Raw genomic sequence first — 126,698 nt, 5'->3', positions numbered from 1 at the left:
AATATATTTATTTTATATGAAAAGTCCTCAAATGCAAAGTGGTGGAGGTGGTCTAGCAAGGAACTGGCATGTTGGAGACCAGAGCTAGACTGACAAACATACCGGGTCAAAAACAATAGGTAGCATTATGCTAATTATATAATCTCTACTACAAATTTTATTATCACCAAAACATATAATAACCATAGGCACTGAGTGGCATTGACCTTGTTAAAGAGATGGGTGACCTATGCAAATAAGAGCAACATGATACTAGAAAGTGGAAAGGTCAACTCACATTACATAATCAGTTTCCAGGCAGAGAACATGAGATAGGCACATGTCTTTAAAGCATGACTGGGGTCAAATTGATGTAAACAAACCTTGACTGAACTTGGAACAATGCATTTTGAGGAAAGAAACACACATGATTTGCAATACAAGTAAACTTCCAAAATGAAAACAATATTTGTCACTTCCAACACATTTATGAGGAAGTATACCTTAATTAATAAGATAACACAAAATAATAGATAAATTAAGATCAGGTGATGACCTTAATAAAAAGTTTCTAAATTTAGAAATGTTGTCACTTTGTAGAACATTTTTAAGTCCTACCATAATCATGTCCTTCAAAATGACATATCCAAACAACAAAACTAATAAACTTTCAAAATATCAAAACAAAACAATGCATAATCAAATTCTGCTGATTGCTATTAATTAAATAAATTGGTTGTGTACACAATTAGATCAATATTTTAATGATCCTCAACCAAAAACAATCATAAACCTTTCAGCCAAACAAAATAATATTAATTAGTGACCAAAGTTGATGACCTTACAATGTACGAATTTGCACTAAGGGCGCATACTACCAAAAACTTTTCAGGGCACATAACACTATAATAACATAAAAATAATACACATCTAGAAACAGCTGATCGTTAACAATGCAGGGTTTTACATGATTGCAGAAATGATGGATTTGACACCATGCGAAAAGATAAATAAACAAGAAAATTTGTAAAGCTCAAAACATGTCCTTTAGCAGCCCTATTAATTTTGCGGGAAGAGATCATTAAGATTTTTCAGGCAAACCACACAGAAAATGACCAAGTTTAATGATTGGCGGAGCATACTTCTCCCTAAACACAGGCTAGTCCTCTTTAAAAATCATACTGCAGTCACACTCATACAGTTCCTTTAATTCGTTATCTAAATTAACCGTCAAAATTCCGTGCGAAAAAATACCCTACATTTGTCTTAATTACTCGGCCCAAATTTTGTTACAGTATAAATAAATAAACATGTAAAATGTAACAAAACAAATTATATTTTGTATTTTTGTATTAAAACTGTTAACAAGAACCTGGTCACAATAAAACACTTTTTCACATAATTTGTTGAAATTGTTATGAATGTTGTGTGAATATCACAGGTCAGATTTGTGCAATTGGATTTCCCCCTTTGTCCACTGATACAGGCTGTATCAAAATGATTGGTACCCATCTGTTTTGATGGTTATTGAAAAGCCTGTTTCTGTCAAATACAGCACTGGGTTCTCTTGAAACAATCAGAATGTATAGTTTTATAACCTCTCACAGCATTAACCAACAAATTAGGTGGATATTATGTTGCATTTTGGCATGGCAGCCTTGTCCATAATAATAGGAAACTTTGAGTACCCATTATTTTGATACAGCCTGTAGTATGTTGAAGCCAGAAAATGATCTTGTCAGCATTGCTCAGATGTAAGTGTGAGTCTTGTAATATTGAGAAGTTATGAAACCCTGGGGGCACCTCAATTTAGTGGTGGCAATGCTCTTCAATGGTGGGTCTTTGGGAGCTGATGGCATATCGGTAAAAGAGTGTCGTTTGGGGCTCCAAACTGGTGCTCCAAACTGTCACAATCAAGAATCTTTCTTGGCATTTTGGTTGAAAATCACCTGCAATTAGGGAAAAAAAGAATGTTTGCTTGCCCTCAACCGACCGACCCTAATTTTGGAAATCAGAAAAAAGTTGTTTTTTTCTATTTACTGTACAAAAGAATACCGTTTTTTGTAAATTCCTGAACAAGTTTGTTATTCTTTTCAAATTTTTGCATTCTGAAGATGTAAAAAAAGATTTTTAGAGCTTGTGTTCAACATTTTAGTTGTTTTTTAATGTTAGTTGATTCATTTTAACAACAAAATTGTCTGATTTTTCATATTTTGAGCCTTAATTAATACAAACAGTAGCGTTTGCTAGTAATTAAAAAAAAAGAAGGAAAAAAAAAAGAAATCCTGACCCACCCAATTGTTAAAATTAATTTGAAGGCAAGCAAACAATCTTTTTTCTTGGCCTTACCCTAGTTAACAGAGGAATGAGCAATTTGGGCGTCTTTTAGAGCTGAAATGATTTAAATCGAGGGTCTGGCGGTGCTGTTTTGATCAAATTCAGGGGTCTTTTGGAGATGTGTTGCCCAAAAAATGGGTATACCTGTATGGTAATTTGTGTTTATATTCTTATCCTTGATTCTCAAGATGGGAGGGAATGTTGTAATGTGACAGGTGGCCAATTGGTCAAATTGTGAAACCCATATGAAACCCATATTGGGCAATAAAAGTTTGTTTCCTGCAGGTGGCTTCAAAACCGTAATAGCAATTTTTGTTTTTAAATTTTTAAATCACGAAGGAAGTATGGCAAAAAATTATGGGCTCAAATTACAGTGCACAATAATATGAAAATTGTTTTTGAAAAATTATAGCGATTTCATATTAAGGTGGTACTACACCTGATAAATTTTGTGACTAAGTTTGAAATTTTCTCAAAAAATAACTACACACTGGTAACAAAAGAGGGGCAAGGCATCCAATTGAAGACAAGTGGTTCATTATATATGTTAAGAAATGAGGTACATTCTATCGATACCTCTTTTCTTATCATAAATAATGTACCGCTTGTCTTGAGTCTCTGAAATTTGTTCCTTGCCCCTATAATATAAACAATGTTTGTTACCAGTGTGGTTATTTTTTATAAAAGGTTGTAGCACCACCTCAACAACAGCTTTTAGCAGATGTCAGGGTTTTCTTGTAACTCAAAATGCCCATTCATTTTCTTGTCATTATTTTTGCTTTAGTTAAGGGATCTAGAATGAGCGTTTATGGCGTTTCGACAGTATTTTTTGTGGGACATAAGAGCACCTCAGACGTATCGAATTGCATTCTGAATACGAAGCATGTCTTTCTGATATCAAATAATTTTCATTTTTTGAAATTCACGATATAATACAAATTTTATGACAAATTATTAAAATTTTAAATTGTAGCTGGGAGGATGAAGATATGGATTTTTTTCCCAAAAGAAAAAAAAAAATCCATATCTTCAATCTGTAAAGGTCAAAATTTTCAATTGATCGTCGGCTTTTCATCCCACCTACATACACTTTAAGTATAAATCATCAGATTTATAAAGTTTACTTCAAGTACTGTTAAATATCAAAATATCAATTTTAATGATTTGCCATAAAATGTATATTACATTGCAAATTTCAAAAAAATTCAAAATTATTTGATATCAGAAGGACATTCTTCGTATTCAGAATGCAATTTGATATGTCTAATGTGCACTAATGTCCCACAATAAATACTGTCCAAACGTTCATACCTCTTCCCTTAAGCTTTTTTTTCCTCGAATAAAAAATTACTCCCACAAACAAAATGCACTTGGCCTACAGGAAGCAAACTTGTTTTTTTAGCCTTACAGTACATTAAATAATACAATAACACTATTAAGATTTTATATACTACATAACAGGTATGTACACAGCATAACGTTTTATGCTTTTATTTCAACAAAACAGTATTTTTGGACAAAATACCATGTATATATCCTTTGGTATATCTTAAGTTTCTGTTTACTATTAATTTTATACACCTGTTGATCCAATTAAAGAAAACTCTGAATGAATATTTTCTTATTGAATTGTTTTTTAAAAACAAATTACCATTAAAAAGAAAAACATTAACGTAAAAATGTACACCACACTATTAAAATGTTTATACTTTTGCACACTTCCACACCAATGTAAAATTCAAATTGCACGAAAATATATAGTGCGCAAGTCTTATTTAAGAAACTATACATACATGTATGCTTATTTAAAACTTAAGAATATCAGCTTGTATGATTCAGTTGATTTCATACACAAAATTATTTCATGTAATTATTAGCATCAAGATATGATCAAGCAAAATCAGTCAATTATCGTTATAATTGATCCTGTAAGACTTTTCCTTAAGTTGTTTTTAGCAATAAAAACATTTTTATCTTTCCAACTTGGACAGAATGTTCAACATATAGCCTAGGAAATGAATGATTAAAATTGCTTGATCTTAAAACAAGATATAGCCTACTATTACTGGAAATATTCACCAATTATATAACTCACATCAGCATTACAAATTCCTAAATCATTGTGGGATGGTTTTGGTAGTTTAGGGAAACTTTGAACTCTGTCCATCGGGGAAAATGCGTAATTATTATTCATTCATTTATAATTGTAATAATGTTATCATTAAATTAAAACATTTAGAACAATATTTTGTACGCACAAAAACAATTTCCCCAATAGGTCAGATTGCAACATGTCCAAAAACTGTCCCAAAATTGCATTGCAAATTTGGTTTAATACATTTTGCTATTTATAGCGTCAGCTGTAAAAAGAATTCGATAGTCAATTTTCCATTGCACTCACGCGGGGCTACCATGGCAATGCTGACAAACGCAAGAATACAGCGTGTATGTTGACCATCTCGACTCGCCAGTTATAGTTGTTATAGACTGCTTCGAAAATAATCAAGTTAAGATATTTTTGTTTTCCTGGTGATTTATAAAATTAATTGGAAAAGGAATTTATATATGAGTTATATAAAACAAATATTGAATATTTTATTCATCAGTGGAAAGAATATTTTCATTAGGTAATATACCAACTGTTCCATTCAACTTGGCAAAGCCTGAAAGAATGGAATAGTCCATATAATATTTCACCTCATGAAAATATTCTTACAATTATTCTCATAAACGTTCTATATTTGTATATTGATTGTGTCATTATTTCAGAGTATATGGTATATTATACATGTGAACCAATACATGCACTACACTTCATTTCACCTCAAATTTATATATAGTGCTTGTTGAATACACCAGGCACAAAAAGAAACTTGTCAGTTATAGTCATCCTTGCTGTTCAACAACCTGATAATTTTGGATTATTCTGAAATATACGTTTCGTTAAATGGACTTTTCTTTCTCATTTGACACCCTGTTCGTGAAGACCGTACAAGAATTGACCAAGATATGCGCCTCTAAACCCTCAAACCCTAAAATCAAAAGTTGCAATTTCAACAATTTTCAATGGGGAACGCACACATGCCCAGGGACCAATCAATAAAGCACGCAATGTAACACTAGCACAATCGAATTGTTAAAATTGCAATTTTTGATTTTGAGGGTTTGGAGGCGCATTTCTTGGTCAGTTCTTGTTCAATTTTCACGAACAGGGTGTCAAATGAGAAAGCAAAGTCTAAAAAACAAAATGTATATTTCAGAATAATCCAAAATTATCATTTTGTTGAACAGCAAGGATGACTATAACTGACGAGTTTCTTTTTGTGCCTGGTGTATGTGATTACACTGTGAGTGTGCCAAAAAAAACCACCCAAATACGCCGATCTATACACTCTGGTTGACGTTTACAACCCAATACTGTGACCGGCGAAATATGCACCTATGTCAAGGTGAAATCAAGTATAGCTCCTATAATATGAGTCAAATCTCCTCAATTACTCATAAGTTTCAAATTATAATAGCAATTAACACACACAGGCAAAGTTTGGCAAGTTAAAGCATAAAAGACAAAAGTTACATTTTTGCTTGCATCCCATTGATTTCCCTGAAAGGCAGATAGAAAAATATCAACACCTCCACAAAACATCCTGACTGTATAAAAATGATGAAATCACAAACACACACAGTGTCTTGATGACAAGACAGGAGTCTTGATGACAAGACAGGAGTCTTGATGACAAGACAGGTAGGTGTCTTGATGACAAGACAGGTAGGTGTCTTGATGACAAGACAGGAGTCTTGATGACAAGACAGGTGTCTTGATGAAAAGACAGGTAGGGGTCTTGATGACAAGACAGGAGTCTTGATGACAAGACAGGTGTCTTGATGACAAGACAGGTAGGTGTCTTGATGACAAGACAGGAGTCTTGATGACAAGACAGGAGTCTTGATGATAAGACAGGAGTCTTGATGACAAGACAGGTGTCTTGATGACAAGACAGGTGTCTTGATGACAAGACAGGTGTCTTGATGACAAGACAGATGTCTTGATGACAAGACAAGTGGGTCACAATCCCATCTTCACTATTCTTTGATCAGCTTGTAATCGGCCGGCCTTATAACATCGCCGATTAATATCAATATATTTGATATTGATAACCGTCTTGTGACATCTTGCCAGAGGTATCACAAATTATTAATTCAAGACCTATACTTTGTCTACTTTATTTAACATGCACAATATAGACCAGACAGGTCAACCATATCACTCTAAACGTGGGTCTACCTTTCGGCGTAGTGGTAAAAGCCTAACAATTCCTGCCGATTACGAGCTGATCATAGAATACACAGCAATAACAGGGACATGTGACACAATCTTGACATGGGATTGTGTTCAAAAATTGGAAACCCAACTTAATTATTACACCTTACTACTATACTGCTCCATAAATGACACATACGCATCGCCTATCATAGGTGCAAATGGTCCGCTCAATTCACACACATGACACGATATGTGATAAGATATGATCCACTCAGGTCAAGAGCAATTTGGGAAAATTATTATCAAGTTGCTTATCAACCAGACATGAAAACCTAACAGCCCCAGAATACTTGATTGCAAAGTCTCATATAATGTCAATATTTTGTTGTTTTTTGCTCTTTTATTTTGTGGCAATTTCACAAGTCCTGCCTTTGGCCTAAGTGGATCAGATCATGGCACATTATGTCAATAACACATTATAAAGGATGCAAGAACTATTTTTTGGTTCGTCTCAAGTTCGGTAAAAAGTAACACAGGTGCATATTTCATTGGTTGCAGTGTCAAATTACATGAAGTTAATCATGCAGAGCATACACACACACATACAAGGGCTGTTTAATGGCAAATTTAATTACTGCGCAATCGTGAAAAAGCATTGATGTCACTACTGAACTTGGGGTGAATCAGCGAATAATCTTCCTACTTGTATTCCTTGTATTCATGAAGTTGTTGGGTGTATTACATAGTGATGGATGTCAAAACCGTGGTGTTTTACATAGTGACAGATGTAAATTGCAAATTTATCAACAAAAAGACATCTGGAAAACATCGACTAGGTGAATTGTATTGGCATAGATAATAAATTTGCCATTAATATTCAGCAATTCATATATCTATTAAAGTTAGACCTTTGAAAGTTATTTTCAAAATATTTGAATGTTGTAAAATCATGTACATTACATCTCACATATGTAATAGATTGCCACAGTTATCCGTCACTATGTAATAACCACTTTTCATGACATCTCAACATCTGTCACTATGGATTCTACCCTATTGTTCAGATATGTCAGTATGTAATACACCCGACGAAATACATTGTTCCAAAGCTTGTTACTGTTAACTGCAATTATGAGATAATTTAAATGGTGCAAGGCTGATATAAAGCAATGACATTCAATAATAGCTCTTAAATAAAACAATTAACGTATAACATGATATCTGCTACAAATTGCTCTTAAAAATGATTTATTACATGATATCAACATGCAATTTAAGTAATTTAAGTAGTATTATAAAATGGCTGATACAAGAACTGGCTGTCTTTCGAATGTTACACATTCACATTGAATATTATATGACATGATTTGTTAAAATTAGCTGAAACTGAGTAATGTGTGATGGGGTCAAAGGTTAGTCCCAAATTGGTGACTGAATGGTAAATCTTTCTTTACACGAGTCTGGTACTCTTTCATGGATCTTTAGGAATCAATTAGCCAGATTTTCCGATTTTCCATAGACAATGTGTTGTAATTTTGGTACACCAGAATGTAATTCAAATTTCACAATATTTTTGCTAAACAAATTAATCTGCGAGAATTTTTTTTTGTACATAAACATTATGTAGCCAGAGGTTTCTAGTGGTATAAAAATCTCAACTTTTTTGAGAAAAGTGGGGGGAATGATGTTGCGGATCACGAAATACCCCTTAAAAAATACATTGAAGCAGTCAGCTGTTACATGAGCTTAATATTCACCATTGACCCATTCAGTTTCAACTGATTTGAAATAAACATGTCATAATTTACTATGCTTTACAATTCCATAAACTAACATTGTGCACACAACAAAAGAGGGAGGGGGTAGGTACTGTAAGCTTCATTTATTTACAGGCAAAATATGTGAAAAGTTTTGAGTACAAAAGAGTGAAACAATCAAATTGCTTTTATCACTTCATTATTGTAAAGCTTATTATAAAACTTTGTAGTAGTGGTTATATTGTTCACTGTAATATTATCGTGCACATTATTTGTGTATAAATATCTACAAGTAGGCAGGAATAAGATTTTACATTCATATTTAATGATATGAATAAGTATATCATTGTTCAAAAATGTGTAACCATGGTGACTGGCCAAACTATTTTAGAACTTAATAATGAAATTCTCTCTTTCATCCAGGGCGCACAAAAGGATTAAGGAAGCACACACCGTGCATCTGGTGACAAAGAATAAATTGTATATGGCTTATCCGAAGTCTTCCCTTCCTTCAATAATTCGAAAGTTAGTCACCTGAAAAACAATACTTGTTATAGCTTATATATATATACCATGTCATGAACTGGCCAAAACTAATACATATACCATGTCAATCACTACAGTTGCCTCATGCTCCAAAGTTTACTACTTCAAAATTTGTCTACATTGTGCACAATAGAGAATGCTGAACATCAATGGCAATATAGAGGTATGAAAGGATTAATACAGCCAGGGGATAGCAGATGGGACAGAATGCCCACTCAGAAAAATGTTTTCCAAGTTAAAGCCATAGTGAGTGATTTGTTCCACATCGATGCATGCGCTAAATTTTTCTTGAATTTCTACTTTTTGAATGATTGTAATGCCCAGTGATATATTAAAATACCACATGAAAGACTGAAGCCTGAAGTGCTTACAGTACAATTTAGACTTTTATTCATCAATTCCCCCATAGAGCTCCGCAGTTAAGCAGCTTTCTTCCATTTTATCTTATTATTTTTGGCTTAAAATGATCAGACAACCTCATTGACAGTTGTTAGTAATATTATGTAAAAACCTTTGACAAAGAATAACAAAATTAAAATTGGACATAAATCATACATTATAGCTTAAAAATGGATTTCCCTATCACCAGGATAGACTTCAAATGTAATGACTTTTGCCACAGCTGGTTACACATCTAGATATATTTATAACATAGTGCTCAGAGGCTACTAAATTCAAGGGATGCCAACCGAATATAACGGGACAGGGATATGAGATGTGGTCCGATTTTAGATTCAGGAGGAATACCGGAGCACCCAGATAAAAAGCATGGATCACTACAAGGTCCTCCCATAGCTAATTTGATCTACCTTTAAAGCATACCAATCACAATTTTAAATAAAGATTGATAACAATCCTTACACCTTGAACCCATCCAAACCATGTCAAAATGGTCTCAAACCATAGAATCTCTGTGGGCTTTGCTTGACACTTACTATGGTTTGACCTACACCTCTCAATGAGGCTTATATATGTGACCTGTCATGTCAAAATCAGACACTTTTGGGCATGTTATAAATTTTGAGGTTTTACATATCTTAAATATAGAGATATTTTGCTCCATAACGCCATTTTCCCCGATGAAATCGGACATTCCTAAGCGAAGGTAATGAGTTAAGTAAGTTATGGTATTATAAAATTGGAAATTGAGATATCGGCCTTTAAAAATATTATTGACAATGTTGAGAGTAGGAATTACCTTGAAAAATGTCTCAAAAAATACAAGATGCCAGTTATATTCGGTCTGAAACTATCAGACAATATTTTAAACATTAATAACATCACAAATTCGCAACAAACCAAAATTGTGAAAAAATCACCCCGGGCAGATTTTTGGCTATTTCTCCATTTACGATCCTGCCCAAAAGTGTCTGCTTTTGACATGAAACGTCACATATGCTGGGCTACTGCATTCTGTGAATGATCCTGGAATATATTCTCAAAGTTTGTCAACATTTTAGGTTTAAGTACTATTTTTAATTATACATCTAGTAAAACTAGCAAATGCTACATCTATGATGATTCCATTTTTGGTACTCTCAGTGACATGGAAGCACACACACACACCCCCACCCCACAGCATATTTACCATAATACATTACAAACAATAAAAACACATAAAACTGTCATATGGATGGGACATACAAAGTATACACTATTTCAGATACTTGGACATTTATCAATATTGTAAGTTTCCAGTGCGGAATTAGGTAAATTAAAAAATATACAATATAACAAGTTAAAGCAATACTCATTTAGAACTGGTAGGCAGATGAACTAGTATACAAATGAAGAATACAAAGTACAATGTTTTAAATTTTTACTTTTCCATTTCACAAGGCAAAGCCGAGTGAAATTAAAATTGAATAGTCCAAATTTTTATACCATTGCACAACATAGGCAGGCAATATCATGTTTGATATAATGATTAAAAATAAATCTTTTTTCAGCTGTTGATTAGTAAAAACACTAGTCAACGGCTCAAATAAATCATAAAATGCAAATGTTATATAATATTATATAAGTATTATACCGGTAATATTTTATTTCATCACTCCCACCCAAGATTTTATAATTAGCAATTTATAACACATCATTATCATTGCATCGGGGTATTTCAGTTAAAATCCACACACCCCCTATATGGAAGACATGACCTTAATCATCCACACAGGGTGTATGAATTTCAAATGGGTATTTTAAGATTTGTTTGTTATCCTTAACCCAATTAATCCTAAAACAAGAGCACCAAAAGTGCAAAAGCCTCGCCTGAATTGAGCAAACTGGACATTTGTGCAGTCTGTTAAAACATTGTTAGAGCCCTTTTGGCTGGTTAGTCCCGTACTATACATGTCTTACTTGCAACATGTTTGACAATATCCAAAATTATAGAGCTTAAAATCAACCATGATAACTTCCTGTTTGCCTGTGCAACAGCAATGCCTTCCTTTCTAGCATAGCAACATCTTTGACAATATATAAAAAAAAAAGATGATTTTTTTTAAATCATCTTTTAAAAGCATTTTCTCCTTATCTTCATGGTTAGTTCTATCAAGTTTTAGTTAAATCGGAACAATTTACAATTTGACTTCTAGATGACCTTTGAACATGGATGACCTCTGGTTGTTTTTAACATATCACCCACACCTCCAAATCGCCCAATACATGTGTATGCAGTCGGCATGATTTGGTTAGCACACATTCGATACTGCGACCAGCCTAGTAGTGACAACATAGTATTATATGGCCATTTAACTTTGTGTGAAGCTGTGTGCACATATGGCTTACAGTGAAGATTTTCATGCATGGCATTTTTATATACTTATAGAATTTACTCAGTTTAGATGGTGTATATCATCAATGTAAGGTAGCTAGGTAGGACGCAGTTCTTTGTGTAGCATATTTACAACTACTAATACTATCTGCAGTGAGCAAATTAATAAAAATGTTAAAAAGCGCAGGGATTTATAGTGCGCTACGCACAGGCACAATGCCTAGTCATTGATCCACAAGCCTCAGCACACTTTACATACCATATCAGATTTATCACACACCATGGTTTAAATTCAGCTCTGATTTGAACTTGTTTATACACATCAAGGTTTAAATTCAGCTCTGATTTGAACTTGTTTATACACACGCTTTTTCACTTTTTTCAGACTCCCCACATGTGCCATGAAGAACAAAACAGTGTACCTCCACATTATTTTGCCATGCATATGGCATACTTTGATTTAAAATATGGGCTTCTTTGCATTCTGCTTGTAATACTTAAAGATGTTAATTATCGTTCAATTTCATGCCTTTTGACGATAAATGTTGGAGGTACAATATTTTGGACCCATGAGTTACAATCCAATATGGCAGATTAACTACAGTTACACACTGGATTAATGGATTCTTGACTTCCTAGTCTTAACTTTTTGTGATATTTTCTCACAAATCCTGTGTCCGAGTACTGAATATTACTTGCAACCAAGGCCTGACGCCTATCCATTCTATTCATGCATCTCCATCATGAAAAGGACACTTCCCATGACCTGTGACCTGCTTCTCTAATCGATCTCGGATCCATCGTTGACCTTTTCCATTTCATATGCAGCATTGACAGCATCATGGAGGGCCTGGTTGAATCGCCATACATCCTCAAAGTTGTTGTACAATGGTGCAGGTGCTATGCGTAACACATTGGGTTTGCGTTCATCACACTGTGATAGAGATAACAAGCAATAATGAGTTAACATAATGAGTTAGCATTGACAGCGTCATGGAGGGCCTGGTTGAATCGCCATACATCCTCAAAGTTGTTGTACAATGGTGCAGGTGCTATGCGTAACACATTGGGTTTGCGTTCATCACACTGTGATAGAGATCAACAATGAGTTATAAGAGGGTCCATAAAATATTGTTAGGGCTCATATTGAAATTCCCTTACACAGGAAGGTGTGCGCCATCCTGCAGCTTTCCTGTGCTAGCCTTCTTTGTTAAAATCCTGGGCAGGGTGTATCACTGATGCATATAATCCATCCGTTTTATGACCAAGCTTTCCTGAGGCGTGCGCTTAGCGAGGGGAATCCTGCTTTCTTTCTGTGTGAAAACGTGGTAGGGTATATCAATATGAGCCCTTAAGGTTATTAATTATTTTAAACTGTTGTGATTTGGTAGTTCACAGCATCTTACGAATGGTAGTGAGCTTTAGCAAAAACTGCATTGCTCAATTCATAGCGAGTGTGTAGAAGAATTAAAATATCACAGATATACTTTTATAGGTGCGTTGTAAAGAGGGCTGAAACAACAACACTTTTGTAAAACGTACATAACTCATTAACAACAATAAATTAAGCAAATTTGCAAAGTATACGATTTGTAGAATGGACTTTTGCAAAACATCAAGGTGTTAATTTTCAAAAATATATTGATCTAGATAATGGAAAATCGATTTTTAGGTTGCTTCGACCAACAATGCCTCGTCTACCCTTAATACATGCTCTTAAAAGTTATGATTATCCCCAGAATACTACTTGTGTTCACATATTAACCAATTATAATTATAATTATTCATGGTTGCAACTTCAGCTGCATCACAAGTATGTAATTGAATTAGATTATGTCATAATTTTGTTGCTTTCAAATTGTCAAAATTTGAATTTCAATGATTTCTTTGAGAGTGTTCTGATTTTGCAAATCACTGATTAGCCAACTTACGTATCCCAAGTATTACATACTTGAAAGTAGTATTATGGTTACTGTGTACCCTGTTATAACATACAGATTTCTGTAATTCTGTTTGAAAAATTTATTTGAATTATTTATTTCACAGAATGTACATCAAGTATGCAGTAACTTTATAACTAAAATAGTTTTGTGCCTGTTATATTTTTTGTCTCAAGGTCCATTTGCAAAATTCTTAAGAATAAAACCCAATTTATAGACTTACACAGACACCACGTTTCATCAGTTCTTTGTGGATGTTTTCAATGTTGGATGAGAAGAGTAGTGATAGTTGTGCTCCCCTTTCTTCCGGGTCACTTGGTGTGATGATTTCTACGGTTGCACGACCACTTGGGCTGGTTTCAACATCTACACACTGCATGAAATAAGAATTACAACAAACTTCCCATGTTAGCACTATCCAAACTTTCCAAAGGTAAATTTAAATTAAAAAAAAAAAAAAACAAGGGTTTTTGTTTCCATCAGCAGGCCGCTTTTTAAAAACTATTTTACTGCATTTTGGGGTTTTTTCCAGAAAATCCAGAAAAAAATATAATTTCTTTCAAAAGACTCTTTCACACATTACTTTACCAACAATATGAAATTAATCCATAATTTTCCTAAAACTTAGTTATAATTTGCACAAGTAACCTATCTGCACTGATCTGCTGATTTGACATTCTAATGTCAAAGGAACGTTAGAAACATTTGAAAATAATTCCGATTTTTGAGACATATTTTGCCATAATATAAGACTCTAAAAATAGAGATGTACACCTATGAAGGGTAACATCTTCAGTTTCAGGGATATGGCATGAACACTAGACACATTCAGAGCTGGGCTCTACTTTTTTGCTTCATTTTTACATCTTTTTGAACATATCTTCAAACTTTTTCATCAAAGGTAGGAGTATATACCAATCTGTGTTCACCATGGAATCTTTAAATAGGTTCCTTATGATATCATTTGTGCAATTTTGGACTGTTCCTGAAAGCTGGTTGTGAGGTAGCAGAATTTGGAAACCTTGGTGTTGATAGTTTTAAGCTTACCTGTGCAAGACTCTAGCTTACTTGTGCTAGTCTCAAATTTAACTGTGCAATCACTTTGATTAACCACCATGGTGCTCCTCATGGCGCTGATTTTCATAAATTTTTCTCAAAATCTGGCAAAGTACTATTAAATTATTCATTGATTTTTAGCACAATTACCATTTAAATTATTTTACATACAATAGTTTTGCATTACATTGATTAACTTTGTAAACATCAACTTCTTTTTGTTTTGCAAATCTGTAATTCTGTTTTCCAATGTTTCTCCGTACATTTGTGTGAGGGCATGTTGTTCTTGTTGAAGCAATTTCCCTTTTTAGGAATATAATCCTGTATATTAATTACCTTTGAAAAGTTGGTGTTGATGAGATGCTCTAAGTATCCAGTTAATGCTTTGGATTTCATGCGTAACCTTTCCACAGACGTTTGGTTGAAAATCTGTCAAGAATGCATAAACAGTCAGTGTTAAAACTATAAGACTGACCAAACTTGTAAAAAAAATACAACATTTTTGATTGATATTGATTTTTAGTTCTATGTACTTTTCAGAAGTCAGAAGTAGATTATTTCATACCAATTTATAGACAGTGTCTTTATAATAGGAATATCTTTAAATATTGTCTATGCAGAAACATGCAAAAAAAACCTGTTTTTGTATTACATGTATATATTTTTCAAGACAATTCAAACTTTGTTTACATTGAATTATTATTAACTGGTATCAGAAAAAATCGGCGAAAATCAGACTTTCTCAAAATACCATGAAAAAAGTCAGGAATAAAATTTAAATAAAATAAAAAAAATCACATTTCGCATTTGTTTTTAAATTTCTCTTTGAGACAAACCTTTTTTTTTTGCCTTATCTATTTCATAAATAATCATGCTTCTTTCAATCGGTTTGAAGAAAAAAAAAAAGACATTTTGACTTGGAAGTAAATAACTTAACTTTTGCTCTATAAATACACTACTGCTTTCACTAAACATTTAACAAAAATCCCGTAACCACCCGGGTATAAGCCCACCCCCCTAGATGGGCGATTTCACTCAAAAAATGGGGGTGGGCTTATACCCGGGGAGGGGCTAGTATATATGAAAAAAAAAAATCAATATTTTTTTTAAATTAAAATAAAAATTCCTTTAAAAAAGGAATGGGGCGCCCAAATTATGTGAGCTTGGACGTGATATGGTGAATTCCATGGCATGGTGTTTAGATTTGGTCCCGGGAGGTGGTATCATAATGATTTTTCTAGGGAAGAGTAGAAGATGATCAAATGCAAGACAAATGTGTTTGATTGGGGAAGGTGTATCACAGGACCGTTTTGGATGAAATAAATTGAATTGGAATGAAGCTGTCGTGTCAATTTGCGATTATGTGGGGTGGGGAGTTCAATTTTGGGGCATATTGTAGTGATGATATTGCTTTGGATATTGAATATTGTTGAATTTCGTTATGCAGGGGGGGTATATGATGGATAGTATAGAAGAGGATCTACCCCTATGTTGACCAAAAGAAAAGTTTTTATGAATGTATAACGTCTGTGATACATATACATCATAACGTCTGTGATACATATACATCATCTACTTGCTAATACACTGAAAATCTAATAGAGATGAAGGATAAAAGACAATTACAGAACATTCATTCTTCAAAAGTAGCTATATGGGTATACAATGTTTACAAGATAAGAACGTTAATGCATGTTTTGTACATGAACGTAACATCTTTGATACATAGTTGTTAACACACTGAAAATCTGACTAGAGATTTACAATTTGATGATATCCAAAAGAATACTTACTAACTTAGCATTGAAGAATTAAAATAATTACAGAACTTTCATTTGTTAACATACACGTAACAATGATTAACAATGTTGAAAATACAAACGTAACGTTTTGTTCATAAACATAACATCCTCGACACATCTAGGATCCGCATAATTTGTTGATTAATGTCATAAACAGTCACAAAAGATTTATGGTCTGATCATTTTATCATTTTAAGGGGACCCGATATTGCATTTGGAAGAACCAGGCTTTTCAATTACTATCAAAACTGCTGGGTACCAAACTTTTTGATACAGCTTGTATAGTAATTTGTTCTAATTTCCATGCAAAAGGAGCCAGTTGTTTCATCCTTAAAACAAATAGGCTACACCATAATTTCCAATTACCCCATGCAGATAGATAAGACCTTGGTAAGATAAGCGTGTTAATTGTTATGTCACTATCACTATCTTGATCTTGATAAGATGCCTGACTTTGAAACTTTGGGTACAAAAACTCATGCTCTGCAAGTTAGGTCAAATTTTGCACTATGATTGTTTATTTGAGCTTATTGGACTATGCCATTCAGATTAGGCTATTGTAATCCAAAGTGTTGGTCACCGCTCTATCGGGTTCTAAGAGGCGGTAAACTGGTTACAAAGGTCAAAGTGGTTACAAAGGTCAAAGGTCTCGATTTATTTGGTGTTTTTACAAATCCATTAATTTTGTCTTTTAAACAAAGAATATACGCACACCATTTTATCCTGTGCATAACAGAAAACAATAATAAAATAAAATCCAAGCATATTGTGGATTTATTTCTGAGCAAGGGCATAATTTTAGCAAAATAGCACAACAATTGCGGAGTAAATCTAGTAAGACTGAAATTAGAAGCTACTCACAAGTACATGCCAATATTGTGGGGACGCCTCCGTGAGAGGGCGCCCCAAAAGGTGATAATATAGTTATCAAGTCAAGCAAAACATGCACAGTGTCATTGTATCAGCAGTCATACACAGAACACACCCCCCCACCACCACCACGCCAGTATCAAAAGCCAAAACCCTGCTCAAGTTTGTGCTATGCATGTACCAGTACATGTACACTTTTTCCCAGACCTGAGAAGGCCCTGCCTGTAGACAGACCACGAGGCCCGGGTATAAATGCCCAGGGTTTAGCTAATGCCACATGCTTACACCATGCAGCCAAGCCAATCAACACTCAGTTTTAGGGGGTGGAGTATAGTGATTGACAAGAAGCACATGTGTAAACACATATTCACATGCTCAGACCATGCACCCCGGCTATTCAGCCAATCAATACTCTGGAGGGTCACTGGGCGGAGCATAGAAGCATGTTGTACATGTAAATCAGTCCGGGAAATCAGTAGCCAATTAGAGCATAGGTCATTGATATGCAAAACATTTGATTGAACATTGAAGCAATAACAAAACATTGCCAATTGATAATGGATCAATTCCAGGTGCATGACCTTTCATGGTCTTGTTTTGGCATGTTACAATATTTTATTATGAAATGCATGAATGGAGGGTGTTAAAACAAATTCACTTGGGATGCTATTAGAGTAAACAAACACACAGACAGACTTTTTCTTGTTTTCTTGCTAACATTTTTTTCAGGAAAACAGGATAATTCAAAAAAAGACCTGCTACCGTCATAAATATTTTTGTGTACTTTTTGCTTTTTTGGTCAAACAAAAAATGGAAACAAACTAAAATAAAAAAATTAAATCAGACGGTACAGGACAACCTTGCAATGCTATCAATTTATTGTGATGCAATCTCATGCAATGACTTGGTTGTCGTAATTTATCAAACATTTTGAAAAATAGGGGGTGGGCTTATAACCGAGAGTGGGCTTATACCCGCGTGGTTATGGTATATAGTGATTGAAAATATTTGTCAGTTTAATTTGCTTACATAAACATTATCTTTAAAATTGCTAAACATCTTCAAACATTTATCAAAAGCACCTGTGCACTAGATATGTTATTCATACTCACATCAAGACTTGCTCTGATTGGACAGACGGCCATGATGGACGGGTTGCTGATCCGATAGCCGGAGATCCCCGGACTCAACTCCATTTCTGGATTAAATATGGGAACAGGATGATGACCAACACAAATATGAGTGGATGATGAATCACGATAAGTACAATGAGTGATATTTATATTGCAAGGATTGGAGCTAGTGAAAGGGTTATGATGATAAGTGGCAGTAGGAGTGCTAGAAGTAGTGTTGGGAGTTCCTGTTCATCAAAGCATTGTGGTGATTAGGAAAAAGCAGTACGGCAGAAAATGGCGACATCCAGGAACAATAAAATAGAGGTGAACAGGATGTTGTTATTTCAGGATTGGAAAGACAATGCTACAGGAATTTGTGCAAGTCATGAGCAGTTTACAAATACATGTATATTTTGTAACAAACAAATGCAACATAATTAAATTGTAGCTTAACAGAATAATAGCAATGAAAACATACAAATGCAACAATTAATATTTGAAAACAACGTTTCATCAGCATACAAATGCAACATTGCATCCAACATTAGCGAGTGAGACAAATGAGAAATGAAAATTAACATCAAGAATAGCAATAATAATACCACAACCCACCACATATGAGATGAAAGAAGTTAAAATTAAAAGAAAAAGCAAAAACAAACACTAAGTCAGGGGAAAACAAGTGGTGGAGAATACAAAATATAGTATTCAGAACAGGCAGGCAGAGTGTGCAACTAAAATTAGAGGAGGGGAAATAAATTCAAAAGAAAAATGTAAAATCACAGGCCATATGCTAAGTATGCACTACAGAAGGGTTGTAATTCAATATGGCGGTGTTGTTTATTAGTCAAATTGAGCTATAGTCTGCATATTAAATACAGTACCACATTTTGAACTTTGACCCCACAGCCAAAGCAAGGGAAGATTTGAAAATTAAGGTGACCACAATGTGCCCAAGGATGTTCTCTTTGAGATATCAGTGGTGGCAAATGAAGGGTAATCACCAAGTCATGCAACAAAAATTGATGGAAGATACAGATCCAAAAATTGCACTTTTCGTTTCCGTTTATGTTTACTGTATGCATTAACAGGCCCTATTAATAGTCTACACTCAACACCAAGCATACCATATGATGAGTGAGGTTACATTATTGTCATGCAAGCCCACTGTGTGCACATATCATAATGTGCACATGTCAAAGGGGCCTGCTATGGTATATGTTAACGGAAGCGAAAAGTGCAATTTTCACAACTTGGTGATTTCTGCATTTTTGCCGGCACTGTATCTCAAACAAAAACACCTTTGAGCAGCTTGTAGTTAGACTGATTTTCAAATTCTACCTTCACTGTAGGGTCATGTAAAAAATGGGTACCTTAATATTGTTCACACTGCATGATAGTTGCAATTACATACCGTTATTCATGTCGAACCTTGTCTCCATTCTGTGGCCCCACCATCCAAGAAGCCTGCGTAATCGACAGCAAACAAAGAATCTTGGTTATGGCAAATCAGTTGGGAGACTTTGCGTGGACATCCATGGTTTCTTATTTATAAGTCTATGGTTACAAGAAGTGTCTCAGGAACAAATCCATACTTGATACATCTTACCACCTCACACATCTGAATCTGAATCTGAATCTACACAAACACTGGTGTGCACACCCTACACAACTATATGCATTTCACAACAGGCATATAATATGGACAGTGATATACAAATTGGAAGTTTTCACTGCCAACTGTGGAGACACATGTTTAAGTTACTCCCTTATACCATGCACCAATTACGTTTTCACTATCCAAATCCAGACTTTACGCTACACCCCAACTGCAGACATTGTGTATAATGAGTTTTTCTGTTATTTCTCAATGATCTAGTGACACTATACAGCAAGCATGGATGTGTGTGGTTTTTGGACACCCACTGTTACACGCAGATTACTTGTATTATGGCGTTGTTTGTCCTTGTGTCCTCTCCTAAACATACACACCATAAATTGATGAGTGAAGGTTCATTTATTAATAAGTAAATAATTTTTATTATTAGGAACTTACTTTGGGAAGTCATTTCTATCATGCTTTTCATGTAGAAAAGCTCCTGCTAATGCTCCTGCTCCTGAATTGACATACTATCAAGACAAAAAGGCAATGCATGCAATTATCGGCAAAACTTACACGCATCCAAAAGTTAACACTTTAAAATAACATGATTCATAAATAATGTCAAAAAACACAAATTTGGTCCAATTTCATGACACATCACATGCATCTAGCAGCTTGGTTGAATAAATTTGACCCCTGCACTCTTATGTGTCCAGATTCATGCAGGTATTACAATCTCTTTTGATATGATACAAAAAAAGTGTCTTTGAACAAGGAACCTGGTCTGCTTCTAAAGGCCAATACTTCATGAATAATAAATGGGCTAACCCACTTTGGACACATTTTGGCTTTTAAAATCTAAACAGAATATCTTTCAGCTTTAAGTCAATAGAAAAGATATCTGGCTTTTCACTGGTACTAAACGTTTCATTGTGATGGAAAACACTGGGATGATGTGGGAATGAGGCTGTTGATAGGACCATCCTCCTTTAAAATAAATACTAATTACTATGGATAAAGTTGCCCTACAAATCCATATTTATAACACATGACTTAACCCAGCAAACACACAATGATTTACAGAAAAGGTTTAAATATCGGGTTATATAAAGGGTACAAAAATGTTTTAATAACATTCATAAAACATTTTTGAAAACATGATTTTAACCATTGGCAAAATATTTTGCAAAAATGTTTGCCTGAAATATTTTACAATAACATTTCAAAAATGTATTCATGATCTTTATATAACCCGACAGTTAAATGTTATTACAACATTTTGAATAAACGTTGTAACAAAATTTTGTGTATGCTGGCATATGTGTCATCGTAAAAAAGGGAACACATTGATAGATGTGTGTACTTAATCAATTACCTTATATGTACACCACACAGCAAAATCCACATCCCATCTGTTGAGTTTGATAGGCACATTACCTATAGCATGAGCTAAATCCCAACCAACCATACAGCCCTGTAAAGATGAGAGGAAACATTACCTGTTATTACTTGCACATGCAGTGAAAGAAATTGGTCCAGGGTTTACCTGTTAATGTGTAAGTCATGTGTGAGGAGGATATTTTTGGGGAAACCAGGTTCTCGGTCTTCTAGATGAGAATCTACACATATACAATGACAGAAATTGGTCAGCTTTTTATCTGTAAATCGGTAGGTGTGTTTTGTGTAGTATGTGTAGCAGTTTGTTTCTTTTTGTGAGGGGGGGGGGACAATAAGTAACATAAATTCCAGTAAAGCTAAAACTACAAGTTTTCTTTATGGTTTATCAATGTTCTGCAGTCGTTTTCGCCTCACATTGAAAGAAAGAATTCTTATATGGAGAGGGCAAGCTCTGGTTTAGAAACAGGGATAAGCGATGAATGTGGGGGCAGGAAGTTCTCCTCAGCCCCCCCCCTTAATTTTATGAACAGGTGTTTTTAATTTGTACTATTTAATTTAGCTCAAAACTGGCACTGTAAAAATGAGACTTGGGGCAGGATAATTGACTATTTCAATGACAACTTGTACATTCAAACTTGTATCATTATCTGGTAAACAAGAATTATAGAGAGTGCATACTACCACTGACCTTACTATGTCCTGCTTTTGTGATCCTTCTGATGTCAAAAAACTGACCAGTATAGTACTGTACACCACTGAATAGGACTAATGCTATACTACTGCCTTCTTGCTCTAGTAGATTAAGAATATCTTCTGTAACTAAGGTGTGTTCACCCTGTCAACAAAATAGAAAAATAAAAAATAACTAGAATTATGAAGCAGTTTTAAATTAACATAGCTCCCGTAACAAATGTTGTAAATAAGAAGAAATGTTTGATGAAAACAAATCCAACCTGATCATCATCAGTCAGCAAACTAGAATTTCTCAGCTCTTGGCCTTAGTGATTTTTGATATTCACTACATACATGTATTGATGAGTTGTTCTTAAAGGGCAGGTCTATTGCAAAAACAAGTTTATCTCTATTCGAAGAGAATAATTATTACATTACAAGTTGACACTTGTTGCAATATTTTTGTGCGTATTTCTCCTGAAAAAGGAGAAATTGTGTGGGGAAAGTTCAGCCTCGTATGTGTTCTTCCCCGTTTGAAGCGTACGTGTTCTCCCCCCGTTTAGCTGATGACGTAGGTAAATGAAGCGGGCACTATATCACGCTCTCATCATACAATCACAATTACTTTGACAAGTTTGACATTAGCAACAAAGAGTTGTACTATCACTTACCATAACAATGCTGCATAACAATATGCACACTATTGTTCTCATTTCGGGAAGAAAGCAAGCAAGAAATTTTGCTTTGTAATATTTCATCCAACTTTGCATTGCATTGCAATATACAGGGAAATCAGATACATGAGTTTGTGGACTTAACACGGTTTATATGCTAGTCTCAGATGAAATTATAATCTCAAATTATGTATTTATTTTTTAGGCCTAATATTTCTCATGATATTGATATACATATGAATCGTAATATCACAATTGTCCAATATATAAAAAAGAAGTGGCTGATTTTATCCATATGTTTAAAAACCATTAAATTTGTAATACTTAATTTGGAATTTTTTCTGTGAACAACAACAGTATACGTTCTGTCCATTGAGAGCATTTATAGTCCCTTTTGTCAAAGCGGGCACATCTCCTTTCATGACGTCACCGTTTTTTCTAGGCCAAATCTGTCTTGTTCAAAGGAACTCACCGCTTAAGTTGGTTTTTGTGGAATATCAATTTTAAACGTCTTATTTTCTCAAAAAAGGAGTCATTTTCATTGTCCTCATAATATTAGCTTGCCAATGATATGATGTTGTTTTCGCAATAGGCCTGCCCTTTCATGCAGTTTTTGGCTATCCTTAATTGGGGACAACAGATGACAGGGCTCATAATTGGGTATATAAGCTACACACCCGGTCATAAATAGTTAGAACACTTACACTTGTGACAAAGTAGGACTGTTTGAAACCATATTTGGTCGCATGTCATAAGTTGGGTACAATTTCCATTACATGGTCAAAAATGACAAAAAATGTATTTTTTGATATGTTGTACATATTTACAACCTCTAATAATTAACACCATTTTAAACCTTATCACATGCTTAATTTTTGAGATAATGCTTAATTACTAATTAATTAATACACAGGCATCTATGTAAATCTCAATTTTCAAATGCATTTTTCTCAAATCGGATCTCAATTACAAAAATGACTGTAAATTTTTTATTTTATGCAAGAATGTCATCAGATTTAGAGGATATGTTCTCAATACATTAATGCTTCAAATGAACTATTTAAAATAATTGTACGCATGTTAATTACATTGTGAAGGTCAATGACCTTTTTACGAGTAATTAGCGAGACAGTTATTCTATTATTGAGGAAATTAATATCAAGAAGAGAAATGTACATTAGCATATTGCTAAAAATACTGAAATTCAACCAAGATTTCATTAAAAATGAAAACAAATTGGAACATATAACCCTTTAAGGTGGTACTACACCCGTTGATAAATTTGTGACTATTTTTGCATTTTTTCTCAAAAATATAATAACACATTGGTAACAAAAGTTATGTATATTATAGGGTAAGGAATCCAGTTACTACACTGGAATTTCAGTGACTCAAGACAAGCAGTACTTTATTTATGATAAGAAAAGAGGTACCGCTAGAATGTACCTCATTTCTTAACATATATAATGAACCCTTGTCTTGAATCACTGACATTTCGATGAAGTATATTGATTCCTAGCCCTAATAATATACATAACTTTTGTTACCAGTGTGTACACAAAATGTAGTTACTTTTTGAGAAAATGCAAAATTAGTCACAAAATTTATCAGGGGGTGTAGTACCACCTTAAGTAGTCAGTAATTGTTTTAGTTGTACAAATTCAACATTCAAAGCTGTCAATACATCATACCCTCACTAGATTTGAAAAAGTAACCGGTAGTTTTGAAATGCTGACATGTGAATTTTCACATAGGCTCTATTGCACACTCCCGCATCCGCCTGCTCCACATCCGCCTGCTCCTCCACCCCTGGCATTTTTCATTTTAACTGATGTGATTTTTTTACTGAATAATGTATAATTATATGCTTCAGTAGATTGAAAGAGTATAACATTAGGCTTAAAATGAGGTATGAACCACTGCTGTAGGATATGGGGTTACGGAAAGCCAATCAAATTTGTATCACAATTTTCAGAAAAGTGTAATCCCTCCACCCTTTTTGCATACCCAACTTATGACATGTGACCATTTCTGTTATACTTGACACACTAAAATTTTGCTTCCTTTGGTGTGAAGTCTGAACCCTTCCCTACTTCTACAACCCTCCCCCTGCCCCACCAATCAATGTTGGATGTTTCTAGGGGTGCATGACCAAAAAAACACCAACTACCAACATTGATCGGGGAAATGGGGGACATATTTGAAGTACCCATGTTAAAGTGTTCTAACAATTATGACCGCGATTGTAGGTCTGCAAATATTTAATACATGACAGCAAATAATCTTCTGTACATCTAGATATAACTTAAATAAAGGTATGTGAATGTAAAGAATGTTTTGTAATAAATGTGGCTGAAATAAAGGTCAGGAAACCTTGAAACAAGTCAAGATTACCATGTTATATTTCATGCTTTCTTTAGTGGACATAAGAATAAAAGGTTCCCATGGTTATCATCTGTGTGACATCATAATATTTCACAAATGATATATATACTTACAGGTCTTGGTTTGGCTTGTATAATACTTGTCTTTGGATCATAACCCTGTAATCTGATTTGTGATTCTACTGCATACTAAAGAAGAAAAGAAAAAAAAAAGAAATAATAAATACATGAATAAATAAATTATAAGTTAATAAATACGCATTACTTGTTGGGAGTGAAATTGTACAAAATAATGCACATGTACTGAGATGTTGACACGTCTAATGCAAGATCCCCGCACAATGTCTCGAGAAACAAGTGATATGCATTTATTAACCTATTTTATACCCAAGAAACAAATCCCATGATATTTGCTATATTTATAAAAAAATTGTCACTAAAAATGCTGGAAAATGCAAGCAATTATAAATGAATCAACCCGCAAGAAAACTGAATGAATCAATAATTGGTGTAGAAAATTGAGAGCTGGAAGTCATTAAGAGGTTTTGATTATTCACCCTAGACACAATCTTCTGAGAGGGAGTTATCATCTCTTTACGACCTCATTCAATTAGAGATCTCAATTTCCATATCCACAGACCTTGTGCAACTATAGCAGCTATTTATACAAGAAATGTATAATTGTTGGTCCAGGGGCTCAATTTCATTGCACCTTGCCTGAATCTAAATTGATTATCACATTTGGCAAAAATCAACTGATTAAATGCTCTAACCTACTGCATGCAGGCATGTGGCACCAATCTGTCTTGAAAAGTAGGAAGGTGCAGTTGGCTTAAATTGCCAAAAGTGACTTTAATGAACAAAAAGTGACCAAAAAGTGTGTGGAAGGGGGGACATTGTCTCATGATTGATACTCATCACTGACCTCTACACATGGATAACAGGGCAACGGGTGGCCAAAAAATTGAAACCACTTGGCTGCCATATTGGGAGGGCAAAAATAATTTCACCTCACTGATGAAAAAAAAAAAAATCCCCCACCCAACTCTGTATAAAGGTATACATTAAAATTGAAATTAAAATTAAAATTGAACAAAAATTTGTTGCCAAAAGCGCTGTAAAAAAAGAAATTGGTTCAAATCGTCCTCCAGAAGATATGCAAATGCATGGAGTACAAAAGAATCAATACCGCTTAACAGGTGATTGTAACAGGTATTGTACTCACTGACCTCTGCCATATTGGGGAGGGCAAAAATCTATAGTCAGTAGTTTCAATCGGCGACTATCCTATTACGTGCGAGCCTGCTATCCATGTGTAGAGGTCACTGATACCCATGCATGCAAGATAGTTTAGCAGAATAATTACAAATTAATTCTCTGATTCTTGCGAAATTTGAAACTAAGAATAAAGTCCACTTACATGGTCTGCTGGAAAGGCATGTTTTTCTATCAAAATTTTATATCTCTCTTTAGTGGGTCTGTAGAATGATACCTGAAAAGAGTAACACAAAGTTATTACATAATATTACATCAGCTTATCTTGAAGAAAAACGTTTTCTGAAATTGAAACCCTATGAAAGGTTAATGAGGATAGTTGGCTTCTTTCCTTGTTCTATATTCCCTCCCACTAAGTTGACAAAATTACACACAGCTGAAATTTTCTATTTGTTCCTTCTTTATCTTATTTTCTTTGACTTGATTTACTCACTTGCCTGACAGCAAACACTTTCAAGCCCCTAATAATTGTATCAAAATCATACCTTTCATAAAAGCCTATCATGTCCTTTATATTTCAGATAAAATGTACATGTTAAGTAATCAAGAAAATTACACAATCAGACTTGTTTATTGGCATTTTTCAAAAACATCATTATAACATTGTAATGGTTATTGAAAGGGCTACTTCTTGAAAATGCATGTTTTCATTTTTACAAAATTTGCACAGCATGCATAATGAACATGCTCTCTTGGTAAGCTAAGTCCTATCTGCATTATAATGAAACATAATTACGTGGTTTTCAGGTTTTGTCACTTACCATCATTAGATGTAGATTCACTGTCAATCCATTCATACATGCAACTTCACTTTCTTTGGCACCTGCATCGAATTAATGCATAAATTACACATCAATTTACATATTCATGAGATTGTGTCCCCCATATGCTGTTACTTTCAGTATATCAAGATAAACCAAAAGAGTATGATAAATCTGTTTTTGCCGACACAAGATGTCAAGGATATTATACGGATAATAACATATAAATCAAAATCAAAGATATATGCAATTTATATAGAGAAAGCAATAAATCATGTAGATGGATTAAAATAACGGCCCTCTATGTGACAACTTCCACTAAAAAATTTATTTATATATTATTTTTAAGTGGCCTGACATTTACAAAGTATCCATTACCAGTTTTTCCCTAAACCACACTGCATGATTTTTTATCAGTTGTACTGTGATTGTGAGGTTTTTTGCTTTGTGGTTTGCTGCTTGTCATGAGAAATTTAAAAAAATGTCATACCTTGTTCTTACATCCTAGGTTTTGCCACAGATCTTCTGTAAGATAAATGTTGATTTCTTCATGGAACTTTCGCTTCTTATGTGACACACACTTCATTTGTTGTTATCAAACCTGTTTCTTCTCAAGACTTGCGATACAGGGAACAGATTTGTCACTTTGCTCTTATTTAGTGTAAAATTGGATCCCCTCTAAGAGTGCTTGTAACTTACCTACTAATTTGGCCATATCAGTAGTCACTCTCTCATCACATAGTGCCCATGGTAGATCACCATTCAAATGCCCATGTACTCCCCTGGAACAAAGCAAAAATAAATATGAAGTCAGTCAAATTAAGAGGGAAAATGAGAGATTTCCTACACAAAATATATATATTTTTTAAAACACCTGAAATTGAACCAAAATGGGATGGGGGGGAGGAGGAACCCAAAACACATACATTTTGGAAGCAAAAAAGTCTGAATTCATGTTTAAACCAGAAATTTTCATTCCTGCCATGAGAGTGATCACTTAAGGCCTCATTTTTTTTTTTTTTATGCTCCAGGGTACCCTATTTTGTTTGGGGGGGTACCTGGGTAATCGGGGTTCAAGTATCGATCACCAGGGATCAAGTCAAAGTGTGGTGCCAAATTTGCACTTTTTGTCAAATGATCTCCAAGATACCTGTATGTAGTAATGTTATTTATTGAAAATATATATCTGCAAAATATTTAATATAAACAAGTTAAAACAACATCTGTGTTTGACATTGAACTCTGGCTTCTTGTAATCAGATTTTCTGGAGCAGGGTTCACAGACTGGACCAGTTTTTCAACTAAAATTATGGGTCATTAAAATTTTATACTAACTTTCATGCAAAACCAAACCAGTGAAAGACTGGTAAATATATTAAATAATGACCTTCAGGTATCCAGCAGCTGGTTTTTGTACCCGGGGTATCATAAATTTCGAGCGTCACTTGATTTCCCGGGAATTACTCCTAGCCTTAGATCATGCACTTACAGAATAAAACAAATGAATGTTGTTTTTAGTATCTCTATTGTTTCATAAAAGTAGGCAGGTCAAATATGTGCTTGACCAGATTGACATCCTGATATCTTAATATTTGACTTATTGGTTTATTGGTATTGGTTTATCACATAATCACAAAATTTAACAAATACTTATAACATATCTCCCACTTTACCGCATCAAAATGCAGATTTGGTTATCAGGTGAAAGGTCATATTTTTCTTATAAACCATTTTAACAAGATGTGGCATATTTTTCTCCCAGTAAAATGTTAGGCTTAAAAAAAATAAATTGCTATAATGAGGACAGTGTTCTAGCTAGAAATTATGACTCTCCTCACTAAAATCAATTAAATTGCCCATCATACATTTGACTTTAAAATATTACCTAGGCTTTTGCAGCCTACGTGAAGTTCATTGCGTTCAAAAACAAGCTTTGGAAGTTGATTTACTTTTGAATAGTGGGAGTAGAGGACTGGGAAGACAGTACAAGATAGTGTATACATGCATGATACTCCCTAAACAAGTTACACCCTAGCTGCAAAAATACCCCCAAAACAAGAAAACATTGCGCAAGTTTTGCCTTCATGTAATGTTTTAAACAAAATAATGCACATTGGAGTAAATTTACCAAATGTCTTTTTTTTTAAATGATCCTAAACAAGTTAAACATGATTTTTAAAAACATCTTGAAAGTCAACCTAGTTAAATATATATGCTGTGTTACTTACACCAGCCATTTTATTTTGGTAGAAACATTTTTGTGAGTGGTCCCCAGGAATTCAGCAAACTTTCACAACAACTGCAATCATTTAAATTTCTACTTCTATGCTGCAAATCATCAATAATCACACTAAGGGACCGTTCACAAACACTTGTAAGGGGGGGGCTGATGCAAAAATATATTTTAGCGCAAACATTTTTCGGGGCCCCCATTTACAGACCTCAAAAATTTCAGGCCCCCCCCTTTTTGACATGAAAATTATTGGTCAACCCCATAGAAAAGCATATAAACTCAATTTTCCCAGAAAAATTGTGGCCATTTTTTTTCAGGGCCCCCCCTTAGGAGGGTCAAAAAATTTCAGGGCCCCCCTTTTTGCATCAGGCCCCCCCTTACAAGTGTTTGTGAACGGTCCCTAACACCTGTTCAGCATCTGGATGAGGACTTAGCTAATTCTGACTTTCTAACAAAGTGTTGAAGGAATCAATTTTCTTGGTTCCCACAACTAATATATCACCACCAACCCCTTCCATGTGTACCCAAGAATGATAATTCAAAGTCAGTGATAACATGTTACTTACATTTGAGCCCATTTTTTGAGCTCATTATCAATATATTTCTTGACTCCCTTAGGTTGAAGACCAAGTGAATTGCCACACATATAGATGCATTCTTCTGTAGGACTGTTGACTAACGACAAATCAACTGCAAACATGAATCAAATCAAATAAATCAAGAATAGTAAGACAAGAAAAAATATCTACCTATAATGTAGATCATGTTTCAATTTGGACCATGACATTTTTCTTTCATTAGTTTTTGATAAGTAATACAATGGGCTATTCTGTGAAGTTGATCCATGCAAATTTGAGAATCTTTGTGAGAATCAATTCTTGGATTCTGGCCAAAATTCTAGCCCCTGCAAAGATGGACCAGTCCACACACTCCCCAAAATGACAAAATTTTGCAATTATACCCCATTTGGGCCCAAAACATAGTGTTTTTGTGCTAAAAAGTAAGATGCACAGGGCATGTATTGCTTATTTTTTCCCTTTAATGATTGTAGGGGGGCATCCCCTACTTCCGCCGCATATTACACTGTGCTGATGACTCTTACCATTTGGTAATTCCTGCATCTTTGGCAGCATAAAGTCATTGCGTACATCTTTGAGAGTATCCCTGCTATCCATACTGCGTGCAAACACCAAATCATTGATACTACATCCAAAATCAGTGGCCCATTCTTGCAGCATTTTCACTACAGGTTGTGACTTTCCTTTCTTGAACTTTTTTGACGCTGGTGGCGACTGGTCGCTGACATCATCTGATTGGTTGTTGTTTGAAGGTTCGCCATTGCTGGGATGAGGTCTACGGGTTGCCATTCTGAAATTTAAAGCATTTGAAATGTACAATTGGTAATAGTTTTCCACATTTATACTGGTGTACCATGAGTAAGCCGTAACAGACTGAAGCATTACAGCAACAAATTGACCAAAAACACAACATTCTGTAATTTATTTAACTAAATATAGCATGGGGCAATCATACTTTTACTCAAGTCTGCATCATGAATATGTGTACCTTTTCAGCAGCACACCAAATCCTCAGTCATTACTTCAATGATGGATGCAATAAACAATATGAGCACCACAACCAATCACACATAGCGCATTCTATAAGCATGTTTTGTGGTGTGATTATATGGTCAATTCCAGCCAAAGCGGGCCAAAATTCTCTCTGGGGCCATTTTGAAAATGTTTTCCTTTTCAATTCTAGACTTATCAAATGAGACGATCATGTCTAGTGAATCATCAGGTGGAAGTGCCATCGGATTGAAAAATAACTTTTCTTGCTAGACCAAATAAAGTGTTAAATGCGCATATGCATGTTACCCACTTAATTCAAGCATTTTTCACCTGTTGTGCGCATTAAAATTTCACTTTCTTTAATATCTTTCAATATTTTATGTGTGACTCATATACACTAGAAACCGGTGAAGACTTTGAACGTAAAATATAATTTTATTACATATATCTACAAAGAAATATTTTGGTTATTACAAATTTTAAGAAAGAACCAGGTGTACAGTTAAGATTGTGTCAATTCTTCGACTCTTTCCAAAGTGGTTGTCATTTAACATTACTGTATTATTTCGAAAGATTAGAATAAATGCTTCATATAAATATAAATTTAGATTTTGTATCTCGTCGCAGGATGAGGATCTCGGATGGATTCGTGGGTAACAGCGTCTGGAAAATAGCAATTCCTATTAATTTTTTTAAATAAAAATAAAAAATACTTTTCCGTATGTCAATAATTCAGGCTGCAATGGCACTAAAATGAATTTTAATCAAAATACAGACTACATGGAATATTTAGAATGGATCATTATGGCATTTTGGGTATAAAAGTTTTGAGAATAATGAAGTTGCCAAATTCAAATAGACAGAGCAAACAGTTTTATATTATTATTTTAGTAAAATCATTCCATATTTTCATGCAGCAATATTCTATTAACTCGTGTTTGACAGTTCCTATGAACTAAAACACTATCAATACATTGTTAACTATAATTTAAGTAGGGATTAGTGGGTAACCAAAATGTTCGTGGGTAACACATATTTGAAGGTATGTATTGGTAAGCGGCAAAATAGAAACTATTACAGAAGGTTGGAAACCACCATGCGGTTATTCCTCCATTGTGTTTCAATGATTCCCGTTTCTCTAACTAATTGCATTTACCCAAAAAATGGTAATTTAGGATAATCAATCAAAACTTCATGATGCAGCTTCAGTATACCTTCAAGAGGACGCTATTAAACAGGACTGTTTTGAAACCTATTTCGCATGTTTTCAAAATGTTAAGATGCATAAGAAACATATAATTTACGAGTAAATCCTTGGATTCGTGGGTAACGCCGAATTCGTGGGTAAAGTTATAAGTACTATAGTACCGTTTGGGGTTTGCGTTTCTTAGGTGTATAGACTGTAAGTACTGTCAAAATTATAGCATACCCATGGCTTGAATATGTGCTGATTTAAACTTAAAATAAACAATCTCCTTATTTTTCAAGGTTAGCATGTATTCGGGATTCGTGGGTAACAAAAGTTTAAACCGTCGTAGATTCTTTTTTAAAGTGGTGAACGTATTTTTACGATTTACAATTTTAAGCGCTTGTCAAACTAAATTCAGTGTCCAAAGTCATTAAATGTTAATTTAAGTTATGGCGATTATATTTGCTGGACTCGTGGGTAACAGTTGATACGTGGGTAACGTCAAATTTGATTTTATGGAATTTTATGGGTAAAACGTATTTGCATAAAATAATCACTTGGACCTCAGAATTATAGAACGAAACTTCGTTTCATGATATAGTCATTTATGGCATATTCACTTAACATTTTTCAGAACGATCATTTTATTTTTGATGCGAGGGTAACAAAATTATTAGTGAAATTGACTTAATGGCCTCTAGAGTCCACAAACTTTGGTGGAATTCAATCGTTTTACATATGATGAGAGATCATGCAAACGTCTTTCTAACGGTAATAATTTCATTTTGATTGAAGGACATTCAAAGACATATATGGTGCTTTATCTTTGAATTCGTGGGTAACGCCAAATCATTTAAGCTATCATAACTTGTCCCCTGGTATGACTTGCTAGTAAAGGCCTATATGGTCATTTTCACGGTAAAGGGTGTAACTTTGGATTTTTAACATTTTGATCCGTAGTTTTCTAATAAAGCCACAGAATTCCATGATTTTTGGCCACATAAGTCATCTAGTTAGCAGCTACCTTGGGTAGCATAATCATCTTCGGGAGTTACTGCGTTCAGTTTTAGCAGGCTTAAATATACCTAATATTGCCATTTTGAAAAACTGTAAAAACAGTAACATTTTGTAAAACCCTGTGTTTTCTTCAGTTAGTTCATGGATAATTTTCTTATCCTGAAAGTACGGTCATATGTTCAGTAAACACTGCCACATTAGATTTAATTGTGAACAGCCCTGTATTTTTGAGAACCGGACTTCGATATTTGTCGTTTCGGAGGCTTCATTTTCCGTTAACAATTGTTAACAAACTTTGTGGGTATAGCTTTGGTTCATAATTCTTGGTTATTTCTTCACTTCTTCTTGATTCATAACAATTGATATCTTAACTTGAAATGGGTAACAAAAATTAGTTGATTTGCAAGCTTTTAAAATTTTTATAAAATCTTGACTTCAAAGAGCCGTTTTTCCGTTAACTTTTTTGAAGCCTCCGAAACAAACTGTTCAGCAAGCTTGGGCAAATATAAATAAAAGAGCTCATCCAATCTATTTATCAAAATGTAGCAAACTAGATCCTCAAGTCACTTGTTTTTAAATCATGGAGATATATATCACCGTTTGAAAATGGGACCTAATACAAACTTTCCGTTAACAATTGAAGCCTCCGAAACAAATGAAGCCTCCGAAACAACAGTAAGCTTAATTATCATCTATGCATATCTAAATTGGTATGTTCCATATTGATATCTGCATTGTAATTGTTGCATGATATGTGCAGAATGTCATAAATTTAAAAAAAATTGATATTATGGTTAATGCTTGAAAAATATACTGATATCCAAGAAAGCCCGTTTCGGAGGCTTCACATGCAAATAACACCATACTTAACAAATGGGTGAAAAAATTACCATGTTATAAATCTACAATATCTGCCGCATAGAATCATTGATTCAATACACACAAGAAAATAACAGCTTAGATGATCCCAACAGTGTTGTTTTCAAAAAACTACTTCTGCAATGTTTAACCATTGTTAACATGAAGCCTCGAAACAAAAAAAAATGACTTGCTGTGATAATTTAATTTTTGTCACAACTGAAATTCAATACTTAGAAGCAAAGCATGAAAATTGGTAATTGTCATATTTTTTACCTATTTTTTCATGTCAACTTGTAGTAGTTAGCCAAATATTTTACTTTTATGATCACCTGTGTTGTTAACTGAAGCCTCCGAAACACAAATCGCTTGAATTGCCAATTCTAAAAATAACTCCAATTTCTGTGAAACTTGGCTGGGAGGTTCCTTTCATCAAGTAGTATTTGTACATGAAGTTAGACATTTAAATTATTTTAGGAACCCAATTAAAACTTAAAAAATATGTTTAAGGTTGGGAAATTTCCATTGCAAATGACCCTTGATGTTAAAAATTTTCAAAATTGCAATTACAAACATAGCAAAACATGGTATAAAATTTAACTTATATCTGTTGACTTACTTTGGAATGGGATTTCACATGTATTCCAGCTTTCATGTCATAATTTTCTGAGCTTATGTAAAATACATTTTTCTTAGATTTTAACCAAAATGTTATGGAAATGTCAAATTTTTATCAGAAATCAAAAGGTTTAAGCCTTGAAACACTATTTTACTCGAATTTAAGTTGCTTCTATGCATGATTACAGTAAACAGAAACATATTTAAGTGGTTTGAAATTTTGACCCTAAAAATCAAAAGTTACACCCTTTACTGTGAAAATGACCATATGCACAAAGAGAGCACATTGGACGTGACATGATATGCTCCATCAATAACGTGATTTCCTTTATTAATGACATTTTAAAGTGGAAAGTTAACATAGAGAGAATTTTGTCCGCTTTGGCTGGAATTGACCATATACATGCACCAATCACACACTGTACATAATCTATGAATATTATATACTGAATGTGGTGTCCACCATGTGACAAGAGTACACATTCAAATCATACGAAATTGATGGGATGAATTTTTATATGCTTTGAAAAAATAAAGTCACACAATATTAGCATTTTTCGTCTATGTTACTCCCTTTTATTAACAAAATACTGGTATTTCCAATTAATAACATTTATGACACTTTATTTTAAAACCTATCATGGCATATGTACTCTATCTACATGACCATGTCAAAAAGGGATAAAAAATGAATTTCATTCATTTAATTTTCTTGTTGAGACTAAATTAAATACCGTACAATTGTCAGGAGTGTAGCATTTTGTGAAAATCTTGTTTTTCTGTACATATTTCATGAATATGAAGGTCTTCACATCATGATTACAGTAGTTTGGCTTCAGGAAAATAATTTTAAGGCTATTTAAAAAGAACACCAACAGAAGGGTGCAATTCTGTGCAACACTCCTGACATTGACTATTTAGATAGCTGTAGCAAATTATGATCAAGCAATGAAAAATATGTTTTCTTTTTTCAAGTTACTATCACAATGCACTAATAAAATTAACTGTAATACGTATGAATAATATTGCCAACTTGGTGTATGAAAAAAAATCATATTTGATTCTGTTGTAACACTCCTGATGAGAAAGGATTTTTCTTTTCAACCCGCTCTAAAAAGAAAATGGTTAAGATATATATCAAACAAGTTTTATATTTTCCTAGTTTAAAAAATAGCCCAAATGTTGTTTCAACTTAATTCATATTGAAATAGATTATTACTGTCATCATTACCTTACAATGCTACACAGTCTGGCAACAAGTGATTTTTTGTACATATTTTATTTTGAGCATCATGTAGTCTTCACATGTTCATAATTAGACTATATGCCATATGTGTCTAATTTGAAAGTATGGTACTTAGCATGTAATTAATACTTCGCAAAATGCCATGAAAATCCAAGCAAAACTTTTAAAACTTTTTTTACAGCGTATATATGTGTTTTAAAAATACAAGTACAGGTACATGTAGCGTTATTCAAATTAAGAGAACTTATATGAAGTCATTGACAATGTAGGGTCACCAAATTTGGGACAATTAAGGCAAACCTACTTTGCCATTCTATGGCCTACATTTGTGATTGGCTCATCTCAATTTTTAAGTAAAACAATTTCCTTTTTAATGAAATTTTTTTTTTAAATACTGTATTCCCAATAAATTTTGTGACCAACTCTATATACTGGGTACAAGCCTTCTAGCATCAATGAACTTTATGGTGATAGACAATCTGCATATTGCAAACATCACTCTACTGAGACAGCTCTGGTTCGCGTTACCAATGATATCCTGCAAGCAGTGGATGTGCATGGTGAAGTAGTTTTGGTTCTATTAGATCTGACTGCTGCTTTTGACGTTATCAACCATGATGTGCTATTGCAACGTATGGAAAATCGTTATGGAATGTCCGACTCTGTCCTCGCTTGGTTCAGATCGTACCTCTCCGGTAGAGTTCAGTCAGTGGTCATCGACGGTATCCAATCTGAGCCTTCTGTACTGGCTGACGGTGTGCCTCAGGGTTCAGTACTAGGACCCATTGGCTTTTCAATGTACACTGCTCCCCTGAAAGATATTATAAGATCTCATGATGGAGTGCAGCTTATGGTATATGCAGATGACACACAACTGTATATATGATCATGAATTCAGTTAATAGAGATCAAGCTATTTCTCGCTTGGAGAATTGTGTCAGTGATGTGAAGCAATGGATGATTTCTAACAGACTGATGTTGAATGATGGGAAGACGGAAATCCTTCATATCAAAATTTGTCAAGAACATCACGCCATTGGATTCTTTTCAAATAGGTTCATGTGATGTTAGCCCTGTTTCTAAAGCACACAATTTAGGTGTCATTCTTGACCATCAGCTGACTTTGTCCTCTCATGTAAACTCTGTGTTCCAGTCGGCAAATCTGGCTCTCAGGAAGATCGGACAAATTTGCAAATTTCTCAATCTCGCTACAGCAGAGAAATTGGTTCACGCCTTTGTTAGTTACAGGCTGGACTACTGCAATAGTGTACTGTTCGGACTTTGTGAGCTCCGCAAGATTCAGCAGGTACAGAACGCGGCCGCAAGAATGGTTGCCCTAGTCAAGAAACGCCAGCACATATCGCCAGTACTTCGCCAAATGCATTGGCTACCAGTGAACAGTAGAATCACCTTTAAGATATTACTTCTCACGTACAAGGCATTGCACGGGCTTGCCCCACGTTACATAACGGAACTGCTTCAGGAATATATGCCATCACGCTCTCTAAGATCGGCTTCCATGCAACTGCTGAAGCAGCCCAAGTCATCAACATATCATACGGGCGAAGGTCTTTCGCGGTTGCTGCCCCTGCACTTTGGAATAGTATTCCATTATCTCTCAAATCAGCCCCCTCTGTGGACAGTTTTAAAGCAATGCTTAAGACGCATCTTTTTAATTCTTAATGTATCTTTTTTACCATGTTTATACTGATTTTGTACATTGGCAAATTTGTTTTTAAACATTGCTGCAATATTTTGGTTGTTTTTAAATTACTTTTAAGGTGTAGTTTTTAATATCGTCACCTTTATGGCCAAGGTGCCTGGGTCATTGTGCCTGTTTCTCGTCGGTTGCAGTGGTTTGGTTTTCTGAGTGATAGACCCGTGATTGGTGGGATTTCCGGCCGCGTTCTTCATTGGCGTGTGGAATACATCAAAAGAGATGAATTCCAAAGGTTAGTGGGGAGTGTGGGTGGGGATTTGGTTGGTTTTGGGTTTATTGCTCGGAGGATCTGGATTGCGGGTGGGAGGCATGTGGTAGTGACTTGGGCATTTTGGTTGTGAAGGTGACGATATCCAGTGTCATCATTCTTGTAATTTTAATCTGTTGTATGGGTATATTTTATATTGTATATTTTATGTATGTGCATTTTCCTGTTTTAGTTGTAAAGCGCAATGGGTCATCTGCGATGCAAATTGCGCTTTAAAAATATTGGTTTATTATTATCATCAAGCATAGTACAGTGTTGTCACATGACAACTGAATGATAGAATTAATTTCTTTTTATGCAGATGGTAAGGTACATGTATAAAACATATTTTTTCTGCTTTATGGCAGATGACATATGTATGTGTTACGAGGTCAGGGAAAAAGTATAACATCATCAGTTTGACCTCATTAAAATGAAAACATTCGTCTCAAGGGCTTAGGCAGCCTGCCAGCCAGCTGTGTGAGGAGTGGTTTAAGACAAGAAAGACCTGATTGTTACGCACCGACGTGAACTTGACAGTGACTGCGAAGTTTTATGGAACCATATTGAACTCAAGGGAAGAAGATCTCTCCTCATGGGGACTTCCTACAAGCCTAGGCATGATGATAATGAAGCCGTTAAAGAGCTTCAAGACTCATTGGACAAGATAAACAATGGACGTTATAGTGGCTGGTGAAGTAAACCAACCCAACATAGATTGGAAATCCAACAGTATCAAACCTGACCACTGGGCTTCAAAGGAAGTCGCAACCAACCTGCATCAGGTCATTGCCGAAAATGGTCTGCATCAGAACGTTTCTGAACCAACCAGAGGTAATAACATCTTAGACGTGGTCCTAACAAACAGTGACAACCTAGTCAATGCTGAATTAGTTCCGGGAATTAGCGACCGCAGTATCGTTATGGTTGACATCAACTTGGCCACCCAGTGTAAGAATATACCGAGGCATAAAGTCTTCATCAGAAACAAAGGCGATAAAGATAAAATTCTGGAAGATCTAGTGAATTTCCAGCAGACTTATTTCAGTGTGAAAGACGAATCCGTTCAAGTCAAATATATGATTTTTTTTGTGATGAGACAATCGCATATGGAATTTTAGAGGGATTGTGATAACAGTTCCACATAGAAAAGCTGCACTATCATGAGGGTGCCCATCCCCACTGCCGTAATGCCCTCAAAATATGTCCTTTACCAAAGGCAGTCACTTGCCGTGCCCTCTAATGAAGTTGCTGTCGGTGCCCCAGCCCTGCCCCTTCATTATAAAACCATCTATCTTTGTTTGTATGTGTTTTCACTTTTGAGAAATTGCCTTGGTGCCCTTCTCAAATTTTCAACAGTTGCCATGATGCCCTTTTGAAATATTACAAACTGCCATGCTGCCTTGCCTTTTCAGTGAAAATCCAAGGCAATTTTCAACTTACTCTAAAAAAGTTGCTGTGCCCCTTCAGATCCTTAACGTTGACCAACATCTGCCTGCAATCACTGCGATTGTTAACAAATCCCTTTGTTCAGGTGTTTTTTGATCTGCCGCTCACAATGCTATTGTGACACCGCTCATCAAGAAGCCTTCATTGGATAAAGAGATACTGCAGAACTACCGCCCTGTGAGCAACCTGAGTTATGTTGCTAAAGTTATAGAGAAGTGTGTTGCTACCCAACTTGTTGAGCATCTCAACTCAAACAATCTTACTGATCCACTGCAGTCAGCGTGCATCGCGCTCTACACAGTCACGGAGACTGCTATGATCAAAGTACTGTCTGACATTACATCTGATATTGACTCAAGACGGGTTGTTTTTGTTGTACTTCTCGACATGAGTGCAGCTTTTGGACCGTCTTGAAAAGAGCTATGCAATCACTGGTACTGCCAAAGCATGGTTTGAGTCTTATCTTAAAGGTTGGGCTTCGAAGGTGTGTATATCTGGCACGTTATCAGAACCTGTCACTCTCAGTTATGGTGTGCCACAAGGGTCGGTGCTTGGCCCTCTTTTGTTTACTTGTTATTCCAACCCCGTTGGGGAAATTCAGCGCTTTCGTATTCAATTAAGATATCACATCTATGCTGATGATTGCCAGATTTACGCATCTTTTGATCCTCGCATTCCTAAAGATATGGAAAACACTCTCATTAATATAACAAACTGCATCGCTGAAATCAGGAGATGGCTTTCAGCAAATTACCTTCAACTCAATGACTCTAAATCCGAGTTTTTCATTACTGGATCTAACTACAACTTAAAACTTGTTGATACTAAAAACATCGAAGTTGTCATTGGTGGCTCAAGTATCAAGCTCTCCCCTGTCATCCGGAATCTTGGCTGTTTTCTTGACGTAAACTTATCCCTCACGGCTCACGTCAACAATCTTCGCAAGACAATCCTGTTCCACATCAAAAATCTCTGGCACATACGTAGATTCATTGACAAAGAAACATGTCACCATGCAGTTCGTGCTCTAGTTATTTCCAGGCTGGACTATTGTAATGCTGTCTTCACTTTACTATCTGCCAGGGATAAGGATCGTTTACAGCGACTGCAAAATAATGCTGCACGCTTTGTGTTTGCGGTTGGACGTCAAGTCGAAGCTAAACCACTTATTCATAAACTGCACTGGCTGCCTGTTGAGCAGAGAATTCTGTTCAAAGTCCTTTTGTATTACAAGGCATTTAACAACTTAGCTCCTAAGTACATCGCTGAACAATTTACTGTTTATGTTCCATCCCGGCCCCTTCGATCAGCCATGGACACAAATCGGCTTGTTATACCGATGTCTGAATTGGTCACTGTGGGTGATCGAAGTTTCAAAGTTGTCGCGCCGCAAATGCCTGGAACTCTTTGCGAGACAACTGCGCACTGCTGGATCTACAGACATTTTCAAGGGAAATCTTAAGACTTTTCTATTTTAAGAACTTTGTAATTCATTTATTTGTTGTAAACGCTATGGTACCTTGTGAATAGCGTCCTAAATACCTGTTTGTTGTTGTTGTTAATTCGAGGGCTGGTTAAGCACCCTCATAGACCCGAATGTAGTGAGGGTGTTTGGTATATCCGCTATCTTTCAATTACATGGATGGCCAGCATCCTGGCCCGCAAATTTAAGCTTTATGAGAAGCCTAATTTAGTTGCAAAATGAGAACACAGAGTAGCTTATCTTTAACCCTCATTCTCTCATGCCAGAGGTTAAAATAAAACGATCCCTAACTAATTATCAAAAGATCGTAAATTTAATTTCTTGGAACGTGAAGGCGAAACGATTTGTTTACAAGTAAAAATCCTTGTTCCGACACCGATTCCATTCATTCGGCAAACCACATGATCACTCAGGTGAACTAGGATTGGACGATCGATAAATTTTATCCAGGTTACCGGGCCATGCCTAATGGCGATACTCGCGTCTTGGAAATATTATTCAGCCATGTTGCAAAATGATCGGAAATACACCATCAAGGCGACTCGATCAGTAAGCATCATTGAAACTAAGCAATATTTAGTATTTCTTCTTTTAATTTCTTGGATGAAATTGTAGTTTACACTTTTACAGTTTTGATTAGTTCGAGTGGATTTAAAAACCAGTCCACTAGTAGACACGTTGTAATTGACAGTTTGACATTTCCGCCGGAGGATAATGTGAATCCATTTATAGGGGCTGTGCAATAATTATGAGCCCTGTGGGAGGGTAAAATTGGGGGGCAAGAAATTTTTGGCCAGCCGAGAGGGGGGCAAGCGATTTTTGGCACACATTCATGGGCGCCTTTTAAATAAAACGCTTTAAAAAGGCTTAGGAACACAGTACGGAAACGCTTTAACCCTAACCCTACCCATGGTTTTTTGGCTATCGGAAGGGAAAGAAGAAATGAAAAAGGAGGGAAGATGAGGAGAAAAGTCACTTGGCAGTTGGCACCCCCGGGATTCGCGCCTGGGACCCCTCGCATGCCACGCAGAAGATCCCCAGCATGTAGCCACACAGGTGAAGTTGGCCCGGTGACTTGGCCTGGCTGATTGCGTCATCAAGTCACATGGAATGCATGCACGCAGAGCGGTTTTAATAGTGGGACCAGAGCCAAAATTCCCGTTTGTGGCGGGACGGAATTTTGATAGGCCTTTTAAATTGTAGCTCTGTGCCTGTTTATTTTATGGATTCTTCATGTTCTTAATATACAAGTAAGTTACAGACTACATTCACACACAAGAAAAATAGTCTAAAGAATCAACATGCTGCCACGGTAACACAAATTCATTGATGTGGCGGGACGGAATGATAAACTTAATGTATTTGTGAACACAGTACATTTGTTGAATTTTTATCAAAAGTACCGGTACTGTAATAAAACATTTGTTTCTAACATTGGTATTAACTTCAACTATCCTTCTTTTGTTATGGAAAGAATTATAAAATTTACCCCTCTCTTTATAGTACGTTCATCAATTTTTTTAAATCATGTCAATGTGGCGGGACGGAATGTGGCGGGACGGAATTTTGTCCACCATGTCAAAATCAAGAAGAAAGCAATTGATTCACTTTAAAACTGACAAAATTGTCTTTTCTTTCACTTCCAATGAAAAATTATTGCAAAATATTGACTGAGAAAGAAATTTTTCATCCCTTCCTGAACTTAAAAAATCATCTCAAAATGTGGCGGGCCATGTTTTACAGCATAGACCCTGAAAATAGAATTATTGCTGGCATCCTACCACAAAAGGCCTGAAATAGAAGAAGTTCTTACAAGTAAGTTACAGACTACATTCACACACAAGAAAAATAGTCCAAAGAATCAACATGTTGCCACGGTAACACAAATTCATTGATGTGGCGGGACGGAATGATAAACTTAATGTATTTGTGAACACAGTACATTTGTTGAATTTTTATCAAAAGTACCGGTACTGTAATAAAACATTTGTTTCTAACATTGGTATTAACTTCAACTATCCTTCTTTTGTTATGGAAAGAATTATAAAATTTACCCCTCTCTTTATAGTACGTTCATCAATTTTTTTAAATCATGTCAATGTGGCGGGACGGAATGTGGCGGGACGGAATTTTGCCCACCATGTCAAAATCAAGAAAAAAAGCAATTGATTCACTTTTAAACTGACAAAATTGTCTTTTCTTTCACTTCCAATGAAAAATTATTGCAAAATATTGACTGAGAAAGAAATTTTTCATCCCTTCCTGAACTTAAAAAATCATCTCAAAATGTGGCGGCACTGGCGGGCCATGTTTTACAGCATAGACCCTGAAAATAGAATTATTGCTGGCATCCTACCACAAAAGGCCTGAAATAGAAGAAGTTTAAAATGGCTCTGAGTCTAGCAAAGTTGATGAATTCAATTTTTGTGTACTCAGGAATGTTTATTACCATAATAGTTGATATTTTGGAAAGTTTTGACTAAAATTTTTTTTCGTCCTTCCGAACGTAAAAAAATCACCTCAAAATGGCGGGACGGAATTTTACACATATTTTAATTTATTTCTTTATTTTTGCAAAGTCCACTGAATTTTTTTTTAGTGCTGAAATTGTCTATACAGAAGACCATTATAATACCATAAACAAAAAAACCCTATATTTTTTAAATATGTAGTAACATCAAATTTAACAATTCCGTCCCGCCACACCGAGAGGGCGCTACGTGTGTATTTTATTGCTTGCATTCCGAAATTGACGGGCAAATTTTACTTTTTTTTTGCCGATTCATAATCTTTGGTTAGTAGCCTATTAAACCAGAGGAGTACGGAAGTAACTAAGGGCCATGTGGGTTCGCTTTGTAACGTAAGAAGTCAGGATCTTGTGATCACAAATCCCGACTTGTGGTGTTCCTGACTTAGCCAGTTTGAAATAAAGAGAAAGTAAAGATATCAAAATAAAGAAATGGTTAAGACAACTAAGGATCTCAAGAACTCATGAAATCTGTTCAATTTTTACGGCGTTGGTATTTTAATTGTAAGCCCATCCACGTTAGTTATCTCGAGATCCTATTTTCTTGACTTAAAGTCAGGAACTCGTGAACTCAAGCCATGCTTGAGTTCCTGACTTCCTGACTTCAAGTCAGGAACACAGGATCACAAGATCCTGACTTCATGACTTTAAAGTCAGGAACTCGTGAACTCAAGCCGCGCTTGAGTTCTTGACTTCATGACCTTAAAGTAGGGATGACCAATGAACCATCAACTTGATTAGAACACTCCCATAGACATGCAGGGAGCTCAACTGTGCACTGCTTGCACAGACATTTCTAAATTGATCTCATTCTTTTAATTTTCAATATTTTTCTGTAAAAATTGAAGAAGTTACTGCCAATTATATTTTGTAACTATCTTGCAAATTACAGCAACATAACTTATTTCGTTTTTCTGTAAGTGCGAGTCAAAATTGGTCCATCGCCACAGTGCGCTTTAATTGCCAGTGGCTGAGTTCAGCACTGCTCAAGAATGGCACAAAATATTCATGTCAATAATTTCAGGTGAAAAACGTGGCCTACTGAGCTGAAATTTGGCAGAGTTGCCAGTAATACCTCTGTCATACCCTCTGTAAAAAGGTTAAAATATTGAACAAGTAGATCTTGAGTTACAAATTAAATCACCAGCTTCCCTTTGGAATTTCCATACTCCTTTCGAATCATGCTAAGAAGACACCTTTCTGAACATAAATGTGAAGTTTCGTGCTCATTTGATGTATTTTTCACCTGATTTCAACCCTAAACGTTTTGTTATATTTAGGCCCATACCATCTACAACTTGCTGCTGGCTATACCTTGTTTAGGACTTTCACCTGAATGTGCAACCATAACTGTTTCAAAATAGCCCGCGATAGTCATGCAGGTAACTCCGAGGTCAAGCATTGAATTGGTTTGAACAAAGATACTCATAATGTATTGAGTATCTTTGGTTTGAATGAGGAATACTACAGGAACCAGCGCCTTTTGTTAGAAGTCACACATGAGCATGATGAGTAAAGTGGATAATCTCTATTGTTGTGAATGAGTCAATGACCTTCAAAACTTAAGATTTTGTTTACATACACCTACGAATTGGTCATATTAAACCCAATAACATTGAAATTCTTGGTTGTGAAAAAAAAGTTCACCTTCTTAGTGCAATTTTGATTTTGTGCCATATCGGCTATCTTGGATGATTTTTGGCGAATGTCCTCTAAATGCATGATTTCAATGCCTCGGTTTGAAAAAATAAGTTATGCCAGTGACTAGATAAGTGCCATTTCATAAGAAACCCTTTGATACTTTCACAATATGCTTGTTTCATGTTTGCAAATATGTTAAAATAAAGAAATATATAAAGGTAAATATATGCTTATGCCAATTTTGCTCCCAATTGCTATTTTTGGACCTTGCATTTTATTTCGTTCCAATGACCGGTCAGAATGGGAAACTTTGATAATTCATAATCCGAAAAGTTTTTGACCGATTTTGACCATTTAACCACCAAAATACTTCTGTTGATGAGTTCTACCCAGAAAACAATATTTTGTAGCAATAGGGTCAACATGAAATTTTGATGGTCATCCCTACTTAAAGTCAGGAACTCGTGAACACAAGCCGCGCTTGAGATCCTGACTTCACGACTTTAAAGTCAGGAACTCGTGAACACAAGCCGCGCTTGAGTTCACGACTTCCTGACTTTGAACTCAGGAACACACGAACTTAAGCGCCGCTTGAGTTCACGACATCCTGACTTTGAACTCAGGAAGTCACGAATACAAGAACACAAGCACGGCTTGAGTTCGTGACTTTAGCACGTGTGTTGCTAGCGCCATCATTTGATATTATATGTATGCATTTAGGCTCTCTCAGCTGGTAGGTGACACCGAAACTTGTCATATACTCGGATACCACTTAGATGAGAACAATTATTTATTTAATCTATTTTTTTTTCATTTCAGCTTAATCATTGTTAATTTAGCGGTTATATTTGTAATTGCAATTAGAAACGTTGTAATAAAACATGATTTTAAATATTTACAAATTAATTTTCTCTGAGGACTGGTGGAGTGTTTAATAATCAGGTAATGATGATGATGATGGCGACGACGACGACGACGACGATAATAATGATGATGATGATGATGATAATGATGATAACTCGATGATGGTGAAAACGATAAAGAGAAATAAACATGCCTGGCATTACCTACATGTATTTATATTCTATTTTTAACATGGACAAATTTGACCTCTTGGCTCCTTGCTTTTAATACGCATTGTAAAAGTCGGGTTGGCCTTGAAGAAAATATGTTACATGCTGTTCGAAATATAAAGACATAGTCGGGTTGACCTTACAATGTTTGTGCACTCATAAATTGACCTCGAAAGGCATTGGATATAACACATCATACTCCACAACGTCAGGTTAACTTTCTTGTTGAATGGAGGCCTCGAGGTCACTGAACTGTGTCTTTGGAAATGATGTCTTTTTTTGGCTTGTAGCAAATGATAGTATATTCAATGTGTATGCAAAATCATAGGTGAGCAGGGTAGATGACACGTGCTCTTTGTTCAAATATTAAAAGCATTAAACATTATTGGCAAATATTAGCGGTTCATATTGCTTGCCCCGCCCCATATAGGCTTGGCCCCCTGGAAAAAATCCCAGCTACGCCGCTGGTGGGTGCAGGAGGGGGGAGCGAAGATTGCATTGTTAAAATTACTGAAATCCCTCATCACTACCACCACGATCATAGTAATTATCTGACATCATCATTCATTCATTCCTTCATTTATTATTTTCACTCATCAAATTACAAAAAGCAAGAATACATCAGTATTATCCATTATCATCATCATCATCATCATCATCATCATCATCATCAACAACATCAACATCATCAGCAACAACAACAACATCATCATCATCAACATCATCATCATCATCATCATCACTGTGATCATTAACATCATCATCATCATCATCATCATCATCATCATTATCACCTGATAAACTAGATACACCATCACACCAACAAAAGAGTTGGGTGATATTCGATATTGCAAACGATCATTTCTGGATCACTTTCGCTCATTTTTCGCTCATTCTTTAAATCAAAATACCGGGCAAGTATGTCGGTAAATGTGTCTATTTTGTGTATTGTTTGTGCTAATTTTATTACAAAATATTTGATATCAATCCACTATAGTTGCTAGATCCCCCCATTCGAGTATATGACAAGTTTAGTTCGGTGTCACCTACCAGCTGAGAGAGCCTAAATGCATCCATATAATATCAAATGATGGCGCTAGCAACACACATGCTAAAGTCCAGGCAAAGTCAGGAAGTCACGAACACAAGCCGCGCTTGTGATCGTGACTTCCTGAGTTCAAAGTCAGGAAGTCAGGAAGTCACGAACACAAGCGGCGCTTGTGTTCGTGACTTCCTGAGTTCAAAGTCAGGAAGTCGTGAACACAAGCGCCGCTTGTGTTCACGAAGTTCCTGACTTTAAAGTCGTGAAGTCAGGATCTCAAGCGCGCTTGTGTTCACGAGTTCCCGACTTTAAAGTCATGAACTCAGGAACTCAAGAACTCAAGCGCTGCTTGAGTTCACGAGTTCCTGACTTTAAAGTCATGAAGTCAGGATCTCGTGATCCTGTGTTCCTGACTTGAAGTCAGGAAGTCAAGAACTAAAGCGTGGCTTGAGTTCACGAGTACCTGACTTTAAGTCAAGAAAATAGGATCTCGAGATAACTTAAGTGGATGGGCTTACATTTGAAATACTAACGCCGTGAAAATTGAACAAATTTCATGAGTTCTTGAGATCCTGAGTTGTCTTAACTATTTCTTTATTTTGATATCTTTACTATCTCTTTATTTCAAACTGGCTAAGTCAGGAACACAAGAAGTCGGGATTTGTGATCACAAGATCCTGACTTCTTGCGTTACAAAGCGAACTCACGTGGCCCTTAGTTACTTCCGTAGAGGAGAAATTCACTCCTGTGACAATTTCTAAATTTTAGGTTGAGTGATGACCATTTTTGGCTCTGGCCCAGTGAGCTTTAGTGAGACCTAGTTGGGTTAGGGTTAATATGCAAATTTTCCTGCTCGCTTTTGGCGGGCCGAGAGGGGGGGGGCAAGCGATTTTTGGCAGGTCATAATTATTGCACAGCCCTGATGTGGTGATCAATTTCACGATTTAAGGGGGTACTACACCCTTGGCCAATTTTGTGCCTATTTTTGCATTTTTCTCAAAAATTATCTATAGTGCATTGGTGACAAGTAAGATATGTATATTATAGGGGCAAAGAATACAACTACTGCACTGAAAATTCAGTAACTCAAGGCAAGTACCTGGTTATTGATTTATTGATCAAATATTGGTTTTCCTCATTTTTGACTGCAACTCCACAACTGTTGTCTGTGCTGAAATAAAATTTCCAGTGCAGTAGTTGTAGTCCTTGCTCCTATAATATACATATCTTACTTGTCACCAATACGCTATAATATTTGAGAAAAATGCAAAAATAGGCACAAAATTGGGCAGGGGTGTTTAGTAGTACCCCCTTAAATCTTTCCTTTTTCATTTCTTGCTATCATTTAAAGCCTGAAAGCATCAATACTAAAGATAGGCTATCAGTCGCTATAGATATGTTAACACTGGATTTCATTTCTTGTTTATTGTTTACTGTATGGAAAAGCCTCTTCTGTTGTATCTTGTATTGGTTGTATTTCCCACGCATACTTTCAGGTCTACATTCTTGTGACCGGTCGCTATGTACAGCTGGCTCAAAATAAGCTAAGGTGTCATAAAAGTGTAACACACAATTATTTTTCCAGCTCTTTTCTTTTGGTCTCCAACCAGGTTTAAATTATAGTATGCACATATATCGCTCATAATACACTAAAAGAAAGATAAGTTATAGACCATTTACTTCACAAATTTAATTTTCTAGCCCTTGCGTACGTTATATTTGACAGACACAATTTTGATGATTTTCTGCAATCCAATAAAAATTTATAAAGTATTACATACGGTATTTTGTGGTTATTTAGGTGAAGGACCTACAGCAACTGTGTGTGTCTGTCAAGCCATAACATACGCAAGATGTCTGTCAAATGTAACATACAGAATAATAATTTGGCAAAAACAGTAGTTCAAGATGGGAAATTGAATAAAGATCACATGCAGTTTATAAATCACATGTTTTAAAACACTTTTATAAACTCTAAACTATCATCATAATGTGAACATCAAGTGATTTTTAATTTTTTAAACGATTATGTATGTTACTTTTGACAGACACATACAAATCTTGCGTACAAACTTGAGTACAAATGTTTGACAGACAACACTTAAAGGAGTGTTTCGTGATCCTAGCATCCTCTTTTTATGACATTTTTCAGTACATATCCACGAAAAAAGCCTATTCCCAAAATTTCAGTTGATTCCGATTTTGCATTTGCGAGTTATGCATGATTTATATGCATTACACTGCTCCATAGACAATGCGTTGTAATTTCGTTCTGGTGCACCAGAACGAAATTCAAATTTCACGATATCTTTGCAAAACGAATTAATCTGCAAGAAATATTTTGTACATAAACATTATGTAGCCAGAGGTTTCCAGTGATATAAAAATCTCAACTTTTTTTGAGAAAAGTGGGGGATGAGGCTGTGGATCACGAAATGCCCCTTTAACAATGGATTGTGTCATCAAAAAGCTTCTCCTCACAAAGTGATAGTGCCACAAAGCTAGGTGGAGCTAAATGCTATGTCATGTAGCATAATTAGCTGTATCACCCTAGTTTAGCAGGAATTACAGCACCGTCTTGCGTATGTTACTATTTGACAGACATTTCAAGAAAAATTTAAAAATTGTTTAATGTTCAAAAAAGATGGCAGCCACTTACAAATTGATTATAATATGGAGAAATGAAGTTATTTACAATAGATTTACCCTTTAGTTTATGCTTCAAGTCTTTGTTTATAAAAAACTGAGGGACTTCAAAATCAATCAAAAGTTTGACAGACAATAGTAACATACGCAAGGCAAACTTTTAAATCCTTTTTTTTGATCTGTTAACTTATAATTCATAATGCCTCTTTCTGTTTTTTTGATTGGTTTACTGCACCATTTTGGGAAACAGGTCACATGAATTTCTATAAGGATCCATAAAAAAAATTAAAAGCTGTTGAAAAAAGGCGTCTCTTGGCATGTTACAAATAAAAGTGTAAAAATAGGCATTTTTACAGCTATTTTTTATTTTTTAATTATTATTTAGAGTGAAAGGATTTTACTTAAATTGTGTATGCTATGTCTATACTACCTAAACTTGCCACTAAGGGAGTGTTCATAAATACTTTGGTGGGGGGGGCTGGAAAATATTTTTTTCATGTCGAAAATTTTTTAACCCCCTCTTCGTGAACCCAAAACTTTTTGACCCCCCTCTTAATGGACCTAAAACTTTTTGACCCCCCTCATATTAGGTTCAAAACTATTTTGACCCCCCCCCTCATTTGTACACTTTTTTCGCCCATGATGGGGATGAAAATGCCTTTATTGTGACAATGTGCGTTTTGTATTTTACACTATTTTGGCCCATGATCAGGGTGAATTTGGGTGGAAAAGGGTTCCTTGCCCCTATTCTTTTCCTTTGCCCTCCAGATTTTATCTTTCATTTTTCATTCATCTTTGTCATGGGGCACTTTCCCCCTTGCCCCCTGGCTACGCTTACTGCCGAAATGGGGTGTTTTGCTATTTGCTGGGCCAGTTAAGGTGTGATCATGAAGCACAAAATTTTGCAATTTTACCCTATTTGGGCCCAAAACACAGTGCTTTTCGATGTGCTAACAAAGTTGCATAGGGCAGTTATTGTTTTTTTTTTCTCCTACTAGGATCTTTAGGGGGATGTCCCCATGGAAAAATTAGGGGGTGGAAACGTGTACCCCGGTTCTCCAAGATTCCTCCGCCTATAATTGTAAAGCAACATGATTTAGTTGATAATAAATTAATAATCTGTACTGCATGAAACATTATTGTACAAATTATAAACACTAAAGAAGAACAAAGTTATTGCAGTCTTTTGGTGATTAAAAGAGCAGATCAGAAGGAACTGACACAAACCTCAAAATGAAGTTATAGACAACAAGACAATTTTAACACTTCATACTTGAATGACTTTTCAAAAATACATAAAGGACCTGATCAAATACCCTTATCTGGCATGAACTTTTGTTCTGGTTTTAGGGAACATTGGCGTAGCTGTGAAGGCCTTGCTTGAAAAAAAAAATTTCAGGCTATTTTATATTTTTTGCTTCAGGACTAACGTTGCTAAAGTTTTTACACCCCCCCTCTACGTGCCCAAAAACTTTTTAACCCCCCCTGTTCATACACCCAAAACCTTTTTAACCCCCCTCTTCAGAACTCCTAAAATTTTATGACCCCCTACATATTTTCCAGCCCCCCTACCAAAGTATTTATGAACACTCCCTAAACTAGCAAATATTCCATTTCTATAATTATTATTTTAAAAAAAAGATGTCAAAATATATGGCTATAATATGACACCTTAGCATATTTTGAGCCAGCTACAGTACAGGGTTGCTCGAGAAGTCTAGCCAAGAATTTGCTCCCCGATAGCTTCACATTCTCACCATTGCATTCAAAATCTAGTTGGATTCGCTGAAGCATGACCCTGTGCAAAGCAATGGAAGTTCAGAAGTAAACACAGCCGATCACAACAGGTGCTTGCATCAAAAATGTTGCTAAGTAAAATTACACTTCACTAAAATTTTAGACGGTCCAGATTTGGTCAATCTTGCTCAAAAGATACAGTTGACTCATCGAACTAACTTTCATCCAAATTCAACATTAACAGAATAAATAACCTCCGGTGCAAAGAACTTCACTGCTGTCCGACCGAAAAACCATAGCAAAGCCAAAGTAGGTATGCTAGGTGAATTCAAATTTGCCATCAAACTGCATCATTTTACATATCAAATTAAAGCCCTTTAGTAAAGAAAGCCAAAACTGAAAACATTTTTGTCATAGCATTTTCCGTACATCTTGTCAAAGATTGACTATCATCAAAAAGATTCTGCTAGCAAAATTCCCCAAAACGGCATTTAGGGGTGTTTCTAGATCTTAGTCTCATGGCAATAGCAGCTTTTTTTAATGGAACTGCTATCAAAATCCCTCTAAAATTCCATATGCGACTTGATTATCACCATAAAAAATCATATATTTGGGTCAAGTGAAGTATAGAAAACATATTTATGTAGGTTTCCTTCACCGACCTATTCTCGAAAAAAATTCAAATTTCTATGTAAATATGCATTGTGTTTGAGCCCCGGTTTCAGCGAATTTCGCTGACTAGCGAATGTGTTAACTAAGGTTTGCCTGGGATACCTACAAAGTACTCTAGCATCGAATGCGTAACTATCGTGTGCAAATTCGATGCGCCTAGAGTTCTCGAGTAACAACAGGGTTGTCTACAAATATATAATTTTACTTAACCATGCCCCTCATTACAGTCAATATTTGTATTCTAAGTCTTTGACCTCGATCTTGTTCTTGATATCACGTTGTCTTTATTATTGATTTGGCCTGGACTTGCATGCATTGGCTTGCTGCATTCATGTGCTCTAGTTAAGCTTAAAGCTATATGCTCATAAATACACTATTCTTCACCTTCACACGGTGACATGAAATGGTAAAAAATGTTACGAACTTGCAACAATCCACGGCTTACCTGATCTGTTTGTGCGGCAGTAGACAAATTCAGCAATTAGCTTACAATACAAATGTGACACAAACAGCTGAAAAATGTGTGCGGACGTGACTGGACTGTAAGTACTTGTAAACAAAATAGATGTATAAAATCTAAATATTAATGAAGTGACGTAAAAACACACCCATGCCCCGCCCACTTTATGGCCATAAAAAATAAAATTATGCTGTACTTTCATTGTTTTATGTGTGTAGTGCATGCAGATAAAAAGAGAGTGGTCAAAAATGCTTGGGGCTGGAAAATATGTAGAGTCATAACATTTTTTGAGTTCTGAGTAGGGGGTTAACAATTATTTGGGTGTATGAACAGGCGGGGGCAGAGGAGGCTTAAAGGCATTCCTACAATGCACTATGATTGGGAAATTTGATCAATATAACCTAATTTTAAAGGCAAAGTCCCCATTGCCACACACACAAAATGGTAATTTTAAAACTGCAGCCAACGAGTTAATAGTTGAGACTTATGACTGATATTTGATTTTCTTACAGGAAACATTCATATTGTCCCACCGCATTAATTTTATTCCTAAGTCTCGATGTTTTGAATGTTAAATAATAGGATGAAAACACCAGATATTTGCACACAAGCTCAATGCAAGGTATGATCAACTGTACTGCATGTGTACAAAAGCCAGACATACAAGGTCAGAAACCCCATTGGGTTGTAAGAATGTCTTTAAACATCCTCTGAGGCGGGGGTAAAGTTTTTTGGCACATAGATGAGGCACACACTTTTGAGGCAAACAAAACAAAAAAACCCTCAAAATTACGTACATTTCCACTTTTTGCAGCAATTTTGCGCAAAATTTGACGATTCCCCCCTTGAATTTCACTTCCCCCCACCATTGGCCTGGTGCCGCCAATGTTCGCGTTATGGTCAAATGTTTTTAAAATCCTTGTGTTAAGTACAAAGTGACAACACGCGTGTATACCATGGTATACAGTGTGTTAACAGTGTGTAGGGGTGCGTCTGCTGCAGGTATGTAGGCCTACGCGTCTATACTTTGTACTTCAGAGTAGACTGACTGTAGAACATGCTGGGGAAGGGATGGAAATGGCAAAGTGCACCCAATATATACATTAAAAATATCAAAATACAAATAAATATTGGTACAAAAGTGTAAAGTACAAACCTATTCTACCCATGAATACTTTAATGTAAAACAATCAATTTACATACCGTAAACATACCGTAAACATAACATTTAATTTGGACTTTTTTTCCCTGACGTAAATCTAATCAATATTCATAACGCAAGAAAATGGCTGGAATAATGATGTACGTTTGTGTAATTTACATAAATAAAACGAATACCAACCGAGTCAGAAATTACAAGGGGAAAATTAGGAGAAAATTGACAAACTAGAATTCATTCAGTTTCAAAGAGTTTTTCCTCAGATTTCACTAAAAAAGGGAATAATTAAAAAAAAACAATGTGTCTGCCACTCTCTGCCCTGCTGCCTCAGAAAAAATATTGTCATAGCGCCCTCTTTTGGGCACCTCTTGCCCCTAGCCGAAGAGCAAGAAACCCGTCGCATCGCCATCTTTGGGTTGTAGTGTGTGAAACGTGAGGTAAGCTGATAAAAATCAGTGGGATTTAAACTTAAAGTTAATGTATAATTGTTCGTTAAATGTAATCGAGTCACGTTCATTAGATCGGGAATATGTTGCATTAATTTGTTTTTTTGTTAGCCGTGCTATGCGGTTATAGGAGCTCTTCAAACACGTAGGGGTGATGTAATTTTGTAATGAGATTTGTCCAATGAATTTTGCACGTACAGCAGCAGCATGCAGGATATGACCTTTGCCTTCCCACATACATGCATAAGTCGAGTCATGATTCATATAAAGAGCCATGTGTTTGTCCTGGGACTTCACAAAGGGTGAAGTGCAGCATGTCTGGCAATGCCGACTCAACCAGAACCAGAAATTTAGACTGATCTGGTTCTGGTTGAGTCGGCATGGCCATGATTGCCGGGATTGCCATTGACATTGTATTGACATGATTGATTGCCAGACATGCTGTACTTCACCAACGGCAACGTCTTTGGTCAAACTGTAAAGGTCTATGCGCAAATTAAGGCGTCACATCGAGAAAAGAGCTTTAATGAAGATTGTTCTTGAATATTTCCCTGCTGGTCGCTGTCACTGTCATCTTGTCGACGAGGCCATTCCACATTTCCAGTCGGTCTTCGTCCATGTGTCGTCCTGTGGAAGTAGCTGTATTTTGTGGGCGATCTTTTCTTTTAGACCACCCTCGCTATAAAGGTTAAAATTACGAATTTATCAAATTAAACTTTCGCATCAAGGTTAAACATGTTCTTAGCTATACAAACATATCTTTTATTTTGTCGGACAAGCTTTATTTTGTTCCAAAATCCATGTTTTTATCGCAATTTTTGACGTAAAAGAGCTGAATGCAAAACCGGTGATGCAAACTCCAAAACTTTCGCAGTAGCACAGGCGCTTGATGTACGCTTCGGTTTGACGGTGATTTACGCTTTCGCGTATCAAAAGCGTTTTCAAGCGCGTTTGACAGTTTTTTTACTGTGTGACGCAATTCTGCATTTATTCAAGATGGCGAATTATCGAAAAACACAATGTATTTTTATTTACAAAATTACTTCATTGCACAAATTCTTTGCCACTATCCACTGATCTGATCATCTTTTCATGTGATGGAAGTGATGCTGATTTTATGAAATTGGCCAATTCCATGCCAAAAGTGCCTTTGTAACGTCCGTAACAAAATTTTGGAACATTATTGCTCAAAACAGGAGCATTTATTTCAAACTTGGTAATCATGCCTCCATTGATTGATGTCAGATCTACTTCAAGATAGTAAAGAAAAAAATCTGAGGAAGCACCTTGACAGTTTTTTTTCATAAATGTAAAACGTTACGGACGTTACATTTGAGACAAAATGTAACGTCCGTAACACTAAATCAACAGTGTAGGGCGATACAGGAGTATTAATTTCAAACTTGCTTTTCATGTTTACATAGAATGGAGTCAGGGCTTGCTCAATATAGTTTTCAGAAAAAATAAAACACAGAACTGAATAGAGATTTAAGGATATGTACCATCTGTCAAAAAGGCAGGCACTTTCGCGTAACGTCCGTAACGCTCGTTTCTAATTTCTGTAGCTAATTAACTAAGAAAGCCAAAACAAAATTGCTTCATTATATTGAACATTAGAGTGTGTACTAGTAGCATACTAAGAAATAAAGTGTTATCCTAACAGTAACAGCAAACATGTGTGCTATTCACTTAAAAGTTGCAAGTTGCATGTATCTGTAACGTCCGTAACGGTGGAATTGTCCAGGTATGTTTCTTGCTTTTCCGATAATTTTTATATTGTTTTTTGAGGCAAAACTTTCCTAGCAAAATGGCCGTTTTCACTTGTTTTCAAAAAGTTGTTTTAACCTTGTTTTTTACCCCATAATTTCCCTCATTTATCGAAGCCCTGCCCTCCTTCCACTACATTAAACCTTGACTTCAAAGTGTTTGGCAACTGTTTAAGCTTGATGCAAAAATAAACCTTGATGTAAAAGTACCGTAACCACCCGGGTATAAGCCCACCTTCGGCTATACCCACCCCCTATTTTTCAAAACATTCTGGGAACAAGGGTGCACTCAGGTATAAGCCCAGTACTAAATTTTGGCCAAGTCAATGCTTTGCTCTCATATTTAAGAACAAATTAAAAACATATCAGTTGATAATTAACATTCCACACTTACAATTTTAAGAAATTGACATAAAAGATAGAAATTACTGGTACATTGGGCATATACAGATGAGGGATAATTGTTCTTATTTTAAAATTCCAGCACTAGCCCTTCCCCGGTTATAAGCCCACCCCCATTTTTGAAGTGAAATCTGCCATCTAGGGGGGTGGGCTTATACCCGAGTGGTTACGGTAATAATCTAGTCCTTAATATAGCGAGGGTGGTCTAAAGGAAAAGATCGCCATTTTGTGAACATCCTTTTTGATCAGTTCCCTTTTGAGTTTCTTGCTATTTCCTCTTGTCTTCAATCTCGCTGATCCGACATGATGAACATAGTCTTCCGCTCTGATTCCAACTTCCAACTGATCATGTGCTTTCACTCAGAATTCATGTCATGATGTGTTGCCAGTTGAGAATTCAGTTTACAGGCATTTATAAGGAATGTGATATTAACTTCACAGCGATGTTTCCACGTATTTTTTGTGGGAGCTGAGAGTACACCAGCCCTCGGAATTGCATTCTGAATACGAGGAATGTCCTTCTGATTTTTTTTTTAAATTCGCGAATACAAATTTTATGACAAATATTAAAATTTGATAATTTATTCAATTTTTGATATTTAACAGTCCTCGAAGTAAACTTTATAAATCTAATGATATGTACTGAAAGTGTATGTAGCTGGGATGAAAAGCCGACGATCAATTGAAAATTTTGACCTTTCATATTATTGATATACATTTTTTCCCCAAAAAGACCTCTAATTTTTTTGGTGTTTTGGGGAAAAATCCCATATCTTCAATACTAGAGGTCAAAATTTTCAATTGATCGTCGGCTTTTCTTCCCAGCTACATACACTTTAAGTACATATCATTAGATTTATAAAGTGTACTTCGAGGACTGTTGAATATCAAAAATATAATTTTTTAATCATTTGCCATAATCATTTTGAGTTTCCCGTCACCCGCCCTCACTTCATTTTCTGACCCTCACTTGAATTCATTATTGCGATTTTCCAAAAAATACTGATAAAAACTGGTTATATTTGCAAAAAAAATGATGAATATCCATTTATTTTTTGTGGAAAAATCTAAATCAAAACATACAATTTGCTGTCAACCTTGCAGACTTTTTAATATACTTTTGAATCTCATTTGGGCTTAACATCCATATTCAAGTGAGTGAGCAGCAAATAACAACACAATTTACATGCATGTTGGTCATAATGAAAGGCAGAAAAATAATGAATAATGAAAAAGTTACGGTACCTCACTTGTTTTCAGAAATTATGTGACGGGAAACTCAAAATTGACTGTTAGTGGCCTAAAATGCGTATTATATCGCGAATTTCAAAAAATCACAATTATTTGATATCAGAAGGACATTCTTCGTATTCAGAATTCATGCAATTCGATATGCCTGATGTGCTCTCATGTCCCACAAAAAATACTGTCCAAACGTCCATACCCCATCCCTTATAATGAGAATTGCTTTTAGCTTTTTGTGCACCAGACACATGTACATGGCATGCATAAGTCCACATGTATACAAAACCCTTACATTACAATTTCACAAACTCAAATAAATAAATAAATTTCGGCAGTGTTCGATTTAGAGGGGTTTTACATGCACAAATGCATGTAACTTTGGCTCTGTGCATGTAGAATTTTGCCTGTGCATGCAAAATTTTGTTGTATTCAGCCCATTTTGAGGAAAAAATCAGTGTTGTGCATGTAAATTTTATTTTCTAAATCAAACCCTGAATTTCTGTGTTTTATATAGCGCCTTTTCCGGATCTTAGAGGGATCAAAGCGCTGTAATTTTGCTGCCATGGTGGATCATCACAATCAGATCGCATCAACTAGGCTGGTTGCAGCCGAACTTGGCGCAAACCTATCCGCACTTAGATTGTAACATCCACCAATTATCTATGCAGCTCCCCAAATTCCATTGGGTGAAGGAAGTTTTTGATAGCCAAACAACTAATCACTGATTTTTTAAGGCAGATGATATCCAAATACATGAATAAAGCATAACTTTAGTTAGGGGCTGTGCAATATAATTATGAGCCCTGGTAGGAGGTTAATTGGGGGAGGCCAAGAAATTTTTGGCGAGCCAAAAGGGGGGGGGGGGTAAGCAATTTTTGGTCAGCCGAGATGGGGAAATTTGACTTTTTGACACATGGGTCAGTCCATGTCAGTTCAACAGATGGGTCCCGCACTACCCTCTCAGAATTTCTTTAAATTTCACTCAAATGTTACACCTATAGCCATTAGAAAAACCCACAAGTTTTAGATCCCTAGCCCTTATCGCTTTTTCCGTGGGGGCGATCAAAATTGGGGTGGGGTGTCTATTTTACCATCAAATCTGACTTTTGAAATAAATGGAGGTTTTAAATGGGTCTATTGGCTAAATTATATTGGCTAGAGACTTGAAAACGCCTATATAAATCAATTTGGTAGTCAGTTTCATGAAAATGAAAAAAAAAATCATTGCGCACATGCGTGTTGAATTGCCGCTTCATTGAAATTGCGCAATATTACGTATGCTGTTTGCCAAAATGCAAGTTTGACCCCCCTAAAATCACATTTTCTGACAAAATTCATCTTTTTAATGTTTATGAATGTTAAGATCATATTTAAAATGTCTCATCTACAGATTTTTATGAACATTAGTCGTTTACTTTATGAACAGCGCCCTCACAAAGTTGGAAAATATCCTATTTTTTCCCTTTTGGGGGGGTCAAAATCCAATGTGGCCAAACTTAGATTTTCATTTTTTATTACTTTATTTTGTAGAGAAAATTATCTTCTATAATATCCACCAAGTCCCAGCAAGGGTATTTGCCTCCTTTATGTCAAACGAAAAGGCCACAGTTGACACTTTGTTGCAAATCACATATACTGCAAGGTTGCCGAATTCAGCAACCTTTGAATGATGTGTGCAGTAATGCAAGTTTGACCCCCCTAAAATCACATTCTCTGAGTAAATTGATCTTTTTATCATTAATGAATGGTAAGATCATGTTTGAAATGTCATTTCTACAGATTTGTGTGAACGTTGGTCGTTTACTTTATGAACAGCGCCCTCACAAAGTCGGAAAATATCAGAATTTGTCCTTTTTAGGGGGGTCAAAATCCACTGTAGCTATATTTAGATTTTCAGTTTTATTGCTTTTTTTGTACAGAAAAGTGTCTTCTGTAATATCCTTTATGTCCCAGTGAGGGGATTTGCTTCATTCATATCAAACAAGAAGGCCAAAGTTGACACAAAAATAACTGACTTTTTAGCCTAAAGTTGCGAATTTGGCAACCTTTCACAAGTGAAATTTTTTTTCAATGGGGATCACCTGACATGTCTCATAGAAACTTGTGTGAGTGCATTTCAGATGATGCTGATTCCATCATGGAAGTTGGTAAGAGTAAAAAAATTTTTTGTCAAAATACTTAATCATATTTTGCGAAATTTGAGTGAAAGGTTGCTGAATTCGATTCGGCAACTTTAGGCTAAAATTGGTTATTTTTGTGTCAACTTTGGCCTTTTCGTTTGCTATCAAGGAGGCAAATACCCTTGCTGGGACATGGTGGATATTACAGAAGACACTTTTCTCTACAAAATAAAGCAATAAAAATCAAAATCTAAATATGGCTACATTGGATTTTGACCCCCCCAAAACGGAAAAAATATGATTTTTTCCAACTTTGCGAGGGCGCTGTTCATTAAGTAAATGACTGATGTTCATAAAAATCTGTAGATGTGACATTTTAAACATGATCTTAACATTCATAAATATTAAATAGGTGAATTTTGTCAGAAAGTGGGATTTTAGGGGGGGTCAAACTTGCATTTTGGCAAACAGCATGCATAATATTGCGCAATTTTAGTGGCGCGGCAATTTCACACGCATGTGCGCAATCCTTTATTTTTTTCATTTTCATGAAATTAACTACCAAATTGATAAATATTGCCATTTACAAGTCTCTAGCTAATATAATTGAACCAATTAGACCCCTTTAAAACTTCCATTTATTTCAAAAGTCAGATTTGATGGTAAAAATAGACCCCCCACCCCAATTTTTGATCGGCCACCACGGGAAAACGATAAGGGCTAGAGATCTAAAACTTGTGGGTTTTCCTAATGGCTATAGGTATAACATTTAAGTGAAATTTAAAGAAATTCTGAGAGGGTAGTGCGGGAAACTTCTGAAAAATCTGTTGAATTGACATGGAATGACCCACATATTCATGGTGCGCCTTTAAAATGCTCGAAAAAGGCTCAGGAAAACAGTAGCCTACTGAAACGCTTGATGCAAATTTTCCTGCTCGCTGTCGCTGTGCTCGCAAATTATTCATCACTTTAAAAAAAAAAAAAGGTTTAAAAATTGGGATCCCAAGGGGGCAAAGATTTTTGGGCGGGGCAAGTGATATTGGCAGGCCGAGGGGGGATCCAGGGGTCAACTGACTAAAAACTGTCGTATGGGCGTGAAACTTAGTGAGTTCCATGAGTCAACATTTAGAGCCAAATTTTTGGAAGGTCATTTCGGGTCACCAGGGGTCATCTGAGGTCAAATTAGTAAAACTGGATGGCCATGATGGAACTTGGTGGGTACATTACCATTTAGAGCCAAATATTGAGAAGATCATAATTTATTACACCAAACATGCCAAATGTAGGCGAGTGATAAAAGCTCTCCTCAGCTTCATTTTAGGCTAGTGATGGCAGTGATCACTCTCACTCGCCTCAAAAGACAAGGCCTGGGTTGGCTGGTCACCCTCTCAGATTTCGTTTAAAATCACTTGTATCATAGCCCTATGGGCCAAATGAACACATTTCAAATCAAGGGCTTAGGCAGCCGTGTAGGGAGTGTTTTACAAACCCAAATTTGTAAATACACACCCAGTTTTTGCCCACATGGCCTATACTTTGTACACAAATCTTAACTTTACACACCCAGTTTTTTTAATTTACACACCCAAACCTTTTTAAATCCTGCCTAAAACCCTGTTTCATATGGTAGGCAGTACGGGCGCACAGACTTTTTACCGGACTTTCTTACATTAGAGGATTTTGGCTCTAAATGTTGTCTGTACCCACCAAGTTTCATGCCCGCATGACAGTTTTCACTAATTTGACCTCCGATAATAATACAAAGTTCATAAATTTACTGTGTATTTCAATGAGAGATTCAAACCCTAATTTAACCATGAAGATGGCTTGACACTAAGATTTTTTGGAGGCTCATACAGGCATGTTGAACTTGTGTGAATTAGGGTGTGGTGGTGGACTTCCCACATGGTAAAAATTGGGTTGGTACTTTGGACCAGAGCTTACGCTTAACACAGGGCCAGTTGTTATAACTTTCAGCTGGCCCGCCAGCATTTCAGCTGGCCCATAATTGGCCAGTTGTCAAAACTTTCAGCTGGCCGATAATAAAGACAGGTCCGCCGTGTAGCCACTGACAACAGGCCACACGGGCCAGCCAGACCACCGTACAACAGGCCCGCCATGATTCTAGCTGGCAATGGCCCCCGGACCCGCACCAAATTCGGGCCCTGCTTTGAACAAAGTTGTGTGTATTGCAATGGGAAGTGTGAAAATCGCATTAAAATTCAAAATTCAACGAGCCAATAACTCGGAAACGACAAGGAGTTGAGACCTACCGTTTGAAATTTGTTCAGTTGACCCATAGGGCATTGATATTAGTGATTTAAAACAAAATCTGAGAGGTGACCCTTTAGTAAAACTAGATATGGTGGCATGTCGTGAGTTGGGCACCCTAAAAGGGTAGCGGAATTACACTTTCAAAAACTGTGCTACAGTTTTGATTGTTATTTCACAACCCCTTGTCCTACAGCAGTGGTTGATACCTCATTTTAAGCTTAATTTAATATAGATTCAGTGTAGAGAAGCATTAAATCATACAGTAAATTCTGTAAAAAATGGCATCACTTGGAATGCAAAATGCCAGGTGTAATACAAGCACTGTTAGAAGTAGATTTACTTTCTGTGATGTTTAATTTGCCTTCTTTGCCTTTACCGTTATAGGTCTGTACAACAGTACGTGAAGAGCAATAAACAGCATCAGACAAAATGGCCGTACCACCATTGTATTGTGATCTTGGCAAGACAGCACGTGATGTATTTGGCAAAGGATATGGTAAGCATTCAACTGGTCATGATCCTCAAAATGATTTTTTTTATCCGCAATTTCATTTGAGTAAAGTGCATTTGCTGCATGCAAATTTTTTGATCTAATCATTTAGCTTGTAAATCAATCGGTACAATACCAAAAATAACACATGGATCCTTGATAAATTAATTAGGGGTCCTATATTGTGGGGTTATTAACCTTTGAGTAATGGCAAATTAGTTTTAAACAAGGAAAAAACAGTTTAATCCACCTACCTCTGAACATCTTGGAAGTATTTTCTGGTAAAACATGGTAAGCATTCGACATGGAGTATTGCCTACTTGCTGTCATTAATTTTTCCGATAAAACACAATGTGTTCAGGCTTAATTTTAAGCATAAATACTGATTTTGCATGACTTTGGTTGCACTAGATTTCCCTGATACAGGTTCAGATCAGATAAGGCTAAAATCTGATTCGGATATATATGACCAATATGTTTGGTTCATCACTAGTATTATAATTCACTGCTGAATTACATAATCCTTGTAACATTGTCATCTACATTTTCTCAATGACAGGCTTTGGATTTGTGAAACTAGATGCCAAAACAACAACTGGAAGTGGTGTGGTAAGTTAATTTTAAATCACTATTCACTAAAGCATTTGGAACGTGAAAGTGAAATACTCACAGCCACAACATGCTAAGTCAGAAAATACAGTCCAGGAGGAGCACCATCAATTGCACCAGAGCTCCTATAGCTCTCCTCAACAACATTTCAAGAGCATGATTTACTGAGCTCCTCACTACCTCAATCCCTATGTTTTAATACAGATATTAAAAGATTGAGCTCCTTGTTGAGCACCTAAGTAAACTTAGGAGAGTGATTAATAGAGCTCCTGCAATTTTCAAAAATGAAGGCCTGTACAGTCTATAGTCTGTGTGCCTTCAAGTCAGTAAAGCAAAATAAATTTGAAGATTTTCTGAAAAAATGCTCATTGATGAAGGAATAGATATGTTATGCTTGTTGGATTCCTTGTATCATTTCCTTTCTGAAATGTATACTTTTATATACCGTATATACTTTAGATCATTACTTTAGGAGATATAATGAAACACAATGTCTGAATTTATTACTGGTTTGAGGAAGGTATACAGACTCTAGTGTGGTTGAGACAAAGGTTTTTAAAGTTTTCCATAATATAGGTGATATTATACATGTATCTAGTTATGTGGAGTATCTATGTCAATTGCAAGGATAACCAAAATGATAGGCATATAACTTAAACCAAGCACTATAATTATAAAGCACCTGTAGGCTATAAACTGCACCCACCCTGTTGCATCTCATGGCTATCCTGAGTGTGCATAGAACATTGCATAGAGACTTCCTTAACAGGCTACAGGAATTGTTATGTAGCTAATGGGCAGTTAAAGAGGAAGTATGAGTCAATGAGCTGGGTTGATTACTAACAACCCTGTGAAGGTTCAGATTTAGGTGATTCACCTGCAGGCAGGTAGATGATAAGGCTTGGGAGCATGGAAGTTTTTTGGAAAAAAATCTTAGCCTACTAATGAGTAACAAAAACCAACAGGACAATTTCAAGGCAAAATAGTGCTGCAATTCAAAACTAGAATAAATGCTGCAGTGAATCAGAAATGATGCTCGGTCTGTTTTTTGTGTTATTCGGGCATGAGAAATTTCAGGCTATTTTGTTGTACATATTTAAGCATTTCCATTTCTTTTCAGCTTGTTTTGGGCCAAATTCTGTTTTGGGCCAAATTCACACGCTTTTTCAAGCCTGGTTATTTTAGTTTTTTGTCCCAATTTCATGCCAAAAATTCAAATGAAGGGGGGGGGGGGCACTTAAACACATTTCAGTTAGAAAAGTTTTCCAGGAGAGCTAATCAAGTTAAATACAGTACTAATTATTTCAAGTTAAATTTCATAAGTAAAAACAGAACAGATAGCACACAAAAACAAAAAACAGGCAGTTTACAGACAGTACCACATGCCCAGTCTTCCATCAGGCTACTTGAAGTTGTGTGATGTCCTTTGAAAGTCCCATGTTTCCAGAACTCCTTAATCTGAATTACTTTAAGCATAATGCATGATCACCATTACTAATACTATTTCTAAGAAAACAAAACTGATATTTTGTGATATTTTTTAAAACTTTATTTATCTATCTTATTTTCACCACAGGCATTCAATGTAGGTGGGTCCTCCAATAATGATACTGGCAAAGTTGATGGCAGTCTAGAGACCAAGTATTCATGGAAGGATTATGGTAGGTGTAAATAAATATCAAATAATGTCAATTGTTTATCTAATATTACAGTGGAAACTTGTTAATACAAGCTCTATACAGAAAACCTGATAAGACAAGCTTGATTTTCAGGTCCCTGGCACTGAATCCCCATGTAATATGTGATGGATAAGACAAAATCCTGATAAGACAAACTAAATTTTGTGGCCCCACAAATTTTGTATTAAAGAGTTTCCACTGTATAAAGATATGTTCGTCACTAATTTTGTTACTAATTGAATAGTTCCATTGTGTGCATACAAATAAAATGTCAGCATTGTGTTTTTGAGTATTGAGCAGGTGTATTTTTTTGTACCAGAGTATCACCCTTTTCGGACAGGACACCATTTCTCTGCTATTATTCCCAGCCTCATCAAAAAAATTGTGCATATGGTTTACTATGGACTGGCAATCTACGCAGTAAGGCTTTAAAACAGTTGCATCCTTCCAGGGTTGGCGATTTTTTTTATTACAAAAAAAATATTAAAAAAAAATCGATTTATTTGATTTAAATCGGATTTTTTTTTATTTAAATAGATTTTTTTAATTCCAAGATCTGCTATACCCCATGATAAAGTCAAAAGAGACCAGTGGAATGGAATGCTAGACATATATGCACAATCCTATCAGGTATTTACAAAAAATCAAAACACATTTTTAGATGTGAAAATTTCAATGAAAAAATTTGGTTAAATCATGGGAAAAAACCTGCTGAATTCTGCACCTTGAAAATGATTTTTAGCAATAGATAAAATGACATCATAGAGGTATTTAATTGTATCCAAAAGGTGTAGAAGCATTACAAATGAAGTAAAACAGTCAATTGAAGATAGAAATTAACTTTAATTGATCAAAAATGGTAAAAACTGAAAAAGTTGATTTAAATCAGTGATTAAAAAAAAAAATCATTTGATTTAAATCGTGATTTAAATCATGATTTAAATCAATTGATTTAAATCGCGCCAACCCTGCATCCTTCAACCTTATAGTTATTCGCATGTTGCTTTTCGCCTTCAGGTCTTTCTTTCAAAGAGAAGTGGAACACAGACAACACACTAGCAACCGAAGTGACAATTGAAGATCAATTAGCCCAAGGAGTTAAGCTTACCTTTGATACCAGCTTCTCACCAAATACCGGGTAAGACACCTGTCTCCTTCCTTGTTAAGTTTTGAAGGTGCCTAATCCAATTTCAGTCTCGGTCTCAATTTCAGTCTCCACTATTCTACAACTTCTGTGTTATGTAGATTTTTAGTGAACCGTAAGCTGCTGAAAGACTTCTGAGCAAGTCGAAAGCCTTTATGATATTTTACAAGCAATATCTTTCATTTCCACCCAAAGGAAGAATTCAATATCTTGCAGATGTGATTGGAAAAATGATTGTGCCAGCACTAAATTGTCAGTTTTACTGCGGTAAGTGACCACCAGAGTGGGACTAACATTTGGAAGAGGCACCTTTTGCAGTAGACCACTTTCTTATTGTCTTTATTGTAACAACTTATTTAACCTTGGTAGACCATTTTATATTGAAACGCTGCTCTCCCATGATGCCCAGGAACCACGGTGGGGTGGTATAAACAGTCTGATTTGAACTGGCTGTGAGGTCTTTGTCAGCCACTGCATCTGCCCCACAGTTCAAATGCAGTAATGGAGAGTGGGTAATTGAAGATGTATTTTGCCATGTCTGGGATCAAACAAGGACTTTCAGCACCTGAGGCAAAGGCCAAAATTTTCCGCTTTATGTCAAATTCGCTTGGTAAATTTGCTATAATAAAATACTATCAGGTGATTGCAATATCGCAAGACAGGGACAAGGTATGACTTTGATTGGAGATGTATAGCTTGCTTATGCGGGTGAATTAATAGTTAACTAACTTTATTTCACTTTATTATGTTGAATTTTGAATTTGATTTTCAGTTCTCTTTATATCAAAACTGCTTTTTCCGTGTTTCTAACTGAATTCCATAATTTTCGCAGAAAATCTGGAACGCGGAGGACTTAAGCTTTACCTTAATCTACTCTCACCGTGTTCTAATTAAGAGTCATGGAGCGTTAATTATCCAGCAATTCAGATGCATTGCTGCAGTCTTGAATTTTGAAAAGATTTTTTTTTTCATTCTTGCATTGTTTAACCTGTTAATTTCTCTTTGTACATGTTGCCAATTTGAAATGAGACAAAATGTTCAATACCAAGAAGTTGGGCATTAATGAAAACTTTTAACTCAGTTCACTTGTGTTATTGTTTACAGAAAGAAGAGTGGCAAAGTCAAGTCTGGTTACAAGAGAGATTACCTCAATTTAACAACAGATGTTGACTTTGACTTTGCTGGACCTACTGTCCATGGGTCTGCTGTATTTGGGTAAGTATTGATGGTGGGTGGGGATGGGGTAGAGAATAACTTGGTTAGAAAAAGGATTGGATCTGGATCTGGATTGGTTACTCCAGATCCAGATCCAATCCTTTTTGAAGTATAAGATGGGCATGTTTTCCTGTTGTACCCACATCAGCAGATAATGTGGTGAAATGATTTAGGGATTTTAAAATTGTAGATAATTTTGATCAAAATTTAAGACATTTTTTGTTTACAAAGTGAAACATAGTTAGACTGTATTTTGTCACATAATTCTTTTTATGAAAAGTACAGGTCATGACTAAATCTCTAATTTGAAAGGGAAAATAGGGATGAGGTTGCAAATTGGATCCCTTTTATCTTATCCAAATATGCCATCATGTGTACCCAATTTCAATGTACATGCCAAAATCACAGCCCAGTAAGTTACGTTTCTTTTACTATGTTAAAGCCATGAGGTTTATTGATTATTTATATAGAAATGTGATCATATTCACAGATGTCAGTAATACTGATTTGTAAGTCACTAAAATTAATATTGATTGTGATGTTTGCATTGCAGTTATGAAGGATGGCTTGCTGGTGCAGAGGTCTCCTTTGATACCTCCAAATCTAAACTGACTAGGAGCAACTTTGCAATGGGTTACAAGACCGGTGACTTCCAACTTCATACTTGTGTGTAAGTATTATTATATTTTCATGTTCTGCAGGATGTTATATAAAAGAAAATCATCTTTCACAAGATTCCTCTACTTGCCTTCTCTTCAAGAGATTGAAATGGCAGAATTCTGTTCAGAATTCTGACCTGCAAAGGTCATCATAAAACATGTCAGAAATTGTTTAAATGCTGATTGCTGGGATATAGTAAAGATTATGAAAAAATGTTTTAATCACATTTTCAAATAACATGTAACTAATGTTAATTAAACATAATTTACTACGTTTTTTGACTTCTACGCAAGGGACAATAAATGGTGAAAATGAGACACAAAATCAACACACTTTCACACCTGTTCTTGCCATCCAAGCAGCGTTCCAATAAACAACCACTTGGACTTATCAAGTGGATCATTGAAAATGACTGAAGGAAAACTGTTGGGAAGAGCTTAATTATTTATGTCTCTATTCACATCCCATTTTTCCACTTAAACTTGGTTTATGTAATAAAAAGCATGTAACATGAACAAAACTATTGATAAATCTCAATGTTATTCAAGGCCATTATTAAAAAGACTACTTTGCGTATGATGTCCTATCAACCAGACCGAAAATGCTGTGCTGCGCGGGTCAGCAACCAATCGCACCACAACGTTGCCCTGACATCGTATGATCAGACGCAAACCTAGTTTTTTTAATTTGGTCTTTAATTGTAGTTGCTTTGTCAATATCAAGGCAGTTGTAGTGTGTTAATGAGTAAATCTTATTTGGCAGAAAATTCATCAAATTTTCCTCTTGCTCCTAATAGAAATGAGGGCACAGACTTCTGTGGCTCGGTATACCAAAAAGTTAACGATAACCTGGAGACTGCAATCAACGTTGGCTGGACGTCTGGAACCAACACAACCCGATTTGCTCTTGGTGCTAAGTACTGTCTGGATGCTGATTCATCACTGAGGGCCAAAGTTAGCAACACTAGTCAAATTGGACTTGGCTACACACACCAGCTTAGAGATGGTAAGATTGAGTGATACCTTGCTGTACAATCCAGGAGAAAAAAAGTTACCATACCACTATCATTTGTTAGACTTTTCCCTCTCCATGCTCCAGTGCAAATGGACTTGTTATTGTATGCAATCTTTTGATAGTGATCATGATACTAGTATCCTTCCAGTCCCTACCCCATCATTCAATGTTGAAGAAAAAGTTGAAAATGAAAACAACATTGTCCACGTCATGAAAGGTGGTGGAGAAACGATAATGGAAAAAGGGTTTTGGTGTGGCATATTTTCTCCAGGTTCATAGGTACAAGGAAAAGTTGATATCCGTGTGATGGCAACAAACTTGATGCAGTCATTGGAGATTGTGCTTTTCTGTTCGTGTAACAAGTAACTTATACTACTGGTGGCAAATATCCATGAATTTTAGCCACTTTGTGAAATAAGTATGGTTTATGAATTTATGAAATATCAAAATAATACCTCAATAATTGCTAGTACATGATTAAATCCAGAAATGCTGTATTGAAGCTAATTGTGTGATCATTTGTAGTGACAATAAATATCATGTTGTTGCTTTAATATTTGTCTTATCTGAGAACTAATGAAGGGTATTCTTTTTCATTTCAGGTGTCAAACTTACACTGTCCGCCCTAATTGATGGCAAGAGTCTGAACCAAGGAGGCCACAAGCTCGGTCTAGGCGTTGAATTGGAAGCATAACCCCAGCCACTGCATGACTAGCTCATCCATGTAGTATTATATCAAAAACGGGCCACGTATGATATTATGTATGTGGCAATATGGCAGGAAAAGGAAAAATGTACGATATTATGACTCATGTTAACAAGCAAAGTATCTCCAAAAAATTAGTGTTATCTAATATTATTAACAGATTTTATTCCCCGCCAAAGCAACAAGTGTGTTTGGAGTACAGTGAATATGTGATGTATGGTTGGAAAACAGGGAAATTATTACTCATAAAAGTGGAATTGCTGTGCTTTCACGAGATACGAATGAACATACTGTCCATACTGTCAAGTGATTTTGATTTGTGTCGAGGTATACCTATCTCATTTGTCTTCAATCAGGACCAGTTTGAAGTTTTTCTTCAATATCACTGCATGTGATTTTTTACAATTGGAGAGCTTGCAATTTCCAAATGTATGTATTTTCCAAATGTATGTATCATACGCCCGTGCAACTATTAAAAATCACTCTGTGACAGGATTTTGAATAGATGCACATTTGTATGATACATTTACCTGTATATACATTTGGAAATTGCATGCTATCTATTGCAACACTTCAGTCCCCTATATCCTTGTGTATTTATTTATTGTATGCAATGTCAAACCAAAATGAATCCTTTATCAAAAGTTTTAAGAATAGAAATAACATTGGAAGGGTTGAACAAATAAAGCAGCAACAGAGAGATAAAACTCTGTAAATCATTGTGGCTTTGATAAACTGATAATAGCGAATAATACCTAGCTCATTCCTTGCTAAAATAGAGCGGAGTAGTTGCAAATGAAGTATGTGCAACAGCCTGCCTATTTTGGGAAAACATTGCACCTCTTTCAATCAAGAAAGAGACCTGCTGTGTGCTTGAGTATAAATATTCAAAATCCCCCTCTACAGTGCTTTTGGCACAGTGCAGTCAGTGACGCCAAAGCATTGTGATACCTGTTACACACCTGCAATATGATGTCACCAAGTGCGCTTGACCAAAACCACTATAGTGCTTATTTTGCAGCTGTATGATTGTTATTGAAGTGTGTCAAAAGCCACAGTGATGGGATATTTATGCTGCAGATGGAGTCATGGGTTACCACCAATTTGGCGGTTCTGATAGCTTATAGGGTGACTTACGAAGCAAAATCTAACTGGCTTTACTAACCAGAGAGATGTAGCTTAAACAAATGCATGCTTACTCTAGCTGTTTAACTTGTATTTCTGTGCTGTTGAAATGTATTCATATTTCTTTTGATAACTCATAATCACAATTTAAAGCTATGAAGCAATTCAGGGCAAAACTGCTGAATGCAACATGCACTCACCTACGTACGATAAATAGTATGGTTCTTCTCTATCGAATGTTGCATTAAGCAGTTGCCACCAATTCAGTCAGCTAAGAATGGTTTATTTTTGTAAATAAATGTTGTAGTTCTTCTGCAGGACCTATTGGAATGTCTGATGCATAAACTTAAGAGATATAGACCAATCACCAAGTCCCAGCTACGCACATCACATGATCGCGTAATGAAAAGGCGCGCAACGCTAGTGTAATTTGTTGATCAGCGCTTATGAATATGTGAGAATTCTCAGCATACAAAGAACAGGAACTTTGCTTTTTGGTCAATGGTCTGTATATTTTTTCGTCTATGGTCAGATCTCGCTGCAAATACTTTGTTGAGAGAGTGAATACTTCAAAAACAAAAACAGTACCTTGTACCCAAAATAGCCACCTTTATGTGGTGACTCGCTTATTGCAGTAACATCTCAAAAAAACAAATTTATGTAACTGTTTATTATACATTGTATATATTATAAAAAAATAAATACATTTAAAAGAAGGTACTTTTAGTCCAATATAATTCTAGAGATTTACTGCATCTGTACAGACAACACAATGGTGGGCTTATATTCCAATAGTTATTATACATAGTTTGTGTAATTACTTGATGATATTAATAAAAATAAATACCCTCTGCTCAGTGTGGTGGTACTTTATGCAACCAACCAACCACTTCTACTCCTGCAATTTTTTGTTGTTTTGCTGTGTGACTCAAGTTGCAGTTTGTAGTATTTCACAGGTTATATATATGCACTATGGGATATCTTCAGAGCAAGACAGGTGCAAACATCTGAAACAAAAAGAGACTGCTTAAAATGGCAGATAGCTCGCATAGTTTGAAAGATAACACAACACTACCCATTGTGTCAATTAAGGGACAAAATCAAAACTCGACCAGGCCTGGTCAACCGCTGGTTCCGTCCGGTTGCTATTGTTCTAAACAATGGAAACCAGGCGGAACCGGCGGTCAGTTTTGATTTCATACCTAACTTCATTGACTTTGGACAAAAGGTCACAAGCTGTGCAACTAGAGGACTAATGCATAAATAGTTTGTTCTAGGAAGATGGTATGTTTATCTGAAACATGTGTAAGCACAAGATTTTGATTGTAAATTTTTAGAACTGTAAAGAATGGCATTCCATATATTCTTCTATCATAATCGGGTTCCACCTGGAATTATATGCTCTTCAGAAACTGTAGCTTGCTTGCTCTCGAGTTGTCTGCAAATCAAAAGGTCACTTCCAAACAGGGTTGAAGTGAGATTGTGGTTTTAATAAAATGATTGATGAAAATCTATATAAATTTATGATAATTGCATAGATATTTTGGTGTAATAGAACCATAAATTTTCTTCAATGTTGCAAGAATTATTTTGGAGTGAATACCCATGTGTTCATCTTGGATTATTGTCGAAATAAAACACCACAACAAGGTGTGCTCCCAATGTGAACTGGTTTGTGATGCGTTTTTGTTTGTGTTTGTCAGTTGATAAATACCATGTATATACGCTGGCGAAGTTACGTAATTAATTGGATTAATTACCATAGCAATAGGTGAAAACAATTTTGAACATATCGCGCTGCACTACAAGCAGGTTACACTCATCACCTGTGTATGTCTGGAATCATAATTGAATACAATACTGGTCTTTTCAAAGATATTAATCTTACAGGTGCAAGTGATCAGCATGATATGGTTCAATGCAGAGGTACCGCGTGAACGTATCGGTGCAGTGCGGTATATTCAAAATTGTTTTCACCTGTTGCTATGGTAGTTAATCCGATTATTACTTAACTTTGTTTGAAGCCAATCAATATTACCTTGTAATTGATGACGCATTAACTGGGACACCCAAGATTGACTAAATTTTGATGTCGTCATTGGTTTAGCATTCCCAAAGTGTATTGATGTTATCAAGCAATATAATTAGAGGGTTCAGAACCAGAAAGCCTTAACTCAATTTTTGGCCATTTTGAGATGTTATTACCAAACTAATCACCAGCACCCACATATTCTTCCAATCATGAAACTTTAACCCAATCAAACTTCATATTGCCGTTATTACAAATACAATTCTACTTAGCCACATCTCAATATAGACTATATAGCCAATTGCAGTTCGCCAGAAAACCTAAACTCTGTCTGACCCCAGAGGATGATTTAAGGAAGCCCCATCATGCACTGCAAACGTGTTATCACTAGAGTTTCAACTGCCACTTTACTTTTCAAATCCCATTGAATTCTGTGCAAATGATGTTGTTTAAGAATTGTGCGTGTTTCATTATTACTCGGTCGATTTCAGAACAAAAGTGATGTATGCATAAAGGATAATTCACACCTTCTGTAGGTAACATAAAATGTGAAATCGACTAGCATTTTGAATGCGTTTTTATTGTAAATATATCAGTCCAAATTCAAATGTAACCATGCCTGTCAATGCAATGTGCGAGCAGTGGTGTCATGTTCACTCACGCAGCTGTGCTAACCGCAAGTCAACACAGTGGCGTGGTGGGAAGTGCTTAAATCATCCTCTGGTCTGACCCGAACTCAATTTTGTCACTACACATTATATGAACTCCTAGACTACCCCGTAGTCCACTTGCCCATTGTGCATACTCTGGATATTGTATTTAAGCTTAAAACTCTGATTTAATTAATGTGTGCACAATTGATAGATTTTCACATCAGATCAGTCACCCTACTCCCTCTGTTTGTTAGCTTCCCAAGAAATTTCGGGGTTCGCTATCAATAAACTGGTAGATTCCAAAATCAGAATTGTTCAGTATTAAAGTGAGCCGTTATAATTATGCAAGATAATGTTGCATTCAATTACTTTTATTGTCACTAATCGTCTGATATTTTTAACTCTTTATGACCATATTGAATACTTTAATTTTAATAAACATCAGTATAATTTTGAGTTCAACGAAATGGGTTCATCATGACTAATAATAACATATTTTTAATAAATTTCGACTATGGCATAGTCTAATGAACTCCTCAAAAAAAGTTTGGAAACTTTCCAAAACGGTTATATATCAGAAATATTCGAAATTTCCATAGTGTTTCATATCAATACAAACATTGTTCTTTCCTGTCAAACGTGACACTAAATTTGTGACCATAACTTATTCCATGGTTAAGTTTTTGATCAAACAAAATGTGCCAAATCTGCCTTTGCGTCAGTTGAATCTATAAACATAAGGAATATCACTCTGTTCCATTAGTCTACGGTTTCAAAGTGCTGGCAGCCTGATGTGCCGGTCTTCTGCAGCCGTTGTTTTTCTTGGGCGGCCACTTCTGGGTCTGTCTTTGACATCTCCGGTCTGACGAAACTGGGCTTTTAGCTTAGAGATCATACTGCGGGATATTCCAAAAGTTGCCGCAACTTGATTCTGAGGTATGCCATCCTCAAACTGACCATTCTTTTATTCAGCATTAACCCACTCATTCATTCATTCATTCATTCATTCAAAGCAATGAGATGAGCGCAGACAATGGTCAGTTGGGCATATTTTCTTTGAAACCTCTCTGTCTATCAAAGAAAGTTACTCAGCCGTAGAATAAGTTATCGTCACAAATGAGGTTTCATGTCAAGAACAATGTTTTCACTGATATGAAACAATATGAGATAGATTTCAAAAATTTCTGATATACAGACGTTTTTGAAAGTTTCCAAACTTTTTTTGAGGGGTTATTCCAAAGATGACACAATTTAACCTTCATGCCACTGAAGTACCGGACACCATTGACACTCATCCATTTTAAGTAGGGTTAGTTTGCACAAATATTAAAACTTGTTTTGCTCTAAATGTTGGGTAAATAGTTCAACGGTAAGGTCTTCGCTTGCTTCACGCAGGGGTCTACTCTCACATCCCTGCTTCATGGGAAACCCGGCCTTGAAACCTGGTATTGTGATATATTTTTTTCTAACCAAATATTGTATATTTTCATGTGAAATAATGTAACATATTGCACTGGGAAATATATTTTGAGCACTTTTTTTCTGGAACGGGGGAATTCAATTATTGCATTCCAGCGGTATTGCCGGCTCCTGACTGTTTTACTTACGACTGTTGCCGCATTGAAATGACTAAAACCACCATCGTCTGGATTGAACAATATGAGATAGATTTCAAAAATTTCTGATATACAGACGTTTTTGAAAGTTTCCAAACTTTTTTTAGAGGAGTTTATATTCCAAAGATGACACATTTAACCTTCATGCCACTTGAGGTTAACAATTCTGTTGAAGTACCGGACACTATTGACACTCATCCATTTTAAATAGGGTTAGTTTGCAAAAATATTAAAACTTGTTTTGCTTTAAAAATTTCATTTCTTGAGTTAATACTTTCTGGTTCTCAACCCTCGATATTATTGGTGTAAATCCGTATCGGGTTCTTCAATCTTCATCTTGCTCGGATACGGTATTTTATGATCATACACTTAGGCCTATGTCAAGTTGGGCGAATAATTCAACGTTAAGGTCTTCGCTTGCTTCACGCAGGGGTCTACTCTCACATCCCTGATTCACGGGAAACCCGACCTTGAAACCTGGTATTGTGATATATTTTATTCTAACCAAATATTGTATATTTTCATGTGAAATAATGTAACATATTGCACTGGGAAATATATTTTGAGCACTTTTTTTCTGGAACGGGGGAATTCAATTATTGCATTCCAGCGGTATTGCCGGCTCCTGACTGTTTTACTTACGACTGTTGCCGCATTCAAATGACTAAAACCACCATCGTCTGGATTGACTGTAGTGAACATCGCTATAGCGCCATCCGCATTTCTGCAACTGTAGAGTACTGTGAAAATTCCTGTTAGGGTATCTCGCACAGAGTGTAGTTGCGGAGCAAAGCAGCTAAAAGAGGGCCCCCTTTGTGATGTCCAGTAGGTTGTTGTTGTTGGTCTTGGTTTTGAAGTCTTGTAAGGATGGTGATCAGGGTTAGCGGTGACCTGCTGAGTCCAGGGGTCCAAATTGGCAAATAAAGGGGTCCAGGCATCTAATTCTACACAGACGTACAAAATTAAGGGGTCCAAATCACGGGGACCTGCCAAATCAAGGAGTCCTGGACCCCAAGACCCCTTAAAACGCTACCCCTGATGGTGATTCTCTGATGTCAGCATGTAATGTGTTCCATTGAACTCAATTTGGTCAAACACTGAGATAAGTCTTCTGATCTGCACTACACATTATATATACTCCTCAAAAAAAGTTTGGAAACTTTCCAAAACGGCTAGGCTATATATCAGAAATATTTGAAATGCATTTCCATAGTGTTTCATATCAATACAAATATTGTTCTTTCCTGTCAAAAATGACACCAATTTTGTGACAATAACTTATTCCATGGTTGAGCAACTGTCTTTGAAAGACAAGGAGGTCTCAAACAAAATGTGCCAAATCTGTCATTGTCTGCGTCATTTGAATCAGTAAACATGAGTAAGGAATATCACACTGTTCCATTAGTCTACGGTTTCAAAGTGCTGGCAGCCTGATGTACCGGTCTTCTGCAGCCGTTGTTTTTCTTGGGCGTCCACTTCTGGGTCTGTCTTTGACATCCCCGGTCTGACGAAACTCGGCTTTTACAGGGATGTAAGTTTGTAGGATTAATCCTACATTCAGGATGTTTTTGTGTCCAAATTTCCGCACTTTTATTTATTATCAGGCCATTTTGGGGCTTTTTAGCCCAAATTCACGCGCTTTTTCCAGATTTTTTCCAGATTTTCAGGATTTTTCTTCAGGCCTACTTACATCCCTGCTTTTAGCTTAGAGATCATACTGCGGGAAATTCCAAAATCAAACTGACCATTTTGTCATTCATTCATTCATTCATTCATTCATTCATTCATTCATTCATTCATTCATTCATTCATTCAAAGCAATGAGACGAGCGCAGACAATGGTCAGTTTGGCATATATTCTTTAAAACCTCTCTGTCTATCAAAGAAAGTTACTCAGCCGTCGAATAAGTTATCGTCAGAAATGAGTTGTAGGCCTAATTGTTGACAGGAAAGAACAATGTTTTCACTGATATGAAACAATATGAGATAGATTTCAAAAATTTCTGATATACAGACGTTTTTGAAAGTTTCCAAACTTTTTTTAGAGGAGTTTATATTCCAAAGATGACACAGTTTAACCTTCATGCCACTTGAGGTTAACAATTCTGTTGAAGTACCGGACACTATTGACACTCATCCATTTTAAATAGGGTTAGTTTGCAAAAATATTAAAACTTGTTTTGCTTTAAAAATTTCATTTCTTGAGTTAATACTTTCTGGTTCTCAACCCTCGATATTATTGGTGTAAATCCGTATCGGGTTCTTCAATCTTCATCTTGCTCGGATACGGTATTTTATGATCATACACTTAGGCCTATGTCAAGTTGGGCGAATAATTCAACGTTAAGGTCTTCGCTTGCTTCACGCAGGTGTCTACTCTCACATCCCTGATTCACGGGAAACCCGACCTTGAAACCTGGTATTGTGATATATTTTATTCTAACCAAATATTGTATATTTTCATGTGAAATAATGTAACATATTGCACTGGGAAATATATTTTGTGCACTTTTTTTCTGGAACGGGGGGATTCAATTATTGCATTCCAGCGGTATTGCCGGCTCCTGACTGTTTTACTTACGACTGTTGCCGCATTGAAATGACTGAAACCACCATCGTCACTCTGGATTGACTGTAGTGAACATCGCTATAGCGCCATCCGCATTTCTGCAACTGTAGAGTACTGTGCAAATTCCTGTTAGTGTATCTCGCACAGAGTGTAGATGCGGTGCAAAGCAGCTAAAAGAGGGCCCCCTTTGTGATGTCCAGTAGGTTGCTGTTGTTGGTCTGGGGTTTGAAGTCTTGTAAGGATGGTGATTCTCTGATGTCAGCAGGTAATGTGTTCCATTGAACTCAATTTGGTCAAACACTGAGATAAGTCTTCTGATCTGCACTACACATTATATATATACTCCTCAAAAAAAGTTTGGAAACTTTCCAAAACGGCTAGGCTATAATATCAGAAATTTTTGAAATTTATTTCCATAGTGTTTCATATCAATACAAATATTGTTTGTTCCTGTCAACAATGACACCAAATTTGTGACAATAACTTATTCCATGGTTGAGTAACTGTCTTTGAAAGACAAGGAGGTCTCAAACAAAATGTGCCAAATCTGCCATTGTCTGCGTCATTTGAATCAGTAAACATGAGTAAGGAATATCACACTGTTCCATTAGTCTACGGTTTCAAAGTGCTGGCAGCCTGATGTACCGGTCTTCTGCAGCCGTTGTTTTTCTTGGGCGGCCACTTCTGGGTCTGTCTTTAACACCTCCGGTCTGCCGAAACTGGGCTTTTACATGTATGTAAGTTTGAAGAATGTAGGCTTAATCCTACATTCAGGATATTTTGTGTCCAAATTTCCGCACTTTTATTTATTATCAGCACTTTTATTTATTTTGCATATATTCTTTAAAACTTCTCTGTCTATCAAAGAAAGTTACTCAGCCGTCGAATATGTTATCGTCATAAATGAGGTGTAATTGTTGACAGGAAAGAACAATGTTTTCACTGATAAGAAACAATATGAGATACCGGTAGATTTCAAAAATTTCTGATATACAGCCGTTTTTGAAAGTTTCCAAACTTTTTTGAGGAGTTTATATTCCAAAGATGAAACAGTTTAACCTTCATGCCACTTGAGGTTAACAATTCTGTTGAAGTACCGGACACTATTGACACTCATCCATTTTAAATAGGGTTAGTTTGCAAAAATATTAAAACTTGTTTTGCTCTAAAATGTCATTTCTTGAGTTTTAACACCAGTAATATTACTGATGTAAATCCGTATCGGGTTCTTCAATCTTGATCTTGCTCGGATACGGTATTTTATGATCATGATGCATGACGATACACTTACAATTTACGAAGTATGTCAAGTTGGGTAAATAGTTCAACGGTAAGGTCTTTGTTTGCTTCACGCAGGGGTCTACTCTCACATCCCTGCTTCACGGGAAACCCGGCCAAAACCAAAAATTGTTTATTTTCATGTGAACTATGTAACATATTGCACTGGGAAATATATTGTGTGCACTTTTTTTTTCTGGAACGGGGGAATTCAATTATTGCATTCCGCGATCCGGCGGTATTGCCGGCTCCTGACTGTTTTACTTACGACTGTTGCCGCATTGAAATGACTGAAATCGCCATCGTTTGGATTGACTGTAATGAACATCACTATAGCGCCATCTGCATTTCTGCATCTGTAGAGTACATACATACATTAAATTCTTATAAGGCGCAATATCCAATTTGATCAAGGCACCATACAACATACAACAAACAATATCACATGAAATATAATACAACTTGCAAAAATACAAATTCAGTTTAAAACAAATGAGTTTTCAGAAGTTTTTTGAAAACTGCAGTTGAGCCGGCATTTGTTACATGCTGCGGAAGTGAGTTCCAAAGTGATGGGCCTGCAACAGAGAAAGCTTGTTCACCTATACATTTGTTACTAAATGGTATTGCAAGAAGAGTCTTGTCTGTTGCAGACCGTGTAACCGGAGCCGTTGAAGGACGATTTATATGAGCAAGTAAGTTGGCAAGATATTCAGGACCACAGTCATTGAGACATTTGTAAACATGAAGACATATCTTAAATTGAATACGTTTTGTGACCGGTAACCAGTGCAGTTTTTTCATTTTTTCAGAAGAGGAGATGGACTATCGAGTCTGGATGCATAGAAGATCAGTTTTGCTGCTCGGTTGTGAAGGGACTGGAGGCGAACAAGATCTTGTGAGTTCGCGCCATACAAGAGGGCATTGCCGTAATCAAGACGGTAGAGAAACAATGCTCGGACGACAAGGTGACGTGTGTCCTGGTCAATATAACGGCATATGCGGCGGATATTGCGTAATTGATAGTTTCCAGATGAAACCAGACTGTTACCTTGTTTACACATTGTCATATTCGAGTCAAAAATATTCCAAGGTTTCGGATGTTACATGATGGTTCAATATGGATGTCGGCGACCTTTAACTGTACTATGGGGAGCTTTTGAAGGCTTTGGTATGACCCGGCTATAAAAAATTCAGTTTTATCATTGTTCAATTTGAGTTTGTTTTGATTCATCCATTCCTTTATTTCAGCGATGCACTGCTCAAGTTTCGCAAGTGCTGTTTCAGATCAGCAGCACCTGCTATCTTTGAATTGAATGATACATAAAGCTGAGTGTCATCAGCATATGAATGAAAAGAAACATTGTGACTACGAATAATAGCTCCCATTATAACAAATTGAACTGGTCCAATGACGGAACCCTGTGGGACACCATAAACTAATTTTGACTGTTCAGAAAAAAAAAACCATTATCAATACTTATACGCTACTACATCTGTACATCTAGAACTCAGATAACTATCTGAGTACAGTACCAGACACACCTATATCATTTTTCAGACGATCAAGTAGCAAACCGTGATCCACTGTATCGAATGCTGCAGACAGATCAAGAAGGACCATGAAAACCACTTCTTGTCTGTCTACAGCATTCAGTACATCACTTTTTACTTTGAGTAACGCTGTTTCTGTACTACAATTTGACTTATACGCAGACTGGTAGACTTCACCTAGATTAAATTTGGCCATGTGGTCGTTAAGTTGGTTTGTCACAACCTTTTCAGTAACTTTTGACACAAACAAAATATATGCTACTGGCCTATAATTCTTTAAATTATTCCGATCTAATGATGGCTTCTTTAAGATCGGAGATATCACAGCTCTTCCATGTGATTTAGGGAATATACCAGTACTCAAAGATGAATTTATGATACGAGTGAGTGTTGGAAGAAACACTTCAAGATTTTCTTTCAATAACCATGAAACCAAGGATTCAGAAAGACCACGGTGACGAAGCTTGGCCAATAACCGTTGGTGTGGCACCTTGTCAAAGGCCTTACTGAAGTCTAATATTATACAATCGACTTGGCCTTTCTGGTCTAATGCTTCAGCGAGGTCCTCTGTTGTCGTTGTTGCAGCAAGCTGCGTCTCACACGATCTGCCTTTACGAAACCCATGCTGGCCCAATGGTCCATGACAGTGTGACAGATTGTATGTTGAGGAAATTTGCATACGACCGACGTAAGCGAGACGGTTAATTAAATGGTATTGATATGTCACCGCTCTTGAAAATTGGGACTACATTTGCACCGGGCATTTGCATGCCGCCAATCCATCGGCAAAGTGCCGGTATCCAAAGATTTTTAAAAATAGGTCTGCGAATTGGCGCGATACTATTGCCTCTTTGATTTTACAAAGTTCCAAACAGCTACAGGTTTTGTATTATTTGAGGAAAGCTAAAGACTGTCTCCGATGACTCCAGAAACATACTGATGGTACGCACGACGAATGCTTCTATCTATTGACCGACGAAGTTTTTTGAATTCATCCCGCACAAAGCAGGGTTGCCAGATCTTTTGGCCTTATTATACATCCTCTGTTTGCGGCGAGTAGCCCGTCTAATTGTTCCATCCACCCGTGGGAGGTTATAATTAGACGACGACATCTTGCTGGGAATAAACTCATCCATGGCTGCAATAAGCAACCTTAAAATCATTCCACAGATCTTCAACAGAAAACTGACTTATTTTCTCGTCAGTGAGGGTATTGCAAAAACCAGTGAGAGCTTCATTTAGACCCGGGGGGGGCACTCACATGTTAAGGTGGTACGGGTATGTGCGGCGGTCAAGGGTCCCTTTTTCAGGCTCTCCGGCAGTTCCTTAAGCCCCACATTTGGATCTGCTCCAGTTCTTTGAGCCTCAAACTCTGACAATTGCAGCTCTTTAAGCTCAAATTTGGAAAAAAAATGGAAATTTTTAGCTCAACAGCCTATAATTTGGCCCAAATTTCAGTTCTTCAAGCCCCTATTTTGCCCAAAAATCAGTTCTCAGTTCCCAAAGTTCGGCGCTCCGCGCCGCACACCCCTACCAAAATTTAAGTTGAGTGCCCCCCCGGGCATTTAGACCACCCATGTTCGCTTTGTTGTAAAGATAAATCTTTCGTTTCACGTCTAGAGCGAAACGCTTAATAAGAGTATCAACAGCAACAATATCATGATCACTAATTCCAGCAAGAGATGGCATACTGGTGAACACAGATCAAGGATTGTTAAGACGCCGCCATGCAATTCGGTACTTTTGTGATTGACAAAATATTTGTGAAGACGGAAAAAGTACAACAAGGCCACAACGATAAACAAATATAAATGGGTGAAATGTCATAAGGTGTGATTTGAGGGACACCTATTTTTGGAGCGCAATTCAGTGTGAAAATGTGTACTTTCATCATGCTCATTTTGAGGTGAAACTACACTGTCGAGAGCGAAATTAAACGACTGCTCAGTGCCAGAAGTGGGTAAGTGCAATAGATGACAATATATTGTGTGTAAATTGTCAAATGTCCACAGGACAGCTATAGCACTTACCCACTTCGGGCACTGAGCAGTCGGAATAATCTATAGTTGTCACAATTCTTTGACATTAAACCACTCTAAAGAATTGCCCCAAAGCAAAATTTAAAAGATTTGCATAATTTGTTGACGTGTTAGCGATTTTTTGGTTGGAATCATGATAATGAGTTTATTGTTCTGCTGATTGTAGCCTCACTACACCAGCTGTAATTATGAATATGCACTCATGGACGAAGAAATGCATGATGAGAGCTGCAACGCATAATTATTAAAAAATTGATTCATACGTTTCACCACAGATTCTAGAAGAATCTGTGGTTTCACGGTCCAAGTGTTTGTTCAAATTTAATTTGTAGCGGATTTCTCACGATGGTCAGCGTATTGCAAATATTGATATCGTAAAATAATTTCTTAGTATAAATCGACCGTCTCGAAAGAAACGAACGTGCCATCGACCATGACAAGAAACATGAGGCATATCACGAAATACATGTTGTTTAGAATGTGCCTTGTGGCAGTACCAGCAGAACGTGATCTGAGAAGTCTATTCATGTTACACGTAACTTGCACAGGGAAGATTGGATTTGGGTCCTGGTAAATCTCGTCAGTACAGTCGAAGATGAAATTTGTTATGTCTCAAAATAAAAGATAATTGAACAGAATGTAATAGAAACTAAACTATAATTCTTCATTTATTATACACTAAGCCAAAAAAGAAACTTTTCACAAGGTCATATCTTAAAATCCTGTGCATCAAAATTAATCAAAATTACACACAGGATTGCCTCAATACTAAACACAAACCAACTAAATCTAAACACAAACCAAGCAGTTGTCCAACTGACACAACAGCAAAATGCATTGATATGGAACAGCTTCCTAGACCACATTCACAGCCCAATAATTGGCACACAGCTCAAGAAATCTGTGAGAATCGTTGAACAGATGATAATTTACAAAACGGTGCTGCTTTCTGCTTTTCACGCACTTTCTTTAAGAAACAGTAGTGTGGAACAAGTCCACACTACTGTTCCACTTACATTTTGGAAATTATCATCGGTGCAATTAAGGGGGTACTACACCCATTGATTTTTTTTTTTGCATTTTTTTTGTGAAGAAATTACCAAAAATAAATTGGACAAAGTGGTATGCAAAATGAAGGGGCAAATCTTCTCGTTTTATTGGTGGCATCGGTATCAATGTAGCTTACATGCTTTTGAAGGTAGAAGCCAAAAGGTGGTACATCACTGATGATTTAAATTCACTTCATTTTGGAAAGTTTACTATCAACGGATTTCGTTAAAATTTTGGGTATGTGTTGCTAACACATTAGGGAAATAAAGTTTATATGTAAAATGGGAATAAGTGGTTCCTGATTTCTTTTATGACTTCATGAACTTGGTGCTCCACAACTATCAAAAAAGGAACTGGTTAAAATGCTTCTATTTTCAATGTTGAGTTATATTTTGTATTTTTAACTTGCGACATTATTTCACTGAAACTTAATTAAGCCATAGGTAACAGGTTACCACAACCATACTACAGCAATGTTGAAAAAATTGTATTTCTTGTCACCTATACCACCATATTGGGTAGTTTTCCGTAAGCTTAACTTTTGTGATTTTGGTAACTATTTTATATTTATTTGTGAAATCCATCTCAACTAGGCATTCTAATTGTACTCACCATTTACATCCCAAGGTATATTAGTATATCCACCTTGCACTTCTCGATATATATCCAGTTAAAGACAGAATATCAAAATTATGCCTCATTATGATATCACAGACTCTCACATGTGTATTCAAAATTGATGCTTAAATTTGACCTGAACCAATTGACCTATAACCTGACATACGGTGACCTAATAGCCTTTTCTTCTCCTAACAACACATTATAGTATTAAATTGACTAATGACTATGCATCCATTGTATAAGTGTTTATTTAATTTATTCAGTGTTATATTTTGCATGCACCACTAGATTTTCTATAGAGAGTATAACAAAGGATTTAATGTATTCTATTCATGTAGTCTACTTGAACATGTTGAATAGAATAAATTATGGTTTGTTATGAAACACACATCGGAGTTACTAGGATACAGTAAACAAAAAATATATAGGGCTAAAATGACTTACTAAAATGGTTTAAAAGCACTTTGTATGTAGATATATTTTATAAGTTCAGGACATGAGGTGATGAACATATTTATGTACTTCATAAATTTGCAAGAAAAAAAAGAAGAGGGGTACTGATGAAAATCAGGGTATTATTCCCCCTTAAGGACATTGTTCACATTCTCAGCAGATCAGCTGGGTGTCAATTATTGGACTGTGAATTGGTCCAGAAAGCTGTTCCATGTCAGTGCATTTTGCTGCAAATGTTGACTCCGTGCACTCTAATGAAATTTTAGGATTTGAACACCATTTTCATCAAAATCGGAGCAAGTTTAAAATGTTGACCCTTTTGAGGTCAACGCTTGACCTTTGACCATTTTGGTAATAACTCAGGAACAGTACATCGTAGATAGGTAAAAGTATACATTTTCTGAATCCTTATGACCAGAGGAATACAATAGTAATGTTTTCGATACAATTTGATGAAGCTTGAAATTTGACCGTGACCCCATGTAAAGTGAAATGATCTTTCCCCTCCCCTGGGACAATATTTTGTTTGGGGAACAACAAAATTTGTGTACTAGGGACTATAAGGATTACAAAGAAATATGTTAAAATACATCATTCAGGTGCACGGGAAGCCCCTATCTTAACTAGACTAAAAGAAAATAGGTCATGAACCATTCATGAATATGTTTTGTTTTTCCGGTTACAGCCCGCTCTGTTTAAGGTTCCCTACCGGGATTCGCCATGCCCTAATCCTAAATCTAACCCTGACCCTATTTCATTGAATTTACAACCGTATGACAAAACAGGCGAAGATAGTAACTTTTTGCACAAGATTTGACATTTAAAGTAAATTGGCCATTGCTCAGTCTAGTGACGCTAGTATATGAACAATATAAGTGTGCTTTTTCATATAATGACATAAAAATTGAAAATTATTGTAAGGAACACTTGAGGTTTTGACTTTTAAAACCTACATTTTGGTCAAAAATGTGCTTGGATAGGTAGTTTTCAACAGATTTTCCATATTCGCCTTGCTATAACATTGAATTGCGTTATCTGTTGACCTAGTGCCTAGTGACGAAAAGTGCTTTGCTTTTAGGGGGAAGTATTAGCTTTCGTTTGATATAAAAAAATTCTAATTGGATGAAGGGAACACTTGAGCTTTCGACAAAAACCAATCAAAGAGGCCCATTTTCAGCTAGAAGCTCCACAGCTCTTACATTGCTATGCAATAGTGTAATCAGAGACTGTGTGGAGACAATTCAGTGCTTGCTTGAGAGCTCTTGGACGAAAATATGTGCTCATGTGTATCGAGGTGGAAACTGTGCGTATGATGGTTTATAAGAGAATCGTTTTTGTATAGAAACCTTTCCATATGCTTATTTTCGACATAACAATTACAAACCTCCAACATATTATATAGAGCTACATAGTGGGTGGACATCGTTTTACTCCTCGAACATTAATTCTGTGACCATACCCTTCATAGTTCATTGAATTGCAAAGATCAGCGAAAATCTCATCTTATCTGCTAAGATAAAGAATTTGTTCACCTGAACAAAATACTCAAGAATCAAAAAACCAGTGAACCCATTCCGTATAAAAGGATGCTTCGCTAGTAGATACGGTGGATTTACAATGGGATCGTGCTCTGCACATGTTACCACGGTTAGTACAATCCTTTTCTTCACTTCAGTTTTGATAAAACTGACACCATGAAATGAATTAACCTCAATCCTTGTCATTCGTTTGCACTATTGCCCCCCTTCCCTCCCCCACATCACACCAGGGCTCTTAAGAAATGATAAACCTAACTGTAAGCCGTGACGGGTATGTAACATGATGAGTGTGGACGAGAGCTGATGTGATCTAACGCATATAACGTGCTGTTTTATTCTTCTCTCGATCCCTCAAATGTGCGTGGTTACGTGATCAAAATTCTAAAACATGGATGAAGAAGCCTCTTCTTCTTCTTGTCCAATTTAATTGAAAAGATAATATTTGAAAAGGTGAAGTGGAGAACAGCCGATAGACTTTCAATATATTGCATCACTACCGGCCAGCGATCAATGTGAGCTCGGATATAATAGCACCTGATACATCTAAGTCAACCTCATATAGTGGATCTTTCACCTCAGATTTTTAAGTGAAAAGAAGAACGCGTGAAGTTATTCAAAAAGAAAGAGAACAACAAGATTCCCTGTAAGTAGCGTACATTGCAGGCTACATTTCCCTTTTAATGTTAAATGTTTTAAACGCAATGATGCACTACGCAGTCAGGGCCGGATTTACCATTGGGCCAGATGGGCACGGACCCCAAACATTGCCATGTGCATGTTTCTTTTTAGCCCGAAACACCATGTTTCGGACCAACATATAAATTGAAAAATTACAAAATTTTGGACGCTTCGTGCGTGGGTACTGGCCATTTACCCTTTGTTTACGTAGCAAACTCCCCATTCATTTTGGGATAAAATAGTCTGAAATTGAATTTGTAAACCAAAACTTGGTCACTTGAGTACACATGCCTTCCTCACGGTGAGTGTGGGCCTCCAAATTTTGGCCTGGCCCAGGGCCCCCCAAAAAGGTAAATCAGGCCCCTCCATCTATATCTATCCCTCTCTTACTGTGGTGAAATGTATATATATAACGGTGTTATAAGCCCTTGAAGCATAGTGCAGTTTTGTCCACGGCAAATTCCCCGGGGGGGGGCACTCAACTTTAGAAGTGACGGGTATGTGCCTACCGGTGTCGCGAAGTAGGGGCCTATCGGTAACAAAGCGTTATTTTAAAAAAGGGGTCATTGGGTACAAACAAAATAAAAAAGGGGGTCATTGGGTATAACATTTTGAAAAAAGGGGTCATTGAGTATAAGATTTCAAAAAAAGGGTCAACGGGTAGAAAATTTTGAAAAAATGGAGCAAAATTTTGAAACTTTCAGCATAATTTTGAAAAAATGGAGCAAAATTTGAAAGTTTCGGCATTATTTTGTTGCATTTTGATGATACTCTTCTAGAAAATCTAGAAAAAAGGGGGTCATTGGGTAGCCGCAACCAAAAAAAAGGGGTCATTGGGTAGCCGCAACTAAACAAAAGGGGGTCATCGGGTATGGGGGTCATCGGGTATAGTCGACTTCAAAAGAGGGGGCCTATTGACAGGCACATACCGTCACTTCCAAAGTTGAGTGCCCCCCCGGGGCAAATTCACCGTGACCTTTTCAGCCATAAACCCGCTTTGTGAAGATTAAACCGAAATATGCAGTACTAAACCATTATAGTAATCGATTGTCCAATGCACATTTCTTACCACGTAATAATATTAATCCAATGAGCGATCGAATTGTCCGCTACGGTCGACTAATCCAATCGATAATGACGCTATTGACATGTACGGGTGGAGCTCCACTGACTGAGTTTTGGGGATTTTTCACTGGTTTGCTATCATTTACTCATCAAGGCGCTCCACCGTTATGTTAAGGACTATGCTAATAATATGAAGATTGACATGTAGAAAATAAACCATACTTGATTGACAGAAAGTACTAAATTTGTACCTATTACGGTTTGGTGGCACTCCTCTTCCAAACGCGACCAAGTCAGGGCGGCCCGGTGAAGCAAAATGTGCATTGGATTAACACGGGAGTTTGGATAAGATGGTAAATTTCCTTTCTCATACAAATGCATGCTCCCCTGTTATTAAAGCTTGTACCGGATTAAAAATTCAGATATTTTGAAAAGAATAAGTACTTGAAACATAGAGCAAGTACTAAAATCAGAGCTTTTATTCTTTTTGATATATGACGCTAACTAGTTCATCTCCCATACCCACAGCACAGCGCTACTAGTACGGGTCAATTACCTATGTGAGTGCCCCTGTGTTGTGTGCATATATGTAGTTAACAATAACTGCATGATGGATGTTAATGCTAACGGTTAATGCTCCAAGAGGCAGGATTTACCAAATCGAAGTTCGAGGAGATTTGTTAAAGATGTTAAACTCAAGGTCAATGCATCTCTTAAAGAGCAAGATCCGCAAATCACATCAAGCAAAGCACATTTGTCTAATACATGTGCCTCTGAAATTGATTAACGTGGCTGTGTACTCTAGATATTGTTGCTTTCGAGGAATTGAGCTTCTTTTGATATGTATGTACTTTTTTTTTTAAATACAAGCAAAGAAAATCCAGATTTGTAAACCCCAACTGGATTTTTTTCTTCTTCGTAACGAAATGTGTATTGTATGTTTGCTATGGCTACTAACATTAAACAGACTTTATAATCACCTTTAGAATAATGGAGTTGTTTAGTCGTTTGGTAACTTCATCATTGTCCTCAAACTTTACCACCAAGGTCACACAGATGATAGCTGGAGTAGATTTTCATCTCAATAATCGAACTGAAAATTTACCTTAAAAACAAGATAATATCTTCGAATGAAAGCGAGAGCGAGCCTGAGTCAGCATAATTATATTAGCAATTAAACTCCTTTTCAATTTGAAAAATCTAGATTTTGTATATGCAAGAAACTAGTCATCGGTGTGTATCCGATGGTGCTATGGGACCAAACTAAATATGGTGCCTTCTTGAAAAGGAAAGGAAGATATCTATTTGAAACTCAGCATTGGAGGGATCATTGTTTTTAACATTTTCATATTCAATGTTATATTAACATTTTGCTGCCAAATTTCCAATTGCCATGAATGAATAAGGGACGCAGCATTAGACTTCAAGGGGGGTGGGGTGTAGGAAGTTTGGGTCTGGGGCAAGAATTCTTTTTCGCAGCCGAAGGCGGCGAAGTGGGTTTTTTTTCGGCATTGTTGGTGAGGAAAGATTTTTTTGCTGATGTAGTAGGGGAAGTTTTTTTTCTTCAAAACTTCCTACCCCCTTGAAGTCTAATGGTCCGTCCCTAAGTAAAAAGTAACACGATTCTCTCAATGGAGAAATGGAATGACAATTCACTCTTTTGAGAGTGAATTGCAACTACTTCTTCACTATTCCCAGAGTTAATTGCAATCTCTTGAAGTAAAAACCAGTCTATTTCACTATTTTGCATTTAGCATGTTTAGAGAGATACAAGACATCATTCAAAACTCCAAACGTATGTCACTGATCCGACCATGCCCATGCATCAGTGCTATTTGCATCTTCAAGGTTTTCTTCAAATTCTTGTATCATGTTATAGTGCTCTAATCATTAAAACACATAACCGTCAAACGCTTCATCTTATGTTCACCTTCACTCGTTGCTGTTCCTCTTACCTCAATACATACACTCAGGATACTACACAGATGGTCCATATAATTGGATAAAGCTTACGTTTCTCTTGTAACACTTTAGTCCGGGACTTTAGTATGCATCGATTGTCTGTGAGTGCTTGCTGAAATGTTTCGATCCAGCCAGTATCTAGCCACTAAATTGGTTATAGGCGTTGCAAAATCTCACCATATGGTATTTGCATTCTACTTTACAGCTATTTGGATAAATAAAACGAATGTAATCGAGGACCTTCTTTCTTATTCACTACAAATTTAAAGCAGATGAGACGAATCTGACGAATCTTATGAACATGTGCAAGTGCTTCATACATTGATGGACGAAACATAAACGGGGCTAATGAAAGTTACGAACCACTGGATACCGACATGCCATTGTTTTAATTTTTTTCAATTGCTAATGCTCCTTCATATATTGAGTACAACTATCATCAAACAATATGTTCTATAGGAGGTCCAGATAATACGCAAATATTTAAATAGAATAAAATAGCTACAATAATGATGACAACTATGTATATAAAAACACCGATCTCTGTCACAACAAACTTTTAATTACAAAAATAAATAGTTTAAAGTCCAAGCCTACATATATAAACAAATGATGGAACAAGATGTCCACAGCAGTACAGAACACACACCCCCACACACCCTACACCAAAAAAACCCCACCCTACCCAACGAAAAAATCCAGTCTTTACTCTTTACAATCACTTTTACAATAATGGAGTTGTTTAGTCGTTTGGTAACTTCATCATTGTTCTCAAACCTTACCACCAAGGTCACACAGGTGATAGCTGGAGTAGATTTTCATATCAATAATCGAATTGAAAATTTACCTTAAAATTAGTAATTTAAGTAAAACAAGATAATATCTTCGAATGAAAGCGAGAGCGAGGCTGTGTCATAAAAGCCACGACTTAAGCTCTGTTGCTTGAAGGTGAAGTTAGATTTGAAATCATAATTACATTAGCACAGATGAAACTCCTTTTCAGTCATAAAGTATAGATTTTGTATCTGCATATACCTTGGAGGTATGTTTAACATTTCCTGAATTTGCATGATTCGAATTCAAGATAAGATCAATCTAGATACATAGCTCTGTATATGATACACAGCCACATCCCAAATGTGGAACCCAAGCTACACGTGTACCAATAATATTTCTATATCAGTGTGTTTCAGTACATCATCATTCAGTTTTCAAACAAGCTCTTTTAACTAACGGACCACCACAATTCACCCTTATCCAGCATGATCCACAGACGTGACCATGGCTATGTATAAACGTTTGGGTTACAGTCGGCTCTTCACATATTTTGTGGGTGTTAAGGGCTGGGGTATGAACGTTTGGACAGTATTTATTTTGGGACATCAGAGCACATCAGACATATCGAATTGCATTCTGAATACGAAGAATGTCATTCTGATATCAAATAATTTTGATTTTTGAAATTCGCAATTTAATACACATTTTATGGCAAATCATTAAAATTGATATTTTTGATATTTAACAGTACTTGAAGTAAACTTTATAAATCTGATGATTTATACTTAAAGTGTATGTAGGTGGGATGAAAAGCCGACGATCAATTGAAAATTTTGACCTTTCGTATTGAAGATATGGATTTTTTCCCCAAAACACAAAAAAAAATTAGGTCTTTTGGGAAAAAATCCATATCTTCAATATGAAAGGTCAAAATTTTCAATTGACCGTCGGCTTTTTTCCTCCTGCTACATACACTTTAAGAATATATCATTAGATTTATATAATTTACTTCGAGGACTGTTATATATCAAAATTTGAAAAATATCAAATTTTTATAATTTGTCATAAAATTTGTATTATATTGTGATTTTCAAAAATGAAAATTATTTGATATCAGAAAGACATGCTTCGTATTCAGAATGCAATTCGATAGGTCCGAGGTGCTCTCATGTCCCACAAAAAATACTGTCGAAACGCAATAAACGCTCATTTTAGATCCCTTAAAGAGGTTAGTTTTGTTTTTGAAATACACCCAACGACTGATGTTAAGTGCACCGATTTATCACGGGGGAGGGTGGAACCCAAATTTGGATGTGTCAAGGATGTGCGGAATCCAGTTCAAAAATACAATCTGTGAAAAAAGTTCTTGGAACACAGGGCACACTTTGTCGAAATTCCGTGCACGGTTATGATTATAAAAATGACATGACAGGACATTCAATGTTTGGACACTTTGGAAAACAGCCGGATTAGCTTGAAGTTCCCGGCGGAGGTACCGTGTAGCTTAACATTTGTAAGCATTTGAGTGGGAAACTAACCGTGTAAGCCTAATGCATTCTAGAATAATATAAGCCATTGCCAATAGTGCAATAACTCATTCAATGCAAGCTGTATGTCAAAATATTTAAAGAGTAACCCTATATTGGAACTATTGGAAATCGAAACAGAAATGCATAAATGATGGGCAATTATCACGATAACTTTATTGTAAATTAAACATGATTATTATTGAATTTCTCATATGATTTTCTTTGCTCTTTAGTTTTATCATTTTTATAATGTACAAGTACGTATAGTTACGGTAAAAATTAAGCTACCCGATGTAACCCGATAATAGACTATACGTAATCTTAGAAAAATGGGACATGGGTCCTATCATATTCGATTTAGATCACACTTACTGCATTCAGTACATATTGTAACTCATCGCACTGACTTGGACTCGAGTTGTGAAATCCTTTGGACTGAAATCAAAACCTACAAACAACCTTCGTTATTAACTGGCGTCTTCTACCGTACCAAGGAGGATTCTTGTGGTTTTAGAATTGATGCATTGAATGAGACCCTGCTCAAGATTGGTGACAATATTAACAAAAGCAATGTTCTTCTTTTGGGAGATTTTAACCTTCCAAATATAGACTGGCCATCAAATAAGGTTACCCCTATGAGTGGTTACAGTACACAGGCGGCAACTAAATTGCTCGGCATCACCGAAGAACATGGTCTTCACCAGCTAGTTACAAAGCCAACTAGAAGGACCAAAACGTGTAGCAATAAACTTGACTTAGTATTTTCAAACAATGTCAACAAAGTGAGTAAGGTGGAGGTACAAGATGGTATCTCTGATCATGATGCTGTGGTGGTGGATTTGTCATTGGCTCCGAACATCAAGAGGATACCACGGAGGAAGGTTTACATCCGCAAGAAAGCGAACTTGGATGGTATCCTTGAAGATTTAGAAGCGTTTGGTGAAAAGTATTTCAATGAATCCACCGGACAGTCAGCTGATGAAAAGTGGACTAACATCAGTACAGCCATTCTGAAAACAATGGAAACCCATGTGCCCCAGCGTCTTAGCAAACCTAGCTTTGATTTACCCTGGTTTAATAGAGAGCTTCGCAGAGAGTGCAGGCGTAAGCAACGCAGATACAACAGAGCTAAAAAGTCAGATAAATCAGAAGACTGGGAACAGTTTCGCCAATGCAGAAAAGACTTTTCCAAGAAAATCAGATCTGCAAGAGCAAAGTACATAGGTGATCATCTTGGGGAATCTTTGGAAGAAAACCCGAAGGCTTTTTGGTCGTTCGTAAAGAACATGAGACAGGAGAACCTGGGTGTATCTGATCTGAAAGAAGGTGATAAGATCTTGAGTGAGAGCAAAGACAAAGCCGAACTATTAAATAAACAATTCGCTAGCGTTTTCACCAATGAAAGTGGTGATCCACCTGCCATGGACTCGTTGCCGACCCAGGAGAATATAACCAGGTTAAACATAACTACAGAAGGCGTAGAAAAACTTTTACGCAATCTTGACCCGTCAAAATCAGCAGGGGCTGATTGCATCCCATCTTGGTTTTTAAAAATTGCTGCCACGCCATTAGCTCCAGTGTTACGAGATCTTTTTCAAACATCTGTGGACACGGGAGATGTACCTGGTGATTGGAAATTGGCGAACATCACAGCCCTGTTTAAAAAAGGGGAGAAAACGGACCCTGGTAATTATAGACCAGTATCCCTAACTTCAGTCATTTGTAAAGTGCTCGAACATATAATACACAGTCACATCATGAAACATCTTGATGCAAACTCCATCCTTGATGATAATCAGCATGGGTTTAGAGCCAAGCGGTCAACAGAGTCGCAATTGATCCTGACTATTGAAGACATCGCAAGAAGCCTAAATACCAGTTCCAAGACGACTGTGGATGTGGGAGTGCTTGACTTTAGTAAAGCCTTCGACAAAGTGCCGCATAAAAGACTTATCCATAAATTACATCATTATGGGGTAAGAGGATCCTTACTGAAGTGGCTAGAAAACTTCCTTACCAACCGGAAGCAGAGTGTTGTCATTGATGGGTCCAAATCTCAACCAGCTGATGTGCTCTCCGGAGTGCCGCAGGGCACGGTCTTAGGACCACTGTTGTTCCTGCTGTATATTAATGACTTGCCCAACAGTCTGGATGCTAGCTGTAGACTCTTTGCAGATGACTGTTTAGTGTATAAAGATATCAAGTCACCAGCTGATGTAGAGTCCCTGCAAAATGATTTCATCAAGCTGGAACAGTGGCAGGATAAGTGGTTGATGCAGTTCAACCCAAAGAAATGCTGTGTCATAAGCTTTGGTGCAAAAGAAGTACCAAACCATAAGTACACATTTTGTGGTGAAGAATTGGATGTGGAAACCTCTCATCCATATTTGGGGGTTCATCTAGCCAACACATTAGAATGGGACATTCAAACCCAGCATGCAGTTAAAAAGGCCCAGCGAGTTTTAGGTATCGTCAAAAGAAATCTTTGGAGTTGCCCAGAAAAGGTGAAGACAACCGCATACTTGACGCGTGTTCGTCCCCACTTGGAGTATGGTACAGCTGCATGGTGTCCTTACAAGAAGTTAAATAAATCTGCTTTGGAAAGAGTCCAACGCCAGGCTGCGAGATTCTGCAAGAGGGACTACACCAGAGAACCTGGGTCTATGACCAAGATTTTGCATGAACTCAACTGGAACACATTGGAAGAAAGAAGAACAGGGAAACGGCTCACAACCTTTTACAAGATGGTCAACAAGCTCATTGATGTTCAGATGGATAAGTATTTAACCCCAAATACCAGGCTTACCAGAGGGCACCAACTCAAGTTTAAAGAGACATCAACCAGGCTAAATAGTTACAAGAACTCCTTCTTTCCAGCCACTACCAAGATGTGGAATAGTTTGCCCGCATCTGTTGTCAATTCTGCAAGTTTAGGGACCTTCAAGAGTAATGTTATGGAACATATCACAGGAAGTAGGAGTCAAAATTAATTTGCGTCCTCCATGCGAGCGAAAGGTCAACGTTGGTTTAGATGTGTTGCAGCAGCTCACCGTTACCGACGAAACCACATTGAGATTGAGATTGAGATTGAGATATTATCTTCTAACAAAATTCCGGAATGAATAGATCTTGAAAAAATAAGTGTTATTCGAATTTAGAAGCAAATGCCTAGTGTTTTTTATATTTCATACCCCCTCCTCTATCGCTCTCTTACATGTAACGGTGCTACAAGAGCCGTTTAAGATGTCAAATGCTAATGGTTAACGCTCTAAGAAGCAGCTGTTACCAAATCGAAGTTCTCTCAAGGAGATGTTAAACTCAAGGTCAATGCATCACTTAAAGAAAATCAAGATCTGCAAATCACATCAAGCAAAGGACATTTCAATGTTTGAGAGCCAGAAAGCCTTAACTCACGATCACCTGCTTCCCCTAAAATGTGCATAAGTCGTCAAGGCACTATAAGATACAGTCCATTTTACATGGCAAAATTCAATAGAAAACAAAAGAAATCCTGGAGGAAATATTGATTTTTGAAGACCAAATCAAGGCAAGGAGCCATCCTAACATTTCGTTTGGTATGATTTTTAAAAGGTATAAAATAAGGATTTCAAATCTGGAATATCCCAGAAAGTTATTTTGTCAACTTTGTGCTCATTTTGTGAGAGCTGGTTATTGTGAGTTAAGACTTTCTGGTTCTCAACCCTTGAATTTGTCTGTTAAACATGTGCATCTGAAATTGGCTTAACATTAACATCGTTTTTACCTGATTACAGTTGGTTGTTTATGTTTTCAGTAAGCATGGTAAGTCAATCCAATCTAAAACTGCCACAAACAGGAACCCATCAGTCTAATCTGATCAGTTTCTCACCTCCACACAAGAGAGGATTTCACTCTTTCTCGGGAAATCAGAAAACAGAAAATGAAAGTCTTCAAAAAAAATCTTCAAAAGTCCAGTGTATCCGCTTCTTTTAAACAATGTTAATAAGAATTTGAATTTAGATGAATTTAAGAGGTTTTGATTTACCCACAGACAGAGCTTCACGGATATAGTCCCTTTAAACTGTCTCGTCCCCTTTGGTAAAGCCACCGCTACCAGACTCCTATTTTATATATATCCACCACTCTGGTCGTCACCTATCCAAGAATGTGATCTGTTCAGGTGCTTTTAAAAGTAGATTTATTTTTTTAAAGAAAGAAAGAAAGAAAGAAAAAAAAAGGAGAATTTCGTAAGCACAATTTTTTCGTCAGCTTCCGTCATAACAAAAACATCATTTAAAGATATCGTGAAAATACTAAAGCAATTGTTATGAAACTTTACCAATGCCAAGAACCTCAAACTCTGTTACGTTTCAAATGGGGGGTGGGGGGGTGGGGGGGGGGTCTGAGAAAGTCTTCTGATGTTGCTCACTTTCATTTTAGGCAGGCCTCAAATAAAAGGGGTCTATATGGACCACATAATCAACATTTTGAAAAACATGGGGTTATAGTCGGCTCTTCACATATTTTGTGGGTGTTCAAGAGGTTAGTTTTGTTTTGAAATACACCAAGGACTAATGTTAAGTGCACATATTTATCCAGCGGGAGGAGGTACACAAATGTGACGAGGATGTGCGGAATCCATCAGTTCAAATCTATAAGCTACTATACGATCTTCGAAAAAAAATGAAACACTGGGCTGGAACGCTGGGCACAATTTGTCAAAATTACATGCATGGTTTGCATGATTATGAAAATGACATGTCAGGATATCTACAACACCAGTCAATGTTTGGACACTTTGGGAAACAACTGGAGATACACTCGTAACATGTTCAGTAATTTCCCCAATCCCGGCAATTTAGCGTGTGAAGTTCCGGAGGAGGCACCGCATGGCATAACATTGGTATGCATTTGAGTAGGAAACTAACCGTGTAAGCCTTATGCATTCTAGAGTAATATATAAGACATTGGCAATTATAGTATTTAACACTCAATGCAAGCTGTATGTCAAAATATTTTAAGAGTAACCCTTATAAGGAACTATATTGGAAATCGAATCAGAAATGCCTGGCAATTATCATGATTTATTTATTGTATGATTATTTGTCATATGATTTTCGTTTATCTTTAATTGTTTTTACCATGTTTATAATGTACGTATAGTTTCGGTAAAAATAACGCTATCGATAATAGACTACTAGAGACGTAATCTTTGAAAATGAAAATGATTTCTTTAAAAAATAAAATGGACGATTTCTCTAAAGGTCATGGGTCCTATCAGATTCGATTTAGATTATACTTACTGAATTCAGTACATAATTCCTTCTCACAAAACTCCGGAAAGACTAGATCTTGAAAAACAAGTGCTATACGAGCTTAGAAGCATAGTTTTTTGATTCCCCACCCCTCGTATATCTACCCCTCTCTTACTGTGGTGAAATGTATATGTAACGGTGATATATAGCCCTTCAAGCTGTCAAATGCTAACGGTCAATGCTCTAATAAGCAGATGTTACCAAATCAAAGTTCGAGGAGATGTGTTAAAGATGTTAAACTAAAGAACAAGATCTGAAAATCACATCAAGCAAAGCACATTTGTCTATTAAACATGTGCCACTGAAATTGATTAACGGGGCTGTGTACTCTAGACATTGCTTCTTTCGAGGAATTGAGCTTTGTTTGATATGAATGTACTTTGTAATGTTTTTTTTAAATATATAAATACATGCAAAGAAAATCTAGATTTGTAAACCCCAAATGGATTTTGTTCTTCTTCGTGACGAAATATGTATTATGTTTGCTTTGGCTACTAACGTTAAACAGTCTTTATAATCAACTTTAGATTGTTTAGTCGTTTGTTTAGTCGTTTGGTAACTTGTCTTCAAACTTTACAACCAAGGTCACACAGGTCACACAGGCTGGAGTAGATTTTCATCTCAATAATCGAATTGAAAATTTAACTTAAAATCAAAGTATAACAAGATAATATCTTCGAATGAAAACAAGAGTGAGGCTGAGTCATAAAAGCCACGACATTAAGCTTAGATTTGAAATAATAATTATATTAGCACAGATGAAACTCCTTACAATCTGAAAGTATAGATTTTGTATCTGCAAGAAAGAGTCATCGGTATGTATCGGGACACCGATGGCGCTATGGGACCAAACAGTACATGGTGCCTTCTTGCCCCATATAAATACTTAACCAAATAAATGGAAAGGAAGACATCTATTGAAACTCAGCATTGGAAGGATCAGCGTTCTTTAGCATTTTCATATTCAATGTTATATTAACATTTTGCTGCCAAATTTCCAGTTGACACGAATGATTAAGTATATAATAAAAAGTAACACGATGTTCTCAATGTAGAAATGGAATGGGGCGAACTCGTACCAGAAGGGCAGGCCCGTACGTAGGGGGGGGGGTGCGCATTAATTAAATTAATTAAATTTGTTTAAGTGTACAAAAAGTCCCAAAATTTCAGAAAAATCAGGTTTTTTACGGGTTTTTCGTCAAAAAATGTCCAAATTTTGGAAAGAAAGTCCACTTTTCACAAAATCGCCCCCTCCCCTTGGGAAAAAGGTCCACTTTTTCAAAATCAGCACCCCCCCAATCAAAATCCTGCATACGGGCCTGCAGAAGGGTAATAAACGAAGGGTCTCTAAATGGATTGCCCGCAGTGAGCATGGAGTGACAATTCACTCTTTTGAGTGTGAATTGCAACTCCTTCTTCACTATTCCCAGAGTGAATTGCAATCTCTTGGAGTAAAAACCAGTCTATTTCACTATTTTGCATTTAGCATGTTTAGAGAGATATAAGACACCATTCAATCCGAACATGCCCATGCATCAGTGCTATTTGCATCTTCAAGGTTTTCTACAAATCCTTGTATCATGCTATAGTGCTCTAATCATTAAAACACATAACCGTCAAACGCTTCATCTTATGTTCACCTTCACTCGTTGCTGTTCCTCTTTCCCCTATTGCATACACTCACGATACTACACAGATGGTCCATATAATTGGATAAAGCTTACGTTTCTCTTGTAACACTTTACTGTGCATCGATTGTCTGTGAGTGCTTGCTGAAATATTTCGATCCAGTCAGTATCTAGCCACTAAATTGGTTATAGGCGTTGCAAAACCTCACCATATGGCATTTGCACTGTACTTTAAAGCTATTTGGATAAATAAAACGAACGTAACCGAGGACCTTCTTTCTTATTCACTACAAATTTAAAGCAGCTGGGACGAATCTTACGAATCTTATGAACATGTGCAAGTGCTTCATACATTGATGGACGAAACATAAACGGGGCTAATGAAAGTTACGAACCACTGGATACCGACATGCCATTGTTTTAATCTTTAATTTTTTTATTTCAATTACCGATGCTCCTTCCTATAGAAGTAGAATATCTACAATATTGGTGACAACTATATCTCAAAAGGAAGACACCTTATCCCAGTGTCGAGGAGCTGAAAATTACCTCTTACCAGCATTTTGGCACTTTTTGCCAATTCTTTCCATCTATGCTGGTTTTTCTCCAAATGGGTACTATATTTTGTCCCTTTTGGATGCTCCTACCTACACTACTCTATATTTCATCCTTTTCTACTTTTCATCCTTCTATCTGTCTACCTTCTCTACCTTGAAACTTCCTTTCGCAACACAGCTGGTTAGGAAAGGCGAGCCAAATTAGTTGGCTTGGTAGCTTGTTTTATTGTCTGGTGTTGTTTTTGGATTGGAGCTTCCGTCCTAAGTTTCGTAGAGGATGAGAGTTCTTATTCCACATACTAGGGTAAAGGCGCTGAATTCCAGTACTGATGGGTACATAAATCATTTCACACTGGCGGTACAGGACACAGATCCCCAGTGTGAAGGTGACAGCGTAACCCCACACGGGCATCAGGAAATGGGCGATGCCGTCAATTAAATCCGGACTGTGGACTAAAGGTTGTCCACAGACGGACATCATCGTCCATTTCCTTTTGTCGGGTAAAAGCTAGTTTGGGTGCCAGCTTGTGTTGTGTCTATTCTTACCTCTTCCTCTTCATCTTTTCTTTCTTCCTGTCCCAATCATAGAGTTTTGTGTAGAAATGTGGATGAACCTCACTGCCTTGTGAGCGCCTCAGGAGAGGCAAAGGCTAGGAGTAAACCTTACACAAATCCGGAGTGGAGCCCCTAAGGCGGTCTGGTGAATGAACTTCAACACCTTCCGGCAGCTCCTGCATCCAAGTTGATGCCAAACGTATTGCTTCGCTCTCCTTTGGACTACATCAACGAGGCCAAGAGGGGACTCTGATTACTGGGCAGCTCAGAGTCTCCAAAAATTTGCCCATATTGGAGTAGCCTATCCCAATGGCTCTAAATCTTCATCATGGGCCAAAGAGCGGAAGAGGAAGATTTACTTCTCAACGGTCATTAGGCTGGTGTTGAACATGTCATCATTGGTCAACCTTCCAACACTGGCCAACATGTTCCAGATCAGGGGCGAACTACTACATATTGGTAGATCTCGGCTGCTGTGTGTCCAGAAATAAGCTGAAACAGGGCTGATCACCCGTAAAGCTGCTGGGACTGGACCAAAATAATTCCCAGCAAAATTCATGATTACGAAAACTACAAGCAAATCTTCGAAAATGCTGATGCAGGTATTGACATTGCCGGAATTCAAGAACATCGTCTCATTACACCAAGCCCAACCGATGAACTTTGGTCAGATGATAGGAACTGGGTTTTATCATTCAGTTCTGCTACCAAGCAAAGGCACGGAGGAGTTGGTCTGGTCATGTCCAAGCACATTCACAGATGTCTTAAGAGTGTTGAAGCTGTTTCGAGAGGATACTATTTGTAACATTCCATGGCAACCCTCAGCTCAGCATCACTGTTGTATATGCACCCACTGAGTGCGCAACATCTTCTGACAAGGAGGAATTCTATTCATCTCTATCTGACCACCTGGATGGTATGAAAAGACACAACATCCATCTCATCCTCGGCGATTCTAATGCCAGAATAGGAACAGACAGTCATCTTTCCCATCCTTGGGTCATTGGTCCACATTGCTACCATGATTCAACAAATGACAATGGTGAGCGTCTGGTCAACACCTGCCAGGAGTACAATCTCAGACCGGCCCAGATGAGATTCCCGCAACCCAGGAACTGTCTCTGGACTTGGACCCATCCAGCTGGATCAACCCATGCACAGCTAGATCACATACTAATAAACAGCAAGTGGGTAAATTCTCTCCGCAACTGTCGAGCATACAACTTAGCTTTATATTCCACCACATGGGAAGAGGAAACCGGGACGGCCGCGCACACTGTACTTACAGTATGTCCAGCACCTTCTGGGAGATACTGAAGGGATGCTGCAGCCAAACAAAATTGTTTCGCTTGCCCAAGATCGCATTAGTTGGAGAAAGCTTGTAGTCGCCTGCTCCGCAGCCGACTGATGATGATGATATCTAAACACTGATTTCTGTCACAAACTAAATATTTTAAAGTCCAAGCCTACACATATAAACAAATGATAGAACAAGATGTCCACAGGACACACACACCCCACCCCAACGCAAAAATCCGCATGTTAACCAGTCTTTACAATCACTTTTATAAGAATGGAATTGTTTAGTCGTTTGGTAGCTTCATCATTGTCCTCAAACTTTACCACCAAGGTCACACAGGTGATAGCTAGAGTAGATTTCATCTCAATAATCGAATTGAAAATGTACCTTAAAATCAAAGTAAAACAAGATAATATCTTCGAATGATTGCAAGAGCGAGGCTGTGTCATAAAAACCACGACTTAAGCTCTGTTGCTTGAAGGTAAAGTTAGATTTGAAATCATAATTACATTAGCACAGATGAAACTCGTTTTCAATCAGAAAGTATAGATTTTGTATCTGCATATACCTTGGAGGTATGTTTAACATTTCCTGAATTTGCATGATTCGAATTCAAGATAAGATCAATCTAGATACATAGCTCTGTCGTATTTGATACACAGCCACATCCCGAATGTGGAACCCAAGCTACACGTGTACCAATAATATTTCTATATCAGTGTGTTTCTACATCATCATTCAGTTTTCAAACAAGCTCTTTTAACTAACGGACCATCACAATTCACCCTTATCCACCATGATCCATGTTGATGCATCTGTGAAAAAAGTTCTTGGCACACTGGGCACACTTTGTCGAAATTCCGTGCAGTGTTTTGCATGATTATAAAAATGTCATGACTGGACATTCAATGTTTGGGCACTTTGGAAAACAGCCGGAGAGATTTTCGAATCCATGTCAGTAATTTACCAATCCCCACAATTTAGCTTGAAGTTCCCGGCGGAGGCACCGTGTAGCTTAACATTTGTAAACATTTGAGTGGAAAACTAACCGTGCAAGCCTAATGCATTCTAGAGTAATATAAGCCATTGCCAATAGTGCTAAACACTCAATGCAAGCTGCATGTCAAAATATTTTTAGAGTAACCCTATATTGAAACTATTGGAAATCGAATCAGAATTGCATAAATGATGGGCAATTATCATGATAAATTTATTGTAAATTAAACATGTTAAACATGATTATTATTGAATTTCTCATATGATTTTCTTTGCTCTTTATTTTTATCATTTTTATAATGTACAAGTACGTATAGTTACGGTAAAAATGAGGCTAACCTATGTAACCCGATAATAGACTATACGTAATCTTAGAAAAATGGAAATTATTTCTTTAAAAATAAAATGGCAATTTCTCTGATAGCCATGGGTCCTATCATATTCGATTTATACCACACTTACTGCATTTAGTACATATTATCTTCTCACAAAACTCCGGAATGAATAGATCTTGAAAAAATAAGTATTATACGAACTTAGAAGCATATGCCTAGTGTTTTTTTTATATTTCATACCCCACCCCTCTATCGCTCTCTTACATGTAACGGTGCTACAAGAGCCGTTTAAGATGTCAAATGCTAATGGTTAACGCTCTAAGAAGCAGCTGTTACCAAATCGAAGTTCTCTCAAGGAGATGTTAAACTCAAGGTCAATGCATCTCTTAAAGAAAATCAAGATCTGCAAATCACATCAAGCAAAGGACATTTCAATGGTTGAGAGCCAGAAAGCCTTAACTCACAATCACCTACTCCCACAGAATGAGTATAAAGTCGTCAAGGCACTATAAGATACAGTACATTTTACATGACATAATTCAATAGAAAACAAAAGAAATCCTGGAGAAAATAATGATTTTTGAAGACCAAAGCAAGGAGCCATTCTAACAAGTCGTATGGTATGAAATAAGGTATAAAATAAGGATTTCAAATCTGGAATATCTCAGAAAGTTATTTTGTCAACTTTGTGCTCATTTTGTGAGAGCTGGTCATTGTGAGTTAAGGCTTTCTGGTTCTCAACCCTCGGATTTGTCTGTTAAACATGTGCATCTGAAATTGGTTTAACATAACATCGTTTTTACCTGATTACAGTTGGTTGTTTATGTTTTCAGTGAACATGGTAAGTCAACACCTGAAGATCTTTGATTGAGCATATCGTCATGTTACATTACATCAATCTAAAAAAAGAATTTGACTGCCACAAACAGGAACGCTCAGTCTATAAGCTGATCAGTTTCTCACCTCCACACAAGAGGATTTCACTCTTTCTTGGGCTAATCAAGATCGGCAGGAAATAAGAAAACAGAAAATGAAAGTGTTGTTTAACATGCAAGGGCATGCAATACAAAAATCTTTAAAAGACCAGTGTATCAATTTCTTTTGAAACAATGTTAATACTTTTGAATTTAGATAAATTTTATAGGTTTTGATTTAGCCACAGACAGAGCTTCACTGCTATAGTCCTTTTAAACTGTCTCGTCCATTTTGGCTACGCCATCACTTCCAAACTCATATCCAAGAATGTGATCTGTTCAGGTGTTTATTTATTTATTAATCATGTTTGTGTGTTCATGGTAGAACACCATGTACGCGAACTTCTTTGCCAATTTTGTTCCTCATATCATTCTACAGCGTTTTTCACCCAAACGCGTTGTTGTTTGTCCTCAGTACCGATATTCTCTTCTTTAATATTCATAATTTCATTTTTTATAAATCCGTTCAATAATCCCTCATATGCACATACACATTCCAGATTAGTGATATACAATATTTAATGAGAGGCTTGAAGGTAACTGATTTAAAGGCTTTGGAAATTTCTAAAAGTCCGAATGAATTTAAGCAAAATGTTGCATCCATGCATACAGTGGCGTAACCAGTGGAGATGTGGGGGGGGGCGGGGACTGTCCCCGGACAAAAAAAATGGGAAGAAGATCATAGGCAAAAAATTAGGCTCGCACATAGATACTACTTTGATCAGAAATTTTTAAATCTTGTCTCCCGGAAGATCAGGTCTGGTTACGCCACTGCGTGCACATCTTGTAATTAAGCATGTAAAAGAAAAGAATATCATCTGATTCTGGTTGTGTTGAAATTAAGATTTAATTTAAATCTGGTTAACCTATTTTTTGACGGACGAACCGACGTTGCGACTGAAACCTTCAGTCTTCAGCTGAGTTGTAATGCAAATGACCTTGAGTACCGGACACTTAAATCATAAAGTACATTCCTCGCCGAATGCCATCAATACCGGAAGTGTCTGGTACTCAAGGTTATTTGCATCACAACCCAGCTGAAGATTGAAGGTTTCAGTCGCAACGTCGGTTCGTTTGTCAAAAAATAGGTATGTCTGGTTGACCAGATTTAAATTAAATCTTAATATCTGAGTTATGTTTTCTGTTTGTCTCTATTTTCTATTTAGCGTTATGATATCATAAAATGCATGTGTTACTTTTTGTGCTGTTAATTGCTGTAAAATTTGGAGAAAAACAAGCAAACAAATAAGCAAACAATAATAAGGCTGACGATACCCTTTACGTTGCCTTAATTCTAAATGAATGTATACCCACAACGCCGGGCTTCTGCTGGTACAAAATTCAAAACAGAATCTATCACTTGCGCAATATGCCCTCATACATTTCCCGCAGGCACCGTGCGCAGAATAATGCAGTATATATATATTCTGCACGTCTTAGTTTATATCAGATATGATTTATCAACCCAGATGCAACAAATAATTATGATGCTATAAATTGACAATGTATTTTTAGAAGCAATCCTTTGTCATTATTTGAGTCAACATTTGTCTTTTCGTAAGGCTATTTGTTATCTAGACAATGAAGGGCGAGGTTTATTATTAACAATGATTAAGCGTGGTAGAAAATTCATTTTTTATATGAAAAATTACAACTCCTTTCATTATATACCGTAAAAACCTCGTCTTCAATCATAAAGTGTGTTTTTGATCAAAGCTAAATTAAAACGAGACAGCCGTAAATATGCCATTACAAATTATAGATTGGTCTTACAATAGTACTTGTTTGTATATGTTTGTATCGGTAATAAATTTACTTAAAATCCATAATATTATAATTTTGTTGATGGATGGCGTGTGCATTAATTTAAATTCGTCAAAAGCACTCTATATGCTTGTAGACGAGGTTTTACGGTATTAGGTCATATCAAAGATTAGCAAGTAATGTAAAGCTTAAAATTAACGAGGAGTCGCATTTGTTTCATCCCAGTCTGTGCTACAGACCGTGTACCTATTATAATGTTACCTATATGGAGATAAACTACTGGAAACCACACACTCTTGGAAACCATGATATCACGAGGTAGCTAAGATTAGTGTATTGTTGGGTGCCACTTTAAAATAAGCCGACATTTTTGCAAAATAAAAAGCACACTTGGAGTGCCTTCTTCCAGAAAATAAAATTACAACTGACATTTGCACAAAATATTTCACAATATAATATTTCAGATAACAAAAAGATTTATATTAAACATGAAATTGGACTTATATGATGTGCGACATGTCCTAGTTTTGATAATCTAAGCCCCGGAGTCTGTAGTATTGTCTTACAAGATGGTTGGCCTGTGGTTACCTTCAGCAAAATTTCGTAAGCACAACTTTTCCGTCAGCTTCCGTCATAACAAAAACATCATTTAAAGACATCGTGAAAATGCTGAAACATTGTTTTGAAACTTTGCCAATGCCAAGAACCTCTGTAAAGTGGACCCCAAAGTCTCAAATGGGGGTGGGGTGGGTGGTGGTGGTGGGGTGAGGGGGGGGGGGTTCTGACAGAGTCTTCTGATGGTGTCCAATGAATTCACTTTCATTTTAGGCAGGCCTCAAATAAAAGGGGTCTATATGGACCACATAATCAACATTTTGAAAAACATGGGGTTATAGTCGGCTCTTCACATATTTTGCACCTATTTATCCCGTGGGAGGAGGTACACAACTTTGGATTTGACGATGATGTGCGGAATCCATCAGTTCAAACTATAAGCTACTATACGATCTTCGAAATTTTTTTTTTTGAAACACTGGGCTGGAACGCTTGGCACAATTTGTCAAAATTACATGCATGGTTTGCATGATTATGAAAATGACATGATAGGATATCTACAACACCAGTCAATGTTTGGACACAGCTGGAGATAGTACACATATGAATGTACTTTGTAATGTTTTTTTAAATATATAAATACATGCAAAGAAAATCCAGATTTGTAAACCGTTTCGTGACGAAATATGTATTGTGTTTGCTTTGGCTACTAACGTTAAACAGTCTTTATAATCACCTTTAGAATAATGGGAGTTGTTTAGTCGTTTGGTAACTTGTCTTCAAACTAGTCGAAAGATAAAAAAAAAACTTGTCCTCAAATTTTACCACCAAGGTCACACAGGTGATAGCTGGAGTAGATTTTCATCTCAATAATCGAATTGAAAATTTACCTTAAAATCAGATAAAATACCGTATAGTGCTCTAATCATTAAAACACATAACCGTCAAACGCTTATTATGTATCTTATGTTCACCTTCACTCGTTTCGCGGATGTTCCTCTTTCCCCAATGCATACACACATGATGCTACACAGATGGCCCATATAATTGGATAAAGCTTACGTTTCTCTTGTAACACTTTACTATGCATCGATTGTCTGTGAGTGCTTGCTGAAATGTTTCGATCCAGCCAGAATCTAGCCACTAAATTGGTTATAGGCGTTGCGAAACCTCACCATATGGCATTTGTATTCTACTTTAAAGCTATTTGGATAAATAAAACGAACGTAACCGAGGACCTTCTTTCTTATTCACTGCAAATTTAAAGCAGCTTGGACGAATCATGGAAGAAAGAGATCTTTCTTCCATGGACGAATCTTATGAATATGACTTTGTGCAAGTAGTTCTCTTTTTTTATATTTCAATTACTGATGGCCCTTCCTATATTGAGTACAAATATCACCAAACAATACGGTATGTTCTATAGGATGTCCAGATAATACGCAAATAATAGAGTAGAATAGCTACAATAATGATGACAACAATCTAAACACTGATTTCTGTCACAAACTTTAAATCAAAAAATTAAATAGTTTAAAGTCCAAGCCTACACATACAAACAAATGATAGAACAAGATGTCCATAGCACACACACACACCAAAAATCCGCATGTTATAACCAGTCTTTACAATCACTTTTATAATGGTGGAGTTGTTTAGTCCTTTGGTAACTTCATCATTGTCCTCAAACTTTACCACCAAGGTCACACAGGTGATAGCTGGAGTAGATTTTCATCTGAATAATCGAATTGAAAATTTACCTTAAAATCAAAGCAAAACCAGATAATATCTTCGAATGAAGGTGAGAGTGAGGCTGTGTCATATAAACCACGACTTAAGCTCTGTTGCTTGAAGAGGTGAAGTTAGATTTGAAATCATAATTATATTAGCACAGATGAAACTCCTTTTCAATCAGAAAGTATAGATTTTGTATCTGCATATACCTTGGAGGTATGTTTAACATTTCCTGAATTTGCATGATTCGAATTCAAGATAAGATCAATCTAGATACATAACTCTGTATATGATACACAGCCACATCCCAAATGTGGAACCCAAGATACACGTGTACCAATAGTATTTCAGTGTGTTTCTACATCATCATTCAGCATGTTCAGTTTTCAAACAAGCTCTTTTAACTAACGGACCAACCCAATTCACTCTTATCCAGCATGATCCACAGACGTGACCATGGCTATGTATAAACGTTTGGGTTACAGCCGGCTCTTCAGATATTTTGTGGGTGTTAAAAGAGGTTAGTTTTGTTTTTGAAATACACCCAACGACTGATTCTAAATGCACCGATTTATCCCGGGGGAGGGTGGAACCTATGAATGGCCAAGTGGTCCAAAAAACGCGTAAGAAAAACGTGTAAGGTTACACGTGTAAGATTGCATCTTATACGCGTAAGAATGCATCTTATACGTGTAAGGTTGCATCTTACACGTGTAAGAATGAAGCGGGATTCTTAAGTTGACGAATCACAGAGTAAGAAATCACAAAAAACCAATCAGCTTACGCGTTGCAAACTTCGACCAATAATATGCAAAGACGTTTTTAGATTTGTAACACCCACGATTTCTTATACGTGTAAGATTTTGAATTTAGTGATGGACGATACGCGATATTATTAGCGGCGTACCGAGGATAAGTATAGAGCTCGTCACCAACATCATAAATAAGGCATGTTCTAAATTTGTATGAGTGCTACAATCCGGGGGCTTCAATGTCCTGTATTGTATGCCGAAACTCTGTCAGGAATTATTCCGATTGTTGGACCGTCATAGTCACAGTCCGATTTATCTCACTTTCTGGTTATTTTTTCTCAGTTATCTGGAGTCAATTTGTACTCAATATCAATTAATTTCAAGAAGTCAAACTGTAAAATGATCACGTTTGCGAAATCTACCGTGGTACATGTCGATATCGTGGCTGAGATTATTCGACGCTCGTCGTATGTATTCGTCAAACTGGAATACCGTCCATCCCTAATAGGCAATTCTTACGCGTGTAAGAAATGCTATGGCGAGATTTCATTGGTCAAGGATGAATACATGTAAGATGATTGGTTGTTTGGGGTTTAAATATGGATTCTTTATAATGATTCGTCAATTTAAGTAAGAAATGCTATGGCGAGATTTCATTGGTCAATGATGAATACATGTAAGATGATTGGTTGTTTGGGGTTTAAATATGGATTCTTTATAATGATTCGTCAATTTAAGTAACCCGCTAGATTCCAAGACGTATAAGATACAATCTTACACGTGTAAGATGCCATCTTACACGTGTAAGGTTACACATATAATCTTACACGTTTTTTGGTCCACTTGGCCATTCATAGGAACCCAACTTTGAATGTGTTAAGGATGTGCGGAATCCAGTTCAAAATGCATTCTGTAAAAAAGTTCTTGGAACACTGGGCACACTTTCTCGAAATTTCGTGCAGGGTTATGATTATAAATATGTCATGACAGGACATTCAATGTTTGGACACTTTGGAAAACAGCCGGAGAGATCCTCGTAAGACGTATCCATGTCAGTAATTTCCCCATCCCGACAATTTAGCTTGTAGCATTTGTAAGCATTTGAGTGGGAAACTAACTGTGTAAGCCTAATGCATTCTAGAGTAATATAAGCCATTGCCAATAGTGCTAAACACTCAATGCAAGTGGTATGTCAAAATATTTTAAGAGTAACCCTACATTGGGAACTATTTGAAATCGAATCAGAAATGCATAGATGATGGGTAATTATCATGATAAATTTATTTTAAATTAAACATGATTATTATTTAATTTCTCATATGATTTTCTTTGCTCTTAGTTTTATCATGTTTATAATGTACAAGTACGTATAGTACTCCATTTACTATTATATAGAGGAACTGCAAAAGGACTGAGGAAGCTCAACAAGTCAAAAACACCTGGTCCTGACAACATACCAGCCATTGTTTGGAAAAACCCACTCTTCCATCAGCAACTGCTTGATTTCTGTTATGAAACCATGAAGGGAAATAAGCCAAAAGCCTTGTCAAGATCCACAATTATACCTCTCCTGAAGAAAGGGGATCTTTCACAACCATCAAATTATAGAGGTATCACACTGTCAGCACTTGCTGCCAAGTTGTATAACACTATGCTGCTCAACAGGATTTCTCCTCATCTAGATCCTATTCTCAGACGTAACCAAAATGGTTTTCGCAAGGGTAGATCAACCACACCACAGATTCTAGCCCTTAGAAGGATAATAGAAGAGCTTAAAATCTCAAACAAGCAGGCATATATTGTGTTTGTTGACTTCTCAAAAACTTTCGACAGTGTTAACCGGAAGGCCATGCTGCATATTCTTCGTAATTATGAGATCCTTCAGGAGATTGTGAATGCTATTGCAATAATGTATGATAATCCTTCAAGTTTTGTACAAACAGTTGATGGACCAACTGAAGAGTTTCTCACTACTGCTGGAATCCTGCAGGGCGACACATTGGCCCCTTACCTTTTTGTGATAGTGGTAGACTATCTCCTCAGACAGTCGATAGACACTGACAAGTCCAAAGGGATTGACATCATGCCCAATAGGACGAGCAGAGAAAAGAACAAGTATCTAACCGATCTTGACTACGCAGATGACATAGCTTTAACAGCTACGTTATCACAAGATGCCCAAGATCTTCTGTCATCTTTAGAAGATGCTTCAGCCAAAGTTGGCCTCTTTCTCAATACCACGAAGACAGAATATATGTGTATTAATGGAGATAAGAACCCAACTCCAATCCTTTCTCGGGATGGCACACAACTCAAGGAGGTGTCGGACTTTAAATATCTTGGTTCACAGCAAGAAAGACTTTCTGACTCGCAAAGCTCAAGCATGGAAAGCTTGCAACAAGCTGCACACCATCTGGCAGTCCAACATATCAAGAAATACCAAGCTTGCCTTCTTTAGAGCCTGCATAGAGAGTATCCTCTTATATGGAAATGAGACATGGACAATGAAGAAAGATCTTCAGGACCGTCTTGATGGTACCTACACCCGGCTGTTGATGAGGGTTCGAAATATATCCTGGGGTGAACATAAAACCAAAGCAGAGATCTACGATGGTGTTCCACAGGTGTCCTCCATCCTTGCTCAACGGCGAGCCAGATTTGCAGGCCACTGCTACCGAGCAAAGGACCAAATAATTTCAGATGTCATATGTATGAGGCTTTCACGAACATGTAGAGGAAGAAGACCATTCAACTACATTGACTGTGTGTCAAGGGACGTCAATCAAGAACTTAATGACCTCCCAAATCTGATGGCTGATAGAGATTCCTGGTAAAGAATTGTAAACTCTTTCTCGGATGCGTCCGCAAGATAGATAGACGTATAGTTACGGTAAAAAAGAGACTACCCGATGTAACCCGATAATATACGTAATCTTGGAAAAATTGAAATTATTTCTTTAAAAATAAAGTGGTAAATTTCTCTAAAGGTCATGGGTCCTATCATACCGTGGGTCCTATCACACTTACTGCATTCAGTACATATTATCTTCTCGCAAAACTCCGGAATGAATAGATTTTGAAAAAATAAGTGTTATAAGAACTTAGAAGCATATGCCTAGTGGATTTTTATATTTCATATCCCCCCTCTATCGCTCTCTTACATGTAACGGTGCTACAAGAGCCGTTTAAGATGTCAAATGCTAATGGTTAACGCTCTAAGCAGCAGCTGTTACCAAATCGAAGTTCTCTCAAGGAGATGTTAAACTCAAGGTCAATGCATCACTTAAAGAAAATCAAGATCTGCAAATCACATCAAGCAAAGGACATTTCGATGGTTCAGAGCCAGAAAGCTTTAATTAACAATCACCTACTCCCACAAAATGAGCATAAAGTCGCCAGGGCACTATAAGATATAGTCCATTTAACATGGCAACATTCAATAGAAAACAAAATAAATTCTGGAGAAAATATTGATTTTTGAAGACCAAAGCAAGGAGCCATCCTAACATGTTTGGTATGATTGTTAAAGGGTATGAAATAAAGATGTCAAACCTGGAAGATCTTAGAAAGTCATTTTGTCAACTTTATGCTCATTTCGTGAGAGCTGGTCATTGTGAGTTAAGGCTTTCTGGTTCTGAACCCTTGAATATGTCTGTTAAAGATGTACATCTGAAATTGGTTTGACATAACATCGTTTAAATTGTTACCTGTTACCTGATGTGGGTTGTTTATGTTTTCAATAAGCATGGTAAGTCAACATGGTCAACCTGAAAATCTTTGATTGAGCACATCGTTGCGTTACGTAATCTAAAGAAAGATTTTGACTGCCACAAACAGGAACGCATCAGTTATCAGTTTCTCACCTCCACACAAGAGGATTTCACTCTTTATCGGGCTAATCAATATCGGCCCAAAAAAGCCCAGTGTATCAATTTCTTTTAAAACAATGTTAATACTTTTGAATTTAGATAAATTTTATAGGTTTTGATTTAGCCACAGACAGAGCTTCACTGCTATAGTCCCTTTAAACAGTCTCGTCCCCTTTGGCTACGTCACCACTATCATACTCCTATTTTATGTAGTTCAACTACTCTGGTCGTCACCTATCCAAGAATGTGATCTATTCAGGTGCTTTTAAAAGTAGATTTATTTTTAATCCTGTTTGTGTGTTCATGGTAGAACACCATGTACGCGAACTTCTTTGCATATTTTGTTCCTCATATCATTCTACAGCGTTTTTCACCCAAACGTGTTGTTTTTTGTCCTCAGTACCGATATTCTCTTCTTTAATATTCATAATTTCATTTTTATAAATCCTTTCAATTCCTTCATTATGCACATACACATTCTAGATTACGGGTATACAATATTTAAGGAGAGGCTTGAAGGTAACTGATTTAAAAAGCTTTTGAAAGTTCTAAAAGTCCGAATGAATTTAAACAAAATATTGCATCCATGCTCACAAAAAAACTGGGAAGAAGAGCAAAAAAATAGGCAAAAAATTAGGCTCGCACATAAATACTACTTTGATCAGAAATTGGGATTTTTTATATATAAATCTTGCCCCCCCCGGAAGGCCAGGTCTGGTTACGCCATCTTGTAATTAAGAATGTATTTGAAAATATAATTTGCATATTTGGATCAAAAAGAAAAAAATCATAGGTCTATATCTGAGTTATCAAACTGACTCTCATTCATCTGGGTATGTTGAAATTAAGATTTAATTTAAATCTGGTCTACCAGACATACCTATATTTTGATGGACGAACCGACGTTGCGACTGAAACATTCAGTCTTCAGCTGGGTTGTGATGCAAATGACCTTGAGTACCGGACATTTAAATCATAAAGTACGTTCTTCGCCGATTGTCATCAATACTGGAAGTGTCCGGTACTCAAGGTTATTTGCATCACAATCGAGCTGAAGACTGAAGATTTCAGTCGCAACGTCGCGACGCGTCGGTTCGTCCGTAAAAATAGGTATGCCTGGTTGACCAGAATTAAATTAAATCTTAATATCTGAGTTATGTTTTCTGTTTGTCTTGTATCCCGCGGGGCACTCACATAAATGGTCTGTACGCATGCGTGACCAAAAAAAAGAAGGAAAAAGGTGTGTTTTTTTAAAGCAAGGCAAGTTACGCGAGTGACGCATTTAGGGTCTATAAAACACTGATTTTCAAGAATAAGGGTAGTTTTCTGAAACTGAACAACTTGTTTAGGGTACGTTTTCATTTTTACTAGCCAAAAAACTCATTAGGGGGTACATTTTATATTAAATTACCTTCTTAAGGGCCTAAATTTGCTGGTAGGGTAAAACTCGTTTAGGGGGTGTTTAAAGAAAATTTGGTCACGCACGCGTACACTATCATACTTGAGTGGCCCCTGGGTCTTGTATTTTATCATAGAATGCACGTGCTACTTTTTGTGCTGTTCATTGTTATCAATTGTGGAGAAAAACAAACAAACAATCAAACAAATAAACAAACAATAATAAGGCTGACGATACCCTTTACGTTGCCTTAATTCTAAATAAATGTATACCCGCAACGCCGGGCTTCTGCTCGTACAAAATTCAAAACAGAATCTATCACTTGCGCAATATGCCCTCATACATTTCCCGCAGGCACCGTGCGCAGAATAATGCAGTATATATATATTCTGCACGTCTTAGTTTATATCAGATATGATTTATGAACCCAGATGCAACAAATAATTATGATGCTATAAATTGACAATGTATTTTTAGAAACAATCCTTTATCTTGATTTGAGTCAACATTTGTCTTTTCGTAAGACTATCTGTTATCTAGACAATGAAGGGTGGGGTTTATTATTAACAATGATTAAGTCTTAAAAGATATGAAATAGGCACATGAAGCTTGGTAGGAAATTCATTTTTTATATGAAAAATTACAACTCCTTTCATTTCGTAAAACCTCGTCTTCAAAGCATATAGTGTGTTTTTGATTAAAGCTCAAACGAGACCGCCGTAAATATGCCATTACATTATAGATCGGTCTTACAATAGTACTTGTTTGTATTATGTTTGTATCGATAATTAATTTGCTCAAACTCCATACTATTATAATTTTGTCGATGGATGGCGTGTGCATTAATTTAGCTTTCATCAAAAGCACACTATATGCTTGTAGACGAGGTTTTACGGTATTAGGTCATATCAAAGATTATCAAGTAATGTAAAGCTTAAATTTAACGAGGAGTCGTATTATTTTGTTTCATCCAAGTCTGTGGTGCTACAGACCGTGTACCTAATATAATGTTACCAGTAGGGAGATATACTACTGGAAACCACACACTCTTGGAAACCATGATATCGTGAGGTAACTATATAATAAGATCAGTGTATTGTTGGGTGCTACTTTAAAATAAGCCGACATTTGCCAAATAAAAAGCGCACTTGGAGTGACTTCTTCCGGAAAATAAAATGACAACTGACATTTGCACAAAATATTTCACAATATAATATTGCAGATAACAAAAGGATTTATATTGAACATGAAATTGGACTTACATGACGTGCGACATGTCCTAGTTTTGATAATCTAAGCCCCGGAGTCTGTAGTATTGTCTTACAGGATGGTTGGCCTGTGGTTACCTTCAGCAGAATTTCGTAAGCACAACTTTTCCGTCAGCTTCCGTCATAACAAAACAGCATTTAAAGACATCGTGAAAATGCTAAAGCAATTGTTTTGAAACTTTGCCAATGCCAAGAGCCTCTGTAAAGTGTACCCCAAACTCTCTTACGTCTCAAATGGGGGTAGGGTGGAGTTTTGAAAAACATGGGGTTATAGTCGGCTCTTCACATATTTTGTGGGTGTTCAAGAGGTTAGTTTTGTTTTGAAATACACCATAGACTAATGTTAAGTGCACCTATTTATCCCGTGGGAGGAGGTACACAACTTTGGATGTGACGAAGAAGTGCGGAATCCATCAGTTCAAAACTATAAGTAAATATATGATCTCCAATTTTTTGTTGTTGAAACACTGGGCTGGAACGCTGGGCACAATTTGTGAAAATTCCATGCATGGTTTGCATGATTATGAGAATGACATGACAGGATATCAACAACACTAGTCAATGTTTGGACACTTTGGGAAACAGCTGGAGATACACTCGTACACATGTTCAGTAATTTCCCCAATCCCGGCAATTTAGCGTGTCAAGTTCCGGAGGAGGCACCGCATAGCATAACATTGGTAAGCATTTGAGTAGGAAACTAACCGTGTAAGCCTTATGCATTCTAGAGTAATATAAGACATTGGCAATTATAGTTTTTTAACACTCAATGCAAGCTGTATGTCAAAATATATAGGGAACTACTAGTATATTAGAAATCGAATCAGAAATGCCTGGCATTTATTATGATTTATTTATTGTATGATTATTTGTCACATGATTTTCGTTTATCTTTACTTATTTTTATCATGTTTATAATGTACGTATAGTTTCGGTAAAAATGATGCTATCGATAATAGACTACTAGAGACGTAATATACGTAATCTTTGAAAATTAAAATGATTTCTTTAAAAAATAAAATGGACGGGATCTCTAAAGCCCGTGGGTCCTATCAGATTCGATTTAGGTTATACTTACTGAATTCAGTACATAATTCCTTCTCACAAAACTCCGGAAAGACTAGATCTTGAAAAACAAGTCCTATACGAGCTTAGAAGTATAGTTTTTTATTCCCCACCCCTCCATCTATACATATCCCTCACTTACTGTGGTGAAATGTATATGTAACGGTGATATATAGCCCTTGAAGCTGTCAAATGCTAACGGTTAATGCTCTAATAAGTAGATGTTACCAAATCAAAGTTCGAGGAGATTTGTTAAAGATGTTAAACTAAAGAACAAGATCTGAAAACCACATCAAGCAAAGCACATTTGTCTATTAAACATGTGCCACTGAAATTGATTAACGTGGCTGTGTACTCTAGACATTAAGCTTTGTTTGATATGAATGTACTTTGTAATGTTTTTTTTTAAATATATAAATACATGCAAAGAAAATCCAGATTTATAAACCCCAAATGGATTTTGTTCTTCTTCCTGACGAAATGTGTATTATGTTTGCTTTGGCTACTTACGTTAAACAGTCTTTGTAATCACCTTTAGAATAATGGAAGTTGTTTAGTCGTTTGGTAACTTGTCTTCAAACTTTACCACCAAGGTTACACAGATGATAGCTGGAGTAGATTTTCATCTCAATAATCGAATTGAAAATTTACCTTAAAATCAAAGTAATATAAGATAATATATTCGAATGAAAGTGAGATCTAGTATAGATGGTGAAGTTAGATTTGAAATCATAATTACATTAGCACAGATGAAACTCCTTACAATCTGAAAGTATAGATTTTGTATCTGCAAGAAAGAGTCATCGGTATGTATCGGGACACCGATGGCGCTATGGGACCAAACTGTACATGGTGCCTTCTTGCCCCATATAAATACTTAACCAATTAAAAGGAAAGGAAGACCTCCTATTAAAACTCAGTATTGGAAGGATCAGCGTTCTTTAGCATTTTCATATTCAATGTTATATTAACATTTTGCTGCCAAATTTCCAGTTGACATGAATGATTAAGTATATAATAAAAAGTAACGCGATTTTCTCAATGTAGAAATGGAATGGGGCGAACTCTACCAGAAGGGTAATAAACGAAGGGTCCCTAAATGGATTGCCCGCAGTGAGCATGGAGTGACAATTCACTCTTTGGAGAGTGAATTGCAACTCCATCTTCACTATTCCCAGAGTGAATTGCAATCTCTTGGAGTAAACACCAGTCTATTTCACTATTTTGCATTTTGCATTTTTAGAGAGACTCCAAACTCCAAACTTATGTCACTGAACCGAGCCTGCTCATGCATCAGTGCTATTTGCATCTTCAAGGTTTTCTACAAATTCTTGTATCCTGCTATAGTGCTCTAATCATTAAAACACACAGCCGTCAAACGCTTCATCTTATGTTCACCTTCACTCGTTGCTGTTCCTCTTTCCCCAATGCATACACTCACGATACTACACAGATGGTCCATATAATTGGATAAAGCTTACGTTTCTCTTGTAACACTTTAGTATGCATCGATTGTCTGTGAGTGCTTGCTGAAATGTTTCGATCCAGCCAAAATCTAGCCACTAAATTGGTTATAGGCGTTGCAAAACCTCAACATATGGCATTTGCACTCTACTTTAAAGCTATTTGGATAAATAAAACGAACGTAACCGAGGACCTTCTTTCTTATTCACTACAAATGTAAAGCAGCTGGGACGAATCTTACGAATCTTATGAACATGTGCAGGGAAGTGCTTCATATATTGATGGACGAAACATAAATGGGGCTAATGAAAGTTAGGAACCACTGGATACCGACATGCCATTGTTTTAATTTTTTATTTTTTATTTCAATTGCTGATGCTCCTTCCTATAGAAGTAGAATAGCTACAATAATGGTGACAACTATATCTAAACACTGATTTCTGTCACAAACTTTAAATCAAAAAATTAAATAGTTTAAAGTCCAAGCCTACACATAAACAAATGATAGAACAAGATGTCCACAGCACTCACACCCCCACACACCCTACACCCAAAAACGCACCCACCCTACGCAAAAATCCGCATGTTAACCAGTCTTTACAATCACTTTTACAATAATGGAGTTGTTTAGTCGTTTGGTAAATTCATCATTGTCCTCAAACTTTACCACCAAGGTCACACAGGTGATAGCTGGAGTAGATTTTCATCTCAATAATCGAATTGAAATTTTACCTTAAAATCAAAGTAAAACAAGATAATATCTTCGAATGGAAGCAAGAGTGAGGCTGTGTCATAAAAACCACGACTTAAGCTCTGTTGCTTGAAGGTGAAGTTAGATTTGAAATCATAATTACATTAGCACAGATGAAACTCCTTTTCAATCAGAAAGTATAGATTTTGTATCTGCATATACCTTGGAGTTATGTTTAACATTTCCTGAATTTGCATGATTCGAATTCAAGATAAGATCAATCTAGATACATAACTCTGTATATGATACACAGCCACATCCCGAATGTGGAACGCAAGCTACACGTGTACCAATATTTTTTTCTATATCAGTGTGTTTCTATATCATCATTCAGCATAAGTTCCCGGCGGAGGCACCGTGTAGCTTTAACATTTGTAAGCATTTGAGTGGAAAACTAACCGTGTAAGCCTAATGCATTCTAGAGTAATATAAGCCATTGCCAATAGTGCTAAATACTCAATGCAAGCTGCATGTCAAAATATTTTAAGAGTAACCCTATATTGGAACTATTGGAAATCGAATCAGAAATGCATAAATGATGGGCAATTATCATGATAAATTTATTGTAAATTAAACATGTTAAACATGATTATTATTGAATTTCTCATATGATTTTCTTGGCTCTTTATTTTTATCATATTTATAATGTACATGTACGTATAGTTACGGTAACAATGAGGCTACCCGATGTAACCCCCAATAATAGACTACTAGTATACGTAATCTTGGAAAAAGTGAAATTATTTCTTTAAAAATAAAATGGCTAATTTCTCTGAAGCCCGTGAGTCCTATCATATTCGATTTAGATCACACTTACTGCATTCAGTATATTATCTTCTCACAAAACTCCGGAATGAATAGATCTTGAAAAAAGTAACTGTGTTAAACGAACTTAAAAGCATAAGCCTATATTGTTTTGTTTATTCCATACACTCTCCCCCATATCGCTCTCTTACATGTAACGGTGCTACAAGAGCCGTTTAAGATGTCAAATGCTAATGGTTAAAGCTCTAAGAAACAGCTGTTACCAAATCGAAGTTCTCTCAAGGAGATGTTAAACTCAAGGTCAATGCATCACTTAAAGAAAATCAAGATCTGCAAATCACATCAAGCAAAGGACATTTCAATGCTTGAGAGCCAGAAAGCCTTAACTCACAATCACCTACTCCCACAGAATGAGTATAAAGTCGTCAAGGCACTATAAGATACAGTCCATTTTACATGGCAAAATTCAATAGAAAACAAAAGAAATCCTGGAGAAAATATTGATTTTTGAAGACCAAAGCAAGGAGCCATCCTAACATGTCTTTTGGTATGATTTTTAAAAGGTATAAAATAAGGATTTCAAATCGGGAATATCTCAGAAAGTTATTTTGTCAACTTTGTGCTCATTTTGTGAGAGCTGATCATTGTGAGTTAAGGCTTTCTGGTTCTCAACCCTTGAATTTGTCTATTAAACATGTGCATCTGAAATTGGTTTAACATAACATCGTTTTTACCTGATTACAGTTGGTTGTTTATGTTTTCAGTGAACATGGTAAGTCAACACCTGAAGATCTTTGATTGAGCATATCGTCATGTTACATTACATCAATCTAAAAAAAGAATTTGACTGCCACAAACAGGAACGATCAGTCTATAAGCTGATCAGTTTCTCACCTCCACACAAGAGGATTTCACTCTTTCTTGGGCTAATCAAGATCGGCAGGAAATAAGAAAACAGAAAATGAAAGTGTTGTTTAACATGCAAGGGCATGCAATACAAAAATCTTTAAAAGACCAGTGTATCAATTTCTTTTGAAACAATGTTAATACTTTTGAATTTAGATAAATTTTATAGGTTTTGATTTAGCCACATACAGAGCTTCACTGCTATAGTCCCTTTAAACTGTCTCGTCCATTTTGGCTACGCCATCACTTCCAGACTCATATCCAAGAATGTGATCTGTTCAGGTGCTTATTTATTTTTAATCATGTTTGTGTGTTCATGGTAGAACACCATGTACGCGAACTTCTTTGCCAATTTTGTTCCTCATATCATTCTACAGCGTTTTTCACCCAAACGCGTTGTTGTTTAATCCTCAGTACCGATATTCTCTTCTTTAATATTCATAATTTCATTTTTTTAAAAATAAATCCGTTCAATAATCCCTCATATGCACATACACATTCCAGATTAGTGATATACAATATTTAAGGAGAGGCTTGAAGGTAACTGATTTAAAGGCTTTGGAAAGTTCTAAACGTCCGAATGAATTTAAGCAAAATGTTGCATCCATGCATACAATGGCGTAACCAGTGGAGACGGGGGGGGGCTGTCCCCGGACAAAAAAATGGGAAGAAGATCATAGGCAAAAAATTAGGCTCGCACATAAATACTACTTTGATCAGAAATTTTTAAATCTTGTCTCCCGGAAGGTCAGGTCTGGTTACGCCACTGCGTGCACATCTTGTAATTAAGCATGTAAAAGAAAAGAATATCATCTGAGTCTGGTTGTGTTGAAATTAAGATTTAATTTAAATCTGGTTAACCAGACATACCTATTTTTTGACGGACGAACCGACGTTGCGACTGAAACCTTCAGTCTTCAGCTGAGTTGTAATGCAATTGACCTTGAGTACCGGACACTTAAATCATAAAGTACATTCCTCGCCGAATGCCATCGATACCGGAAGTGTCTGGTACTCAAGGTTATTTGCATCACAACCCAGCTGAAGATTGAAGGTTTCAGTCGCAACGTAGGTTCGTTTGTCAAAAAATAGGTATGTCTGGTTGACCAGATTTAAATTAAATCTTAATATCTGAGTTATGTTTTCTGTTTGTCTCTATTTTCTATTTAGCGTTATGATATCATAAAATGCATGTGTTACTTTTTGTGCTGTTAATTGCTGTAAATGTAAAGAAAAACAAACAATTAAACAAATAAACAAATGATAATAAGGTTGGCGATACCCTTTACGTTACCTTAATTCTAAATGAATGTATACCCACAATGCCGGGCTTTCTTCTCGTACAGAATTCAACACAGAATCTATCACTTGCGCAATATGCCATCATACATTTCCCGCAGGCACCGTGCTTAGAATACATACAGTCTACATATTCTGCACGTCTTAGCAGATATGATTTATGAACCCAGATGCAACAAATAATTATGATATTACAAATTGACAATGTATTTTTAGAAATAATCCTTTATCATTATTTGAGTCAATGTCTTTTCGTGAGGCTAATTGTTATCTAGACATTGAAGGGTGAGGATTATTATTAACAATGATTAAGTCTTGAAAGATACGAAATATGCACATGAAGCTTGGTAGGAAATTCATTTTTTATATGAACAATTACAACTCCTTTCATTATATACCGTAAAACCTCGTCTTCAATCGTATGTTTTTGATCAAAGCTAAATTAAAACGAGACAGCCGTAAATATACCATTACATTATAGATTAGTCTTACAATAGTACTTGTTTGTATATGTTTGTATCGGTAATTACTTTGCTCAAACTCCATAATATTATAATTTTGTCGATGAATGGCGTGTGCATTAATTTAGCTTTCATCAAAAGCACTCTATATGCTTGTAGACGAGGTTTTACGGTATTATGTCAAAGATAGCAAGTAATGTAAAGCTTAAAATTAACGAGGAGTCGCATTTGTTTCTTCCAAGTATGTGCTACAGACCGTGTACCTATTATAAGGGAGATAAACAACTGGAAACCACACACTCTTGGAAACCATGATATCATGAGGTAGCTAAGATCAGTGTATTGTTGGGTGCCACTTTAAAATAAGCCGACATTTGCAAAATAAAAAGCACACTTGGAGTGCCTTCTTCCAGAAAATAAAATGACAACTGACATTTGCACAAAATATTTCGCAATATAATATTGCAGATAACAAAAGGATTTATATTGAACATGAAATTGGACTTACATGACGTGCGACATGTCCTAGTTTTGATAATCTAAGCCCCGGAGTCTGTAGTATTGTCTTACAGGATGGTTGTCATGTGGTTACCTTCAGCAGAATTTCGTGAGCACAAATTTTCCGTCAGCTTCCGTCATAACAAAACAGCATTTAAAGACATCGTGAAAAATACTAAAGCAATATTTTTAAAACTTTACCTATGCCATGAATCTCTATAAAATGGACATAATAACACTCTTACGTCTTAAATGGGGGTGGGGGTCCGAGAGAATCCTCTGGTGTCCAGTGTCTGCTGCTATAGTTGGGTTTGGTTTTTAAAATGTAAGCACTGAATTCGGTTTCATTTTAGCTAGGCTTCAAATAAAAGGGGCCATATGGACCACATAATCAACATTTTGAAAAGCATGGGGTCTCCCACATTTGTTGTGGTCATGGACCCTAATACTAGAGTTCGAAGTTTTCCGTTTTACGGAAAACGGAAGAAAATCACGGAATCGGAGGTACAACACGGAAAATGACATTTTTGTATGATGTGACAAAAATTGTCAAAAGATAAGAGAAATAAATGTTAAAAACAATCATGAGTTGTGTATGTCAATTTTTATGATAAAAATACTGTTTAATAATACCGAAATAAAGGTATATTACCAAGGCATGAACCCCCTATCCCCCCCCCCCCCCCAACATCGTTATAGTCGGCCTATTATCGTGAGAATATTCCAATCAGAGCATATGATCGCGATATTGAACACGTGACATTAATATCATTGTTTTTACATTTTAAGCTTTATATTCATGACACGGATTTACAAATTTTACAACACGGATTACAACACGGAAAATGGATTTTAGAAAACGCTCAACTTGGGACTCTACCTAATACCCATCCCTTTGTAGCGCTAACCTTGGTGAAATGTAAATTACCTGTACTTTCGATCGTAATTCATATTTATCAAACACATTTTATAAGATTTATAATTATCGTAAGCAATTTTAAAAGCAACGTATAGTTTTTCTACTTCCTAAGCTAAGTTGCAAAAGAAAATGACTCCCACGTTTGAAAATATGAGTGCATTCTAAAATACAGGGTGTCCCAAAAAAAAGAGGCCCCTCATTGCGTCCTCTTTTTCTCCCATTTCAGAAAAGTTGATCAAGTATATGTTGGTATGGAAAGAAGCGTTTACCCGTTAGCTTTAATAAACTGAAACAATTATTTCAATCGGCTCATAACTTTTGAAGATATGCTCTTTTAAAGAAATGTATCCGTTTTTCACTCTGTCCACGGAGGGTTTGGCTACTTCAAAGATTGAAAAGTGCATATACCATGCATGGATATAAAACATTCCTCGATGATAACAACTTTATTTTAGGGCATGGGGTTTACCGGTGGGCTTATGGATTTTGTTAAGTGTCATTAATTTGGGTGAAATTGATGTGGGATGGGACTTCTTTTGCTATACTTGCAATTACTTATGTTTTTCTCGGTTATTTTATGCTTTTTTGTTTTATTATGTTTCTTACTTTCTTACTTTATTGTTTCTTGCTTTCTTTTTATTGACAACATAAGTCATTTCTCTTTTTGGAATAAAAGGTAGCCCTGAAGAGGGTTGTTTAGTTTGTCTTTGGTTCTTTTGAAGTGAGTTTACTGTGCTGCTCTGCCCTCTACCTGGTTGCCTCCTTGACGAATACAGGTTTCACCCGAGTCCTCATTGCATCAATTGCGTTGCGTATCAACCTTGTGCGTCGGATACTTGATAATACAGCAGTATTATGTTTGCAAAGATCTTGGATTTTGCCACAAATGAAGAAATCAAGTGGTGTGAGGTCTGGTGATCTTGCAGGCCACTCCACAGCATGACCCATCCCAACCACTCTGTTTTCTATCCGTGGACAGAGTGAAAAACGGGTACTTATCTTTAAAAGGGCATATCTTCAAAAGTTGTGAGCCGATTGAAAAAATTGTTTTAGTTTATCAAAGCCAACAATTAAAGGTTCCTTTACATACCAAAATATATTTGACCAACTTTTCAGAAATAGGCGAAAAAGAGGGCGCAATGAGGGGCTTCTTTTTTTTGGGACACCCTGTATGCTAAAATGGCCCTTTGTATGTCAAATGTCACTTGTTCTAACCCTTTTACATCAAGTGGCAATAGTTGTGTACGGCGTGCTTTGACTTTTCTAAAGATCCTGCCAGTTTAAATAAAAGCGAAAGTTACTAATACTACATGTATCCTTAAGGATACGATCAGTTTCCTACGGAATTTTGGTCCGAATGCATGATTCAACAAAATATATACATGTATAAATATCGGGAAAGAAATAATGTCTCTGGTAGCGTATCAGATTCATATTAGTTGTCGGTGTCATTCCATATCTTTTGAGCCCAAAATTGAGCTTAAAAACATTTCCGTCCTCATTTTTGGACCAAAATTGGATTCCAATTCCAGTGATGTAACAAGATTAATTAACATAGCAATATGTTTATACTATTTTTTAATGTATTGCCCGCACTATATACAAACAGGCTGCAATCATCACCTGTGTATGTGTGTTAACCTACCGCAAGACATTGGTCTTATAGCATGTATAGTGCGATTGAAACATACATGCACTCAACATAATGTGAAATTTCTATAGAATTACGATCCAGGTCTTTATTCCTGTTCTTTAATATTCTATGGGGCAATACAGGTGAACAGCTTAATGTCTAGTGCAGGGCAATACATTAAAAATAGTGGAAACATATCGCCATTGTAATTAACCCTGTTACATCACTACTTCTACAGCGAATTGACCGTATCGCAACAGTATAATAGACCACTCGAGTATGCTGTGTTCATATAATAAGATTCACCAAAGGTTTTGACCTGATAGTGAAGTAGTGATATAATAAGATTACTTTACCATAACGACCGGTCAAAACTATTTTTGAATGTATTGCCTTGCACTATCTGCACCAACAATATTTGAATAGTATAACTATGTAAATTTCGTTCCTTGGTCTACACTCAGTCCCTGACATGCCTATGTACGGGTACAATCATACCGCTCTTTTCAAAGACACCAATCGTACAGGTGCGAGTGAAACATAAGCTAACATACATGGCCTCAGCATAATGTGAAATTTCGATAGAATTACGATCCAGGTCTTTATTTGCATTATTTGATGATCTATGGTGCGATGCAGTGGAACAGCGTACGTCTAGTGCAGGGCAATACATTCAAAAATAGTTTTGACCAGCCGCTATTGTAATTAATCCTATTACATCACTACTTCTACGACGGATCTTCGGAGCCATTTTTTAATAATATAAACTACAACATATTTTGGTACCAATGTATACATGGATCTCTTGTATCCAATTTGCATCCAGTGATACCAATGTACATGTAAGTACAAACATTCCCCACATAATGTTGCTATGACATCATAATATGAGCGCGCCGTCGCAAAATTGTGAAGTTCGAAAACAAGTATAATAGGCAAAATTGGTTTTCGGTTAAAAATCCATATTCCCTTAGAAAAAGTTGATGGAATAACATTGTTATCACTTACATGAGGGCAAAAGGTGGGTCAACGATTATCTTAAGTCATGTGGGTGTAAACACAAGCGTTGGGGTTGCACAACGCAGGACGAGGATTAACATATAGCTTTCCTAGTGAGGAATGAGGTTTGATATAACTTTGACGTAACAGAATAGTATCAAACACTGCAATAGTGTTGATGTTACAACGTTTTTAAAGCATGGGCCCTTACACACCTTCCTCAATTGGTGTGACACAATCGACAACCTCGTCCCCATTTTTTTCAGCATAATTGAGATTTGGGTATCAGAAGAAAGTGCATATTTTTCTCATTACCCAAGCAAAATTTAACGTCCGAGATGTGCTTCGTTGAGATGGTGTGAACGTGGGGAAATTGTGGTAACCACACCGGAAGTGTATGTACTACCCTATATGGAGCAATGTTATTCACGTTTTTGCTTCTCTGCTTCTCATATCAAAATATCCATAGCAATACTACTCAAAAGTTGGAAACAGATTGTATCAATGGCAGACCTCGATGTAAGATAGAAAACGCACGACCCTTGAAGTTACAATTGACACATCTTTTCACATTAACACCTTTCTAACGGTAATGTCCGCCCACACTTGCATCATCACAGAAATAGGTTAGGTGTTGAATTGTGAAATAAAACCATAAAGCTATAGAAACGTTGAAAATATGAGTTCTTTGATGTTTGTTGATTGCAGATATTTCACAACTTATCTGTAATAAATAAAGTTGTAAAAAAAGGAGCATATTGGGAATACTATTTTGCTAACTTTAAATCTTTTAAATTGCGTGGTTAAACCTGGGATATAATTTTGGTGCATACTCTGTTATCTTGTGCAATTTTGTGAGAA

General features: G+C 36.4%; 2 protein-coding genes across 3 annotated transcripts; one reads left to right on the top strand and one right to left on the bottom strand.

Annotated features, from left to right (window-relative positions):
* Positions 1–8,904: 8,904 nt before the first annotated feature.
* Positions 8,905–52,726, bottom strand: LOC140158605 (kynureninase-like). Its single transcript, XM_072181765.1, has 15 exons — positions 52,621–52,726; positions 30,542–30,807; positions 30,006–30,129; positions 27,906–27,988; positions 27,207–27,268; positions 26,591–26,662; positions 25,285–25,359; positions 22,129–22,275; positions 21,418–21,516; positions 20,496–20,569; positions 19,854–19,906; positions 18,437–18,522; positions 14,989–15,081; positions 13,820–13,969; positions 8,905–12,590 (listed from the first exon to the last, which is right to left on the bottom strand). The coding sequence occupies exons 2-15, from the start codon at positions 30,804–30,806 to the stop codon at positions 12,438–12,440; spliced, it is 1,536 nt and encodes a 511-aa protein (XP_072037866.1). The 5' UTR covers position 30,807; positions 52,621–52,726; the 3' UTR covers positions 8,905–12,437.
* Positions 52,727–54,137: 1,411 nt separating this feature from the next.
* On the top strand, positions 54,138–72,357 carry LOC140158604 (non-selective voltage-gated ion channel VDAC2-like). Of its 2 annotated transcripts, XM_072181763.1 has the most exons (10): positions 54,138–54,231; positions 62,432–62,543; positions 63,097–63,146; positions 64,723–64,807; positions 65,843–65,963; positions 66,165–66,236; positions 67,074–67,184; positions 67,738–67,854; positions 68,641–68,849; positions 69,461–72,357. In XM_072181763.1, exons 2-10 carry the CDS (start codon positions 62,477–62,479, stop codon positions 69,550–69,552), a joined length of 924 nt encoding a protein of 307 aa, XP_072037864.1. In that variant the 5' UTR covers positions 54,138–54,231; positions 62,432–62,476; the 3' UTR covers positions 69,553–72,357. The 2 variants fall into 2 exon arrangements, with proteins under 2 accessions (XP_072037864.1, XP_072037865.1); XM_072181764.1 differs by lacking the exon at positions 66,165–66,236.
* Positions 72,358–126,698: the final 54,341 nt, after the last annotated feature.

This window comes from Amphiura filiformis, chromosome 8, assembly GCF_039555335.1.
Source record: "Amphiura filiformis chromosome 8, Afil_fr2py, whole genome shotgun sequence".
NCBI classification, from domain to species: domain Eukaryota; kingdom Metazoa; phylum Echinodermata; class Ophiuroidea; order Amphilepidida; family Amphiuridae; genus Amphiura; species Amphiura filiformis.
This window is presented reverse-complemented; position numbering and strand designations above follow the sequence as displayed.

What these genes read in the sequence shown, in the direction of transcription:
- LOC140158604 (XM_072181763.1), top strand. Translation starts at nt 62,477, where the DNA reads ATGGCCGTACCACCATTGTATTGTGATCTTGGCAAGACAGCACGTGAT. An exon ending in TGTATTTGGCAAAGGATATG is followed by an intron (nt 62,544 to 63,096) that starts GTAAGCATTCAA and finishes TCTCAATGACAG; the next exon opens with GCTTTGGATTTGTGAAACTA. An exon ending in CACACACCAGCTTAGAGATG is followed by an intron (nt 68,850 to 69,460) that starts GTAAGATTGAGT and finishes TTTTCATTTCAG; the next exon opens with GTGTCAAACTTACACTGTCC.
- LOC140158605 (XM_072181765.1), bottom strand. Translation starts at nt 30,806, where the DNA reads ATGGCAACCCGTAGACCTCATCCCAGCAATGGCGAACCTTCAAACAAC. An exon ending in ATGCCTTTCCAGCAGACCAT is followed by an intron (nt 25,360 to 26,590) that starts GTAAGTGGACTT and finishes TTTCTTCTTTAG; the next exon opens with TATGCAGTAGAATCACAAAT. An exon ending in AAGGTTCGACATGAATAACG is followed by an intron (nt 18,523 to 19,853) that starts GTATGTAATTGC and finishes TATTTAATCCAG; the next exon opens with AAATGGAGTTGAGTCCGGGG.